At 40.0% G+C, this 123,546-nt stretch overlaps 3 protein-coding genes, 1 long non-coding RNA gene and 1 pseudogene across 5 annotated transcripts; 3 read left to right on the top strand and 2 right to left on the bottom strand.

The window, feature by feature from the left end:
• Nucleotides 1-13,011: 13,011 nt before the first annotated feature.
• LOC136322322 (zinc finger protein 479-like) lies at nt 13,012-38,150 on the top strand. Its single transcript, XM_066254390.1, has 3 exons — nt 13,012-13,036; nt 18,331-18,376; nt 37,456-38,150. Exons 1-3 carry the CDS (start codon nt 13,012-13,014, stop codon nt 38,114-38,116), a joined length of 732 nt encoding a protein of 243 aa, XP_066110487.1. The 3' UTR covers nt 38,117-38,150.
• A 134-nt stretch (nt 38,151-38,284) lies between these two features.
• Nucleotides 38,285-57,377, bottom strand: ZNF641 (zinc finger protein 641). Of its 2 annotated transcripts, none has more exons than XM_066257975.1 (6): nt 57,112-57,377; nt 53,647-53,855; nt 45,476-45,567; nt 43,966-44,095; nt 42,189-42,302; nt 38,285-41,105 (listed from the first exon to the last, which is right to left on the bottom strand). In XM_066257975.1, exons 1-6 carry the CDS (start codon nt 57,117-57,119, stop codon nt 40,351-40,353), a joined length of 1,308 nt encoding a protein of 435 aa, XP_066114072.1. In that variant the 5' UTR covers nt 57,120-57,377; the 3' UTR covers nt 38,285-40,350. The 2 variants fall into 2 exon arrangements, with proteins under 2 accessions (XP_066114072.1, XP_066114073.1); XM_066257976.1 differs by lacking the exon at nt 57,112-57,377 and adding an exon at nt 56,703-56,817.
• On the top strand, nt 56,950-79,486 carry LOC136324722 (uncharacterized). The gene is made up of 3 exons (XR_010729132.1): nt 56,950-57,098; nt 77,772-77,919; nt 79,127-79,486. It is a non-coding gene; the product is annotated as an uncharacterized lncRNA (long non-coding RNA).
• Nucleotides 76,402-77,319, bottom strand: OR8S1 (olfactory receptor family 8 subfamily S member 1). The gene has a single exon (XM_066257980.1). It carries the CDS (start codon nt 77,317-77,319, stop codon nt 76,402-76,404), a length of 918 nt encoding a protein of 305 aa, XP_066114077.1.
• Nucleotides 79,487-105,476: 25,990 nt separating the features above from the next.
• Nucleotides 105,477-105,595, top strand: LOC136327733 (U2 spliceosomal RNA; annotated as a pseudogene).
• Nucleotides 105,596-123,546: the final 17,951 nt, after the last annotated feature.

Here is a 123,546-nt window from a genome sequence, read left to right as displayed (position 1 = left end):
CTAGTCAGGGTACACACAGGAGCAGCTTGATGTCCCTCTTTCTCCTTCTCTCTCTCTCAAAAAAAGTATATGTTGATTCTTAGTGAAATGAAAGTGTATGAAGCATCTAGCCCAGGGCTTGGCACAGGGTAAGTGCTCATCACTGACTAAGCGTTAAATGAGTACAAATAATTCTTGATAGAGATAATGTGCTATAGCAGAAAACTACTGGATTAGTACTTAATGAGAACAGGATTGTGGTAAAAGTTCTGCCACTCTGACCTTAGCTCAAGTATCACTTAATCATTCATGGTCTTGGTTTCCTTCTCTGTAAAACAAGTAGGGATTGGACTAGGATGATTTTAGGTGGTTTAAAGTATCAGAAAAATGATGAGGGACTTAAATATTATCACATATGCTTTAATTGACAAAATTCAATATGGGAATTATCAACTGGTGTTGGGGACCGAAATATAAACAGGGTATTTTTACAATCTGGATATCTTGGGGACAAAGGTGCTGGGCCCAACCCCCCACCTCATCTGCCTAGTTAACAAAGAGCTATACCTGATTCTCCCTTGTTCCACCCATGTTCTCCGGAAGAGGCTGGAAGCTAGTTTCTTATTGGCATACAGTTAGATTTGAATGGTATGGTAGGGGTTGTCTTTGAGTTGTCTTGGACACAATTGAATTGCTATTGGACCACGTTTTTTCCCTGAATAAAGATGGATGCGCTTTTGGGAGCGGCCATGGCCATATTACGGCTTTAGGAACAGTAGAGACTGTTCTCGGTGCCATCCTCCCCAATCCTTCTGTATGTATATATCTTTAAGTCTCTGTCTATTGTTTATTCAATTCCATACCTTTTCCCATTCAAAGACCCCGTAATAGACTCGTCATGGCTGGACCGTGACAATTGGTGCCCATACGTGTAACCATCGAAAAAGGGAAAGAGGAGAGGTAATGGAACCCCTCAGTAGTGTGCACATGAAGTAAGTATAAAGATTTTAGAGAGTGAAGCTTTTAAGTAGAGTTTGGGAGGAGAGTATAATAATAAAGTAATTTGAGAGTAAATAACCATGGGACAAATAGGTTCAAAAGTGAGGGACCTTTTTCTTTTTGTACAAATGTTTTTATTTGAGAATAAGTTGTTTGATCAGAATGAGGTAGAAACAGGGGAATGTAAATATAAGAAGAACTTGGATTCTAGGAATAACTCGGGAGATGAGAATATCACAGCTGTGGCCCTTTTAAACTTTGTGCCTCTGCCGCCCCCTGCTCCCAAGGTCTTTGTCTCAGACCCTTGGAAATCCCTGCTCCAACAATCTATAGACCAGGCTCGAAACATAAAGGAAATAATAAATGGCTTTACCTGTTTTCCTGGAGTTGCAGAAAGGCAAAACAATGGGGGAAAGTAGTGCGACGAGATGAACCAATACCTTTTAAAACTCTGAAAGAACTTAAACTTGCTCGTGCTCAGTATGGGCCTACTGCCCCTTTTACACACAGTTTATTAGATATCATACTATTAGTGCAAAGGCTCTTCCCCCAAATGGCTGGAAGGCGATTGCTCATGCTTGTCTCTCTGGGAGTGATTATTTGCTGTGGAAGTCAGACTTTCATGAAAAGGCCATAGAGCAGGATGAGAAAAATCAGCAAGAGGAGGTTGCTGTTATTATAGATATGTTAACTGGAGAAGGACAATATGCCCATATGGCAACTCAGAGTGTCAACTAACTACTTACACTATAATTAATCAGATAGCCACAAAGGCATGGAAACAGAAGAATTTGGTAAAATTAGACAAGGCACAGATGACCTATTTCAAGAATTTGTTTCACGGCTAGTTCAGGCAGTCGAAAGAATAGTAAAGAATAAAAATGTAGGAAAGATTGCAATAAAGCAGTTAGTGTATGAAAATGCTAATTTGGCTTGTCAGGCTGCACTTTGGCCTCATCGCAAGAAGGGAGATATAGAGGACTATATCAAAATATGCACTGATGTTGGGACTTCATACATGCAAGGTCTTGCTTTTACCACAGATGTTAAGGCAAGAATTCCAGGGTATTTTGATAAAAGGCAAAACAAACGAGAAAAAAGAAGGTCAGGAAAGTACTGCTGCTCATGGACCTCATTTCCAATGCAGGGGTGTGGGACATTTTGCTAAAAGTTGCTCTACTCCCCCTGGATATCAGTCTCAGCCTCCCCTTCATGGGCAGCCAGCTCCTAAAACTGCAGACCTCTGCCCATGTTGTAGGAGAAGGAAACATTGTGCTAATGAATGTAAGTCTAAATATACTACTGAAGGGCAGGTAGTTCAGGGAAATGGACAATAGGGCCCTCCCCATTCCCATCAAACAATAGGGGCAATGTTGGTGTTTCCTCAGCAAATTATGATTCCAGCAGGTCAAACATTACCCAACTATCTCAGGCAACAACAGGCAGTGCAGGACTGGACCTCAGTCTCACTTCCCAATTCATATGAACTCCAAAAATGGGACCTCAAGCTATATCCACTGGAATTTTTGGGCCACTTCCCAGTAACACAGTAGGACTCTTATTAGGCAGAAGTAGTTTAACTATGAGAGAATTTTTTTGTTCTCCCTGGAGTAATAGATTCGAATTACACAGGGGAAATTAAAGTAATGGCTCACACAATGAGGAATATAGTCACTATCTCCCCTGTCATGAAAATTGCTCAATTAATCCTTTTACCTCTTTTAAGACAAGGCCAAACCCTGCAAAAGGGACCCTGAAAGAATCGAGAATTTGGCTCCACTAATGCTGCTTATTGCATTCAAAAAATAGGTCAAGAATGCCCTGAAATGAAACTAACAATACAAGGGTGTAAATTTAAAGGACTTCTAAATACTGGAGCTGATGTATCTGTTATTGCTAAGCTACATTGGCCTCCTTCCTGGCCCACTCATGCAGCAGCCACGAAATTACAAGGTATAGGGCAGAGTAAATCCCTTCAACAAAGCTCTAGTTCTTTACAATGGGAAGATAAGAAAGGTCATTTTGGACGTTTTCAGCCTTATGTGCTCCCTAAATTGCCAATTAATCTATGGAGTAGAGATGTTTTGAAAAATATGGGAGCGTTGCTTGTCCTAATAGTTTAGTCAGTACTCATATGCTTGATCAGAGAACAGCGAGGAATTCTCACCCTCATAGAGGTGTCATCCAATACCAGAAGGCGTGGATTAGGATATCAAAATTTAGCATAGGAACCTTGGTAGCTCCTGTTACCCCAATAATGCATTATACAAACCCAATTACTTGAAAATCAAATAATCCTATATGGGTTGACCAATGGCCCCTTTCTCAAGAGAAACTTAAGACAGCTGCTCAATTAGTACAAAAGCAGTTAAAGCTTGGGCACATTGAACCTTCTAATAACCTATAGAATATGCTTATATTTGTAATTGAAAAGAAATCAAGAAACTGAAGGCTGTTACAAAATTTGAGAGCAATAAATAAGACTGTGGAAATTATGGGTCCTTTCCAGCTAGGACTCCCTTTTCCTACTGCCATTCCATGGAATTTTCACCATGGAATGGCAGTAATTGTAATTATTGACTTAAAGGATTACTATTTTACTATTCCTTTAAGACCTCATAATTGCAAGCATTTTGCATTCAGTGTTCCTTCACTTAATTTCCAGGCTCCGGCCTGACCAGGTGGTGGCATGGTAGATAGGGTGTCAGAGTGGGATGTGGAGAACCCAGGTTTGACACCACTAGGTCACCAGCTTAAGCACAAGCTCATCTGGTTTGAGCAAGACTCACCAGCTTAAGCCCAAGGTTGCTGGCTCGAGCAAGGGGTCACTCAGTCTGCTGGGCCCCCGGGTCAAAGCACATGTGAGAAATCAGTCAATGAACAACTAGGGAACCGCAATGAGAAATTGATGTTTCTCATCTCTCTCCCTCCCTGTCTGTCTGTCCCTACCTGTCCCTCTCTCTGACTCTCTCTGTCTCTCCCACAAAGAAAAAAAAAAAATTCCAGGCTCCAATGGAGCAATAACAATGGAGAGTTTTGCCTCGAGGTATGGCTAACAGTCCTACGTTGTGCCAAAAATATGTTGCTCAAACTATCATATCTTTCCAATACAAAGGCAACACCCTAGAGCAGTGGTCCCCAACCCTTTTTGGGCCACAGACCGGTTTAATGTCAGAAAATATTTTCACAGACCGGCCTTTAGGGTAGGAGGGATAAATGTATCACATGACCAAGATAAGCGTCAAGAGTGAGTCTTAGATGAATGTAACAGAGGGAATCTGGTCATTTTTTTAAAAATAAAACATCGTTCAGACTTAAATATAAATAAAACAAAAATAATATGTTATTTATTCTTTCTCTGCGGACCGGTACCAAATGGCCCATGGACCAGTACCGGTCTGTGGCCTGGAGGTTGGGGACCACTGCCCTAAAGCATACATAATTCATTATATGGATGATATTCTTTTTTTTTTTTTTTTTTTTCTTTTTTTTTTTTTTTTTTTTTTTTATAATTTTATTTTTTTAATGGGGTGACATCAATAAATCAGGATACATATATTCAAATATAACAAGTCCAGGTTATCTTGTCGTTCAATTATGTTGCATACCCACCACCCAAAGTCAGATTGTCCTCTGTCACCTTCTATCTTGTTTTCTTTGTGCCCCTCCCACCCCCTATCCCTCTCCCATTCCCCCCTCCCCCCCGTAACCACCACACTCTTATCAATGTCTCTTAGTTTCACTATTATGTCCCACCTACATATGGAATAATACAGTTCCTGTTTTTTTCTGATTTACTTATTTCGCTTCGTATCATGTTATCAAGATCCCACCATTTTGCTGTAAATGTTCCGATGTCATCATTTCTTATGGCTGAGTAGTATTCCATAGTGTATATGTGCCACATCTTCTTTATCCAGTCATCTATTGATGGGCTTTTTGGTTGTTTCCATGTCCTGGCCACTGTGAACAATGCTGCAATAAACATGGGGCTGCATGTGTCTTTACGTATCAATGTTTCTGAGTTTTGGGGATATATACCCAGTAGAGGGATTGCTGGGTCATAAGGTAGTTCTATTTTCAGTTTTTTGAGGAACCACCATACTTTCTTCCATAATGGTTGTACTACTTTACATTCCCACCAACAGTGTATGAGGGTTCCTTTTTCTCCACAGCCTCTCCAACATTTGCTATTACCTGACTTGCTAATAACAGCTAATCGAACAGGTGTGAGGTGGTATCTCATTGCCGTTTTGATTTGCATTTCTCTAATAGCTAAAGAAGATGAGCATCTTTTCATATATCTGTTGGCCATTTGTATTTCTTCCTGGGAGAAGTGTCTATTCATATCCTCTTCCCATTTTTTTATTGGATTGTTTGTTTGTTGTTGAGTTTTATGAGTTCTTTGTATATTTTGGATATTAGGCCCTTATCTGAGCTGTTGTTTGAAAATATCATTTCCCATTTAGTTGGCTTTCTGTTTATTTTGTTATCAGTTTCCCTTGCTGAGCAAAAACTTCTTAGTCTGATGTAGTCCCATTCATTAATTTTTGCCTTCACTTCTCTTGCCATTGGAGTCAAATTCATAAAATGCTCTTTAAAACCCAGGTCCATGAGTTGAGTACCTATGTCTTCTTCTATGTACTTAATTGTTTCAGGTCTTATGTTTAGATCTTTGATCCATTTTGAGTTAATTTTTGTACAGGGGGAGAGACTGTAGTCCAGTTTCATTCTTTTGCATGTGGCTTTCCAGTTTTCCCAGCACCATTTATTGAAGAGGCTTTCTTTTCTCCATTGTGTGTTGTTGGCCCCTTTATCAAAAATTATTTGACTATATATATGTGGTTTTATTTCTGGACTTTCTATTCTGTTCCATTGGTCTGAGTGTCTATTTTTCTGCCAATACCATGCAGTTTTGATTGTCGTGGCCCTATAATAGAGTTTGAAGTCAGGTATTGTTATGCCCCCAGCTTCATTCTTTTTCTTTAGAATTGCTTTGGCTATTCGGGGTTTTTTATAGTTCCATATAAATCTGATGATTTTTTGCTCTATTTCTTTAAAAAATGTCATTGGAATTTTGATGGGAATTGCATTAAATTTGTATATTGCTTTGGGTAATATAGCCATCTTGATTATATTTATTCTTCCTAGCCAAGAACAAGGTATATTCTTCCATCTCATTATATCTTTTTCGATTTCCCTTAACAATGGTTTATAGTTTTCATTATATAAGTCCTTTACATTCTTTGTTATGTTTATTCCTAAGTATTTTATTTTTTTTGTTGCAATCGTGAAGGGGATTATTCTTTTGAGTTCCTTCTCAGTTGTTTCATTGTTGGCATATAGAAAGGCTATTGACTTCTGTATGTTAATTTTGTATCCTGCGACCTTACTGTATTGGCTTATTGTTTCTAGTAGTCTTTTTGTGGATTCTTTGGAGTTTTCGATGTATAGGATCATATCATCTGCAAAAAGTGATACCTTTACTTCTTCTTTTCCGATATGGATGCCTTTTATTTCTTTGTCTTGTCTGATTGCTCTGGCTAGAACCTCTAGTACCACATTAAATAAGAGTGGAGAGAGTGGACAACCCTGTCTTGTTCCTGATTTAAGGGGGAAAGCCTTCAGTTTAGTGCCATTTAATATGATGTTAGCTGATGGTTTATCATATATGGCCTTTATCATGTTGAGATATTTTCCTTCTATACCCATTTTGTTGAGAGTCTTAAACATAAAATTGTGTTGTATTTTATCGAAAGCCTTTTCTGCGTCTATTGATAAGATCATGTGGTTTTTGTTCTTTGTTTTGTTGATATGGTGTATTACATTAACTGTTTTACGTATGTTGAACCATCCTTGAGATTCTGGGATGAATCCCACTTGATCATGATGTATTATTTTTTTAATATGTTGTTGTATTCGATTTGCTAGTATTTTGTTTAGTATTTTAGCATCTGTATTCATTAGAGATATTGGTCTGTAGTTTTCTTTTTTTGTGCCATCCTTGCCTGGTTTTGGTATGAGGGTTATGTTGGCCTCATAAAATGTGTTTGGAAGTATTGCTTCTTCTTCAATTTTTTGGAAGACTTTGAGTAGAATAGGAACCAAGTCTTCTTTGAATGTTTGATAAAATTCGCTGGTATAGCCGTCAGGGCCTGGACTTTTATTTTTGGGGAGGTTTTAAATGGTTTTTTCTATTTCTTCTCTACTGATAGGTCTGTTTAGGCTTTCTGCTTCTTCTTGACTCAGTCTAGGAAGGTTGTATTGTTCTAGGAATTTATCCATTTCTTCTAGGTTGTTGAATTTAGTGGCATAAAGTTTTTCATAGTATTCTACAATAATTCTTTGTATATGTACGGTGTCCGTGGTGATTTCTCCTCTTTCATTTTGTATTTTGTTTATATGAGTTCTTTCTCTTTTTTCCTTGGTAAGTCTTGCCAAGGGTTTGTCAATTTTGTTGATCTTTTCAAAGAACCAGCTCCTTGTTCTATTAATTTTTTCTATAGTTTTTCTGTTCTCTAATTCATTTATTTCTGCTCTGATTTTTATTATCTCCTTTCTTCGGCTGGTTTTGGGTTGTCTTTGTTCTTCTTTTTCTAGTTCCTTAAGGTGGGAAGTTAAGTGGTTCACTTGGGCTCTCTCTTGTTTGTTCATATATGCCTGAAGCGATATGAACTTCCCTCTTATCACTGCTTTTGCTGCATCCCATAGATTCTGATATGTCGTATTGTCATTTTCATTAGTCTGTATATATCTTTTGATCTCTGCACTTATTTCTTCTTTGACCCATTCATTTTTTAAAAGTATGTTGTTTAGTTTCCACATTTTTGTGGGATTTTTTTCCTCTTTTTTGCAGTTGAATTCTAGTTTCAAGGCTTTATGATCAGAAAATATGCTTGGTACAACTTCAATTTCTCTGAATTTGCTGATATTGTTTTTGTGGCCCAACATATGGTCAATTCTTGAGAATGATCCATGTACACTGGAGAAAAATGTATACTCAGTCACTTTGGGATGAAATGTCCTGTAGATGTCTATCATATCCAGGTGCTCTAGTGTTTTGTTTAAGGCCACTATGTCTTTGTTCATTCTCTGTTTGGATGACCGATCTAGAGCCGTCAGCGGTGTATTGAGGTCTCCAAGTATGATTGTATTTTTGTCAGTTTTTGTTTTAAGATCAATAAGTAGCTGTCTTATATATTTTGGTGCTCCTTGGTTTGGTGCATATATATTAAGAATTGTTATGTCTTCTTGATTCAGTGTCCCCTTAGCCATTATGAAATGGCCATTTTTGTCTCTAAGAACTTTTCCTGTCTTGTAGTCAGCATTATCCGATATGAGTATTGCTACACCTGCTTTTTTTTGGATGTTATTTGCTTGGAGTATTGTTTTCCAGCCTTTCACTTTGAATTTGTTTTTATCCTTGTTACTTAGATGAGTTTCCTGTAGGCAGCATACAGTTGGATTTTCTTTTTTAATCCATTCTGCTACTCTGTGCCTTTTTATTGGTGAGTTTAATCCGTTTACATTTAGTGTAATTATTGATACTTGTGAGTTCCCTATTGCCATTTTATATCTTGCTTTCTGTTAGTTTTGTGTCTTGTTTGATCCTTCTCTTTCGTTTTTCTATCTTTTGTTTTTATTTGGTTGTATTCCATACATCTTTCCTCTGTTGCTATCTTTTTTATCTCATGTGCTTCTGTGGTGGTTTTTTCAATGGTGGTTACCTTTGAGTAATGAAAAGGGTCCCTACCCTGTTCATTGTAGCGAACTATTTTGTGAGTACTTTTGCACTCCATCGTCCTTTGCTACTGTTAATCTCCGTCTTCTCCCCCTCTTTCTTTTTGTTGTTGTCACAGTTTAAATTTGGTTTTATTGTGTTCTTCTTGGAGCTTTTACTTGTGGCTCTGTTTTTTTTTGTTCTTTGTATCTGATTGGAGAACCCCCTTTAGTAATTCCTGGAGTAGGGGTTTTCTGATGATAAATTCCCTCATCTTTTCTGTATCTGTGAATGTTTTTATTTCTCCTTCGTATTTGAAGGATAGCTTTGATGGGTATAGTATTCGTGGCTGAAAGTTCCTCTCTTTCAGGACTTTAAATATTGGGGTCCACTCTCTTCTAGCTTGTAGAGTTTCTGCTGAGAAATCTGATGATAATCTAATGGGCCTTCCTTTATATGTTGTATTCTTCTTTTCCCTGGCTGCCTTGAGAATTTTTTCTTTGCTGTTGGTTTGTGTCAATTTCATTATGATATGCCTTGGAGTAGGTTTGTTGGGGTTAAGAAAACTTGGAGTTCTGTTTGCTTCTTGAACTTGAGGCTTTAGTTCTTTCCACAGGCTTGGGAAGTTCTCATCAATTATTTGTTTAAGTATGTTCTCCATTCCATTTTCTCTCTCTTCTCCCTCTGATATACCTATTATTCTTATGTTATTCTTTTTGATGGAGTCAGATAATTCTTGTAGGGCTATCTCATTTTTTTTAATTTTTGAGTCTCTTTCTTCTTCTCTCTGTTGTGCCTCAAGTTGCTTGTCTTCTATTTCACTAATCCTCTCTTCTATCTGACCTGTTCTATTAGCTAAGCTTGTTACTTCGTTTTTCAGCTCGTGAATTGAGTTTTTCATCTCTGTTTGATTTGTTTTTATAGTTTCAATTTCCTTGGACATATATTCTTTGTGTTCATGGAGTTGTTTTCTGATTTCCCTATATTGCCTTTCTGTGTTTTCTTGTATATCTCGGAGGATTTTTAGTATTTCTATCTTGAATTCTCTGTCATTTAGCTCCAAGGTTTCCAATATATTAAATTTTTTCTCCATAGATTTTTCCTCATCTAGCTGTGTTACCTCTCTTTCTTTTGTATCCATGATATTCGATTTTCTCTTCCTTAATGGCATCTGAGGGTGGTTTTGTTGATAGTATTAATGAGATTTAATAAAGAATAAAAAGTTAAAAAAAATAAAAAAATAACAAATCCAAAAGAGTTGTTTTTTTAAAAAAAATTAATAATGAAATAAAGAAAAATAAAATAAAATAAAAATTTTTAAAAAAGGAAATTATTCCCCCCCTCTTTTTTTCCTCTCCTCTCCTCTCCCCTCTTTCTTGAGAAAATCTTGTGGTGGACTGTGAGTTATAACAAACAATGCCTGTGATGGAGGGCCTGAATTGGGGAAAAGTAATAAAGGGGCAAAAAAGAGAGAAAGAAAAAAAAAAAAAAAGGAAAAAAAATAAAAGAAAAAAGAAAAAAAAAAGAGCGTATGGACCCACAAAAAGCAAATAAGGAAAATTTGGGTCAAGAATAAAATGATTTGCTTTTAGGTGTTGGTTTTCTAAGAGTTATGATGAGAGGAATAAGAGGAAAATGGAAAAATGGGGGGACAAATTAAAAACTTACTATTGTATTTAGTGGAACAAGAACTAGATAATATGGAGAGCCAGGGATGGGAGCACTGCTAGTGAGTTAAAAAGGTAAAGTAAAAACCCCCCAAAATGCCACAAACATAGGTTTGAGTCCCAGATAAGATAATTTGTTTGTTATTGAGGTTTGAATGAGAGGAGATGTAAAGGAGAAAGGAAGAAACTAATATAGAGGGAGAAAAGAAAGAGAGAGAGAGAAAAAAAGAGGGAACCACTAAAAGAAGAAAAAAGAAAGGAGAGAGAGAGAGAGAGAGTTAAGGGTTTTGGAGTGCAACCCTCATAGAGAGAAAGGAAGAGAAGAGAAATGATAATGGGAGATGTAACACTTATGGGTAGTGTAGTTCAAGGAGAGGAGAGAGTAAGACCGGTAGAGAGTTAATCGGCCAAATTGGAGGAGGAAAAAAAAGTATCAAGAATGAAGATAAGAGAAACAAACGAACAAATATAATAAAATGGGATAGGTTATAAAGTCTGCAGATTATTCTTGATTTTGAGAGGTTATCTTCTTGCTTTTTCTTTTCTCTCCCTCTTCCTGGTCGGTGACTCTGTACCCCGGGTTCTGCCCCTTTGGCACGCTCAGGTAGAGGTTTGCAGTTGATAAGTCTCTATGGCAATGTCATGTATTGTGCTTTATTCTCGTTGGGAGTCGAGGCTCATTAGCATTTATAGGCTCCGACAGTGAGAGAGTCTGTGTTCCTGGAGCCTTTCTCCTAGTCTTTCCTTCCTCAATTAGTAGCCTGATAGTCCAGGTATGGGGTTGCTGCTGCCTCTGCCTGGATAGTAAGAGGCTCAAATTGCTGGCAACTCCCCACTCTATTTCCAGTCAGCACAGGGCTCTGGGTAAGGCTCAGTCAGTCAGAGCTGCTAGCATAATCAGGCGGGCTTTCCGCCCACTCAAAGACCTCTGGATCTGCCACTCTATCCGGTAACACAAGCGGGCGCCCACTTCCGGGGCGCTTGGAGGAAACTCTCACTCACTGTCTGCAACCAGGATATCCGGCCAGCAGTCTCACGCTCTGAGTGAAACCCCCAACCGCAGGGAAAAGTTGCAGCGTTGGAATTGAGTCTCGCTCCGTCCCCGTGTGCGGCTTTTGCAAGGCGCTGGGGCGGCCCGAGATTCCGCTTTGGCCCACACAAAGGCCCCTGACTCTGCCCCTCTCTGCGATAACACGGGCGCGCACTGCCGAGGCACTCGGAGGAATCGCTCACTCCTTATCTGCGCGCGCAAACCAGGATATGAGGCCGGCCGTGGTTCCCTCTGAGTGAAACAGCCTCCAGCACGGAAAATCTCCACCGTTGGGATTAGTTCTCACTCCCTCCCGTGTGTGGCTTTCCCAGGGCGCTGGGGCTGCCCAGAGACTCTGCCCTCAGCCCACAGAAAGGCCTCTGACCCTGCCTCACCGTGGGGCAACACGGGCACCCACTTCCGCGGCTTAGGAAGAAATCTCTCTTCCACTAACTGCGCACCGACCAGGAGACCGGGTAAAATGGCCGCTCCGCTTGTCTTTCTTTGTTTGGGTTTGGCACGAGTGTTAGCTTGTATTGCCCGGGTTGCCACAGGATCAGATTTTCCTCAGCTTGGATCTCTGAGCCGCAGCCTGGTTCGGCCGTTTTTGCTGCGGGGGCCTGGATCTATTCACCCCCTTTGCCCGCCTCAGTTTCTATATTCACAGTTACCAGAGAAAGCCGCCCTGTTTAGGTTAGTGAGGAAGGCGGAGCATTTCTTACTCCCTATTTCCTTCGGGGTTTGGTTATATATTTAGCCAATTTTTCACTCAATCATACCTTTGGGTGTATTGCGAAGAATCTGGAAGCTCCAAGTATAGGTTTTTCTGTTTCTGGTTGAAGATCTTGTTGAGTTTTGGGGGAGATTTATCGGTATCGCTTCCTACTCCGCCATTACTCTGACGTCATCATGACTTCTTTTTATGGATGATATTCTTATTGCTCATCCAGATAAAGACACTGTGCTAACCATTTTGCAACAACTAGAATATTCTTTGAAAGAATCAGGACTTTATATATTGATAGCTCCTGAAAAGGTACAGCAATCTTTGCCTTTCTCTTATTTAGGACAAATTATTGAGGGACAACAAATTCTTCCACAAAAGTTAGAAATCAGGATGGATCATTTGCAAACTTTAAACAATTTCCAGAAATTATTAGGAGATATTAATTGGCTTAGACCTTCCTTGAAATTAACTACTGGGGAACTGAAGCCACTTTTTGATATTCTTAAAGGCTCAGCCGAACCAACTTCTCGGCTACTTACAGCTGCAGGACAGCAAGCTTTAAAGCAAGGTCCCCAAACTTTTTACACAGGGGGCAGTTCACTATCCCTCAGACTGTTGGAGAACTGGACTATAAAAAAAACTATGAACAAATTCCTATGCACACTGCACATATCTTATTTTAAAGTAAAAAACAAACAAACAACAAAACAGGAACAAATACAATATTTAAAATAAATAACAAGTAAGTTTAAATCAACAAACTGACCAGTATTTCAATGGGAACTATGGACCTGCTTTTGGCTAATGAGATGGTCAATGTCCGGTTCCATATTTGTCACTGCTAGCCGTAACAAGTGATATGATGCACTTTCAGAGCCATGACGCGTGCATGCCGCGTCACCGGCAGCAGTACTGTACGTGAGCGGTGCTAGCTGCCACATACAGTACTCCAGGAGCACAGGATGCATCCACACACTGTGCTCCTCTCACTGACCACCAATGAAAGAGGTGCCCCTTCCGGAAGTGCGGCAGGGGCTGGATAAATGGCCTCAGGGGGCTGCATGTGGCCCGCGGGCAGTAGTTTGGGGACCCCTGCTTTAAAGCTTGTAGAAAAAGTCTTGCAACAAGCACAACTAAAATGCATAAATCCTGAAGATTCAATAGCCTTACTAATTTGTCCTTCAAGTTACACTCCAACGGGACTATTGTGGCAAGCTTCAGGTCCTATTGAATGGATTCATTTAGCTGTTACTCCTAAGAGTGTTTTATCTCCTTATTTTGGTCTTGTCGCCTCCTTGATTATCAAGGGGCGTAGGTGACTTTTGCAGCTTATAGGTTTTGGGTGTTTGTTTTTGTTGTTGTTGTTTTTACAAGAGAGTCAGAGGGAGGGATAGACAGGGACAGACAGACAGGAACAGAGAGAGATGAGAAGCATCAATCATCAGTTTTTTATTGCGACACCTTAGTTGTTCATTGATTGCTTTCTTATATGTGCCTTGACCATGGGCCTTCAGCAGACTGAGTAACCCCTTGCTTGAGCCAGCAACCTTGGGTCCAAGCTGGTGAGCTTTGCTCAAACCAGATGAGCCTGCGCTCAAGCTGGCAACCTCAGGTCTCAAATCTGAGTCCTCTGCATCCCAGTCTGACACTCTATCCACTGCGCCACCGCCTGGTCAGGCACAGCTTATAGGTCTTTAGCCTCAAATTATTGTTGTTCCTTTTTTAAAAAATCAACAACAATGGCTCTGGGAAACTTCCACAAAATGGCAAATTGCTTTTGCAAATTTTACAGGCCAAATTGATTCTCACTACCCAGCTGATAAAATAGTTCAATTTTCATTAATTACTACATTTGTCTTTCCTAAGATAATTGTTAATGAGCCCATTCCTGAAGTATCTACAGTCTTTACTGATGGGTCCAGCTCAGGAATAGCATGCTTAATCAATGGACAAGTTTATACTGAAACAGTCGCCTTAAAATCAGCTCAAAGGGTAGAATTACATACCATTATCATGGCTTTTCAGCATTTGCCATGTTACTCCTTTAATCTGTATACAGACAGCAAATATTTACTTATGATTATTTCCACTATAGAGACTGCTGTCTTAGGGACAACTGCTGATGAGGAACTATTGCAGCAATTTCTCCTTCTTCAAAGACTTGTACATCAACATAGAGCTCCATGTTTTATAGGACATATTCGAGCTCACTCCATGCTCTCTGGAGCTTTAGCACAAGGGAATGCCCTTGTTGATCAAACTACCCAAAACAGATCAAGCAATCCAGTCTCATACTGTTCATCACCAGAACGCTGCAGCCCTGTGTAAACAGTTTCAACTTTCTCAGGAAGCAGCATGGCAGATTGTTTTTTTTTTTTTTTTTTTTTTTTTTTTTTTTTTTTCATTTTTCTGAAGCTGGAAACAGGGAGAGACAGTCAGACAGACTCCCGCATGCGCCCGACCGGGATCCACCCGGCACGCCCACCATGGGGCGAAGCTCTGCCCACCAGGGGGCGATGCTCTGCCCATCCTGGGCATCGCCATGTTGCGACCAGAGCCACTCTAGCGCCTGGGGCAGAGGCCACAGAGCCATCCCCAGCGCCCGGGCCATCTTTGCTCCAATGGAGCCTTGGCTGCGGGAGGGGAAGAGAGAGACAGAGAGGAAAGCGCGGCGGAGGGGTGGAGAAGCAAATGGGCGCTTCTCCTGTGTGCCCTGGCCGGGAATCGAACCCGGGTCCTCCGCACGCTAGGCCGACGCTCTACCGCTGAGCCAACCGGCCAGGGCATGGCAGATTGTTAAATCCTGTCCAGGTGTCCTATACTATAATCTGTCCCTTCATTTGGAGTTAACCCTTGAGGACTCCTACCAGGACAACTTTGGCAAATGGATGTTACTCAAATACCTTCATTTGGCAAACAGTACTTTGTCCACATTACAATGGATACTTATTCTGGATTTATAGTAACCTCTGCCAGAACAGGAGAGGCTGCTAAGCATGTTATAGCTCATTGTTTGTATGCATTTTCTATTATTGGACTTCCTAAACTAATTAAATATTACAATGCTCCTGCATATGTAGGAAAAGCATTTACTACATTTTGTCAGACTTTTGGACTTGACCTAAAGATGAGAATTCCTTACAATCCCCAGGGTCAAGGCATTGTAGAGCGTGCACATCAAACCTTAAAAATTCACTAGAAAAAATAATAAAAGGGGAATTATACCCTCAAACTTCTGCAAATCTTCTTCGTCATGCTCTTTTTACTTTAAAATTTTTGAATACTGATGTACAGGGTCATTCAGCAGTTGAGAGATTCTGGAATCCTACAAAGAAAGCCTTCCCTGAAGTACGATGGAGGAACCCACTCATAAGAATCTGACAAGGGCCAGACCCTGTTCTCTTGTGAGGCCAAGGATATGTGTGTATTTTTCCTAGGTCTGCTGAAGCTCTTCAGTGGGTTCCTGAATGATTGGTGGGATGCCATGACCCTGTATGAGAGACTCACTTCACAAAAGCAATTGTATAAGGCTTAATTTACCATGCGCTCATCCCTTCTCTGTCAAACCTGTTATCCAGCTAATAATGCCATGCTTGGAAAGAGGGTGAAGGGGGAGCCTGTTTGGATATGGCTAAACAGAGATCTCACACGGCCAACTTGAGATTTTTTAAGAGAGATTTCTGTTTAGTATTTATCCTTATCACATTACTATTAAAATAGCCCTATGTAAGATCAAGCAGGCCACATTCTAATCTCTAAAATTCCGGGTTTTACTCTTGAGTTGTGTGATTGTATGTGAAGTCTTTGTTTAATGTCTAAATGTGTCTGTTTTTAAAGCCTGAATTAAGTTCTTGCATCCAAAAATTGGAAATGCCAGCTCTAATATTGAAAAAATAAAATGATTTTATCCCTTCAAATATGTAATTTTAATTGGAACAAGTAAAGCATACTCATTTAAATTTAAATAAAATGGAATGTGAATCCTAGAGATTTGATATTTTGGCCAACCTACTGCAAGCTGTAAAGCTTAAAGCAGCGTGAATTCACTTACTATAGGAAAATAATGAAAGCCACACTGGAATTTTCCAGCTTAAATATATACTCTTTAAATTGTCTGTTAATTAATGTTAAGGAAATGTTTTAATAAGTATAGGAATATTGCTTGAAAATGCACTTACTATATTTTGTTAAAAGTTAACATAAAGACAAGTATTTCTTACAACCTTTGAAATCAAAATATTATAAAGTGTGCTCAACAAATATTTAAAGGTCAATTGTAAATAATATTTAAAAAAGGAGAGAGTCATATCCTGGAACTCCTGCAAATCTATTTACTTAAAAAAATTTCTTTTGAATGCTGATGTACAGGAGATACCAAATCTCTTTCTCCTGCAAACTTCTACCCTCTCTTATTTGATTCAGCTAATAGCGCTATTTTGTCTTTTTCCAAATAGCTCCAGATATACGGAAAAAGTTTATATAGGCAGATGAGGACCCTCAAACCCTTCAGCGAGATCTTCTGAGCATGGCTTTTAAGGTCTATAATGACCAACAGGAACAAAAAAGGCAGACAGACCCCAAAAGAAATCAGGCAAAATACCAGCTTTTAGTATACACCTATAATGGCTCCAATGCCCTGAAGGGGCCTCATAGGACTCCATCAGGGCCTGGCTTCAAGAGTGGAAAGAAAGGTCATTGAGCTAAAGCCTGCCAGGCTTCTTGGCCCCCACCAGGGCCATACCTTTGCTGTGGGAAGAAGGGATACTGGAAGATAAGCTGCCCCTTTGGTCCTCTAAGGGAGGATTCAGTCTCTTTCAGCCCTGCTCCAGCCACCTGTGACCTAACCTTGCCTAGCCTGCTTGGACTTGCCACTGAAGGTTAAAGGTGTCCACGGCCATTAGCCCATCTCACGTCACTGTGGACGAGCCTAGGATGATTCTTCCAAGTAGCAAGTAAACTCATCTCATTTCTTGTGGACATGAGGGCCACTTACTATGCCTTGCCTAAATATTCAGGTTTTTATTCATCCCTCAAAAATCTCTGTTGTGGGTGTTGATAGTCTTATTTTCTGCTGCTTTGTTTAATATATAGTGTCTCCTATATTCCTCCTGCTTTAATGCCCCATGCCTATTTTAGGCTGAGACCTGCTCCTAATTTAGACAAATTTACCTCTGCCACCCAGCATAGTGTATCCCAAGATTCTCTTCACCACACCACAGTTGCAAAGCTCCAGGGAAAGGCACCCTGAGTTCATCTCTCCAGTTTAAAGAAAAAAGAAGCTCTGTCTCCATACATGCTGCAAATAGCTTTTCCAGTCTACCTGAATCATTGCCAGCTAGAAGCAGTGGTCATTGGGACTTGGACTCTAGCTGCAAAGTGTGGAAATGTGACCACAACTCTGGTGCCTTGTGGACTTTTCCTGAATGTGTTAACTCCTGCTCCTTGGGACAGTTCTCAGACTGAAGTAGGGTTATATTTACAAATAATGTGAAGCAATGATAGTGTCAACATGGACTTGGTAAAATTATATTAACATGTTAAGGACATTCAAGACTGTAAGAATTTTATTTTAGATCCTGTTGTATTAGTTAAGACTTTGCTTAATAATCTAATAGGCTTTAATCACTTCATTGTATTAGAACACTTGTTATAGTATCTGTTGGCATTGGCTATTTTAATTTTGTTGTTTCTTTTATATTTTTCCAGTCTGCCTCCAAATTGGAACATGGAAATTCAAATAAGTATGAATCACAGCACACGAATTGAAGTTTTAAAAAATACAAAAGGGGATCTGTTGGGTACTAAAATATAACAGGGTATTTTTACAATCTGGATATCTTGGGGACATAGGTAGAGGTGCTGGGCCCAACCCTCCACCTCACCTGCCTAATTAACAAAGAGCTATACCTGATTCTCGCTTGTCCCACCCATGTTCTACGGAAGAGGCTGGAATCTAGTTTCTTATTGGTATACAGTTAGATTTGAATGGTATGGTGGGGGTTTTCTTTGAGTTGTCTTGAAAACAATTGAATTGCTAATAGACTATGTTTTTTCCCTGAATAAAGACGGATGCACTTTTAGGAGCAGCCATGTTACGGCTCAGGAACAGTAGAGACTGTTCTCCGTGCCATCCTCCCGAACCCATCTGTATGTATATATCTTTAAGTCTCTATCATTTATTCAATTTCATACCTTTTCCCATTTGAAGGCCCCGTAATAGACTCGTCGTGGCTGGACTACGACAAACTGGGAAAGTACTAACTCCTAGAGTGCAAACTATTACGATTTACAGCGTGCATATCAGAAATACAGTGTGTCCGTAAAGTCATGGTGCACTTTTGACCGGTCACAGGAAAGCAACAAAAGACAATAGAAATGTGAAATCTGCACCAAATAAAAGGAAAACTCTCCCAGTTTCATACCTATTCAGTGCAGTTCTATGTGGGCTCATGCACTGATTTTTTTAGGGCTCCTTAGGTAGCTATCCCGTATTGCCTCTACAGACTCATCACTGACTGATGGCCTACCAGAACGGGGTTTCTCCACCAAACTGCCGGTTTCCTTCAACTGCTTATCCCACCGAATAATGTTATTCCTATGTGGTGGCACTTCGTTATAAATGCTCCAATATTCACATTGCACTTTGGTCACAGATTTGAATTTAGCGAGCCACAGAACACACTGAACTTTCCTCTGTACTGTCCACATCTCAACTGGCATGGCCATGGGCTGCTCCGCTGTATACACGGTATTACGTCATCATCTGTGCATGCGCACATGCTGCCACATCATCCTACAGAAACTGGGAGGGTTTTCCTTTTATTTGGTGCAGATTTCACATTTCTATCATCTTTTGTTGCTTTCCTGTGACCGGTCAAAAGTGCACCATGACTTTATGGACACACTGTATAAGGAAATGGGAAAGGTTAGACAATGAATAGATAGTTATTTCACTTTTCTTAAAAAAACAGCAACATGTATTGGGCACTACATGTCAAACATGGTGCAAATGTATGATTCCTTTTAGTTCTGAATGCAGGAGTTAAGAGTGCAAATGTGGGAGTAGTTCTCATGTCACAGGTCATGACAGGACACAGGAATGATTCCTAGGGAGGAGTCACCTAATAACTGATTTAGGGAAATGACTTGGTGTTTCCAGCCGAAGGAGGGGGTGGGGGGAGGAAAGCGTCTGGGAGGTACTTCTATTTTTGAAAAGAAGTGACAATGAAGGTGTCAAGTGGGAAAGTGTTAGGACAACCTGGAGAGCTTTTGCAGAATATGCCTAAGCTTTTCCCAGGAGAGCCTGATATCTTTTACAAGGAGGAACTGAGTATGTGTATTTAAAACAACAACAGAAACAGTTTAAGTGATGCTAATATTCACCCTCCCACACCCTTAAATGAGAACCACTGCTTTAAGCCTATGCAAAGCTGAGTAACAGCGAAATGCTTGTAGCCTATCTCATCTATAGATTATTTGAACTTAAAAAGTTTTCTCTACTGTAATTAGGTTTATTGTGCTCTTAAATTGTGAGTGGTAGAACAAAGCGAGTAGAATCAGAATAGGGAGCTATCTGAAGGGATTAAGTACAAAATGGTAGTTACAAAATAGTCATGAGATGTTGAGCACAGCATAGGGTATGTAGTCAATAATATTGACCCTATGTAGTAGTAACTATGGTGCCAGGTGGGTACTAGACATCAGGGGGATCACTTCATAAATTATATAAATGTCTAACCACTATGTAATACACCTGAAACTATTATAAAATAATATTGTCAACTGTAATTGAAATTAAAAAAAAAAAAAAGAATAGCCTGACCTGTGGTGATACAGAGGATAGAGCTTCTACGTGGACTGCTGAGGTCACCAGTTTGAGGCCCCAGGCTTGCCTAGTCAAGGCATAGATAAGAAGCAATCAATGACAACTAAAGTGAAACAACTAGATCTTGCTTCCTTCCTCTCTATCTCCCTCTCTCCCTAAAAATCAATAAATAAAATCTTTTAAAAATTAAAAAGAAAAATAGAATAGGGAGCCACCTGAAAAGAGGCAGTGAGAAACAATTAGAACAAATGTAATCCATGCCCTTATGATAGCCACATGCACTGCCCCTTTGTAGTCCCGGATTTTTTTTTTTTTTTTTATAATTTTATTTTTTTAATGGGGTGACATCAATAAATCAGGATACATATATTCAAAGATAACAAGTCCAGGTTATCTTGTCATTCAATTATGTTGCATACCCACCACCCAAAGTCAGATTGTCCTCCGTCACCCTCTATCTTGTTCTCTCTGTGCCCCTCCCCCTCCCCCTTTCCCTCTCCCATTCCCCCTCCCCCCCCCCGTAACCACCACACTCTTATCAATGTCTCTTAGTTTCACTATTATGTCCCACCTACGTATGGAATAATACAGTTCCTATTTTTTTCTGATTTACTTATTTCGCTTCGTATCATGTTATCAAGATCCCACCATTTTGCTGTAAATGTTCCGATGTCATCATTTCTTATGGCTGAGTAGTATTCCATAGTGTATATGTGCCACATCTTCTTTATCCAGTCATCTATTGATGGGCTTTTTGGTTGTTTCCATGTCCTGGCCACTGTGAACAATGCTGCAATAAACATGGGGCTGCATGTGTCTTTACGTATCAATGTTTCTGAGTTTTGGGGATATATACCCAGTAGAGGAATTGCTGGGTCATAAGGTAGTTCTATTTTCAGTTTTTTGAGGAACCACCATACTTTCTTCCAAAATGGTTGTACTACTTTACATTCCCACCAACAGTGTATGAGGGTTCCTTTTTCTCCACAGCCTCTCCAACATTTGCTATTACCTGACTTGCTAATAACAGCTAATCGAACAGGTGTGAGGTGGTATCTCATTGCCGTTTTGATTTGCATTTCTCTAATAGCTAAAGAAGATGAGCATCTTTTCATATATCTGTTGGCCATTTGTATTTCTTCCTGGGAGAAGTGTCTATTCATATCCTCTTCCCATTTTTTTATTGGATTGTTTGTTTGTTGTTGAGTTTTATGAGTTCTTTGTATATTTTGGATATTAAGCCCTTATCTGAGCTGTTGTTTGAAAATATCATTTCCCATTTAGTTGGCTTTCTGTTTATTTTGTTATCAGTTTCTCTTGCTGAGCAAAAACTTCTTAGTCTGATGTAGTCCCATTCATTAATTTTTGCCTTCACTTCTCTTGCCATTGGAGTCAAATTCATAAAATGCTCTTTAAAACCCAGGTCCATGAGTTGAGTACCTATGTCTTCTTCTATGTACTTAATTGTTTCAGGTCTTATGTTTAGATCTTTGATCCATTTTGAGTTAATTTTTGTACAGGGGGAGAGACTGTAGTCCAGTTTCATTCTTTTGCATGTGGCTTTCCAGTTTTTCCAGCACCATTTATTGAAGAGGCTTTCTTTTCTCCATTGTGTGTTGTTGGCCCCTTTATCAAAAATTATTTGACTATATATATGTGGTTTTATTTCTGGACTTTCTATTCTGTTCCATTGGTCTGAGTGTCTATTTTTCTGCCAATACCATGCTGTTTTGATTGTCGTGGCCCTATAATAGAGTTTGAAGTCAGGTATTGTTATGCCCCCAGCTTCATTCTTTTTCTTTAGGATTGCTTTGGCTATTCGGGGTTTTTTATAGTTCCATATAAATCTGATGATTTTTTGCTCTATTTTTTTAAAAAATGTCATTGGAAGTTTGATGGGAATTGCATTAAATTTGTATATTGCTTTGGGTAATATAGCCATCTTGATTATATTTATTCTTCCTAGCCAAGAACAAGGTATATTCTTCCATCTCATTATATCTTTTTCAATTTCCCTTAACAATGGTTTATAGTTTTCATTATATAAGTCCTTTACATTCTTTGTTATGTTTATTCCTAAGTATTTTATTTTTTTTGTTGCAATCGTGAAGGGGATTATTCTTTTGAGTTCCTTCTCAGTTGTTTCATTGTTGGCATATAGAAAGGCTATTGACTTCTGTATGTTAATTTTGTATCCTGCGACCTTACTGTATTGGCTTATTGTTTCTAGTAGTCTTTTTGTGGATTCTTTGGGGTTTTCGATGTATAGGATCATATCATCTGCAAAAAGTGATACCTTTACTTCTTCTTTTCCGATATGGATGCCTTTTATTTCTTTGTCTTGTCTGATTGCTCTGGCTAGAACCTCTAGTACCACATTAAATAAGAGTGGAGAGAGTGGACAACCCTGTCTTGTTCCTGATTTAAGGGGGAAAGCCTTCAGTTTAGTGCCATTTAATATGATGTTAGCTGATGGTTTATCATATATGGCCTTTATCATGTTGAGATATTTTCCTTCTATACCCATTTTGTTGAGAGTCTTAAACATAAAATTGTGTTGTATTTTATCGAAAGCCTTTTCTGCATCTATTGATAAGATCATGTGGTTTTTGTTCTTTGTTTTGTTGATATGGTGTATTACATTAACCGTTTTACGTATGTTGAACCATCCTTGAGATTCTGGGATGAATCCCACTTGATCATGATGTATTATTTTTTTAATATGTTGTTGTATTCGATTTGCTAGTATTTTGTTTAGTATTTTAGCATCTGTATTCATTAGAGATATTGGTCTGTAGTTTTCTTTTTTTGTGCCATCCTTGCCTGGTTTTGGTATGAGGGTTATGTTGGCCTCATAAAATGTGTTTGGAAGTATTGCTTCTTCTTCAATTTTTTGGAAGACTTTGAGTAGAATAGGAACCAAGTCTTCTTTGAATGTTTGATAAAATTCGCTGGTATAGCCGTCAGGGCCTGGACTTTTATTTTTGGGGAGGTTTTTAATGGTTTTTTCTATTTCTTCTCTACTGATAGGTCTGTTTAGGCTTTCTGCTTCTTCTTGACTCAGTCTAGGAAGGTTGTATTGTTCTAGGAATTTATCCATTTCTTCTAGGTTGTTGAATTTAGTGGCATAAAGTTTTTCATAGTATTCTACAATAATTCTTTGTATATGTACGGTGTCCGTGGTGATTTCTCCTCTTTCATTTTGTATTTTGTTTATATGAGTTCTTTCTCTTTTTTCCTTGGTAAGTCTTGCCAAGGGTTTGTCAATTTTGTTGATCTTTTCAAAGAACCAGCTCCTTGTTCTATTAATTTTTTCTATAGTTTTTCTGTTCTCTAATTCATTTATTTCTGCTCTGATTTTTATTATCTCCTTTCTTCGGCTGGTTTTGGGTTGTCTTTGTTCTTCTTTTTCTAGTTCCTTAAGGTGAGAAGTTAAGTGGTTCACTTGGACTCTCTCTTGTTTGTTCATATATGCCTGAAGCGATATGAACTTCCCTCTTATCACTGCTTTTGCTGCATCCCATAGATTCTGATATGTCGTATTGTCATTTTCATTAGTCTGTATATATCTTTTGATCTCTGCACTTATTTCTTCTTTGACCCATTCATTTTTTAAAAGTATGTTGTTTAGTTTCCACATTTTTGTGGGATTTTTTTCCTCTTTTTTGCAGTTGAATTCTAGTTTCAAGGCTTTATGATCAGAAAATATGCTTGGTACAACTTCAATTTTTCTGAATTTGCTGATGTTGTTTTTGTGGCCCAACATATGGTCAATTCTTGAGAATGATCCATGTACACTGGAGAAAAATGTATACTCAGTCACTTTGGGATGAAATGTCCTGTAGATGTCTATCATATCCAGGTGCTCTAGTGTTTTGTTTAAGGCCACTATGTCTTTGTTGATTCTCTGTTTGGATGACCAATCTAGAGCCGTCAGCGGTGTATTGAGGTCTCCAAGTATGATTGTATTTTTGTCAGTTTTTGTTTTAAGGTCAATAAGTAGCTGTCTTATATATTTTGGTGCTCCTTGGTTTGGTGCATATATATTAAGAATTGTTATGTCTTCTTGATTCAGTGTCCCCTTAGCCATTATGAAATGGCCATTTTTGTCTCTGAGTACTTTTCCTGTCTTGTAGTCAGCATTATCCGATATGAGTATTGCTACACCTGCTTTTTTTTGGATGTTATTTGCTTGGAGTATTGTTTTCCAGCCTTTCACTTTGAATTTGTTTTTATCCTTGTTACTTAGATGAGTTTCCTGTAGGCAGCATACAGTTGGATTTTCTTTTTTAATCCATTCTGCTACTCTGTGCCTTTTTATTGGTGAGTTTAATCCGTTTACATTTAGTGTAATTATTGATACTTGTGAGTTCCCTATTGCCATTTTATATCTTGCTTTCTGTTAGTTTTGTGTCTTGTTTGATCCTTCTCTTTCGTTTTTCTATCTTTTGTTTTTATTTGGTTGTATTCCATACATCTTTCCTCTGTTGCTATCTTTTTTATCTCATGTGCTTCTGTGGTGGTTTTTTCAATGGTGGTTACCTTTGAGTAATGAAAAGGGTCCCTACCCTGTTCATTGTAGCGAACTATTTTGTGAGTACTTTTGCACTCCATCGTCCTTTGCTACTGTTAATCTCCATCTTCTCCCCCTCTTTCTTTTTGTTGTTGTCACAATTTAAATTTGGTTTTATTGTGTTCTTCTTGGAGCTTTTACTTGTGGCTCTGTTTTTTTTTGTTCTTTGTATCTGATTGGAGAACCCCCTTTAGTAATTCCTGGAGTAGGGGTTTTCTGATGATAAATTCCCTCATCTTTTCTGTATCTGTGAATGTTTTTATTTCTCCTTCGTATTTGAAGGATAGCTTTGATGGGTATAGTATTCGTGGCTGAAAGTTCCTCTCTTTCAGGACTTTAAATATTGGGGTCCACTCTCTTCTAGCTTGTAGAGTTTCTGCTGAGAAATCTGATGATAATCTAATGGGCCTTCCTTTATATGTTGTATTCTTCTTTTCCCTGGCTGCCTTGAGAATTTTTTCTTTGCTGTTTGTTTGTGTCAATTTCATTATGATATGCCTTGGAGTAGGTTTGTTGGGGTTAATAAAACTCGGAGTTCTGTTTGCTTCTTGAACTTGAGGCTTTAGTTCTTTCGACAGGCTTGGGAAGTTCTCATCTATTATTTGTTTGAGTATGTTCTCCATTCCATTTTCTCTCTCTTCTCCCTCTGATATACCTATTATTCTTATGTTATTCTTTTTGATGGAGTCAGATAATTCTTGTAGGGCTATCTCATTTTTTTTAATTTTTGAGTCTCTTTCTTCTTCTCTCTGTTGTGCCTCAAGTTGCTTGTCTTCTATTTCACTAATCCTCTCTTCTATCTGACCTGTTCTATTAGCTAAGCTTGTTACTTCGTTTTTCAGCTCGTGAATTGAGTTTTTCATCTCTGTTTGATTTGTTTTTATAGTTTCAATTTCCTTGGACATATATTCTTTGTGTTCATGGAGTTGTTTTCTGATTTCCCTATATTGCCTTTCTGTGTTTTCTTGTATATCTCGGAGGATTTTTAGTATTTCTATCTTGAATTCTCTGTCATTTAGCTCCAAGGTTTCCAATATATTAAATTTTTTCTCCATAGATTTTTCCTCATCTAGCTGTGTTACCTCTCTTTCTTTTGTATCCATGATATTCGATTTTCTCTTCCTTAATGGCATCTGAGGGTGGTTTTGTTGATAGTATTAATGAGATTTAATAAAGAATAAAAAGTTAAAAAAAATAAAAAAATAACAAATCCAAAAGAGTTGTTTTTTTTAAAAAAAATTAATAATGAAATAAAGAAAAATAAAATAAAAATTTAAAAAAAGGAAATTATTCCCCCCCTCCTTTTTTCCTCTCCTCTCCTCTCCCCTCTTTTTTGAGAAAATCTTGTGGTGGACTGTGAATTATAACAAACAATGCCTGTGATGGAGGGCCTGAATTGGGGAAAAGTAATAAAGGGGAAAAAAAAAAAAAAAAAAGAAAAAAAAAAAAAAAGGAAAGAAAAAAGAAAAAAAAGAGCGTATGGACCCACAAAAAGCAAATAAGGAAAAAATTTGGGTCAAGAATGAAATGATTTGCTTTTAGGTGTTGGTTGTCTAAGAGTTATGATGAGAGGAATAAGAGGAAAACGGAAAAATGGGGGGACAAATTAAAAAATTACTATTGTATTTAGTGGAACAAGAACTAGATAATATGGAGAGCCAGGGATGAGAGCACTGCTAGTGAGTTAAAAAGGTGAAGTAAAAACCCCCCAAAATGCCACAAACATAGGTTTGAGTCCCAGATAAGATAATTTGTTTGTTATTGAGGTTTGAATGAGAGGAGATGTAAAGGAGAAAGGAAGAAACTAATATAGAGGGAGAAAAGAAAGAGAGAGAGAGAAAAAAAGAGGTAACCACTAAAAGAAGAAAAAAGAAAGGAGAGAGAGAGAGAGAGTTAAGGGTTTTGGGGTGCAACCCTCATAGAGAGAAAGGAAGAGAAGAGAAAAGATAATGGGAGATGTAACACTTATGGGTAGTGTAGTTCAAGGAGAGGAGAGAGTAAGACCGGTAGAGAGTTAATCGGCCAAGTTGGAGGAGGAAAAAAAAGTATCAAGAATGAAGATAAGAGAAACAAACGAACAAATATAATAAAATGGGATAGGTTATAAAGTCTGCAGATTATTTTTGATTTTGAGAGGTTATCTTCTTGCTTTTTCTTTTCTCTCCCTCTTCCTGGTCGGTGACTCTGTACCCCGGGTTCTGCCCCTTTGGCACGCTCAGGTAGAGGTTTGCAGTTGATAAGTCTCTATGGCAATGTCATGTATTGTGCTTTAGTCTCGTTGGCAGTCGAAGCTCAATAGCATTTATAGGCTCCGACAGTGAGAGAGTCCGTGTTCCTGGAGCCTTTCTCCTAGTCTTTCCTTCCTTAATTAGTAGCCTGATAATCCAGCTATGGTGTTGCTGCTGCCTCTGCCTGGATAGTAAGAGGCTCAAAGAGCTGGCAACTCCCCACTCTTATTTCCAGTCAGCACAGGGCTCTGGGTAAGGCTCAGTCAGTCAGAGCTGCTAGCATAATCAGGCGGGCTTTCTGCCCACTCAAAGACCTCTGGCTCTGCCACTCTGTCCGGTAACACAAGCGGGCGCCCACTTCCGGGGCGCTTGGAGGAAATTCTCACTCACTGTCTGCGACCAGGATATCCGGCCAGCAGTCTCACGCTCTGAGTGAAACCCCCAACCGCAGGGAAAAGTTGTAGCGTTGGAATTGAGTCTCACTCCGTCCCCGTGTGCGGCTTTTGCAAGGCGCTGGGGCGGCTCGAGATTCCGCTTTGGCCCACACAAAGGCCCCTGACTCTGCCCCTCTGTGCGATAACACGGGCGCGTACTGCCGAGGCACTCGGAGGAATTGCTCACTCCTTATCTGCGTGCGCAAACCAGGATATGAGGCCGGCCGCGGTTCCCTCTGACTGAAACACCCTCCAGCACGGAAAATCTCCACCGTTGGAATTAGTTCTCACTCCCTCCCGTGCGTGGCTTTCCCAGGAAGAAATTCTCGCCCACTAACTGCGCACCGACCAGGAGACCGGGTAAAATGGCCGCTCTGCTTTTCTTTCTTTGTTTGGGTTTGGCGCAAGTGTTAGCTTGTATTGCCCGGGTTGCCACAGGATCAGTTTTTCCTCGGCTTGGATCTCCGTGCCACAGCCTGGTTCAGCCGTTTGTGCCGTGGCCTGGATCTATTCACCCCCTTTGCCCGCCTCAGTTTCTATATTCACAGTTACCAGAGAAAGCCGCCCTGTTTAGGTTAGTGAGGAAGGAGGAGCATTTCTTACTCCCTATTTCCTTCGGGGTTTGGTTATATATCTAGCCAATTTTTCACTCAATCATACCTTTGGGTGTATTGCGAAGCATCTGGAAGCTCCAAGTATAGGTTTTTCTGTTTCTGGTTGAAGATCTTGTTGAGTTTTGGGGGAGATTTATCGGTATCGCTTCCTACCCCACCATTACTCTGACGTCATCCTCCAGTCCCGGATGTTTTTATCTAAAGAACCAGATGGTCTAGAATTAGAAAGCCTTTCCTGCTAGATTGTATGGAAAGAACACTGACAACAATTTGTTTTCTAGATTTCCTAAGTGTGATGACACTTCTGTCTGTATTATGATTTCTTCATTTAAGCAAACTTAATTTACTAGTAAACTTACCAAATTTATTAAGTGTTGGACCTTATATTGTTAACAGTGGTCATTTCAGACTATTTTTTATTAATAAACCTTAGGATGGCTGTACTCTGATGAAATAGAAGAAATAACCTTAACTCATGGCCAGACTATCCAGATTATGTAGATTTTAATCCTAGCTGGGTACTTTTGTGAAAGGAATTCCCAAAAATAGTTAATCTCATCGCTAAAGCGTTCAATATGACTAAGTGCCTGCAAAATGCTAGCTAGGCCCTTTGCCAGGAATAAAGATGGATAGAACATAGCTCCCACTTTCCATTGCTCACATTCTAGTGGCATATTTGGGTATTTAACTTTGGTCAGAGCAAATGGAACATCCATGACCTCAATTCTTTGCTTCCCTTTTATCTCAACTGCCTAGTGCAATGATGATCCGAAAATTATTGGACTTCCAAGTTGTTATGAATCTTAGATGCTCTCTTGCACCTAATGTTCAGTGGGTGTTTAAAAAAAAGTTAACAGAAATACAAACAGCCTTTAAAAATATGAAAAGGGTGTGATTTTACTCATAAGAGTAATGCACATTAATACAATAAGATAGCATTTTAATCAACCCAAAAAATGTTTGAGAACCTACTCCATTGTGAGGCCAAGGGGAAATAGGCTCTCACATACAATGTGAGTGAGGGTGTAAATCCCTGCCACCCCAATAGAGAGAATTTAGCTTTCCAAATTGCAAATGCAGATGTCCTTTGACCCAGCAGAACCACACTTAGAAACTGTCTTTTAGATATTAATGCATTGGTGAAAAGACATAAGTTCAAGGTAGTTAATGCAACATTGCAGTGACAAAACAAAAAGGAAATCTATCATAAGGAGATTGGTTAAAGTGTGAAGCTTCCATATAGTGAAGTAGCATGCAGCTGTAAAAAGAGGGAGATTCTTTTTTTTTTTTTATAATTTTATTTTTTTAATGGGGTGACATCAATAAATCAGGATACATATATTCAAAGATAACAAGTCCAGGTTATCTTGTCGTTCAATTATATTGCATACCCACCACCCAAAGTCAGATTGTCCTCTGTCACCTTCTATCTTGTTTTCTTTGTGCCCCTCCCCACCCCCTATCCCTCTCCCATTCCCCCCTCCCCCCCGTAACCACCACACTCTTATCAATGTAAGAGGGAGATTCTTAATGCATCATTATGACAAGCTCCCCAGACACATCAAGTGAAAAAAAATCAAGACGCATATGCCAATGGAGGAAAAATGTATCTCTTTGTAATTGTATGAAGAAACGCTGGAAGGATACACAAAAAAACTGGTTCTCTATTGTGAGGGGAAGGTGATGGGAACTGTAGAGGAGATATAGAAATCAGACTCTTTACTATATCTTTTCGTATGTTTTTAGAACCATATAAAGTATTACGGGCTCAAAAATAAGGTAGAAATTTCCACATAGTTGTCAACTATAGCTTTTTCATTTATAAGGTGGTTTATCCTTTCACATGCATTATTTCATTTCACCTCAATCTCTTAGATATTAAGCAAGAGAGCTAATTATTAGAAAATGTACAATTTAGAAATTGACTTTTAACTGCAAATCCAGTGCTTTCTTCACTACGCTTATAGCTGTTGAACGGAGCTTCACCATCTACTCATTAGTTCTATGAGACATATTTTTTAGGTAGGTAAAGGTCAGAAGTTTAGAATTCATTTCTACACTGAGTGTTTTAATTACTTAGTGGTGTCTTGCAGGGGAGGATGTTCTCAAACACATTGGGGTGGGGAGGTGTTTCCGCGACATGCGACCATTTCCATTTGTCACTTGTTCTCAAAGTAATAGAGTTCTTCTTTTTTTCTCCTCCTTTGTGGAACTGTAACATGGCAAGGCTGTCTGGTTGGTCTGGAGGTCACTCTAGCCAAAACCTAAGTGCCTAGTAACGACAGGGAAATAGGCTGTTTGGGAAATGAATGTAGGAGCATGATGTCAGGAAAGGACTTGGAAGAGAGGAACTGAAGACTACGGTGTGAGGGGGGTCCACATGAGGACTTGGATAGCCTAGGAAAGGCAATGATCTGGGAGTAAGATTGTCAGGCTTTCAACAACAGTCTGCTAGAGCCGGCTGAGCAAACAGGCAACTCCATGGACAATCACAACTGTGTCTCTTCTCCCTTTTATCAATTCCTTCCCTCCTCCCCCTTTTAGTTAGGGGAAAGACCAGACTTGTAAAGTGATTAGGGGGGAGTGAGACTGAACTACATGAAAATAGGAAAACGTCTGAAGCACAGAGGCAGGCAACAAAATGGTCTGGCTGGGGCTGGAAAAGTTGCAGGGGCCAAGCAGCCCCTAAGTGGTGGGCCTGAAGCTCTTCAAGTCAACCCCCATAGAGGAAGAGCAAAGCCTTTGGGTTGTGTTCAAGGCCTGCAAAATGGTTCCTCTCTCTGTCCCAGTGAAGCTCCAGGGATGGAAGGCCATGTCAGTGGACCAGAGGCTGGTGGTTTCTCCCATGCCAGCTTTCCATATTTTCTCCCACACTATTTCTTTCTTTTTTTTTTTTTAATTAATTTATTTATTTTTTACAGAGACAGAGAGTGAGTCAGAGAGAGGGATAGACAGGGACAGACAGACAGGAACGGAGAGATGAGAAGCATCAATCATTAGTTTTTCATTGCGTGTTACAACACCTTAGTTGTTCCTTGATTGCTTTCTCATATGTGCCTTGACCGTGAGCCTTCAGCAGACGGAGTAACCCCTTGCTTGGGCCAGTGACCTTGGGTCCAAGCTGGTGAACTTTGCTCAAACCAGATGAGCCCACACTCAAGCTGGCAACCTCGGGGTCTCGAACCTGGGTCCTTCCGCATCCCAGTCCAATGCTCTATCCACTGTGCCACCACCAGGTCAGGCTCCCACACTATTTCTTACCCTGTATTCTTGATAATCTGCCAGATGTCTGACCTCTTCACCCTCAACAGTGAATGTGTCCAGTGTACCTGGTTCCTGCTACCCCCTATCTGTTTGTATCTCCTCTGGCTTCCCCAAATCACCAATTATTGTGAATAGGGGGTCAATTTGCAGTCACCACCACCACCTCAGGCTCCAGACTCAGTAGTGTAAGTGTCTAAGGGCTCAGCACTCTGAGGGACTACCAGGAGTAGAGTTGGCACTAGAATGACCCTGAGGCCAAGGGCTTCCTAGGCTGGCCCTGCTCAGTGCTCTGCTGCCCCAATCTCCAGGGTAAGTTGAGTCCCCAGCTGACTGGGGAGTGATATCTGGGAGCCAGGATGTTGGGAGGGAGGCAGAGAAGCCTAACTAGTGGTGTCTTGAGGGTTTATGTTTCAGGAGGGGCAGTGAGGGGGCTCACACATGGCTGTGTGACTTCTCCCAGAGTGTTCCCACTCTGTTTCAGCCTTTTTATTAGGATTGAAGAGCTGAGAAAGGGGGAAGAGTGGAAGAGAGGACTAAGAGAGGAAATCTGTGACACAGTCAATAACATCTTTTATTCAATGGACAGGGACCATAAAGAGCATATTATAGATCCCTAGGGGTACACACAAATGTTCCTCATTGGGTAATCTATGGTAAGTTCACAGTCCATCAGAAGAAATTAAGTCAGACAATTGCTAGAAATCTGGCAGGCATAGAACAATTGGGCTGGATGGCAGGTGGGCATATACCCCCAAACTTCCTAGAAAAGAGCACCTTGGCGTGCAAGTGGTGGCAGGGGAGGGCTCGGCTGAGGAACATGCCGAGTATAGGAACCATGGTCATAGTCTCTCAGGCCTGGAACAGCCAGTGCCTGGCATACAGTCAGCACTCAAAAAAGTAGTAGAATTGGGTTGAAGAATTGGGAATAGTCCTCAGGTGCCAGAAGAGACAGTAGGGGGCTGAATAAATCAAAATAGCGAAGAGTGTAGAAAGCTACCTTAGCTAAATCAAGGGAAGAACCTTTGGGGAATGGAGTAAAGGGCCTGGATTTGACAGAACCAGCCACCTTGAACAAGTCCATAAATGAGATGTAGAGTGGTGAGCTGGCAGCTGAGCTGCTATAGTCACTAGCCAAGATTTAGAGAAAAAGAAAGTGGGAATTGTAAGGAATGGATCCTGCTTAAAGCTTAAAGGCTGACAAAAAGAAGCTGGACAAGAGAAACTATGATGGAAGGACAGGGACTGGGAAGAACAAACACCCTCAGGAGGGTGTGGCATTTCCCAGACAAAACAAAATACAAAGCACACCAATCAAACCGAGAAAGACAAGTGGGAGCTAAGAGTGGAGGTAGAGCTCCTCTTATTGGGAAAAGGGAGGCAGTGACAGGAAGGAAAGAGGGAGAGCCTAGGTCTGGGGCTGAAGAAAGCCAGGTTTTCTGCCTTAGGGAGAGGGGCTGATCACCAACCCAAAAGAAACCTAGGTTCACTCTAACCTTTTGGCCTTGGAGATCCCCACTGGCAGGTTTGCAACTTTCATTTCAGTCTGTCCTCATGGGTGTACCTAGGAGAAGAGCTGGAGGAGGTAACAATCCCTTCCCGAATCCTGTATTGGATAGAATCTTCAAAGTATGAAAATACACTTTTGACACAGTTACCAAGGCTTACTTGGTTGCAACCTCTACCTAGTAAAAAGTTTGGGTTCAAATCTTGCTTGAGTCACATCTTACTGAATAAGCTTGCTTCCCTGTTGTGCCCTGGGGGCTCCCTGATGCTCCTACTGTCCTTGCCAGAGGGTAGGACAAATCATGGTTAGAAATTCCATGCATAGCACCTTATTGTTCTCCAATACATTCTGAGGTTGGAAAACCTGAGTTAAGGGCCTGGAAAAGTCAGCCTTTGCTACCTCTGTGCTGAATGCCCATCCCACCTGTCTCCTGGGCAACTATTAGGCCTAGAAAAGAACCAGGTAACTAGCAAAGGAGGACCATTTCCTTCTATATTTCTTACATTTTTATATTGATTTTCCTTCTTTGCTGTGTCTGTTCCTTTTTGTCCACTCAGATTTCTGGACCCACAAATCCTCAGTGCCCATTTTAGAACCTCCAGCCCCACTTAATCATAGCAGCTTGGTAGTTACCACAGCAATTTCTGAAATTGGTGACTGGTCTAGTTCTTTCAATGATTGAAGAGTGGGGGAAGACCTTGGGACTCAAGAGGAATAGAACTGAAAAGCAACTAGCCTGGAGAGGTTGCAGAAAATCAATCTGAGAACAGGTGTAAAGATCCCCACCATTTGAAGAGGGTGAGGTACCACTGATTGAAATGAAATTTGAATCTCCAAGTCAATGGTTTTCAAACATTAGCATACCTCAGAGATCCAGGAAGGCAGGTTGTAAGACTGATTGTTGGGCTCCACCCTGACTTCCTGATTCAGTTTGTCTGGGGTGGAACCAGAGACTTTGTATTTCTAAAACAAGTTCCCAGGTGATGTTGATACTGCTGGTCCAAAGACCACACATTTTGATACATACACACACACACACACACACACACACACACACACACACACACACACACACCACCATCCGGTAGCCTAGTAGGGCACTCCAGGGAAAAGAAAGGATCTAAGGGGTCTAAGGGAATAGATTTCACTTTTCTGTTATTGCCCAGCCCCACTCATCCCCATTCAAACACAGATGGAAAGAACCTAACTTGCCTGACCTGTGGTGGCGCAGTGGATAAAGCATTGACCTGGAAATGCTGAGGTCGCCGGTTCGAAACCCTGGGCTTGCCTGGTCAAGGCACATATGGGAGTTGATGCTTCCAGCTCCTCCCCCCTTCTCTTTCTCTGTTTCTCTCTCTCTCTCCCTCTCTCTCTCTCCTCTCTAAAAATGAATAAATAAATTTAAAAAATTTAAAAAAAAAAAAAAAAGAACCTAACTTGTGCCATCTGTGGTTCTGAGTCCTTGATGGAAATAGGAAACCGTGGTTTGATTGCAGGAATGCTGGAAAGGGGAGGATTTTCTCCCAAATTATTATCTCATCAGCTCCCTAAAGGCTCCCATAATTTTAGCAGGGGAAGAGCTTTTCCTTCCACTTTGACTATCAGAACTGATGCTTAAAAATGTGTAAAAAATCCCTTGTACAGAATGTGATCCAAAGTTTTAGCTTTACCCAGATCTAGTAGATCCTATGTAAGGTACTCTTTTAGAGATATTTTGATGATGAAAAATGGAAATTACTTGGGCCCTGAATAGACTAGAGGCACCACAGAGGGGAAAAAGGTGACAGGTTCCTTATATGGGACTCCTCTATTTTACATTTTGCCCATAGAGACGTTTTTTTTTTTTATTATTTAAAGCGAGTAGGGTGGACATGTGGCAGGAGTTAGGAGGAAGATAGGACTTTGAGGCTGATTACCTGAGGGAAAAATCATTCAAATCTATTCATCTATCTGATGGCTGTTGCTTATTTTATTTTTCATCCAAGGAAAGTGGTGTTGGACCGAGGTAGAGAAGACAGTGGTACACCAGAAATGACCTTCTGCAGAAGGGATGCAGAAGAAACCTTCTGCAGAAAGCCCCTAGATTCCATGATGCCTTTCAGTTTGGTGCTATGACTGTACCTACACTAGGGGCTTCACTTTCTGTCCTGACAATTACTAAAGCAGATCAAAGGCTGGAGGTTAACATCTGACCATAACATGTGTGATCTGATAGTATGGAGAGTCATCTCCTAAAAGTCTTTAAAACAAGGTTTGTGAGGAGCTGGATTTGTCAGCATATATATATATTTAAAAATATAGACTAGATTGTAAGCAATACCCTTCTAGTCATTAAAGACCAGACTCTAGTTTTTTTTAAAATTATTTTTATTTATTCATTCATTTTAGAGGGGAGAGAGAGAGAGAGAAGGGGGGAGGAGCAGGAAGCTTCAACTCCCATATGTGCCTTGACCAGGCAAGGCCAGGGTTTTGAACCAGCAACCTCAGCATTTCCAGGTCAACGCTTTATCCACTGCGCCACCATAGGTCAGGCCCAGACTCTAGCTTTATACTCTACTGTATATTATTCCTTAAAATATTTAGTGATCCTTACCTTGTAATTCTTGACACAAATATAAAACGATTATACCCTTTCTTTGACCCCAGTTTAAGTGATTCCATACATAGGCTCTGAACCTGCTAAATGTATGTAAAAAATAGAGTGAACTGTAGTGTATATTTTTTTCAAAAATGAGTTCCTGGTTTTTGTTTTTGTTGTTGTTGTTGTTTACAGAGACAGAGAGAGGGATAGACAGACAGGAACAGAGAGATGAGAAGCATCATTAGTTTTTCATTGTGCATTGCGACACCTTAGTTGTTCATTGATTGCTTTCTTGTATGTGCCTTGACCACGGGTCTTCAGCAGACCGAGTAACCCCTTGCTCGAGCCAGGGACCTTGGGTTCAAGCTGGTGAGCTTTTGCTCAAAGCTGATGAGCCCGCGCTCAAGCTGGCGACCTCGGGGTCTTGAACCTGGGTCCTCTGCATCCCAGTCCGACACTCTATCCACTGCGCCACTGCCTGGTCAGGCGAGTTCTTGGTTTTTACCAGATTCTCAAAAGGGTCTGTGATCCAAAACAGGTTCTGAACCACTGCTTAATAAAGCTGATTTACATGCATGAATGAAGCATAGTGGGAGGGTGAAAGAAATGGCATAGTCCAGTCTTACCACTGGAATGCAATACTTTCCTATCCTTGGAGCATCTCCTAATATTGATCCTAAAACACCCCTGTCTTTGAGGGCCTAGGACAAAACTGCCTTACCAAGGGCTGGCATTTTACTCTATTCATAGGAACATAAGCAAAAGAAGTGCGTTCCAGGTAAAGAAGGCTGCCCTAAACAGAAGGCAGGGATTGGGTTAAGTCATATTCACTCCAAGAAGCCCATGCAGCAAAATGACACTATTTTCAACTCTGAGGAGCTATGATTCACCTCCTTTTTCCTAAGCAAAAGTAACAGTCATTAAACTAAACTGTTGCGGCTCACTTCCTCCTTGTCTTTCTGGTTAATTCCACCAATTGTGGTTGAAAAGTAAGTGTGTTAAGGAAAAACCATAATCTAAGCATTAAAGAGAAAATATCCACTTTTATCCTCTTTGCTCCTCTCCCTACCTAACTCTAAACTGCTCTTACACACAAGATAAAATTTAAATTATAAGATTGGTATTAACACATTAGCAATAAAGAGACAATAACCAACTGACAGATGCTAGAATACTCATGCAAGTCCTGGAATTAAGAGTCTTAGTGTGGGCACCTCCCCAAAATTGTGAGGAAAACAAGTGGAAAGCTCATTACTCTGCATTAGCTGAAAAGCTAAATCACAGCCATTTCTCCTAAAGTTATATTTCTGGGAGAATAAGATCTTCAGGAATAACTCTGGCCCCTTGATGAGGCAATCAAGATCAAAGAAGAGTCACACAAGAAGCCTGAGGGTCTCTGCACACACTAAGCTCCTGAGCCCCCAGTGGAAGTGTGGATGTCTATGGGAGGAGAGCATGTGAATACGGGAAATAAAATACAGTGTGGTCTCCCTGCTGGGGCTCATTTGTCCTGACTCTCCTGGGAGGAAGGACAGGAGAGTGTGGCCTTTTCAGCATTACCAGGTCCTTCTGTCTGTGACTATGGTAGAAGTGGATAAAGGGGTAGCATGGACACCTGTGGTGGCACATTTTCAAAATGCAGACTTGACTCCTCAACACACTGTTGCCTGAGAAAACAAGACGGAGCAGGACCAAGACCAGGACAAAATGGCTGCTTCTCAGAAACCATTGAACTTCAGGGATGTAGCCATAGATTTCTCTCAGGAGGGATGGGAATGCCTAACCCAGCTCAGCAGAAACTGTACATGAAGGTGATGTTGGAGAACTACAGGAAGCTGGTCTCCCTGGCTATGCCATTTGAACACAACTGGATCATGTTACAAAAAGCAGGAATAGAAGATTTCTTCTCTAAAATAATACTGAGCACACATAATGGAGACAGAAGTTATCAATGCAATGAACATTGGAATAACTTTAAATAAGAATCAATTCCAGCCTGACCTGTGGTGGCGCAGTGGATGGAGTGTCACCCTGGAAATGCTGAGATCGCCGGTTCAAAGCTCTGGGCTTGCCTGGTCAAGGCACACATAGGAGTTGATGCTTCCTGCTCCTCCCTCCCCCCTCTCACTCTCTCTCCTCTTAAAAAAAAATTAATAAAAAAATTTTTCAAAAAAAAAAATCAATTCCTAATCAAAATGAGAAAACTCTGATTCCAGAGAACCATTATAAACATGGAAACATGTTTGACCAAATGTCACATTCTAATATTCATCCAGTTATTCATATTGTGGAGAAGACAAACAAATGAAGAAAATGTGTCAAATCTTTTAAGCAATCTTCAAATCATACTGAACATGAGAATATTCATACCAAGGGGGAAGCTTACAATTACAATTCATGTAAGAGAGCTTTTAGTGAAATATTTAATGTAAATAGACTTAAGAAAGTCCATACTGGAGAACAAGTATATAAATATAAAGAATGTGGTAAAACATTTCATTGGCTTTCATGTCTTACTTTACGTGAGAGAAATGTTCAAATCAAAGTGAGACCTTACAAATGCAGAGAATGTGGTAAAGCCTTTAACTGTTCCTCAACTGTTACTAAACATCAGAGAATTCATACCGGAGAGAAGCCTTATAAATGTGTAGCATGTGGTAAAGACTTTACCTGGCATTCAGGACTTACTGCACATGAGGTAATTCATACTGGAGCAAGACCTTACAAATGCAGAGAATGTGGGAAAGCCTGTTGCCGTTCCTGGGACCTTACTGATCATCAGAGAATTCACACTGGAGAGAGGTCTCATAAATATTCAGAATGTGGCAAAATCTTTATGTGGAACTCACATCGAAGAATTCACATGGGAAAGAAACCATACAAATGCAGAGAACATGACAAAGCCTTTAGCTGTTCCTCAACCCTTACTCAACATCAGAGAATTCATACTGAAGAGAAGCCTTACAAGTGAAAAGAAAGTGGCAAAGCTTTGGGCCAGTCCTCAAACCTTACTCGTCCTCAGAGAGTTCATACTGGACAGAAACATTATATTTGTACAGAGTGTGGTAAAGTCTCATTTGGCAGGGGAATCTTACTAAACATTAGACAATTCATTCTCAAGAGAAGCCTTACAAATATGAAGGTTGTGGCAAAATCTTTAATGACCGCTCTCATCTTACCAAACAGGAGAATACATACCAGATAGGCACCTTGCAAATGCAAAGTATGTGGCAAAGCCTTTTACCTGTGCTCAAAACTTGCTCAACAGTGCAGAATTCATGAGGAAGAGAAATAGTAAAAATGTCAGCAATTTGGCAAAACATTTAACATTTGTTCAAGCCTCATGGAGCATTAGAGAATTAAGACTTATAAATGCAATTCATGTTCCAAAGTCTTTGTTCTCATTTATATCTTACTCAACATCTAATACTGGATAGAAGTCTAACAGACACAAAGAACACGGGAAAGCTTTACAGTGTGCAAACCTTATTCCTGTGACACTTCTGTGAGCAACAGAATTTCTCCCACCTCAGGGATTTCACCAGCTACGTCCCTTGGATAAGGTCTCTGCATAACTTACCAAAACCTCACTCTTTTGGTTTATTTTGAACAATCTGAACTTAGCTTTAGAACCTTGAGGAGTCTGCAGATGGGCCCTATTAAAGGTATGTGTTTTGGGTCCTGCTACTTTCTGCTGGCATTTTACCATGGCCTCCATGAGGAGACTACAGGTGTGCTGAGTAGTTCCTCCAGGGTTTGTGAGTTATAAACATGTCTGTTTCTCAAAAAAAAGAGTAACGACAACAATCTGTAAGCACTGATTCCTGCCCTAATTTCCCAGCACTTAAGACAAAAAACAAAAAAACACACTCAGCACAAAACATCTATATGCATCTTGCTTGAAATCAACAATAACCAGCTTACCTCACTGAGGATGTCATTCTCTCTCCACCCAAGCAAAATAAAAAATAAAAAATAAATCCATGGTCCAGAAATTCAGACTCAGATATATATATCCAGGTGTCTTGATATCAGTGACATGGAAGAAGGCTTTATACTTCAACTCCCACAACATAACCCATCACTTAACCCTTTCCACTAGGGCTCCTTTAATTGATCAGTTTACTTCCTATCTTGAAACAAAACAAAAAACCCATATAATCCCCACTACCCTCATCACCAGAACACAGCCCCTAGAAAATCTAGCTTTTACAGTTTTTACTTTGCATGCTCTCTTCAAAGACCCTGCACACAGATACACATAGACACATAAAGACACAGTCAAGAGAAAAGGGGACTGTCCAAGGGAATAGTTTTTTTCTTCTGTGTGAGACTGGCTTACTTAGGGGTTTAAAGTCCATCTCTAAGCATGGTAGTATGGTCTCTCAGCTGGATATATGTATGTGCAGGAAAAAGGGAGCAGGAATAAGGGGTGAAAAGGCTATTGTTTCTATTTTTCGGCAGGTGGGGTGAGAAGTGGGGCATGTATATTTGAATGACTGGGGTACAGGTGATGGACCCACAGGAATGAGATCTGCCCCTCAGCTTTCATTTGGGCAAAAATGGAGGCTCCTTCCTGTTTTCTCTGTACTCTAACCCAGTTTTCACCAGAATGTTTCATGGAGTTACCAGTTCTGTGGGATGTGAGATAGAATACTGAGGTCAAATACATTTAAGAAATGCTGCACTAAGAGGCTTAACAATTTGCTTCATTACATAAATTTTCAGAGCCTTTAATATGCCAACATTGTCCTTCTCTTTCTCCATATATATACACACATATACATATACACACATACACAGATATACACACACATACATACATATATATACACAGAGAGAGAGAATATAACAGTTACAGTATATAACATAAAAATATTTAACAAATGGTATGGCATAGGCTCCAGTCAATCAGAATGGACCTGAGCCATAAACTGCTGGTACCACAGTACCCTTGAGAATGGGCTCAGGCTGAATATCAGCTGTGTAGTAAGTGCTGTTTCCCAAAAATTTTGCCCAAAGAACTATATTATGTATCTCACAGAACTGGTAAGAAATGCTCTGGCCAATGCTGAAACCTCATCTTATTGAATACGGCCAGGACTCATGATCCTGGCCACTGAGGGCAGAAGAGAGGCAGCTTTGGCAGAGACTCCTGGTAGCACCAGCTGATAGATGTGACCACAGCTACATCAGAAACAGATTTCAAAAGACAGATGTCCCTCTGTCCCAGCTGCTCCGGGGACTTTGTCCCTGGTGGGTCAGCAGGTGCCTGTCCAAGTGATGTTTACGACCAAAGCTCTTCTCACAGCGGGGGCACTGGAACGGCTTCTCTCCGGTGTGAGTCAGCCAGTGTCTCACCAGGTGGTGCCGTCGGCCAAAGCTCTTTCCACACTCAGTGCACACGTGGCACTTTGGCACCGGTGGGGCACGCTGCCGTTTCCTACCCCCAGGGCTCTCTCCAACCTCTTGGCCCTTGCAGGATTTGCCTTCTGCATGCACTCTCTGGTGGCTGGCCAGATGGGAGTTGCATCGGAAATTCTTGCCACACTCAGAGCACCTGCTGGGCTTTTCATGTAGGTGGGTTTTCTGGTGCCGGATCAGATGATGTCTTCGCCCAAAGCTCTTCTCACACTTGAGGCAGCTGTAGGGCCTCTCCCCAGTGTGAGTTTGCTGGTGCCTGGCAAGGTGGGAGCCCCACACAAACTGTTTTCCACACTGGGGGCATGTGTGCGGTCTTAACAGGGAATCCATCTCTGTGCTACACAGAAGGCTTGAGAAGCTATCTTCCTGTAGAAAAGGTGGGCCCAGAAGCATTCCTCTGGAGCCTCTGGGCATGGGATCCCATCTTTCATCCTGCTCCGGATTCCAGAGAACAGTATCTTCAGACACACTAGATAACATTCTGGGAGGTTCTGCTTCTAGTTCAGGGGTATCCCCCTCATGTTCACTTCCATCTCCTGTACAAAAGAGAAAATACCAGCCCCAAGAGGGGAGTCACCAGAGTACCTCAGGACCCAAGTCACAGGGAAGGTTTATGATGTCTGTTAGGGCCTACACCTTACCCAAAAAGGACTGAGAGAACAGATTTTAATGTTCTACACAACAGTGTGAGAGGTGTAGAAGTTAAAAGCCTAGGTTTAGGAGACAGACAACCCAATTTTGAATCTCAGCTTTCCTATGTAATTTCTGTTAGCCTTCATTTCTTTTTCTGTAAAATGGAAATGATTATAACATAGATGTTATTATATACCATGGTAGTTGCACATAGTAACACTTAGTAAGTGGTCTATACTATTATGACTATTTATTTACCACTATTTTTTACTATTACTCATCATCTTCTTGCCTAAGCATAAATGGAGAGAGTTAGGAATGTGCTGCAATCATCACTGGCTGGCTGGCCACCTGTCCGCAGTACTAGAGACACTGGGGAAGGCATTTCTGGAATAGGTGGGAAGCTGAACACCAACAACATCAACATCACAACAACTAATGTTTATTGAGTACTTATTATGTACCTGGTAGTGTTCTACTCTGTTAACATATTTAAATTTCACAATAATTTACAGATGAGGAACCCAAAGAGAGGTTAATTACTTTTCCAAGGTCCCATAGGTATGGTCCTGAATTCAAAGTTTGGCTCCAGCAAGGTTGTCTCTAAACCAGTGCTTTTTCAACCGCCAGTCCATGGACTGGTCTGCCAGAAATGTTGTGCCAGTCTGTGAAAGAGTTAGTCACCCTGATGTCGTGTGAAGGTTATAGACCCAGTGATCTTAGTTGAATTTGCTTATGCTCAGGGTGATTTCTGCCTCAGCAGTCCCTGAAATAGTTCTCCTATTTTCACCAGTCTCCAGGTATAAAAAGGTTGAAAACCACTGCTCTAAATCATTTTGCTATACTGTCTTGCTTTTGAAGAGAAAGGCCTCTAAACCTTTCAATTCTACAAATTCTCTGAGGCAGAGGAGGGATTAGATGGACATGTAATGATGACATTCCAAGGGGGTGAAAACCGTGGTTGAAAGTCCATTGCAGGTTCTTACCTGTGTATGTGACTCTCAGGATGTCCCTCTCCTCTACATCCTGCGGGTCAGGGACCCACTGTTCTTCTCCTCCTTCTAGTTGAGAAAGCATGTCCAGTTTGGGAATTGGAAATCCTGCCCATGGGGAAGGGAAATAAAGGGTGTCAATTAGTATAACAGTTGTTCTATATTTCTGGGAAAAATAAAGAAAAGCTGTTTCTTATATTATTTATTGGAACTCTAGATAAAAGGCCAAATACAGGCCTGTTCCTCCCTAAGCCCTCCCATTTCTTAAATCCTTCTTATTTTTTCTAAAAAAATCACACTCTCTTCCCCAACGTGTGTGTTCCTTTCTGGTCATAAATTCATTTAACCCTTTGAGTAGAGAGTTTTTTTCATTCTCGCTGACCCCTGGGAGTTTTGTGTTTTTTTTTCAAAAAATAAAATTAGCCTGACAGGGCAGTGGCGCAGTGGATAGAGCATCAGACTGGGATGCAGAAGACCCAGGTTTGAGACCCTGAGGTCGCCAGCTTGAGCACGGGCTCATCTGGTTTGAGCAAAGCTCACTAGCTTGAGCCCAAGGTCGCTGGCTCGAGCAAGGGGTTACTCAGTCTGCTGAAGGCCTGCAGTCAAGGCATGTGTGAGAAGGCAATCAATAAACAATTAAGGTATGAAAAACTAATGATTGATGCTTCTCATCTCTCCATTCCTGTCTGTCTGTCCCTGTCTATCCCTCTCTCTGTCTCTGTAAAATAAAATAAAATAAAATAAAATAAAATAAAATAAAATAAAATAAAATAAAATAAAATAAAATAAAATAAAATAAAATAAGTTCCGGCCCTGGCCGGTTGGCTCAGCGGTAGAGTGTCGGCCTAGCGTGCGGAGGACCCGGGTTCGATTCCCGGCCAGGGCACACAGGAGAAGCACCCATTTGCTTCTCCACCCCTCCGCCGCACTTTCCTCTCTGTCTCTCTTTTCCCCTCCCGCAGCCAAGGCTCCATTGGAGCAAAGATGGCCCGGGCGCTGGGGATGGCTCTGTGGCCTCTGCCCCAGGCGCTAGAGAGGCTCTGGTCGCAACATGGCAATGCCCAGGATGGGCAGAGCATCGCCCCCTGGTGGGCAGAGCATCGCCCCTGGTGGGCGTGCCGGGAGGATCCCGGTCGGGCGCATGCGGGAGTCTGTCTGACTGTCTCTCCCTGTTTCCAGCTTCAGAAAAATGAAAAAAAAAAAAAAAAAATTAGTTCCAGTTACAGTTTTATTAACTTTAAATCATGCCTGTTTGATAATCAATTTATGGAAAAAGAAGAACATACATTTGCCTTTTTTTAATGTTGCCTTACACATTTTAAAATAAAAATTTTTGTACAATTGTACTCTGGATGGTCAGGAGGCACAAGGACATACATGAACATTTGTACTACTCAAAGGGTTAATTAGCTGTAATACAGCTGTCCCCATCCCCCGCACTCCCATCTTTCCCTGATGGTTTCTGAGTTTCCAAGCACTTGGCTCCATCTCTTAGATGTCCTTCTCTCTGCTTTGTAAGAACCTGCTGATTCACAACCAAAAAGAGCCTGAAGTTCTCTTCTCCATAATTCAGCATTATTCTGCTGTTGTCTTTTCAAAAAAAAAAAATGATACCTCACTTCCGTTCTCTTTGGATTAGTCCTAGTGCTCTTTCTCTGGTGGGAGGATAGATTCCCTGATACAGCAAGAACCCGAGATAGACACTATCCAACAGCCCCAGCCCCATCTTCCCAGACTACAATCTTTCAGTGGCTGGGAAGGCCATGCTTACTTAGAGAGACCACTATCCCACAGTTTTCCTGCATGACGTATTCTCCATAAAAGTCTGTCTGAGAAGGGTCCAGGCTCCGCCACTCCTCCTGAGAGAAGCACAGTGACACATCCTTGATGGTTACCAGGCCCTGAAACAAAATGCAGCATCATCTGTCACCAGCTGTTCCTTAAGGAAAATGTGATCCCAATATAAAAGGCTGGGGTAGTAGAAGACAGGGGGCAAGAAAATATCTAGACTTGCCCAGAGATTCCTGGGTAAGGCACACAACTTTGGTGAAAGGGAAATGAGGAGAAGGGTAAAGGTTTTGGTCAGTGAGTGAGTGAGGAGAGTATCTCTAGAGAAGATTCCCAAAGGGGACCAGAAGTCAGAGACACCAGAAGCTCATTACACCCTCTGTTTAGCTATAGCTATCTGCCCAGTCTCTTCTCACCGGCCTTATTATTTCAGTTGAAGAAATTGTATACTATTTCCTCCTTCCTCCACTTGACCATTCATTTTCTATCAGCACAAAATGATATAAATAAAACATTCTCCATGATGCCTGCCAGCATGCCATAGCCTATCTTCTGAGTCAGCATAGTACGGTATTTAGCAATTCAGATTCTGGAGCTAAATAACTCTTAGCTCTGCCATTTATTAGTATTATGGTCTTACATAGTGCCTTAACTCTTTCTGCCATTTTCCATAAATACTCCATCATCCACCCAATCCTGTCTACTTGATGCTCTCTCAAACCTCCTTCAGGTTCACTTTTCCTAATATTCACAGATTTGTTTCTTAAAAGACATTAATTAATTAGTTCTTAAAATCACCCTGTGGATAGCATAGCAGTCTATTAAAATAAAACACAGCCCTGGCCGGTTGGCTCAGCGGTAGAGCGTCGGCCCAGCGTGTGGGGGACCCGGGTTCGATTCCCGGCCAGGGCACATAGGAGAAGCGCCCATTTGCTTCTCCACCCCCCACCCCCTCCTTCCTCTCTGTCTCTCTCTTCCCCTCCCGCAGCCAAGGCTCCATTGGAGCAAAGATGGCCCGGGCGCTGGGGATGGCTCCTTGGCCTCTGCCCCAGGCAGTAGAGTGGCTCTGGTCGCGGCAGAGCGACGCCCCGGAGGGGCAGAGCATCGCCCCCTGGTGGGCAGAGCGTCGCCCCTGGTGGGTGTGCCGGGTGGATCCCGGTCGGGCGCATGCAGGAATCTGTCTGACTGTCTCTCCCCGTTTCCAGCTTCAGAAAAATACAAAAAAAATAATAATAATAAAAATAAAATAAAATAACACACACACACACACCCAAGAACCCTAACTTCTAGGAAATCTCTTCTCCTTTTCTTGCCTCCATTTATTTCTTAAAGAGTATTGTGAGCCTCTCAGGAAGGAATAGAATCTGTTCAGTTATAAGATGAACTTACTATTAGTGACCATGTGAAATAACAAATTGTGGAATGATGCTAAGGCTACAGAAAGGCAGTGGTGAGGAGACCCTGGGAGAGACCAAAGGAAGCACACAGCTTACCTGTGATCCAGCTGCAAGAAGTGCAGCTGCCATCTCCCAATCTCCAGTGCTCCCCTCCTGAGGAATGGCAGGAACCCAGGGAGCCGATTGAGCTGGTGAGGGGAGAAAGGGACTGTTAAGAGGTATACATCCATCCTTTTCCAGTAAGAGCCTGGGATCCATTTTAGAGGAGCATAAGGGTCACAGTTTATCATATCTAGGCCCACTGGTAAAATTCAAATACAGAAATATAGTAGAATAAACATTAAAGCAAAATGTTTTATAAGGGTACTGAGTGGTTATTAGTAGAGCTCTTCTGTCATCCATCTCTACTAGTCTAGCTGTGGTTTGAATTTATATTATTTGAATGTAATTTTAATCTTGTAAAGTGTACCTTGCTGGGTATGTTCTCCAACAGTAATCAGTGTTGCTGTCACTTCCTTAATCTCCCACATTCAATACCACTAAGATGAACTTGCAGCATGAGAAAGAGGTGGTTATGTAAGAAATGGGAGAAGCCCAGTTATGAGCCTTACAGAGTCCAGGAGCTCCTTATAGTCCTGTGACCAGAGCCAAGAAAGAATGGACTAGTTCTGTATTGATTATGCTGTTCAGTCCATGGCAGTTTGGGGATTTTTAACTCTACTTTTAGAACAGAGATTATAGGATGACCTCAGAGTAATGGCAGTGTGATCTGTCCCCTTGAAATTTCAACAAACTGAACAACTATAACACAGCAAAGGAACCCCAGCTGGGCTCACAAGTGTGTGCCTGAAAGATCCATGCACCAAATGGACTAAAGGTGGGATGGGTTGAAAAGGCAAGAAGAAGATAAAATGCATTCACAGTGGGCTTTGGAGAGGAGAGGAGACAAACCTGGAGTGATTGGGTATTTTTTTTCTCTGCTGAACTACAGGGAGGAGGGAAGCTTGGGTTCTCTGGATTTTGTCTGAGGGGTACAGAGAGGAATGCTGGAGTGACTGGGTCTCTTTCTGCCAAGAGGAGCGGTGAGATAGAGGGGCACAGGGGGAGATAAATCAAAGTAGCCAGAGCGCAGGGCCACAGCCAGTGTTTCTGCAGGCTGCCTGCAGCCTGCACTCGGCAGAGACAGAGAAAGCTAAAGTGTGGCCCCAGCCTCCCCTCACTTTGCAGTACTGAGAGTAGCAGAGACAAACCCCACAGCTAGGTCTCCGAGCCATTCTCTCCCCTGAAGAACAGAGGTGCTTGCATCTGGTCCCCTGGGTCTTTTGAGACATGGGGAGGAATACCCAGAGGCCTGAGATCACCACTGCTAGAGCTGTAAAGCTGAAAGTTGAGCTGTAAAGCCAAAGTCATAAAGCCCTCACAACACATCCCATCCACCAATGCGACTGCAGCCCCACCTAGATCATTGAGACAGCAACATCTCAGCAGAGCACAGCCCAGGAACTTCACAGAACTAAAACTTGCAATACAGCAACATCTACTGAAAGAAAACTCAAAACCAAAACTTAGTTTTCCTTATTCTTTTTTTCTCTATTGAATTTTATTTTCTTTAATTTTTATATTTTTTATTCTTAATTTTTTGTGGGGTTTTTTTGTTTGTTTGTTTGTTTTCCATCATTTTGGTGGTTTTTATTCTTGTAATAATTTTTAAAATTTTTATATTTTTATTGTATTTTTTAATTTTTCATTTTTTTAGTAGTTTTTTGGTTAGGATTCTTAACAATACCACTCTCAAATGTCATCAAGGAAGAAGAAATTGAATACCATGAATACATAAGACAGACAGGTAGTTCAGAAAGAAAATGAAAAATCTCCAGAAAAAGCCTGACCAGGCGGTGGCACAGTGGATAGAGCATCGGACTGGGATGCAGAAGGACCCAGGTTCGAGACCCCGAGGTTACCAGCTTGAGCACGGGCTCATCTGGTTTGAGCAAAAAGCTCACCAGCTTGGACCCAAGGTCACTGGCTCCAGCAAAGGGTTACTCGCTCTCCTGAGGCCCATGGTCAAGGCACATATGAGAAAGCAATCAATGAACAACTAAGGTGTTGCAACGCACAACGAAAAACTGATGATTGATGCTTCTCATCTCTCTCCTTTCCTGTCTGTCTGTCCCTGTCTATCCCTCTCTCTGACTTTCTCTCTGTTTCTGTAAAAAAAAAAAAAAAAAAAAAAAAAAAATCTCCAGAAAAAATCTCAATCACATGGAAACCTTGGAGTTAAATGATAAAGAATTCAAAACTGAAGTTCTGCCCTGGCCGGTTGGCTCAGTGGTAAATCGTTGGCCTGGCGTGCAGGAGTCCCGGGTTCGATTCCTGGCCAGGGCACACAGGAGAAGCGCCCATCTGCTTCTCCACCCCTCCCCCTCTCCTTCCTGTCTGTCTTTCTCTTCCCCTCCCGCAGCCAAGGCTCCATTGGAGCAAAGTTGGCCTGGACGCTGGGGGTGGCCCCATGGCCTCTGCCTCAGGCGCTAGAATGGCTCTGGTTGCAACAGAGCCACGCCTCAGATGGGCAGAGCATCACCCCCTGATGCGCATGCCGGGTGGATCCCGGTTGGGCACATGCGGGAGTCTGTCTGACTGTCTCCCCATTTCCAACTTCAGAAAAATACAAAAAACAAACAAAAAAAAACTGAAGTTCTGAAAATACTCAACGAGATGCAAAAAGACACCTATAGGCAACTTAATGAGCTCAGAAAACAAATTAATAAACAAAACAAATACCTCATCAAGAAGACTGAAACTTTAAAAACAGATGAAGAACTCAATACATGAATTGAAGACTGAGACAGCAAGTTTAGCTAATGGAACAAGTAAGATAGAGGGAAGAATCAGTGATATTGAAGACAGGCAATTAGAGATGCTACAGAGAGAAAAGGAGAGAGAGACTCATGAATTAAAAAAATGAGAGAGCTCTACAAGAATTGTCTGACTCTATCATTAAGAGCAATATAAGAATAATGGGTACATCAGAAGAAGAGGAGAGAGAAGGGAGTGAAGAGCCTATACAAATTATAACTGATGAGAATTTCCCAAGTCTATGGAAAAGAGTTAGAGCCTTGATTCCAAGAAGCAAACAGAACGCCAAGTTAATGCAACTCGAGCAGACTTACTCCAAGGCATATCATAAAAAATCAATGACAAAGAAAGAATCCCCAAGGCAGCTAGGGAAAAGAAGAACATAACCTATAAAGGAAAGTCCACTGGGTTATCATCAGACTTCTCAGCAGAAACTCTACAAGCCAGAAGAGAGTGGACCCAAACATTCAAAGTACTGAAAGAGAGAAATTACCAGCTAAGAATACTATATCCATCAAAGTTATTCATCAAATATGAAGGAGAAATAAAAATTTTTACAGGCATAAAAAAGCTGGGGGTTATTCGACCAGACACAAAGAAAAAAAAAAATCAAAACTACAAGTAAAAGCTTCAAAAACGTCACAATAAAAACAAGGATAATTTGTGACAACAATAACATAAAAGGGGAGAGAATAAAGATCGGCAGTAGCAAAGGAGGTTGGAGTGAGGAAACACTCATAAGGCAAAGGACTCTTGTACATATGAACATTTTTCTCTTAATAACCTAATGGTAACCACCCATGAAAAAGCTACTACTGAAACACACAGCTTAAAAAAAAAAAAAAAGAAGAAAGACACAGGGGAAAGAAGTGTGGAATACCACCAAACAAAAACAACTGACAGAAATAGAAAAGAGAAGAACCAAACAAGGTACAGAGCTACCAGAAAACAAAACAGGAAATGGCTATAAGAAATCCTCAAGTGTCAATAATTACCCTAAATGTAAAAGGACTGAACTCACCAATAAAGAGGCACAGAGTTGCAGATTGGATCAAAATGCAAAATCCACATACTGCCTTCAAGAGACACATCTAAGCTGCAAGGACAAAAGTAGATTCAAAATGAAAGGTTGGAAAACAATTCTCCAAGCAAATAATTTCCAAAGAAAAGCAGGTGTAGCCATATTCATATATGACAATGCTGACTTCAAGACAACAAAGGTAACCAGAAACAAAGATGAACATTTCATAATGATAAAGGGGACACTGTAACAAGAAGATGTAACACTTCTTAATATATATGCACTGATCTAAAAATAGAAGCAGACAAAAACACAATCATACTTGGAGGTTTCAACACACCACTAATGGCTTTAGATAGATTATCCAAACAGAAAATCAATAAAGAAATATCAACCTTAAATGACACACTGGACCAAATGGACATAATAGACATTTAAGGACATTTCATACCAAAACATTAGATTATACATTCTTCTCCAATGTGCATGGAACAATCTCAAAGATAGACCATATGCTGGGCCACAAAACTAACATCAACAAATTCAGGAAGACTGAAATTATACCAAGCATATTTTCTGACCGTAAGACTTTGAAATTAGAATTCAATTGTAAAAAGGAAGTAAAGAAGCCCACAAAAATGGAAATTAAACAACATACTTCTAATAAATGACTGGGCCAAAGAAGACTTAAAAGCAGAGATTAAAAGATATATACAAATGAAAATGACAACATGATATATCAAAATTTCTGGGATGTAGCAAAAGCAGTAATAAACGGGAAGTTATATCCATATAGGCTTCTATCAAGAAACAAGAGAGATCCCAAGTAAACAACCTACCATTACATCTTAAGGAACTAGAAAAAGAAGAACAAAGGCAACCCAAGGTCAGCAGAAGAAAGAAAATAGTAAAAATTAGAGCAGAACTAAATGAAATAGAGAACAAAAAAATTATAGAAAAAATTAATAAAACAAAGAACTGGTTCTTTGGGAAGATCAATAAAATCGACAAACCACTGGCTAGATTCATTAAGGAAAAAAGAGGAAGGACTCATATAAACAAAACCCAAAATGAAAGAGGAGAAATTACCACAGACATCATAGATATACAAAGGGTCATAGTAGAATATTATGAAAGATTATATGCCACCAAATTCAACAACCTAGAGGAAATGAATAAATTCCTAGAACTATATAATCTTCATAGACTGAGTCATAAAGAAGTGGAAAACATAAATAGACCTATAAGCAGGGAGGAAATAGAAACAACTATCAAAAACCTCCCAAAAAACAAAAGTCCAGGACCAGATGGCTACACTAGTGAATTCTACCAAACATTCAAAAAAGATTTGGTACCTCTCCTTTTCAAAGTCTTCCAAAAAAATAGAAGCAGCAGCAATACTCCCTAATACATTTTATGAAGCCAACATAACCCTTATACAAAAACCTGGCAAGGACAACACAAAAAAAGAAAACAACAGACCAATATCTCCAATGAATACAGGTGCAAAAATCCTAAACAAAATACTAGCAAATAAAATACAACACATTAAAAAAATAATGCATCATGATCAAGTGGAATTCATTTCAGGAGTACAAGAATGGTTCAACATATAAAAATTGATCAACATGGCCCTGGCCGGTTGGCTCAGCGGTGGAGCGTCGGCCTGGCGTGCGGGGGACCCGGGTTCGATTCCCGGCCAGGGCACATGGGAGAGGCGCCCATTTGCTTCTCCACCCCCCCCTTCCTCTCTGTCTCTCTCTTCCCCTCCCGCAGCCGGGGCTCCATTGGAGCGGGGATGGCCCGGGCGCTGGGGATGGCTCCTTGGCCTCTGCCCCGGGTGCTGGAGTGGCTCTGGTCGCAGCGGAGCGACGCCCCGGAGGGGCAGAGCATCGCCCCCTGGTGGGCAGAGCATCGCCCCTGGTGGGCGTGCCGGGTGGATCCCGGTCGGGCGCATGCGGGGGTCTGTCTGACTGTCTCTCCCCGTTTCCAGCTTCAGGAAAGTACAAAAAAAAAATAAAAATTGATCAACATAATACACATCAACAAAACAAAAAACAAAAATCATATGATCTTATCAAAAGATGCAAAAAAGGCATTTGATAAAATACAACATCCCTTCATGTTTAAAACAATAAAATAGGAATTAAAGGAAAGTACTTCACCATAAGAAAGACCATATATGACAAATCATCAACTAAAATCATACTAAATGGTGAAAAAATGAAGGCTTTTTCTCTAAAATTAGGAACAAGATGAAGCTGCCCACTCTCTCCACTCTTATTCAATATAGTTCTGAAAGTTTTAACCAGAGTGATCAGGCAAGAAAAAGAAATAAAAGGCATCTATATTGGGAAAGAAGAAGTAAAAATATCAGTTTTTGCAGATGACGTGATCCTGTATATAGAAGGCCCCAAAGACTCCACCAAAAAACTATTAGAAACAATAAACCAATACAGTGAAGTCACAGGATACAAAATCAATATACAAAAGTCTATTGCTTTTCTATATGTTAACAATGAAACTTTGGAAAATGAACTCAAAAAGACAATTCCTCTTACACCTACAACCACAACAAAAAAATAAACACCTAGAAATAAACAAAAGATGTGAAGGATATATATACTGAAAACTACAAAATATTATTGAAAGAAATTTAAAAAGACAATGAAATGGAAAAATATTCCATGTTCATGGATTAGAAGAATCAACATAATTAAAATGGTCATATTACCCAAAGCAATATAGAAATTTAATGCAATCCTCATCAGAATCCCAATGTCATTTTTTAAAAAGAAATAGAACAAAAAATTACCAGGTTTGTATGGAACCATAAGAAATCCTAAATAGCCAAAGCAATCCTGAGGAAAAAGGATGAAGCTGGAGGTATCACACTACCTGATTTCAAATTATACTATAGAACCACGATAATCAAAACTGCATAGTATTGGCAGAAAAACAGACATACAGATGGATGGAACAGAATCGAGAGCCCAGAAATAAAACCAAATATGGACAAATCAAAAAACACAATAGAGAAAAGAGAGCCTCTTCAATAAATGGTGCTAGGAAAACTGGAAAGCCATGTGCAAAAGAATGAAAGTTGACTACAGTTTGTCCCCATGCACAAAAATTAATTCAAAATGGATCAACGACCTAAATATAAGAACCAAAACAATAAATTACATAGAAGAAAACATAAGTACTAAGCTCATGGACCTTGACCATAGAGAATAATTTATGAACTTAACCCCAAAGGCAAGGGAGGTAAAAGCAAAAAGAAATGAATGGGACTATATCAAACTAAAAAGCTTCTGCACAGCAAAAGAAACTGACAACAAAACAAACAGGCAGCCAACTAAATGGGAGATATTTACAAACAACAGCTCCGATAAGGGGTTAATATACAAAATATATAAAGCACTCAAAAAGCTCAGCAAGAAACAAGCAAACAATCCAGTTAAAAAATGGGGAGAGGAAGAACTTGAACAGACACTTCTCCCAAAAGGACATACAAATATTTAACAGATAATAAGATGCTCATCTTCACTAGCTATGTGAGAACCGCAAATCAAAACTACAGTGAGATACCACCTCACACCTGTTAGATCGGCTATTATCAACAAGACAGGTAATAACAAGTGTTGGAGAGGATGTGGAGAAAAAGAAACCCTTATTCACTACTGGTGGGAATGCAAATTAGTACAACCATTATGGAAGAAAGTATGGTGGCTCCTCAAAAAATTAAGAATGGAATTACCATATGACCCAGCAATCCCTCAACTGGGTATCTACCCAAAAAACTCCAAAACAGTGGTATGTAAAGAAACATGTACTCCCATGTTCATCGCAGCATTATTCACAGGGGCCAAGACATGGAAACAACCAAAGTGTCCCTCAACAGAGGATTGGATAAAGAAGATGTGGTACATATATACAATGGAATACTACTCAGGCATAAGGAATGATGACATAATGACATTTACGACAACATGGATGGACCTTGAGAACATTATACTGAGTGAAATAAGTAAATTACAAAAAGCTAAGAACTGTATGATTTCATACATAGGTGGCATATAAAACTGAGATTCATGGACATAGATAAAAGTGAAGTGGTTACCAAGGGAGAGGGTTGTGGGTGAGGGGGAAGGGTGTAAGGAGGGAAAAATATAAGGTGAAAGAAAATGATTTGACTTTGGGTGATGGGTATACAACATAAGCAACAATTCAAATGCTATAGAGATGTTACCTGAAACCTATGTACTCTCATTTATCAATGTCACCCTGTTAAAGTTAATTTCCTAATAAAATAATAACAAAAAAAGAACAGAGATTAGGAAACTACTCTTTGCACTGTGCTACCCACACACACCCTCCAGGCTCTCACCCTTTTCCTGAAGGGACTGTGGCTCTTCCTCAAGGTCACAGCACAGGTGTTCCAGTGGCCCTGGTGCTGTTCTCCACGGCCCCTCTTCTGAGCTTCCCCTTTCCACCTGGGGCTCTGCTCCATCCAGCTGGACATTCATTGACTCCCATCCTGTCCCCAGGGATGCTGTCTGTTCTGAAAGCATGTTTGCTGCAAACCCAAATTGTGACCTGGAACAAATTCATATCAGCTGTTCCCATGAAAATGGAAAGGACTGATATTCCCAAGGGAGTTAGGGAGAACAGCCAAGGGATAAAAGATCCAACTGGATATGAGGAGCTTGATGGAAGATGAACTATAAAGGCTTGATATATTCCAATCAACTGAGAGCTTGAGCCAAGCTTCTTGCAGGAGCTAAGTAATGAACAGGTGCTACAAAGCAAAGTCACTATTGGTTATTTTGGGAACCTCATGGTAGAACTAGAATATTCCTGAAGGCTCAAAGAGCTTCATTAAAAAAAAAAAAAAAAGAAAGGAACAATCCTGGAAATTTAAAAGCTATCCATTAATTCCAACCACTGAAAATATAGTAAAGTAAGCAATCTGGAAACATGCTGGAAGGAATGCACAAAGACTTGCATTCAACAAAAATGGATGCAATCATGCAATATTTTCTGGTACAAATTCCATCCTTAGTGATTAGTTTAGAATGAAATGATTACTATAGGTAGAAATCCCAGCCAAAGGGTGTATTTGTGTCAAGAACACTTTTGTTTCTTCATGGAAAATATGACCATTGGGGAAAAGTTAAAAATGACAGACATCTTGCCTAAGTTTCATCTTGCCTAAGGAAGAAGGCTGATGAATGACACTACCAATGAATATAAAGATGTTTTCTATCTCCTCTTCTGATTGCAAAAGAAGAAGTTTTAAGTTAGATTTTAAAATTTCTTAATAATAATCTGGCAGTGCACAGGGCTGTCTTTGTGAGCTCTTCTTTTCTCTGGACATCTTTTCTTTTTAATTTATTGATTTTAGTGAGAGAGGAAGAGGGAGAGAAAAGGGAAGAGGGAGGGAGAAAGAAGGGGAGAGGGAGGGAAAGAGAGGGGGAGAGGGAGGGAGGGAGGGGAAGCGGCAGGGGGAGAAAGGAGGAGAGAAAGGGAAAGAGGGGGAGAGAGAGGGAAAGAGAGGGAGAGAGGGAAAGAGAGGGAAAGGGAGGGAAAGGGAGAGAGGGAGGGAGTAGGGGAGAGAGGGGGAAAGAGAGAGGGAGGATGAGAGGGAGGGAGGAAGATGGGGAGAGAGAGGGAGAGTGAGGGGGAGAGGGAGGGAGGGAGGGAGGGAGAGAGGGTGGAAGACAGGGAGAGAGAGGAAGAGAGGGAGAGAGGGAGGGGGAGAAGGAGGGAGTGAGTGGGGGAGGGGAATGGGAGAGTGAGGGGGAGAGGGAGGGAGGGAGAGGGAGGAAGACAGGGGGAGAAAGAGGGAGAGTGAGGAGGAAAGGGAGGGAGAGAGAGAAGGGATGAAGGGGGGGGGAGAGAGAGAGGAACATCAATCTATTTCTGTATGTGCCCTGATAGGGGATCAAATCAGCAACCTTTGCGCTACCGGATGACGCTCTTTACCAACTGAGCTATGCAGCCAGGACAGATCCCACTTGTGTTGATAGGACCTTGCTGCCTTATGGCAGACATAGTCTGAGACTGCACAGAATCCCTTTCTCCTTGGCAGAACCTGGGTAACTATTCTGGCTCACTCACATCTACCCAGTTACATTTGCAAAAGCCCAGGAGCTCAGGATGGGTAATGAAAGATATCAAGTTGTTTATGTTCTTGCCATTTCCCTTTGACAAACGAAGTAAGTGGAAACCCTAAGCCCAATGCACAGTAAGGAAACAAATTCCCCTTTCATCTCAGAAGTCCAAAGAAGTCCTAGGGCCCCACGGGAGCATCCTGGACTAATTCCCAGTTTGGAAGGTTTCCTTTTCAGAGACTTCTCATGAGAAAGGAAAATTCCCAATAAAGAGAAACTTCCATTTTAGTTCTCTCTGCATTCTGGTCCCTCTATTCACTTCACTTTTAACAAAGTACCAATTCTGCCTCTTCACCAGTGGTCTTTCTGGTGCTCTAGCTCCCTTCTCAATTCCTCCCTCAGGGCTTTATCTCTAACTAAATATCTGGACACCTGTCTCAAAGCCACTTGCTCCATCTCCCCGGCAGCAGCTGACAGAAAACCTGTGGAAATACTGGCAAAAATAAATAAATAAATAAATAAATAAATAAATAAATAAATAAATAAATAAATAAATAAATATCTCAGCACAGCAGGGAGGGGTTAGGCACTTGTCCTCAGACTGCACTTCCTAAGATGTTTGCTCCCTCAGAGCCAGCACCTGGAAGGTGTCAGCCCCAATCTGGTTTCTCCTGGTCCCAGAATATCACAGGCCTCCTGGAGTCGGGCTCTAGAGCTTTCATTTCCTCCTTTTCCTCACATATTTGGGGGTCGGGATGGGGGACAGGCACCTGCAGAAGTTAGTTTATGCAGCTAGTGCTGCTGGACAGAGAAAGGGCCATGGTATTGAAATGAGCAGCCCAAGGGCACAGGCACCGAGGGCGCTCGGTCCGAGAAGCCCGGCCCTGCCCGGTGGGGCGTGGGCCGGATGGGCGCCTGCTCCGGAGTAAGGTTGCTTCTTCCCTCCTTCTTGTCACAGTGCCCCTGGAGAGGGTCAGATTTCAGAGTACCCGAGAGAGGCAGAGCTGGAGCAGGGGAAGTGAGGGCAGAAAATAGGTTTCCCATAACCGGGGCAAGAGCAAGTGGAGAGAAAGGAGCCCTGGGGTAACCCGTGCGCGAGTGACAGCGGCAGGAACCCGCAGGGCTGACAGCGACGATGGGGACGAGGAAGACAGGGCGACTGGAGGGGGGTGCAAAATGCCAGTGGGGCCGACCCTGGGGAAAGGCAGCGACCCCGACGCCGCGTCGGTTTTCTTCTCCACCCGCACGGTGACCGGGCCCCCACCCGCCGCCCAGGAAGCCCGGCGTCCCTGCCTCCAGCCGCGGCTCCCTCCCGCCCGGCCCCACTCACCCCGGTCGGCTTGGCCTCCGGCCCGGTGCCTCCCTCCTGGGCGCCGCCTGCCCCTCCCCTCCGCCCTCCGCTTCGTCGGAGCCGGCGGCCGCGCAGCCGGGGACAGGCAGGGACGACGGGCGGGCGGGCGCGGCGGGGCGGGCACAGGAAATCCCCGCCCGCTTCCGGCGCTTGGCCGCGGCGCGGCGGGGGTCGGAGGGGCGGGCCGCGGCTCGGGCGCTGCTGGCCCCGGGGCCGCGAACGAGGACGTCCGCCGCCGGCTGGGGCCGCCACCCCCGGGGCGCCGCGGGTCCAGGCGTCGGTCCCGGCCGGCGGTGGCTGCTGGTCCGCGCACGCTCCCTGACCGGCCGCGTTCCGCCCCGGCCGCTCCTTCTCCCGCGGGTTCTTCGCACGCAGGTTCATTAATTACTTCGACATTTAATGACCGCCCGTTATAGACCAGACAGTCGCTGTGAGAGCGATTTCGGGAGACCCCAGCCTGGAATTCCTCCCGGAGCCTACGTTGTAGGTTTCAAGATACCGAGGGTGGGGGCTTGGGAGAGCAGTGAGGAGGAGTCGCTAATTCCGAACGAGGAGGGTCAGGTTGACTTCCCCGAGACCGGGGGCCTTGCGGCAGCCTTGTCACGTGTGGCTGCTGAGCTGTCGATGTGCGGACTTAATTAACAAAATGTAAAATAGCTAATAAGCAGTGTTTTGGAAAAATTGGGTTAAAATTTATGAAACTTAATTTTACGTGTTTTTTTTTTTTTAGTTTGAGCCCCAAGTATATATTTTATTTTACTTAAAAAAATTTTAAATTGATTTTAAACAAATAGGGAGAAGCATTCAGTTTTGGTGGTTCTGTTACCGGACTACACGGTTTCGGGTCACCTGCGGCGGCAAAAGCCAATAAGCAGAGGCTGAATCTGAGAGGGAAACCGTTGTCTTTAATCAAGATTGCCTGCAACTTGAGAAAACAGGGGGCATAGCCTGGCCCAAAGCCTGCCTTATGATCTCAGTTGCGAGGGATGATTATATACTTTTTCGGGTGAGGTTAGTACAATAGGGAGCATGTAGTTAGTGATAAAGCAGGCTAGCTGGCTCCGGACATTGTAGGAGTCATCAAGCAGGATGGCTAGTTCCTGGAATCATAATTTCTTCTCCATGGCATTCCAATCTAATCCCGGTCTTTATTGCTTCTTGGGCGCCAGTCATCTCAGGGGATATGGTAACATCCGGCTTCAGTAGTTCTGCATTCTTGGGTGGGGGTGCTAAAGAAAATCTAGAAAATAGGTTATATATGGTGCACTAGCAATCATATATTTATATATATATATGATTATATTATTGATTGTATACTATTGTATATCAATATCCTATCAGTTCCACTTACTTGTGCATTGGTGGTTGTTTTCCATGTGTGCCTGGACCTGTGTGGGATCCAGCCTGCAGCCTTGGCATTTCCGAGGGATGCCCTTACTGGCTGGGGCCTATTTTATCTTTCAGTTGTGGTTTACACTCAATATTATTTTGTATTAGTTTCAGGTAGTTTACGTATTTTAACTTTTTTTGTGGCTACTAAAATGTTTAAATTTTATGTATGTGGCTTGCATTATGTTTCTGTTGGACAGAGCTACCTTGAAGCATTAAGATGAATTTGATGGCCAACAGATATATGAAAAGATGCTCATCTTCTTTAGTTATTAGAGAAATGCAAATCAAAACTGCAATGAGATACCACCTCACACCTGTTAGATTAGCTATTATTAACAAGACAGGTAATAGCAAATGTTGGAGAGGCTGTGGAGAAAAAGGAACCCTCATCCACTGTTGGTGGGAATGTAAAGTAGTACAACCATTATGGAAGAAAGTATGGTGGTTCCTCAAAAAACTGAAAATAGAACTACCTTATGACCCAGCAATCCCTCTACTGGGTATATACCCCCAAAACTCAGAAACATTGATACATAAAGACACATACAGCCCCATGTTCATTGCAGCATTGTTCACAGTGGCCAGGACATGGAAACAACCAAAAAGCCCGTCAATAGATGACTGGATAAAGAAGATATGGCACATATACACTATGGAATACTACTCAGCCATAAGAAATGATGATATCACATCATTTACAGCAAAATGGTGGGATCTTGATAACATGATACGAAGTAAAATAAGTAAATCAGAAAAAACCAGGAACTGCATTATTCCATACGTAGGTGGGACATAAAAGTGAGACTAAGAGACATTGATAAGAGTGTGGTGGTTAAATGGGGGGGGAGGGAGAGGGAAAGGGGCAGGGGCAGGGGCACAAAGAAAACTAGATAGAAGGTGACAGAGGACAATCTGACTTTGGGTGATGGGTATGCAACATAATTGAATGACAAGATAACCTGGACTTGTTATCTTTGAATATATGTATCCTGATTTATTGATGTCGCCCCATTAAAAAATAAAATTATTTTAAAAAAAAGATGAATTTGACTAGAAAAGATGAGAAAGGCCTAGAAAACAGAATCAACACATTGCCGTTAGAATCGATGCATAATGTGAAAATCACATTCATTATTTCATCATCACAATTCTATAAAATGTTAATAGACCTAAAAAAAAATGTGACTCACTTAAAGTCTTCAGTGACAATCATACCTTTAATATATCTTTATTTTTTCCTATGTGCCAGGCACTATAACGAAATGCCGGGAGTCAAAGAGCCCAAAGGAACTGTCTGTGGAAACACAAGTCAATAAATATTTGTAATAAAATTTCCTAGATGTTAAAATGGAGGAATGTACTTTGCACCAGGAGCAAAGAAGTGAACATGTATGGGAGGGAGGTCAGAGAAGACCTCACAGAAGTCTTGAGGCAGAAGAGTGGGAAGGGCTCCATAGTAAGAAAGAGGAAAATGTGCTCGACTGCAGCTGGGAAAGGGTATAAAGTATATTCTAGAGCAGATCACAGGATATATGGGGGGAATGGTAAAACCAGGATTTGTGTCTCAGGTCCTGGAACTAAGTCTGGGGATCCTTTTCATTTATGTTACCACTAGTGATAAATATAAGGTATATTAATTGGGTTAGGCTAACAATACTGGTATCTCAGTGGCTTAACACAATAAAGGCTTACATTTCATACAGGTCACAGTATGTAGCCAGTTGGTTGGGGCCAGTGGGTGGAGTGTCTGTTCCTTGCAATCATGGAAGGACCAGGCTGCTTCTATCTTGTTGCTCTGCCATCCCCTGTTGCCTTGGAATCATCCAATGTATAGGCCTCAGATAATGGAGGATAGGTGTGATTGACTACCAGATATCAGAGGCCAGCCCTAGAAATGGTATACATCATTTTCACCCTACCCCTTTAGCCAGAATTCGGATGTGTGGTCACATGATCCGACCTAACTGCAGGGGTGGCTGGGAGTTAAAGTGTGTGTGCCTAGTAGAAAAGGAAATGGAGTTTGTTGAACATTTAGCATTGCCTCTGCCACACAATATTAAATTGAACATAACCAAGCACCTAAACATGACTTTACTTGAAAGGGATATTTGGGGAGAGCTGTAAGATAGATAGATAGACCCACCCTCCTCTCCTTTTCTTTGGGAAATAAACCAGTGTGAGATTGTATCCTAAACAAACAAAACTGAGGCAAAATAAGCTTTGGCCTAATGGCACAATAATTAGTTATTATTAATATATAATAAACATCTACTTTGTGCTAGAACCTTGTCTTAAATATTACTGGGGGAAAATGTAAAATATCTTTATATCATGCTTCTAATGTGTCATCTCTTTAGTTGTCAATCTACGAACTCTGTGGTGTAGATATTATCTCAGCATGGGTTCATTGGAATTAAGTGAGTCAAAAGGCAAAATTAGGAATTGAGCCCTGCCTTTAGATTTATAATCTGGCACAACAGTCACCAGAGTGGTGCCTTGCCTTTCACAGTAATATATGGACAAGTCCAAACTCTTATGGAATGTTACAAGGAGGACTAATTAAATATGCAATGCATAGTAGGCAGATGATTCTATCTTTTTAACACTTTATGGTAGAATTGTTTCAAGATCAGCTGTCAAGGCAAAATGTAGGAAGAGCATCTTGCATAGAATCAGAGAGTAGAAATGGACATGTGGCATGGCATGCTATGGGATGAAGAACAGAATTGGGGGGTGTCTAGAGTAGAGAAAAAAATGAAATGGGGAAATTGATAGAAAGTTTAGAATAGTGGGGTCAAGGGTTTTTATTTGCCATGTCAAATAATAGGGAGTCACTATATTTAGTGTTATAAGGAAGTGATATACTTGGTTGTTCTAATTATATCATTCTTGGTCCAGGGCTGCCTGTTAATAGTTAAGAACAACAGAATGGGACAAGCTGGGCCCATAGCCAGATTCTAGCATGTGGAAAACAAAGTTCCTTGGGACACAGTAGTATTCCACCTGGGACTCAGGGAGAGCTCCCAGACATTTAAGGTTCCATGTTCTCTACTGGACTTCAAAAAACCTTAAGAGATTCAGCCTCTTGCCTGTCAGCCTTGGCTCCTTTATTTCTGAACTCCTACTTTGATGTGGTTTGAATTAGAAAGTATAATGCAGATGTTCATCAGATTGGGATTATGTTATACAAATTCCTTTATCACTCTGCTGATTGCAATGAATTATCAGCTTGGTTTATAAAAGCCTGTTTCTCCATAATGAAACCACACCTTCCATTGCTAATTAGAATCTAACCACCATTTACAACACTACTTTTCTTTCGTTCATAGTTTTGAAGCTTGGCATCAGAGATGAATTTTCTACCAACAGAGCAATGGAAACTTCTGCATCCTTTTTGTGCATAACAATGAAGGAAAGAAGAAGGTTGAGGGAAACCTCACCTTAGAACTCCTATAGAGAGAAATGATAAGGGCCCCTAGTCAGTAGTTAATAAGCATAACTAACATTTGTAGAACACTTTTCAATGTACAGAGTGGTTCTTTTTGGACGTGTGATCTTTACAACTCAAGGGGATAAATTATCTTTATCCCTAATTTAAGGTTAAGAAAATAGTGGTTCAGACATTTAAAATTGTCAAACCTCTACTTTTTACTTCTATAATATTGGGCAGATTTATATATATAAATGTTTCTTATTTAATAAAATGAATGTGATTATACCTACTTTGTCGGGTTGATTTGAAGGTAAATGAGATAATGTAAATAAACAATTTGATACATAGTAAGAATTCAATAAATGATTAGACCTAGGAATTAAAGCTGGATAATGGGTAAAAAGAGGACTTTAGTGGGATGATGGACTATGGAAAGATGAGATAAAAGATAAATGTATTCCTGAATCTCAGTGAGGTAGACAGCATAGTTGAAACGGAGTGAGATGAAGACGTAGGCAGCAGAGTGGGGTGTTTGAACTAGAGATAAGGAGGGTGGTAATAACTAGGCATAGGCTAGGACCATGAGAGTGAGTTTCTGTGGTGGTGGAAAAAATAATTTAAAGAGGAAGTCAAGGAGCTGAGAGGTTAGGGCAGTGGTTCTTAAACTTTTTGAAGTTGGGGCGCATTTAAAATCCTACAAATAATTGTAGGCACACTAAATACAAATTTCTGTGAAATATAATAATTAAGTCAAATATTAAAGAAAAATATAAAGTTCAAGCGTGCTTTTATGGTAATTAAATAAAATAAATGACAATATTTATTCTGACATTAAAAAACACTTTTATGTTACATTTTTTGAGTTATGCTTTTTAGAATTCATAAAAAGGAGGGGTTAAAAAATTAAAAAATGACAAAAAGTTATCTTTTTATATATATAGATACATTCTTAGTAAGATTTAGTAAATTCAGCAGGTCCTGGCGTGAATGTGTTCAGTTTTTTCATTCTTGTGTTTATGAGAAACATGAGCCTGATGTGTCCTAGCGATTTCTTCAATGTTTGGGCATATATTTGAAAGGCAAACTCTAATTTCCTCATCAATACATTGAAGAATTCCTCTCTTTTTACTCTTAATTGTGTTGAGTGCAGAAAACCCCCACCATACAGATCATCTTAACTTTATACCAAACAAAGGATAGAAGAAACTTGCCTCCAGTCTTTCTGGGGAACATGGTGGGTAGTGTAAACAATCCAGCATCCCAGCTTAACAGCCTTTTGCAACCTAATCAGGCAAGTGAGGTGGGGGGTTGGGCAGACTGTCAGTTTACAGCCAATTCCCCACACCTCAGTCCCCCAAAAATCTAAACTCCAAAAACCCTATTGGTTTTTTGGTCCCCAACAGGCACATATTTCTCTGGAATATCATAGGGCGCACCTAGAAATCATCTAGGGTGCACCAGTGGGAACCACTGGGTTAGGGTGTTAGGTGAGATAGTATTCAAAGTATTGGATGACATGGATCCATCAAAATGAATGTAATTTAAAGTATTGGTGCAAGGTCCTGGAGGCACCAGCAGCTGTGAAAATATTTTAGTATTTTAATAGTCATACTTTTGCAATTTAATTCAAGGCATGAGATGAGTTGTTCACATGGGTACTAAAGTCACCAGAAATGATGATAGGATTATGGAGAATGAAATAGCAAGCTAGTTGAAGGAGTCTTTAATGAAAGAAGAAGAATGAACAGGAAGGAGTATGGTAGGTGATAATAACAAGGAAGGGTAGTTAGTATGTGGAATGGTTTGATAGCGTGTGCTTCAAAGTAACAGGACATTATTTAGGGTGGAAGGAGGGAAATGGTACCTGAGGCAGCAGTGAAGAGCAAAGAGAACACTTATTCTGCTTCTAAACCTAAGTGATGTCAAGCAATCATTTATATAATTGAAACAAAACTTGCAAGGAACAATGCGCACCTCAACTACATGCAGTATATGCTGATGTTTTCTAATCTATTTCTTCATTTTTAAAGCATTCTATTTACTATACACTAATCGGCGTTGCAACTTAATGTTTGCAAAGCATTGATATGTAAGTTGTAGGAGAAAAAATAGCCATCCCTAGAGAGGACTGAAATGGAAGTGTGCCTAGTCCTCAAGGAGTAGCCAGGTTTCAGTTAGATAAAGGAGGTGAATGAAACATCTATCAAAGGAAGTTGAAGGATATAGGAGTGTCTTAATTTGTTCAGGTTGCTCTAATGAAATATTATAGACTGGTTGTCTTCTAAACAATGACCATTTAATTCTCACAGTTCTGGAGGTTGAGAAGTCTAAGATCAAGGTGCTGACAGATTCAGTCTCTGGTGACAACCTGCTTTCTTCTCACAGTGGTGGAAGGGGTAAGGGACTCTCTGGAATCTCTTTTATGGGGCACTAATCCCGTTTGTGAGGGCTTTGCCTCCAAGATTTAATCACCTCTTGAAGGCCCCACCTTGAAATACCTTCACATTGAGGGTTAGGCTTTAATATATGAATTGGGGGAGGGGGTCACAAGCATTCAGTTATAACGAGAGGATTTTGTTAGTAACAAACCCTGAATTCCAGAGGTCTCAGTGAAAGGAGTTAGAGGCAGTTTTGGAGGTTAGAGTTTGACTCGAATTAGGCAACGCAGTGGACTATACTAGGGTAAGAATCTCTGATTTGGGATGATCTGGAGGCCGAGGATCTTGTGGTGAGTGTTGTAAGCAGAGATATAGGGCATGCTGGAATTAGTACCCCCCAGGAGGCAGGGTTGGATAATCAGTTCTAATTATAGCCCTCTTCTTGGGACTGCTCTCTTAGCCAGTTTGTCCGTGGTGAGGTGAGGTATAAAGGTTGACTGAGCTTGAGTAGATGAGGTGTGTGTGGAAGAATGATCTCACTAGAAGTGTACTGAGCTCTGTGGGTCTTCTTTCAATTCTATCAGACAGAGTTAAGGTTAGAGGCCTTAACTCTCTGAAAATGCCAGAGCTCTGAGGGTCCCTGGAAACATGCTTAGCAATGGGTGGTGGTGGCGTTAGGCATAAGAAGTTTTGTGACTTACCCTTAAATCCTGCTGTCCTTGATAGTGAGGGGAAGGGAAGAAGCAGCCTTACAAGATAGTAACAATTTCCTGTGTACTCTTTAACTGGGAAAATTTTAATTAAAAAGACTGCTAAATTAAATCGTGGACACAGAGGTGTGCTAGAAATAGCACTAAACTAAGAACATAAAGAGTTGGTATTTTAGTTCTGGCTGTGCCTCTGGCTGACAGATCAGAGCCTTAACCCCATCTATCAAATTGCTATTAATGTTATTCTTCTTTTCCTAAAAAGCTGTGGTGAGGACTAATTTAAGTAAAAATATAGACATATGGTGTAAAACTTGTGAAGCACTGTTCAAAGGCAAGATGTTGGCTAAGGGCATTACTTGGCAGAAATAATTTGTAGTCAGTGCAAATAGTGGACTGAGTGTAGGCAGCTGTCAGTTAGTGACAGCTGGTGTTGTGATCAGGGTAAGGCTAGATTTTAATAAGATTTAAAGATTTGTTTTTTGATGGTGGGACACAGCTCAAAGTCAAGTAGATGAAAGGCAGAAGTCTTTGTTACTTACAGCTCCAGACCAGAGAAAGCTGTCAAGCAGGAGGACCACATAGGGAGTTGCATTTAAGGACAGGGTAATAGTAAGCTGGAACTGCAAGATAAGGCTGTCTCTAGGTTCCATGGGTATGTGTATGTTGGAACCCGAAGTGTTAGAGCCTGATAAGGGAAGTAGTTGGGGTGGGAGTGACATATTGCCAGCAAAGGGGAATGGAGAGTTTTAGCCATGACATCAAGACTAGGTCTAGACAGCACTTGTGAAATATTATGTCATACTAGGACAGCTTTGAAGTGGTGTAATCTAAATAATGTCACTTTTTTAAATAGTATAGAAACTTACTCTAAGTAGCCTTTTCATTGACATAGTAGAGTTACTTAATTTAGCTATTTGTTTATTAACACCTTTTATTTATAGGTTATAGAAAATATAATCTTTAATTCTATTATCTCTAATTATTTTTTATTTTATTTTTTATTTTATTTTATTTTTTTTTGTATTTTTCTGAAGCTGGAAACGGGGAGAGACAGTCAGACAGACTCCCGCACGCGTCGGACCGGGATCCACCCGGCACGCCCACCAGGGCAACGCTCTGCCCACCAGGGGGCGATGCTCTGCCCCTCCGGGGCGTCGCTCTGCCACGACCAGAGACACTCTAGCGCCTGGGGCAGAGGCCAAGCAGCCATCCCCAGCGCCCGGGCCATCTTTGCTCCAATGGAGCCTTGGCTGCGGGAGGGGAAGAGACAGACAGAGAGGACGGAGGGGGGGGAGAAGCAAATGGGCGCTTCTCCTATGTGCCCTGGCCGGGAATCGAACCCGGGTCCCCTGCACACCAGGCTGACACTCTACTGCTGAACCAACCGGCCAGGGCCTAATTATTTTTTTATATTTTATTTATTGATTTTACAAAGAGAGGAGAGGAGAAGGGGGAGCAAAAAACATTAACTCATAGTTGCTTCACTTTAGTTGTTCATTGGTTGCTTGTTGTATGTGCCTTGACCCAGCAAGGCCAGGGTTTCGAACTGGTGACCTCAGCATTCCAGGTTGACACTCTATTCACTGCACCACCACAGGCCAGGATATTATCTCTAACTCTTAATTTATATTTTAAGTAGACTAGATTATTGAGTCATTATAGACAAATACCTGACACCATCTAATACCCAGAAAATGACAGAAAGAGATAGAAGTTGGGTTAAAAGTTCTCCTGAGATTATAAATTCTTATAGCCTTATAGTAATAGCTTGAATAATGTAGGCTCAAATTGTCTTCCACGTTGGGTTAAGATTATTTTCCTATTATATGGTTGTTGTAGGCAGATTTCTAAGATGTTCTCCAACATTCTGGCCCCTGGTATACATGTCCTGTATAATTTCCTCCTCTTGAATATGGGTGGGACTTGGGAATATGGTGGGATTTCAGTTCTATGCTTAAGTGCTGATCAGCTGACTTCACGTTAATCAAAAGGGAGATTATCTTTAGTTGAACTGACCTAAGCAGGGGAGCCCAAATAAGTGGGCTCTTCCTGAAGTCAGTGAGATTAGAAGCTGCCATGTTGTGAGGGGGCCATGTGGCTAGGAACTGAAGGCAGCCCCTCACAGCTGAAAGCAGTTCCTGGCTGACAGCTAGCAAGAAAGTGGGGACACCTCAGTCCTATAGCCATAAGAAATTGATCACCCTGAAGAAGGACCCTGAGTTTAAGATGAGCTTATAGTCATGGCTCATGCTTTGATTTCAGCCTGATGAGACCCTGAGCAGAGGACCAAACTGATTCATGCCTGGATTTCTGAGTCAAAGAAACTGTGAGACAATAAATTTCCATTGTTCTAAGGTACTAAATTTGTGGTGATTTGTTATTCAAATAAGAGAGAATGAATACATTGTGTGTCCCACTTTTCATTTTGATGACTGAGCATGCATAGGCACTAAATTTATCTCTTTTTTTGTGGATGGAAATTTGAGTTGTTTCTTTTCTTTCTTTCTTTCTTTCTTTCTTTTTTATTTATTTATTTATTTTTTTGCATCCCTGAGTAGTGAGTGCTACTGTGAAAATCCTTGTACATTACTTCTGGTGCACATTTTCAAGACTTTCTCTAAGATTAAAATTGTTGAGCCATAGAGTAGGTAAATTTTCATTTTTACAAGATAATGCTGAATTGCTGAAGTAGTTGCACTAGTATTAGTATATAGTTCTAGCAGCCAATAGTGTATAAGAACTTCTTCCCATTGATTTACACCCTTGACAACAGCTGGTTTTATTAGATAGCTAAATGAGTGATTTTTCTTTGTGGTCTTGATTTGCAACTCCCTCATCATTATTAAACATTTCTTTGTATTTTATTGGCTATATATGTTTTCTCTCCTGTGAAATGCCTGTTTCTATCCTTTGCCCACTTTTCTATTGAGTTGTTCAAGCTTTTCGTATTGATTTGTAGGAGTTCTTTATAAAATACATTCCTTTGTCAGTCCCATGTATTGCAAACAATCTTCCAGCAGTTTAATTGCATCTTCCAAGTACACATGGAACCATCCTAAGCTAGAAATATGCTGAGCCATTAAGCAAATTGATCACAGAGGAACTAAATTACATATCAATAATTGAAAATATATGGAAAATCCAAAATATTTAAAAATCAAGCAACACACTTTCAAATAACTCATGAGTCAAAGAAGAAACCATAAAAAAATAGGAAAATATTTTTTAACTGAATGAAAATGAAAGCATCAACATTTGTGGTGTAAAGCTAAATTAATACTTACGGTTAAATTAAATGCTTAGATTAGAAAAAAAGTGGTGATCTAAAATCAGTGGTCTAAGTTTTCACCCTAAGATGTGATAAAAAGAAAATCAACTTACACTTAAAATAAACATGAAGAGTCAATAATGAAAAAGCAGAAGTGACTGAAATGGTAAACAGAAAATAATAGAGAAAATAAATTAAATTAAAAACTTTTAAAAAAATCAACAGAGTCAATAAACCTTTACTAGATTTATTAATGGAAAGCATAAAAAGGCAAATGACCAATATCAGGAATAAAAGAGTGCATCAATACATATCCTTCATCAACTCAAAAGCTAATCAGAGAATGTTATCAACAATTTTATGCCAATGAATTTAACAGTTTAGATGAAATGTACAAATTCTTTGAAAGACATAAATTACAAAATTACAAGAAAATACAGAAAACCTAAATAACACTATATCAACTAAAGAAATTGAATGTGTAATCATGACCTAGAAGAAAATTAAAGGTCCAGATTCATTTACTGGTGAATTTGATCATATTTAAACAAAAGAATACTAATTCTACTTTCAGAAAATAAAGAAGGGAAGTAGTCATTCATTTAAAGAGGCCAGAATTACCCTAATACTAAAACCAGACAAAGACATAACACTTCTAAAATTGTCATGAGATAATGTAACCTTGATGCTTAAACTGACAAGAATATTACAAGAAAATAAAGTTACAGACCAATATCTGTCATGGACAAAGAAGCAAAAATCTTTAACTTATTTTAGCAAATTGATTACAGGAATCTATAAAGATAAAAACACATAATAACTAAGTGGGCTTTATCCCAGGAACACAAGGTTGTTTTAGTATTTGAAATTTAACAAAGGAAATCTACCATATAAACAGAATAAAACAGAAAACTCTTATGATGCCTTCAACACATGCCAAAAAGCAAACAAGCATTTGATAAGACACAATACCCCAGGGGTAGTCAACCTTTTTATACCTACTGCCCACTTTTGTATCTGTTAGTAGTAAAATTTTCTAACTGCCCACTGGTTCCACAGTAATGGTGATTTATAAAGTAGGGAAGTAACTTTACTTTATAAAATTTATAAAGCAGAGTTACAGCAAGTTAAAGCATATAATAATAATTACTTACCATGTACTTTATGTGGGATTTTCGCTAAGTTTGACAGAATAAATCTTTATAAAACAACTTACTATAGTTAAATCTATCTTTTTATTTATACTTTGGTTGCTCTGCTACTGCCCACCATGAAAGCTGGCATGCCCACTAGTGGGCGGTAGGGACCAGGTTGACTACCACTGCAATACCCCTTCATAAATTAGAAATAAAAGGGAGCTTCTTCAATCTTCTAAAGTTTATCTCAGAAAAGCCTACAGTAAACATAATAGTTAATATGAAAGACTGAATGCTTTTCCCCTAAGATTGCACTACTTCTTTTTAACATTGTATTAGAGGCCTTACTTAGTATATAAAAAAATGTATAAATTAAAATTAAATGAACATAATTTAAAAGGAAAGGTAACATTGTCATATACATAAAAAAATTTAAGGAATTTATAAAGAAGTTATAGAATAAATAAATTCAAGAAGGCCACATGAAATAAGGTCAAGATAGAAATCAACTGTATTTTTATATACAAACAACAAGCAATTGGAAATGAAAGTAAAAACAATTCCACTTATAATATCATTCAAAATACGATATATATACTTAGGGATGAGTTTAGCAAAGATATGTGAAACTTGTACACTGAAAACTCAAAAACATTGTGGAGAGAAACTGAAGAAGCTACATAGAGAGATATATTATGTTCATGGACTGGAAGACTCAATATTGATAAGATGTTAGTCATCTCCAAATTGTTCTTTAGAGTCTTAAGAATAAAACATAGAAGAATAGCTTTGCAACATTGAGAATTTCTCAGTGAAGCAGTAAAAAATGATTAATTTTATTAAATCTTGACATTTGAGTACACATCTTTTTACTATTCTATGACAAAATAGAAAGTATAATAAATCATTCATGCTGCAAACATAAGCATGATGGTTGTCCTAAGGAAAAGCACCTGTACAATTTGTGTGAATTGTGAACCAAAGTATTACTATCTAAAAAAAAAAAATAGAACACCACTTTTACTCGAAAGAATGACTGGCAAACTATAGTTACTCAAATTGAGTATTTGACAGAACTTTTTTTAAACCTGACTTAAATAACTGTGACAGAGGGGAAAAAAATTGACATTTATTGCCAGTGATAAAATTCTGATGAGATTGGTGGTGATAATATTTTTTATATCATGTAATGAACTGTGACAATATTTAGAACATCTGCATCATATAAAATGAATGTGTCATTATTTGAAACATCAGTGAATCAGTATTTTTCAAAGACTAATGCATGGTGTTAAAAAAAATATCATGCCTGGATGAAAGTTCCATTCAAAGTGCAATACAGGCCAATAGATTTTAATATAACAAAGTATGAAAAATTCATTGATATTATTTTAGATCTGAAAATGCTCCTTTCTTTCCAGTGTTTCTAATTGAAGCAGGATATTCTTTATATATTTCAATAAAAACAAATTCAGCTATCTTCATGTCAGACATGAGAAATATTTTTAAAAATGTGTAATGATGATAGTCAATTCTTATTTTTTTGTTTTGGAACATATATTTATTTTTATAAAAATGCTATTTATATTAGTATTATGTTAGTGAATTTATTGTTATTTTTAAATGAATTGACACTTAAATTTTTCTCAGTTTTAATTTATAAAGTAGTAAATATCAATAGATAATAACCACATTAAAAAGATACCTTTGGAGTCTTTAATAATTTTTCAGAGGATAAATGAGGACCTGACACCAAATAGATTAAAGACTGCTGCTGTAGGAACCTCAGTCTCCAAAGTGAGATGTCATTCAGCTGCCATGATAAATGAGGTGTCAAAAGGCTATACCACTATTTTATTATGGTTTTCATTCCAATTATGGTTATTTACTTTATTCAGCAAACATTTAATATCTAACATGTTAAGATGAGAACAAGGAATGAAGAACAAGATGATTGATCAATGTCTTGGGAAGGTTTCCACTTCCATTAAGTTTAACTTGGTTACCTCCGTCAAGACCCCATTTCCAAGTAAGACAATATTCTAAGCTGCTGGGTGTTATGACTTCAACATATCTTTTTTGAGGGACACAAATTCCCATTGTAACACCATCTATCTTTCTTTTATTTCCTTTAAAGTTCATCAACTTAATTTTAAACCAAATGAGTATATGTTCCAATTTATTCTGATGAATGCAATTTTTCATATTACAACAGCAATGTGATGAAAACTTATTTTTTTATTATACTCTTAAGAAATGCCTAGAAAAGTAAATTTAAGTAGAGGTTATTTAAGGATGAGGAAAAATAGAGTGTTCTCAGCAATAAAAGTATCAGTTTTATATAATATGAAAACAATGAAGCTGAGACACTACAAAAAATAAGTTGTATCTGCTCTATAGCCAGTCCCCCAGATGGGGAGCGATTCCAAAACCTCATCCATAGTTTCAGGATTGCCATATTGACTTGCCTTTATATTCTCTGCTGCTGGAGAGTGCAAAGTGGAGGGGACAATGGCAGTTGACAGGTTTTAAATAAGCAAAAACCAAAAGGTAATTTCAGAAATAAATAAATAATTTTTTACCATGATAATTTTAATCCACACATCTCTTCCAAATCTCCTTCTCACTAATTCTCCAGTGTGTTTCATGATCTAACACAGTGGTTCCCAACCCCCGAGCCACGGACCGGTATCAGTCCGTGGGCCATTTGGTACCGATCCGCAGAGAAAGAATAAATAGCCCTGGCCGGTTGGCTCAGCGGTAGAGCGTCGGCCTAGTGTGCGGAGGACCCGGGTTCGATTCCCGGCCAGGGCACACAGGAGAAGCGCCCATTTGCTTCTCCACCCCTCCGCTGCGCTTTCCCTCTCTGTCTCTCTCTTCCCCTCCCGCAGCCAAGGCTCCATTGGAGCAAAGATGGCCCGGGCGCTGGGGATGGCTCTGTGGCCTCTGCCCCAGGTGCTAGAGTGGCTCTGGTCGCAACATGGCGACGCCCCGGAGGGGCAGAGCATCACCCCCTGGTGGGCAGAGCGTTATCCCTGGTGGGTGTGCCGGGTGGATCCCGGTCGGGCGCATGCGGGAGTCTGTCTGACTGTCTCTCCCTGTTTCCAGCTTCAGAAAAATGAAAAGAAAAGAAAAAAAAGATAAATAACTTACATTATTTCCGTTTTATTTATATTTAAGTCTGAACAATGTTTTATTTTTTAAAAATGACCAGATTCCCTCTGTTACATCTGTCTAAGACTCACTCTTGACACTTGTCTCAGTCACGTGATATGTTGCCGCTAAAATTAAACCCATAAACTAGCAAAATGAGTAAAAAACAAAATCCCATCGAAAGTTTTTTTGTGAAATGGAAAAGGGCCAGTGAGGAGACAGAAGAAGAACCTACGACCTCGAAGAAAAAGAAGGCTTCATTTAACAGACAATACCAGGAGTCCTACTTGAAGTATGGATTTATCGCAACTGGTGATTCTGCGCACCAAGGCCGCTCTGCATAATATGTGGCGATCAGCTAAGTAATGAGGCAATGAAGCCTTCAAAACTGCTTCGTCACTTGGAGACCAAGCACCCTACTTTAAAAGACAAGCCTTCTGAGTATTTCGAAAGAAAAAAGCATGAACAAGGACAGAAACAATTACTGGTGGCCACTACATCAATAAATGCGAGTGCACTGAAAGCATCATACTTGGTGGCTAATAGTATTGCTAAGGCTAAGAAGCCATTCACCATTGGTGAAGAATTGATTCTTCCAGCCACTAAAGACATTTGTCGTGAACTTCTAGGAGAGGCTGTGGTTAAAAAGATAGCACAGATGCCTCTTTCGGCTACCACCGTCACACGGTGCATTGAGGAAATAGCAGAGGACATTGAATCACAATTGTTGGAAAGAATTAATAAATCACTATGGTACGCTCTCCAGGTTGACAAATCTACAGATATTGACAACAAGGCAATGCTACCTGTTTACGTGCGTTATCTTTATCAAGAGGATGTGCATGAGGATATGTTATGTGCACTATCATTGCCAACCAAAACCACAGCCACAGAACTATTTAAATCACTGGATGACTATATATCAGGAAAACTGAAATGGTCTTTTTGTGTCGGCATAGGCACAGATGGCGCTGCTGCCATGACCGGAAGGATGTCTGGTTTAACTACTCGGATTAAGGAGGTTGCACCTGAATGCGAGTCTACGCATTGTGTCATTCACAAGGAAATGCTGGCTAGACGAAATATACCACTGGAACTTAAAAGCGTATTGAATGATGTCCTTAACGTTATTAACCACATCAAAGCACACGCCCTTCACTTGCACCTGTTCAAGCAGCTTTGTGAGGAAATGAATGCGGAGCACAGGCACCTTCTCTTATACACAGAAATAAGATGGTTATCCCGAGGGAGGTCCCTGGCCAGAGTGTTTAAATTACGAGAGCCACTGCAGAGATTTCTCTCAGAAAAAAAGTCACCGCTAGCAGCACATTTCAGTGACAAGGAATGGGTCCCAAAACTCACTTGTGCGACATGTTTAACCTCAATGAACTCAGTTGGTCACTTCAAGGGAAAATGACAACTGTCTTCAAGTTGGCAGATAAAGTAGCTGCATTTAAAGCCAAACTGGATTTGTGGGGACGACGTGTAAACAGGGGTATATTTGACATGTTTCAAACATTCACGGGAATTTTGGAAGAGACTGAGCCCAAGCCTTCATTGTCCCAGCTGGTGCATGATCACCTGTATTTGCTTTTAAAAGAGTTTGAATGCTACTTCCCAACCACAAAAGACCCACGAATTGCCAAGGAATGGATCTGTGATCCATTTATCAACAAACCAGGTGAATCCAGTGTGTCTATGCAAGAAGAGGATCAACTACTGGAGATTGCAAATGACGGCGGCCTTAAAAATATGTTCGAGACTACAACTCTGCCGGTGTTCTGGATTAAAGTCATGGCAGAATACCCCGAGATCGCCACAAAAGCACTAAAAACCCTGTTGCCATTTCCGACATCCTATTTGTGTGAAGCGGGATTTTCTGCAGTGACAGCAACCAAAACAAAATTATGGAATAGACTGGACATAAGCAACACACTTCAGGTGTCATTGTCTCCCATTACCCCTAGATGGGACCTTCTCGTTGCAGAGAAACAAGCTCAGGGCTCCCACTGATTTAGCGTTATGGTTGTTGAGAGATAGGCTACTATCTCTCATTCTATATAAACATTATAATCAATAATCCTTAACTTACAATATTCATAACAATGGTGAGTTGTATTTTTCATGCACTTTATATTTGTTTTTGTATTGTATCTTATTTTTAAGGCATATTTAAATGTTACCATAGCAACTGGAAAGTGTTTGGAGGCAGAGAGGATGTTACTCATGTTATGTTTTTGGTGCGATGTTAAGAGGACCGCTTTTAATAAAGTTGCATACTAGTACACAGTGGATTCATGTTTATTTTTATTGTCGTAGGTTCATGATTGGTAGCGAGCCTGAACCTATCATATTACATATTGTTGTCAGAATAATAAATTTAAATACAGCCTGAATAATGAAGATATGCTTGTTCCTCCTTTAACTTATCCCAATAAATATCATAAGTTCAACAATTATATTTAAAAATACCACAGTTTTTATGCCGGTCGCATAATTTTATTTTGCTCATTTATCCATCCCACCCTAAAGGCCAGTCCGTGAAAATATTTTCTGACAATAAACCGGTCCGTGGCCCAAAAAAGGTTGGGGACCACTGATCTAACAGACCTGGGCTGGCATGCTGTTGGTTTCTTTTTGGAGTTGCCACAGGCTCTGTGCACTGTTTGCTCTGCCATTGACACTCTCACTTTCTGCTATTTCTGCAGCACCACTGGGCTGAGTGGCAGGGCTGCTTGTCCAGCAGTGTGCATAAACTGGATAATCTTCTCTTGTCATGGGGTCCCCTCACAGCTGCAGATTTTGGGCCATTAGGTAAATGGTTTGAAGCAAGATAAACAAATGTGTTATTTGTGGTCTCTACTGGACATGTGTAGGTCCAACAAACAATTTCAAATATCCCCATTGTCCTTGGATGTCTATACCTGCAATTCCATGGTGGCATGGAAATATGTATCTTTTTGGTCTTTTCCTTGTAGATGACAGAATCTAATTCTGACTTACTTAAGCAAAATAAATTAAGACAACAATAATAAAACATTAAAAAGGGAATTCATTAATTGGGTCTCCCCTCACAGCATTGAGATGAGAGTCAGTGTGTCAAGGTAGTAAAGAAAATAGACTCAGTGGTAAGTCATTTGGTTCCAAATTCCATCCTTACCACTTACTTCTTTGCATTATAAGGATAACTAAAGCATTTACCTAAAGTGTTTAGCAAAGTCCCTGTTTAGCAAATATCTAATCATGTGTTCTTACTACAATTCATGTTTACAAATCTGCCTTGAAAAGACAGAATCTAAGATAAGCATTAATGAGCTCATCAGCAGGGCCATTGGAATAGCCTGACCTCTGTCTCTCTGAATCTCTCCTCAAGATTAAAATTCCTTACAGAGTGAATAGTCTGACCCTGACCATGTGCTCATTCCTGTACCAGCCACTGTGTCAGGGGAATGAATGAATAATGAGTGGGGGAGGGGGAAGATTTTAGGACACCAGGGTTACCAGTCTCTATGGAACCATGTTACACAAGTGGAGTTTAGCTGCTAGAAGGATGGAAAAGATAGTCTGAGGGTAATAAAAATGTCTACCACACTGTGTATAATAAATTAAATATTTTTATAAGAAAAATTGTTAGACAAGAGGTTTATCTACCCATCTTCTTTTGACTAGGACTGAACTGGTATCATTCCAAGAAAATTAACTCCACCTCTGCTTAAGAATTATTTTTTTCTGCTTAAGAATTTTAAAGGAGCCTGACTAGGTGGTGGCACAGTGGATCGAGTGTCAGACTCAGATGTTGAAGACCCAGGTTCGAGACCCCCAGATCGCCAGCTTGAGTGCGGGCTCATCTGAGCAAGGCTCACCAGCCTGAGCCCAAGGTCGCTGGTTTGAGCAAGGGATCGCTTGGTCTGCTGTAGCCCCCCAGTCAAAGCACATATGAGAAAGCAATCAATGAACAACTAAGGAGCCGCAGTGAAGAATTGATGTTTCTCATCTCTCTCCCTTCTTGTTTGTCTGTTCCTATGTCCCTCTCTTTGACTCTGTTGCTACAAAAAAAAAAAAAAAAAAAAAAAAAAAATTAAAGGAAAGCTGTACAATATCTTGCAGATCCTGACATCAGAAAAGTCTCCTTAATATCCAGGCACTACATACTGCAATTCCACCCAGGATCCTCGTTATGCTGATGTTGCAGTCTATTATTTGAAACACTAGAAATATTTCCTCAACATTCTTTTCACAGCTGCCTTCACCTCCTTGTTCTTCAGGCTGTAGATGAGAGGATTCAGCATGGGGGTGACCACACTGTACTGCAAGGAGAAGATTAACTCTCGAGTGGATTCTGAATTTGGCATGAGGTAGCGGAGTAATCCTGAGCCATAAAAGAAGATCACTGCAGTGAGGTGGGAGGAGCAGGTAGAGAAAGCCTTGCTTCTTCCTGTGGTGGAGCTGATGCTCAAGATTGTAGACAAAATGCGAACATAGGAGAAAACTATCAAGAGAAAATTTCCAAAGAAATGCAGAAGGCTAGAGCAAAGCAGGGAAGTAAAACTTGCAGTCACATCTGAGCAGGACAAAGGGTAGAGAGAGGGCAGTTCACAGCAGAAGTGGTGGATATTTTGAGCCTCACAGAAGTCTAAATTGAGAGCTACAATGATATTGATGAGAGCATCTAGAAAAGCCAAACCCCATGAGCCCCACACCAGCCCCATACACAGCTGTCTGTTCATCACCTGGCCATACAGCAGAGGAGAGCTGATGGCCACGTAGCGGTCATAGGCCATCACAGCGAGCAGGCAGGATTCAGTGCCCCCAGTGGCAAACACAAAAAAGACCTGAGCCAGGCAGCCTTCTACTGAGATAGTTTTCTTCTCAGACAGGAGGTTTTCCAGCAGCTTAGGTACAGTGACAGTGGAGTGGCAGAGATCTAAGAAGGACAACTGTCCCAGGAAAAAGTACATGGGGATGTGAAGATGGGAATCTGCCTTGATCACCAGCAGCAGTATCAGGTTCCCCGTCAGGGTCAGGAGGTAAATAACAAGAAACAGCACAAAGAGCAGAGCCTGGATCTGGGGGTCAGCAGACAGCCCGAGGAGGATGAACTCAGAGATAACACTATGGTTCCTCATTGTCCTCAATATGTTCTTTGGAATATCAGTAATAATTGGGTGAAGTCCCTTCTTATGTCTAATATCCCAGTGTTTTAACCCTCTTCATTCACAAAGTTTCATGCCTACTCAAAAATGTATGTTCCAAAATTGTAAGTCTCTAGATTTCCTAAAACCTGTACTAATCTTTCCTATAGAATCCCAACCCTACATCAACTACCTGTCTACCTTTATTTTTTTCTTTCTTTAATTTTCATCAAAAAATGGTTTTATCTGCCTTTATTTAGGAAAGATAGCCTGGTGGGATTTAGAATACTTAGTTACATGTTTTTGTTGTTCTTCTTTTTGAGTAAATTTTTACAGATTTTATGGTATCTGATGAGAAGTCACACATTAATTTATTGTTCTTCTTTGTATTAAGCCATTTTCGTTTGCTTATTTTCAAGATTTTTCTCTTTCTCTTTGCTTTTTAGCAATTTGACTGTGATGTGTCTAGAAGCAGATCCTTTGTTTTTATCCTGCTTGGAGTTTGCTGAGCTTCTTGGCTCCTCACTGATATTTCCAATATTCTTCTTTTGAGTCTGTGAGAGGACTGCATTCCTCGCTCCCTTGAAGTACAAGGTAGTCTTAGCTCATGGCTCCTTGCTCCATCTTCAATGCTCAGTGACACTGGGTCGGGTTCTGCTTAGGCTTCATTCCCTGGTCTCATCCTAACATGTTAGATAGTAAATGTTTGCCGAGTGAAGATAAAAGGAGTTAATTAGAAAGAAAGCAGCACAGAGATATCCCAGATGCTATGTAATTTATCACAAGAAACTGCTTACTGATACGGAAGCATACTCTAGTCAGAATCTCCATGCCCAGTTTGTGTGATCTATTCAGATTCAGCTCTTGTTTATGCCCTCATGCCCTTTGTAAATATATACTACCTAAATATAACTTTCTAAAGCTCTACCTTTTTTTCTGACTCTGAACCAACAACCCTGCTCAGGACAATCCTTCAACATTATTAACTACAACATCTTGACCTTCATGCCCTGCTCTGTCTCTTGTGTTCATACTATAAGACCAACACATTCAATTTCTCAAATGACACAAGTTCTCCCCCCTTGTTTATCCAAACAGCACACCGAATTAAAGCTATTCTATTCTTAGGAATCAAGTCCACATTACCTGTATTTCTCACCTAGTTTAGCAATAACTAACACAGAATTAAAGAAAAACGTTTTGAGATCCAGTAGCCCAGAAGACAAATAAATGTGAATATCAGTGTGAGAATCTGGTTTTAAGGCGTAGTTTGAAAATTCCTGTTGATATAGATCTCTTCCTCGATTTCTAAAAGAGGAAAATAAATGGGTAAATTGTATACACTATTTATAAACACATAAATATTTCCAGACCTGGCCAGTTAGCCCAGTTCGTTAAGAGCTTTGCCCCAAAATGACAAGGTTGTGGGCTTGATCCCTGATCAGGGCACACACAGGAAGCAACCAATGAATGCACAACTGAGTGAAACAATAAATGAATGTTTCCCTTCCTCCTCCCCTCTCTCCCCCTTCCTCTCTCTGTCTCTCTAAAAATCAAAAATCAATCAATCAATAAAACCCCAGCCGGATAGCTCAGTGGGCTGAAGTGTTTGTTGTCTGGGCATGGAGATTGTGTGTTCGATTCCCTGGTCAAGGCACATAGAGGAGCAGCTTGATGTTCCTCTCTCTCTCTCTCTCTCTAAGAAAAATATGAAACAAAAAAACCCTAAATACTTCCAATTATATGAGGATTGCATTTTTTCTTATTATTACTTATTTGTTTCTTTTACTCATCACTTTAGCTCTAGCTACAGTGACCTGGATTCAACTGGAGAAAAAGCACATCAGTGGCAGGAAATGCTGAAAAGCAAGGATTCAAACCATGAAATACAGACAGAGAAGCACCTGCTATAATTTTGAAACGCAGCAAAAAGAAAGTTCTCCTCTGTTCTTATCTCCAAATGGAGCCCCACTACTGGCACTAAAAAGTCCTTAAACTTTGGGGAAACTTTCTCCTTAGAAATAAAGGCCAAAGCATGAAAATCTTGCATAAAACAAACCTGGACATTGTATTGTGTCACGTGCTGGACCCCCTCACAGGTAGAGGTGCACTGTATTAGCTATTTGAGGGGTCACAGAAATAAATGAAATTATTACTTTTACCTGGTGCTACAATTTTACTATTCTCAATGCTTTGTTTATTCAGACTAGTGAGTTCAAACTTGGAAACAGCTCTGAGAAGGCTGCCACTATGCTTTTGGTTAGGTGTAGTTAGCTGACGAGACCATTTTCAGAGAAAAGCTCGTTTTAGATGAGACATACAAAAAGTACCTAGGTGTTTGTTAGGTTTGGGTCCAAGGTCCATTTATTTATTTATTTAGAGATATTATTCATATTTAGAGAGAAAGGAGAGAGAAGGGGGGAGGGAGGGAGAATGGGAGAGGGGGAGCAGGAAGCATCAGTCTACATGTGCCTTGACCAGGCAAGCCCAGGCTTTGAAGCAGCAAACTCAGCGTTCCAGGTCCATGCTTTACCCACTGCGCCACCACAGATTAGGCACCACGGCCCCTTTAAACTCAAATTCTCCTCACCCAACCTTCTCCTCTCCTTAAACAACTCCTCTCACCCCAGGAGGATCTGGACATGTCCTTGGGCAAGGCATTTGGGAGGAACCTAGGATTGGGAAAAGGAGACAGTCTGTGACCAAGGCCACAAACTAAGATATGCTAATCTGAGCATGTCCAGGTGCACCAACCCCCACTCAGCAGATGCCTGCAGTGATCCCAAAATCAGATACCCCCTTCCTGCTGATGCCAGTAGGGTCTCAGCTCATTGCTCTGCAGATGCATAAATAGACTTCTTATAAAATGCATCAAGTCTTGTATGTCCCTCCTTTGGCGGTCCTAACAGTATTGTAACTGGCTCAAAGGAGTTGTTCAAAAAGTGTTACTTAAAAAACAACAATGAACATGTGAATGAGTAAGTGAAGGAATGAGACTAAGGAGTAGAAAAGTTTAGGGCTTTACTACTCACAGAGAACAGATCTGATTAGGAAAGGGGTTTGGACACCCCAGACTCACATGAAACCAGATGTAGAAAGGGCACTGAAAAAATTTCACCAACTGGAAAGGTTTGCCTCAGTGCAGCATCTTGTGCCCTGTTCTGAACTTTCACATTCCTCAGAATACATAATTATCAGGATAACTATAACTAAAGATACAATTCGTTTCTGGGTCCTAGATGTTTGGAGTGCTCAAAGAGGGCTATTTTTGAGTCACAAGGTACCCGAAGTCATCACTAAAGTCCTGGTCCCCTCCACCTCCTATAAACAGCTCTCAGGTATTAACCTCCCCAAACCTCCGGGATTCTGGTATAATGTGAGCTTTCAGCACCAGAAACAAGGAATATAGTGAGATATAGAAAAGAGACTTGTCTCAATTGGCCCACATGTAAAATGAAGACTACAAACAATTACTTTGGAAAGTTGTGAGTACTTAACTTACTAACTGAAGTATAGTGCTGAAGACGATTGAGGTGCTGAAGACGATTGAGGTGCTGAAGAATCATTAGATTCTCTTTCTTCAACCCCAAGCCAAGTGTACAATTTTCCCAAAAGAGGAAGAGAACTGGTTTTCAGGAGCAGACCAAAACATTTTAGGTAACAAACAGATACTATGGTAGAGAGAAATGTTCTCCTACCCCCAGTCCAGGAGAACAAAGTAAGATGAGAGGACTGAAGGGGAACAAACAGGAGTGCCTGATGAGGAATGACAAGAAGTGGTGGGAATTAAGGGTAAAGGGTCCTACAGGGGACACAGGACAAGAGAGAGCCATCAGAGAACAGAGGGAAAACATTACCGTGTTTCTGTCTTTTCCTGGTACAGAGTGCATCCTGTTCTTCTGAGTTAGTGGGCATGCCTCTGAGCTCAGGAGAAATTCACAAGACAGAGAATATTCCATAACAGTTCAATCACATGAGCTGATATTGCTTTTTCTATGTAAGATTTTTTTTGTGCATAAAGAGAAACATATAAGCTCAGTACTCAAAAGCCTCCACCAAAAAAAAAGGCTTCAGAAAGCTTTTCTAAACTTTGACAGCATTTTTGCTCTTATTCCCTAATTGCTCCAAAAAATGACAAAGAAAAAAAAAGCTTGAAAAATTCAAGTTCTTAATAAGTAATAAAGCAACTTTCACACTGTCTATATCACAATTATACAATCATTTCTTCACAAATCTCTCTCTATGACTGTTAATATATTGCTAAAAGCACCTTCCTAACAAAGGAACCTCAGGTTGAGCCATTCAGAATGGCTTGTGGATTAAGGTGGCCAATGGGCCAGCAAGGTGTGCCCTGAAAGCCCAGGGGATGTCTAGGCTTGCCTGACATCTTGCCTGAAGCATACTGTGGACTCATTAGCTAAAAACAGGTGCTTGAAAGAGCCCTCTGGGAATTCCCATGGAAACTAAGTGACTCACAGTTTACCTTTAGATCAGTGGTCCCCAAACGGTACTGGTCCGTGGCCCATTTGGTAAAGAATAACTAACTTACATTATTTCTGTTTTATTTATATTTAAGTCTGAACGATGTTTTATTTTTTTTTTTAAATAACCAGATTCCCTCTGTTACATCTGTCTAAGACTCACTCTTGACGCTTGTCTCGGTCATGTGATACATTTATCCGTCTCACCCTAAAGGCCAGTTCGTGAAAATATTTTCTGACATTAAACCGGTCCATGGCCCAAAAAAGGTTGGGGACCACTACTTTACATCATCTTGCTAATGTTGTCATGTATTTAATTATAATACATAGTAAAGACATTATAGATAACATCAGGTTAATGGTAATTTTTAAATTAATTTATTGGGGTGATACTGGTTAACATAATTATACAGGCTCAGGTGCCCAATTTAACAACACATCTCTGTACACTGTATTGTGTGTTTACCCCTCCAAGTCAAGTCTTCATCCATCAAGGTCAATGGTAATTTAAATTTACCTACATATTTGACTTTTTTTGCTCAAATTTTTTTCTACATCTAGAATTGCAAGTTCAATAGCTAAAACTTGATTTCAATAGATAAGTTTTAACAAAAATTAGACAAAGTTAAGAAATGTTAGTAAAACAGGATGTCAGAAGAAAATAGGAGCTTCCACCTGTGAGCATTTTCTTTCTCCTTAAAGAACTCCTTTGCATTTTTCCTTTAGTGCAAGTCTTCTAATGATGTATTTATCTTACCTTTATTCTTTTTTTTTCTTTTCTTTTTTTGTGTGTGTGTGACAGAGACAGAGATCGGGACAGATAGGGACAGACAGGAAAGGAGAGAGATGAGAAGCTTCAATTTTTCATTGCAGCTCCTTAGTCTCCTTAGTTGTTCATTGATTGCTTTTTCATATGTGCCTTGACTTGGGGGGCTACCACAGAGTGAGTGACCCCTTGCTCAAGCCAGCAACCTTGGGCTCAAACCAGCGACGTTGGGCTTCAAGCCAGCGATCTTTGGGCTGAAGCCAGCAACCATGGGGTCATATCTATGATCCCACGCTCAAGCCAGCAACCCCACACTCAAGCTGGTGAGCCTGCACTCAAGCCAGATAAGCCTGTGCTCAAGCTGGTACCTTGGGTCTTCAAACCTGGGTCCTTTGTGTCCTAGTCTGACGCTCTATCCACTGCCCCACAGCCTGGTCAAGGTCACCTTTATTCTTAAAGGATGTTTTACTGAACATAGAATCAGAATGGAAGAGTTATTTTTATTCAGTACTTTGAAGATAATATCTCATTGTTCTCTGTCCCCTAGTTTGTCTGTTTCTCTTGAAGTCAACTGTTAGTCTAATTCGGTTATTTTCAACCAGTGTGCCACAAGAATTTTTTAAACACACAACACCTGACTATGGGCACTGACTTCTTTTCCCTTAGACTATCGAATTAAAAATGACAACAGCCAACCCAACAGCCATCCAGTGTGAATAAATCAAATTATACCTATTTTTTGTCAGATCAGCAAAAAATACATTTTTTTGGTGTGCAAAAGAATTCTAGTAATTAGTTTATGCGACCATAAGATGAAAAAACATTTGAAAATCACTGATCTAATTTTACTTCTTCGGAGGTAATTTGTCTTTTTTTTTCTTTTTAGGTGAGAGAAAGGGAGATAGCAAGGCAGACTCCCATATGCACCCCAATCAGGACCCACCTGGCAACCCCATCTGAGGTTGATGCTTGAGTACTGAACTATTTTTAGTGCCTAAGGCTGATGCACTCCAATGGAGCTATCCTCAGCACCTGGGGCCATGCTCAAATCAGTTGAGCCATGGGAGTTGGACTATGGGAGTTGGAGCCATGGGAGTTGGACTATGGGAGGACTAAGAGGGAGAAGGAGAGGGAAAAAAGCAGATGGTCACTTCTCCTGTGTACCCTGAATGGGAATCAAACCTGGGACAGCCATACGCCAGGCCGATGCTCTATCCACTGAGCCACCAGCCAGGGCCAATTTGTCTTTTCTTTTCCCTTTTGCCACTTTTAGTGTTTTCTCTTTTGATTGGGTAATTTTATTATGATGTGAAAAATGTGTGCCTTTTTATTTATCATACTTGGGATTTATTTATAGGACTTCTAGCATTAGTAGTTGATATATTTTTTCAGTTTGAAATTTTTTCACCCATTATCTAATATGTTGCCCTAATTTCACATCTATTACTCAATTCTTTCTCTCTTCTTTGGAACTCCATCTGCATGTATATTGTCCACATTCAATACATTATGTATCTCATACTATCTTTTTTTTCTTTATTCTTTCTGTGTCTTGCTGTACATATTTTTTCTTACCTACCTTATATGTCACTTGTATACTCTCAACACTATCTAATCTCCTTTAAATTTACACATTAAGGTTTTAATTTCAGCCATTAAGGGTTTGTTTTGTTTGTTTATTTGTTTGTGTTTGTTTGTTTGTTTTTGAGAGAGGCAGGAAGAGAAAGACAGGAGCTGCTCCTGTATGTGCAGGGAATTGAACCAGCAGCCTCTGTGCTCCAGACAGTGCTCCAACCAACCGAGCTATCCAGCCAAGACTTAATTTATTTTTAATTGATTGATTTTTAGAGAGTCAAAAAAAGACTAGGGTGGGGGGTGAAGGGAAACATTTATTTGTTGTTCCACTTAGTTGTGCATTCACCAGTTGTTTCCTGTATGTGCCCTGACCAGGGATCAAACCCTATGAGCTAACCAGCCAAGGTCTGAGTTTTTATTCTAAAATTGTTACTTAGATTTTTTTTATTCTCTCCAAAAATATTACACCAAAATTTGCAATCTTGTCTTAAACCTCCATAAGTAGTTTAGGCTTTAAAGTAGTGTGTCTGAGGCCCTGGCCAGTTGGCTCAGCGGTAGAGCATTGGCCCAGCATGTGGAAGTCCCAGGTTCAATTCCCGGCCAGGACACACAGGAGAAGCATTCATCTGCTTCTCCACCCTTCCCTCTCTCCTTTCTTTCTATCTCTCTCTTCCCCTCCCACAGCCAAGGCTCCACTGGAGCAAAGTTGGCCCAAGCACTGAGGATTGTTGGGTGCATGTGGGAGTTTGTCTGCCTGTCCTCCCAACCCCCATCCCACCCTCGCTTCTCACTTTGGAAAAATACAGGGGGAAAAAAAAAAATATATATATATATATATATTTATATTTATATATTGTATCTGGATCCATTTCCACCATCTCTAGTTTGTTTCCCCATATTAATGTTTCATTTTTTTCTACTTAGAGCAGGATAGTCTTATGCAATTGTGGAAATTGCTCAAGACTCTGTGTTGTAGTCTCTGCCTCCAGAGGAAATTTTCACTTGCTTTTGCCAGACAGCCATGGGCATCAGCAGCTCTGGATCACTCTTTGTAATTGTAGGACTCTGATAAGCTGGGCTCCAGCCCATGCAAAACCAGCCTGCTTCCAATTCAACTTTATTTCAGGGTGTTGCCTCTTGAGGTTCCAACACACTCCCTTGGTGGACCCTGAAATCCATTTTTCACATTAACTTTAAGAAGCTGTCAAAATAACTTTTCATATTCTCAACCACCTCTTAAAGATTCCCAAATGGGGAAAAGAGCCCCCTAAATACTGAGCTTGCTTTTCCGGATTTTCTTTGGAATGATGGCTCTATAATTCTTTACTCCCTTCTTAGTTTTTGGATTATCTTCAGAACAGATCCTTAATATACCTGTATGCTACTCAACTTTTGTTTTTGAAATGTGTGTTGGTCCAAATTAGCTAGTAGTTAGTAGTTACTAGAGGTAAAAGTCCCTGATAATATTATTTTAGTACATTACTATTTTGTCATTATTAGGTATTGCTAATTTATATATTTGAAAATGCTGACTTTTTTCAGTCCTTACTTGTTTGCTTTAGTTTTTCATTTGCATTTTTCTCTAATCCAAATTTTTATCATTTTCTCTTTCTTCTCAACTATTTTTATTTTTAAAATTTATTTATTGATTTTAGAGAGAGAAAAAGAGAGAGAGAATGAGACATCAATTTGTTGTTCCACTTATTTTTGCATTCATTGGTTGATTCTTGTATGTATACGCCCTGACTGAGGATCAAACCCTCAATCTTGGCTTATCAGGACAAAGCTCTAACCAACTGAGGTACCCAGCCAGGACCCTCTCAAATCTTTTTAAAGAAATGTTCATATTACATATTTTCATTTTAAAAAGCACAAGCAAATAATTTGAAACTTTTTAGGTTTTTTTCCTCCTAGATTGTTTTCTCCCTCTATGTTTGCATTAAATATAAGTGAGGATGATTTTTAAATTTTTTTATTTTACCATTTAGAGAAAGAGTCAGCGGGAGAGAGAGAGAGGAACATCAATCAGTTCCTGTATGTGTCCTGACTGAGGATCGAACTGGAGACCTCTGTGCTTCAGGATGACACTTTAACCAACTGAGCTATCCTGCCAGGGTAGTGAGGGTGCATTTGGATGAAAATAAGAGAAAAAGCCATAGTTAAACCCATAAGACTGTTTATTTTTACTTAAGAATAAGTATGGGTGTTGTGAAACTTGGGGTTTGGTATTTGGTATAGCAATTCCATGGTAAGTCAAGTTATTGGTTCAGTGTGACTAGAATTTTTTACCCTCTCATAATGTCGTTACAACTTCTGTAGCTCCTAGCATCATATTCTCACACATCATGTCCAAATTAGAGAGGACAGCAAAGACTGTTCCCCTGGAGGGTCTCCTTTAGGCTCATTGGTTAATACCATATCTCACAGCTACCGTGAACTGCAAGGAAGACTGGGACCCTGAGTATCTGGCAAAGGAGGGTATAATTTCATAAATGGTTTAGACCAGTGGTTAGAAAACTCATTAGTCAACAGAGCCAAATATCAACAGTACAATGATTGAAATTTCTTTTGAATGTGGCTCTTCCACAAAATACCACATGTGAGCGCTACCTCGATAAGGAATATACCTGCCTATATAGTTTGTTTAAAAAATTTAGCTCTCAAAAGAAATTTCAATCATTGTACTGTTGATATTTGGCTCTGTTGACTAATGAGTTTGCCGACCACTGGTTTAGACAATACTGAATTATATACCCTGGTGATAGGTATATAAATAATATTAGAGTTGTTAGTAAGCAAAGGAGTACAATAACAATAAAATAGGTAAGCAATGGTGTCCATCCATATGGCATGTTTCTTTCTTTCCTAATTTGACTGTCTGGGCCATAGTATACCAGAGTTCTCATTGTTCCCCTTACCTTGGTATTTGTCTTTTCTTTTTGCTATAGACTAAGTGCTTGGATATTTCAGTTTATGCATTTTTGTAGGCAATATATAAGAACATTTTTACCTATCCTTCTGCCAGTGACCAGATACCTCTGTATACAAACAACAATTTCTACTCCCTCCTTCAGTTTGTTACATACTATGGACTAAATTATGTCCTTCTTCCCATACCCCACAAATTTACATGCTGCAATCCTTCCCCCTAATGTGATGGTATATGGAAGTGTGGCCTTTGGGAGATACTTAGGTTAACATGAGGTCATGAGAGTGAGGCTGTCAAGATGGGATTAGTGCCTTTATGGGACCAGAGAAGTTGCTTTCTGTCAATCTTCACCACTCAGTCTATGGTCCTTTGTTATGGCAGCCTGACCTAATACAATACAGGATGTGTCCCTGAGCTAATACAGTGTAGGCAATGTCTCTTCTCAAGACAAATGCCTCCATCTATGCTTTAGATATTATTCTATTCTGCTTCTTCTGGGACCTAGCTCCTTCAAACTTGTTATTTCGCCAGTTGGTATTCCATTTTTTTTCTCCATTTGTCTTTTGCACTTAGTACTTAGCACATTCAAACTCTTTTTTCTATTTGTGGGTGTGTCATAACATATATTCTAAAAATACTTTCCCAGTCCTGTATACCCTTATAGCTTCTGACTTAATTTTTACATTTTCTCACACCCAAGTATATTAAAGTAATAACTGCATTACCTGGAAATCATTTCTGCATCAACCACTCTTCTGAATCTTCTCTATGGTTTACTAATGATATCTGAAACCAATAAGAATTTACTCTACACCACTGAGATGCACAAAACAGTGTTTTCTGTATTTTCCAATATTTTTGTTGTTTATTTTAAAAAGTGTTATTATATAATTTTTAAACATACACAAAGTCTTGGAAATATAAGGAACTTCCACTGTACCATGCATACTTTTACCATATTTGCTTCAGATTACTTTTCAAAAACTGGGACATTATAAGTTGAAGACTTCTTGATACCATTCTCCCATCCCTTCTTCTACCCACAGATAACCACTAACTTAGCCAGAACATAGCCCCTTAAAGATGTCCACTCCTTAATCTTAGAACCTGTGAATATGTTACTTTCCATGGCAAAGGGACTCCGTAGATGTCACTGAGTTTACATATTTTAAAAGAGTATCCTGGATTGCCCAGGTGGGCCCAATTTAATCACAGGAGCCCTTAAAAGCAGAGAACTCCAATTGGTGTGAGAGAGATCTGGTAGAAATGCAAGTCAAAGCAATTCAAAACATAAATAGACTTGACCCATAGTTGCTTGAGGAAGGACATATAAAAGGCATGACAGCCTGACCAGGCGGTGGTGCAGTGGATAGAGCGTCAGACTGGGATGCGGAGGACCCAGGTTCGAGACCCTGAGGTCGCCAGCTTGAGCACAGGTTCATCTGGTTTGAGCAAAGCTCACCAGCTTGAACCCAAGGTTGCTGGCTTGAGCAAGGGATTACTCGGTCTGCTGTAGCCCCATGGTTAAGGCACATATGAGAAATCAATCAATGAACAACTAAGGTGCCACAACGAAAAACCGATGATTGATGCTTCTCTTCTCTCTCCGTTCCTGTCGGTATGTCCCTATCCATCCCTCTCTGACTCTCTCTGTCTCTGTAAAAAGAAAAGAAAAGAAAAGAAAAGAAAAGAAAAGAAAAGAAAAGAAAAGAAAAGAAAAGAAAAGAAAAGAAAAGAAAAGGCATGACAGCCTGACCAGGTGGTGGCATAGTGGATAGAGGGTCCGACTGGGATGCAGAGGACCCAGGTTCAAAACCAAGGTCACCAGCTTGAGCACAGGCTCATTGGTTTGAGTGTGGGGTATCTGGCTTGAGCATGAAATCATAGATATGACCCCATGGTCACTGGTTTGAAGCCCAAGGTTGCTGGCTTGAGCAAGGAGTCCCTCGCTCTGCTGTAGCCCCCCAATCAAGGCACATATGAGAAAGCAATTAATGGACAACTAAGGAGACTAAAGGAGCTGCAACAAAGAATTGATGCTTCTTATTTCTTTCCCTTCCTTTCTGTCTGTCCCTATTTCAGTCTCGCTCTCTCTGTCTCTGTCACTCACACACACACACACACACACACACACACACACACACACCTCATGAGAGTCATGCAGCCTGCTTTTAGAAGCAAGGCCTAGCTCCCAGCTGATAACCAACAAAGAAACAGAGACCTCGTTCCTACAATTTCAAGAAACTGAATTCTGCTACCAATCTGAGCTTGGAAGTAGATTCATCCCCAGAACCTCCAGAAAGAAATGCAGCTCTGCGGACAGCTGGATCTCTGCCTGCTGAGAGTCTAAGCAGAGGACAGCACTGGGACTTTGACATACAGAACCTTGAGATAATAAGTAGGCATTGTTTATTGTTTTAATTTGCTAAATTTATAGTAATTTGTTAAAGCTGCAATAAAAACAAATACACTGCTTGATATTTTTACTACATATATGTCTGGGGGCTTGGGGGGGGTTGTGGCAGAGACAGAGAGAGTCAGAGAGAGGGACAGATAGGGACAGACAGACAGGAAGGGAGAGATGAGAAACATCAATTCTTCATTGTGGCTTCTTAGTTGTTCATTGATTGATTTCTCACATGTGCCTTGACAAGGGGGCTAAAGCAGACCGAGTGACCCCTTACTCGAACCAGCGACCTTGGGCTCAAGCTGGTGAGCTTTGCTCAAACCAGATGAGCCCGCACTCAAGCTGGCGACCTCGGGGTCTGGAACCTGGGTCCTCCACATCCCAGTCTGACATTCTATCCACTGCGCTACCGCCTGGTCAGGCTATGTCTATGTTTTTAAACTTAACAAATATTTCTCACTATATGAAACATTCTGAAATTAGCTCTTTTTTCATTCAACATATTTCAGAAATTTATTCAGGTTGATGTGTAGAAATTATTTATTCATTTAATTACTATATAGCATTCTACTCTATGAACATACGACATTTGATGTATTTTTCAGATGGTTAAATACCTGTGATGAATTTGAATGTTTTGGTTGAATCTATAGATTCTATAGGATTTTCTATGTAGATAAGCACATCATCTTCCAATAATAACTAATGTTTTCTTCTCTTTCTTTCCAGTTCTTAAATTTTAACTTATTTTATTTCTTTGTCTTAGTGCACCAATTGGGACTTTCAATACAATATTAAGTAGTAAAAGGGAAAATGGCCACCTTTTCTTATTTTAATTGAAGACAAATTTCTAAAATGTATTCCTTAAACAAAAATTTACTGGAAGCTTTGTATTTACTCCATCATGTTAAGAAAGTTTCCTACTATTACCAGTTTGCTAAGACCTTTATAATAAATAAGCATTCAATGCCTTTTTGCATCTGTTGAGATAACATATTATTTCACTTAATATTTTAATTAGTGGATTTAAATAAAATATTATCTGAAGCTTGAATTAGAGAATTCTTGCATTAATGGTATATATTCAGCCACTTTAAAACTAAAAAAGTGAGAAGAAACAATAATAATATAGATATATTTTTATATCCTAAGGTTCAAATAAATAAGTAATTTGTCCAAACCATGAAGCTAGAAATTTAAAGGTAGTAAAGGACCAGGATTTAGCCTCAAGTTTATTTAAATCCAAAATACTTTGCATCTTGCCTGCTCCAAACACACAAACACACACACCTACCATTATATACAGAAAACATATGAGATGTCATATATCTATATTTATCTATCTACACACACATTCCCCCCATTATATACATTAAACATAAGTGAAAAATCATATATAGTATCTACTGTATATCCATCCATTTATCCACGCACACACACACACACCCACACACATCATTTACAGCTCATTTATTCTAGCCGTGGGAGAACAAGGAATATTTTATTCCTTAACTGAACTGAAAAGAGTAGTGCTTTCTTTTGATTTGGGTAAATTGGAATTAGAGGCTCCTGTAATCCTGGAACATCATGGCATTATAAGATCAGACAACTTCTTTTATTATTAAGAAATAAAGCAGGAGCTCTAAATCACAGGAAACAAAATTAAGATAGTTCCTTTAATAAGATTAATTATATCTGGCAGGTGGCATAGCCATTTTTGGCCTGAGGCAGAAACAAAACAGAAATGATCACAAACTGTAGGTAGATTAGGAAGGCCTGGGAGATGTGAAGCTTAATTAAACAAGTCCAAGGGCTGAGAATAAAGTTTATGGACTACTTTTTATATCCTTACTGCGAATTCTTTTCTTCTTTTCTTCTTCTTTTAATAAAACCTAAAATTAAAGGTAATTGGGATAGGCCCTTGCTGGTGTGCTCAGTGGATAGAGGGATAGCCCGCACATTGATGTCCCAGGTTTGATTCCCAGTCAAGGTACACATGAGAAGCAACCATCTGCTTCTCTCCTCTTCCCTATCACCCTTCTCTCTCTCTTCCCCTCCCACGGCCAGTGGCTCAAATATCAGTCCAGGTGCTGAAGATAGCTCAGTTGATTCGAGCATTGGCCCCAGATAGGGTTTGCTGGGTGGGTTCCAGTCGGGGCACATGCAGGAGTCTGTCTTACTACCTCCCTTCTTCTCACTTAAATAAATAAGTAAATTAGTAAATAAATAAATAAAATAATTTAAATGTAAATTATCATTTAATCTACCACTGAGCCAACTGGCCAGGGCCAAAATTATTATTTTTTTAACACTGGCTCCAAATATTATATTTTATCATGCAATGCAATATAGAGATGGTATATTATAAAATTATATACCTGAAACCTGCATAGTTTCATTAACCAATGTCACCCAGTAAATTCAAGAGAAATTTTTAAATGTATATATTTTTAAAATTGTGCTTGAGTAACCACTGTACTAGAGATTTACACTTTTTCTTTAAATGAAGTACATGAAGCTCAAATTTATAAATCGGTGGAGGTATGAGAGTAAAATGCCAGCTAGCTCAGATCTAATGGCTAGGACACCATTGCCTCCTTGTGGCATAATTTCAGAATGACAAGTTCTGATTATTGAATATTTATTTTTTCTTTTTCAAATAAATTTTGATAGCCAATGTCATAGAAGTTATGGCTTGATGTAGAGAAAGAGTTGTTACAGATCCCACGTGGTCAATGGAATCTTTATAGGAAAGAGGCTATTTTATTCTGCCTTGTATAGACAAGCAAGTTTTAGGAAGAAAAGAGAAAATATCTTGCAGGCAAAAGAAACAGTTTCATAAAGAGAAAGAGATGTGAATGTATGATATATGGGATTAAGACCATGGAATTTGATATTAAACACAGTTGAACTTAAATCCCCGCTCTGCTCCTCACCTGTCTTATGACTTTGGGCAGGCGACTTCCCTTTCTCCTGTTTCCTAGCCTAGAAAATGGATTTGATCATTGTACTCCATCATAGCTTGGTTGTGAGGATTAAATGAAATGTGCACATAACATTTCGCACATTGGCCCATTAGTGTTTGCTTATTGTTAATAGATTTCCCTTCAAGTTGTCATTTGCTGAAAAGAGTAAACCATTTAGTAATTACTAGCTATTTTTTTTTGTCAAGAAGAATAAAAGACATTAAACACACATGTCAACTGTAAGATGCATCTAAATTTCTGAAACAGTAAAATATGAAAATGTGCATCTTAGAATCAAAGGAACGTATATTATCATCATTATGAGGGCTGGTCTGCAAAGAATCTGTAATATAGATTCTTAAGTGGTAGGATTCAGCTGGTTTGCACCAGTTCGACAGAACCGATACCTAATTTTCTGTTGAGTTCAGCGAACCAGTTGTTAAAATGGCACTTGTAATCAAGGTTCTTTCTAAGGGGGTGCCTGGGCAGCCGCCCAATGTGGAAATCACAAATTTACGTTCCTTACTCTTTTAACATTCATCTGTATAACAGTGTATTCTAAGCGCCCATAGTAATGTTCATTCCATCCATAGGTGAAAAAGTTACAAGTGAGGACTCCAATCAAGAAGCAATATGGAAATATCTTAAATAACAGTTTTATTGTTTTTAGTCAGGTATTAATATTTTTTCATTAATATTTTAATACTCTTTCTTATAACAATCTAGTTTTGTGTACCTCTTTTATTGTTCTTAAGTATTAAATGCATGAAATAATAAACTACCTTTCAGTATATCGTTTTTTTATACTTAAAAACGGTCTTAGGGCAGAGAACCAGTTGTTAAATTATTTGAATCCCACCACTACATGCTTAAAATTTAGGTTTGATCCTACTTTTAAAATCCTTCTGTTCTTGGTGGTTTCGAGATACTTGTTTGTTGTTCTTAAATCACACATTAGGGTTAATGTTTAGTTTCCTGTCTCATGTGGTCTCTAAAAAATCCTTAGAACATATCAGACAGTCCATAGATTATGGAATTAGATAGAATCTGGGTCACCTGAGGGTGGGTTAGGATGAAAGGTAATCATCAGGGTCTCAATCCTAGAGCTCAAAGAATGAGCCACAGGTTCAGTGCCAAATGAATGCAAAAAATAAAAAAGCAGTTTTTTCCCCGAGCGTGATAGCTGATAGCTTACCACCTCCCATTGTGTTTGGTAATTTTATAAAAGAAACAACTACAGATGTGGTTACCAAACTAGTGTGCAGCTGAATCAAGTGTTAAAACACTGCAGTGTTGCTAGGCTCCAGAGTTTCTGATTCAGTAGGGATGGAGCCTGAAAACTTGACTTTGTAACAATTACCTAGGAAGCCTGATATAGCTGATCTAGACTACACTTTGAGAATTGCACCTCCAGAATCGCAACCAGCGATACTATTCTGACAGCCATTGGCTCATCGGACCCTCTCTCTAGTGAGACGGCTAAGTTGTCCTCGATGCCCAGAAAGCTGCGAGCCTCTCTAGTCCGCTGCCTTCTCTGGCTTTGGCTCTTCTTTCTGTTTGGCACTCTCTACATCCACAATGACACCGGAATCTTGTCCTGGAGGAAGTATCTGGGATCCCTCTGAGCATTACCAGCCCTCTGAGGGAGAGATGACTGGGGAGTGGGATTCTGCCAAGTGCCCTGGGATCTTGTTACTGCATGTTGCACTGCTGTCCCCTCTGGCTCCAGCAGTTTCTGCCTCTTTCAACAGATCACAGGAAGCTCAACTGAGGAAAGTCTTGGAAGCAGCTCCCCCGTGTCTGAGCCCAGGAACAATCACTTGAGAGCAAGGATGTTAGCCTCGCTCATCTAGAGACTTCTGAAGAAATTGGCTGGATGCCTACGTTGTCTTCAGCTTTCTCTCCAACAAAGTATCACAAGTGCAAAAAGAGAGACTAGATGCCCTTGAGGTTTCCTAGTGAGTTCCAGCGTGACCTGCTGTAGCCAATTATAGGTACAAATTGCCCTCCGCCTTACTCACTGCAGTTGTTCAGTAGCCAGCTGGGTAAATATTCTGGATTTAGAAAATTTTGTTGAGGGATCAGACCTTCAAGACATATTAAAACACCTAACTCAATTAAGCACACTGGCATTTTATTGTTGGGGTGTTTGGACAGAACAAACTCCTTCTTTCCATCGATGTTCACATATCCTTTCTACTGCCGTCTGGTTTTAACAACCAGCACCCTGCTGGCCTCCATCCCCGAGTAACGCTGCCATCTACTGCATGGCTCACCCAACTATTACTGCTTAGCCACAAAACAGCTGCTCAAGGACTTGGACCATTCTCCTCCAGTTACTTTTGTCCCAGTTTCCATCCTAGTGCTCAAGACACAGCAGGGGCTTAATAAATATTTAACAAAGGAAATAACCAATGTTAACAGCAACTCCCTGATCTCTAGTGAGTATTTTTTTTTTTTTTTACAGAAACAGAGAGAGGGATAGATAGGGACAGACAGACAGGAACAGAGAGATGAGAAGCATCAATCGTCAGTTTTTCGTTGCGACACCTTAGTTGTTCATTGATTGCTTTCTCATATGTGCCTTGACCGCGGGCCTTCAGCAGACCGAGTAACCCCTTGCTCTAGCCAGTGACCTTGGGTCCAAGCTGGTGAGCTTTGCTCAAACCAGATGAGCCCACGCTCAAGCTGGTGACCTCGAGGTCTTGAACCTGGGTCTTCCTCATCCCAGGCCGACGCTCTATCCACTGCGCCACCACCTGGTCAGGTTCTGGTGAGTATTGTTTTAACCTTGCTACCCTCTTCATGAGGATACCTTGGTTGTTCTTTATCCTTACAAAACCCCCGTCCTGGTGATACCTCTCTTTTTATTTTAGCAAGAAGATGGAGAATGAATCTACTCATATACCTCTAGTCTTCACCAAAACATGTAAATCTTTTACTTGAGTTTTAGAACAGAGATTTTAAAGTTTGGTAGAACTTATCAAATCTTTTATTTCTACTAACTGTGCTTTTTAAAAGCATGTCCAGGTATACTGACATTATTTTTTGCCCATCAGTTCTTTCTCTTAAACCCCACTTCTCTTGTAAGCTGGTTCTCATATATCCTCCTCGTCGGGAGAGCCAGTTTTGCAGATCTATGAGGTCACGACTGAGATCACAGGGTCCTACGGCCTCTTCTGATTATCACAGATACCATAGATCCCGTTTGTGCACCCAAATCCTGTTCTTGGCAAATCTTAACTACCTCTTCCTCCTGTGATTTGTTTACTTGCTTGAAATTGTACTTTCCTAGTTTGCTCAGACTTCTGGTAATTCTTCTTTTCTGCTAATAGGTCCTGCTTTCTAAATGGTGGAGGCCTCACGCCAGGACTCCAGAGCCTGCACTGTGGTGGGAACTAGCACTGCTGTTCGCCAGTGTCCCGGTCTCTGTCTGAGCACATGCTGGACAGACTCAGCCTCCTCAACAGTAAGACTGCCTATGTCTTGTTTGGGCCAGTGATGTAGGAATGGAAATTATATGTCAGTTTAAGGAAGACGTCTTTAAAACAAGCATGATTCATCATGTTTGTGTTTTCCTACTTCAGAAATTGCTGAAGCACAAAGAAGGAACTTCCTCAGCCTGTTTACCTGAGTGAGGAGGACACAGAGCAGAGCCCTGCCCCTAAGCCAACCCAGACAGGACCTGTCATATGAACAAAATATAAACCTTTTCAGTTTTAAGTCACTGAGGCTTTGGGGGTTGTGCTGGGAAGTCTCCCAGACTACCATCAGGCTCAATGATTCACCAGAAAGATTCACAGAGCTCAGGAGCTGCCATCCTTATGGTTACAGTTTACCACAGCGACTTCCACCACTTAGGACACAGATCAAGATCACCTGAGGGTAAAGGCATGTGTGGCAAAGTCCAGGAGAAACCAGGCACAAGTTTCCACACGTCCCCTCGCAGTTGAGCTGCATGGGGGCATGGTTTTATGTTGTTGTGAGTCGGGGGTGCAGAGAGAGAGATCAGCAGACGAAATCATCAAGGACTAGCAAAGGACCACTGCTCGCTCAGGCAAATGGCCCCGAGTTCACGCTGTGTCCTATTTTTATTCACAAGACTTCAAAAAGCTTGTTTACTGAGAAATTGGCATAACATCAAGCATAACTTTTACTTAAAGATACGTGGAGTACACCTGCATGATAGCTTAATAACAACATAATATCAAAAGGCATTCCTTGCTATTGCTTCTATGGTTTCCACAATATTCCTCTCTTTATCTCAAGGATAACCTTGGAAGGTACAGAAATCTTATGAGAATGTTTTACTGAGAAAAAGCCCAGCAACTGCCTTCAGTCACATAAACTTGTTTCAGTGACCCGCCTTCAACTCACAAAACAATTTTCTTGGCAAAACATTCTTTTCTTGTTGGCTGTGTTCCCATCCAAGGCCATGCAATGGGTTATTCCACTACATTTCCCCCTTTTTGTTTATGCTGAACGTTATGAAGCACCACAGAAAACACAGCCTTCTGTCGTTCATTCCTTATTTTGTTTTTTGCTTTGATTTGTCGACAGACTACATATAAAAGAAAATATAGAATTAATACTATTATAAAAAGTCCTACAGTGGATCCCCAAAATTCCTTAATATATTCAATAGGATTTATTTTATTTTATTTTATTTTATTTTTGTATTTTTCTGAAGCTGGAAACTGGGAGAGACAGACAGACTCCCACATGTGCCCGACCGGGATTCACCCAGCACGCTCTGCCCACCAGGGGGTGATGCTCTGCCCCTCCGGGGCGTTGCTCTGTCGCAACCAGAGCCACTTCAGCGCCTGGGGCAGAGGCCAAGGAGCCATCCCCAGTGCCCGGGCCATCTTTGCTCCAATGGAACCTCGCTGTGGGAGGGGAAGAGAGAGACAGAGAGGAAGGAGAGGGGGAGGGGTGGAGAAGCAGATGGGCGCTTCTCCTGTGTACCCTGGCCGGGAATCGAACCCGGGACTTCTGCATGCCAGGCCGATGCTCTACCACTGAGCCAACCGGCCAGGGCCAATAGGATTTAATTGTGATAAATTATCCATTAATTCCTTCAATATAGGTTGACATGTTAGAATTTCTAATTTTCTTTGAAAAGCTTCATGAATATGTCTTTGTAATTTAATGATTTCTTTAGTTATATTAGCATGATTTAACAAATGCTTTTTAATATTTTCCTAAGGGTTATAAGAAATAGGGATAACACAAAAAGTAGTTACATTCTAATTACATTTTAGCTTAATTTGTCTTTGCAGGCTAACAATTTGATCTCTTAACATAATCATAGTCTGTTCTAAATTATTAACTTTAGTATTATTGAGAAGTTCACAGTTGTTCAGAATCTTCATGTAATTTTTGCACAAAATCCACAGTCTATATTTTGATGTAATGTAACTCTAGATACAGCAGCTGCAGTGGTTACAGCTATTAGTTCCATAATGATGGCGATGATCAGTCCAACCAGTCTCTTGGTTCGCTTCAAGAACTTAATAAGATGTTGTAACAGCATCATGGAAGGGGAACCCTGCCACATCCAATGCATTTGTACTGGGATTTAGACTCCTGTTCAGGTTCTTAAAATGTAAAGACTTTGACTATTTTTATTAAAAAGAATAGAATTATTAATACATGTATAAAAAGCACACTTATTGCAAGTTATTGAATAATTTTCAGCTGTCTATTTGGTTTCATCTATAACAAATATATAAGGCAATCTAACACAAGCAGATATGAAATGTGTTTCATTCTTCTTAAAGATTAACATAATATGATTAGAAGGATAATTTCTCCAGATTTTTCCTTTCTACGCTGACATATGTTTAAGTTTCATGGCTACTTTCCACAAATGATATTATATAGGACCAAATTTTATATGAGGAGCTTGAGGTGACATCCCTCCTCTATGCTATATGATAGTATGATTACTTTGATTACCAGCTGTAATTAAACCATTGTTCTTATGCCACCTTAAATCAGCACCCTGCCCTTTAACTTGGACAGAGCTATGAGGGCTTTAATCTATAACGTTTTATGTACAGATGTATTACTTTTAAATCTATATCCTTGTAACAAACGTTTTTTTTTTCATCTCCTTTACTGTTATCTTTGACAATAGAGAGCCAAGCTTGAGCTTCTATGTTTAAACAATGTGGCTCATGTCCTATACATACAGGTAATCCCTCAACTCCTGTTGTATCATTTTCTAATTTCATGCCTTCTTTCAAAGGTACTAAGGGACCTCTATCATTAAAAGGTCCTGGAAGCCAATTAGAGTCATTAACAAAAATAGGAAAGGCACTATTGTCCTAATGAATAGCTCTACTTAATGGAGGATTAGGAACATATGCCTAATAACTAAAATTTTCAGCTCTACTTACTGGAATTGTTACCAAAGCAATCATTGCTAAAATCAGGTTAGTAGCATTTTTTTTTCTAGCAGTTTGTAGTATATTTTTACCATTAAAGATTAGCTTTTTAAGTTGAACCCAACTTGGTATTTTAGCCTTTTCAATACAGCAGCACCTTTAAGATTCTTCTTTTGAAATTCATTTCTTCTATCTCAGCAATGGGCAGATATGGAAAGAATCTATTGTTCTTATTCATGTTGTTAGTTTAATAATGCGAGCAGGACTCCAAAGGACTTCACCGGATTCTGCAATGACACAAGCAAACCCTCTTCCCCAATGTTGTACTACACTAGGTACCTATTGATCCAACTCACTTTTATAATGTATAGGTTGATTAATTTTAAAACTGTTACTTTTCATCTAATGTCTGCAGCAGTCAAATTATCTCCTCCTGTATTTAAGAAATTTAAAGTAAATAAAGCTTTGTGTAACATAATTCTAGGGAATAATCTCCTTTCTTCTCCCCCCTTTTGTTTAAGTAACATATTTTTCAGAGTGCAATTACTGCGTTCAATAATTGCTTGTTCTTGTGGATTATATGGAATTCTAGTAGTATGTTTAATATTCTAAAATGCTAAGAATTGTTGAAATTTAGTAGATGTATAGGCAGGACTATTGTCAGTTTTAATTGCCTTAGGAATGCCTATAACATTAAAAGCTTCAATAAGATGTTGAATGACACAATTAGCCTTTTTTCTAGGCAAAGGTGTGGCCTATCGAAAGAAAGAATAAATATTAATAAAACCGTACATAAGATAGTTTTTTAAAAGAAGAAATATGAGCAATATTTATTTGTTACAGGTTATTACTGTGTTGTCCTCTAGGATTCATTCCTCTGGGTAATGGAGGAGCATTTATAATACTATATTGAGGACAGTTTTTAACACTATTCTGAGCTTCTTGCCAAGTTATTTTAAATTTTTGCATAAAATATTTTCTATTTGTATGAGTCTCTGTATGAAATTTAGTAGCTATTTCTATTGATTTAATGAGTAATTGATTAATTTTATTATTTGTAGTAGACATAGGTCCTGGTAAAGCTGTATGAGAATGAATGTGAGTTATATAGACAGGTGAATTTCATTCCTACAATAAAAGTTGTAACTCTTGAAACAATTTGTGCAATCTAGAACTATTATTTGAAATATAAACAGTTTTATAAGTTTAATTGTATGTTTTACAATATGTGAATCAGTAACAGTGTTAATAGGACAGGATGTTTGAATTTTGTTTTCAACTACAATTAAATTACACTGATTTAAGGTTTCAGAAGCATTTTTAAGGATGACTGAAAGAAAGTTCAGTATTATTTTTATAGGCTATTAATATGTTGTTTATATAATGCATTATTAAAGATTGAGGACATTTCTGACAAATTTTTTCTAAAGGTTGATTTACATAATGTTGATACAGTGTCTGACTATTCAACATTGCTTATTTAAGTAATATAAACTTAGTAAGAATAGTTAGTTATGCTTATTGTTATAGACACAACAGCTAGCATTGCTAGAAACAGAGTCAATGATGTTTTTTGAAGTTTTAGTCTTAATTAAAACATTTTTTCCTCCTGGGTAAGTTTATTTAATTGTCAACTTTTCCTTTTTTCTATTTCTAACTTATGCCGAGGCTTTACTTTTCTGGAAGGTATCTACTAGTCCCGTATCTGTGGAGATAAGAGCAAATCCTCACCCCTACATTTTGCCTACATTGCTGTTGTAAATTAGCAAACTGTCCATTTAAAAAGTTCATCTTGTGTAATATTAATAAGAGGGTTAGCATTAGCATTTTGATTAGCTTGAATACAAGCTTGATTTTCCTAAGTTATAAAATGTAACTCTTTCACTTTTGAAAGAACAGTCCAAGCCAACATTTCTAAATTTTTTTAAATAAAACATTCAGAGTCTATGAAGGAGGATAGCAGTTCCTGCGTATAAAGACAGTTAGTTTTATACTGGGAGCAAGTTCTTTTTAACTCTTTAAGAGCTTTGACAGAAATTTGGTCATAGCAAGTATAAAAAACTCCTTGTCAGAAAGTTTAGACTGTAATTTAAAAAGTTGCTCTTTTAATTATTTATAAGATAAATGTTTTCCTTTATCAGAGGCCAAATGACCCTTGTTATTTTCCTATTATAAAAAAAATTTTAGAGCTTTGTTAGGGATTTTTCCTAAGCTATGCAGCTTAGTGACTACTACCTAAGTGGGCTGAAAAGAAAACTAATGTTGCTTAGTAATAAGAGATGCATCAGCGTCTATATCTGAAAGTCTTTTGTATTGTTAAGTCTATTATAGGGCATCAGAGGAACTAAATTCCCGCTTTCCTCAGTGCCTCCTTTTTCAGGATGTTGCCTTACAAGCAGCCAACTGTTTGAAGCAGTTTGAGATAAATTCTTAAAATGACTTAATTTTACTTAATTCCTTAGTTTTATAAATTTGAGTATATTTTACACATAAACAAGACAATTTTCAAAACAGAAACACAAGTATAACATATAACTTTAATTAATACTAATACTTGATTCTTATTTGATTTTAAACTTTGAATATACCTTATAATGTATTAACCAAATTAGCAAGTCTTAAGGATCCATATTCTATTCAATTTAAATTTAAATGAGCGCTCCTTATAATTTCTAATTTTAAAGCAAAAAATATATGGATAAAACTTTTTTCAATATAAAAGCTGGCATTTTTTATCTTTGTATGTAAACACAATTCAGGCCTTAAAAATCACATTTTAGACAACATCAAACAAAAACTAAGCAGAAATTAGAATCAGACAAACCAGACCAGACAAACCAAAGAGAAACCCGGGATTTAAGAGCACAGTCAGACTAGAAAGATGCCTGCCTGATTTTAATCAGGGCATTTTCTGACAGAGGGACTGACGATGGATGAGACTAAACAAAATTTTCCTAAGAAAATTCTCTTGGCAGCTGCTGGGATATTTTCTATAGTCAGATTTAACACATGTTCCCTGCCTCAGTTTCCAGGCAAAGAATAAGAACGAAACAAAATGATAGCTCAGAGGATTGTAGCTAAAACACCAAAGAAAATCAGTATTTATTTATTTTATTATTACAAAGACTAGAGAATTTTAAGGACTTCATGATTCTTCAATAAGTTCTAGTTCTAATTGAATTTGTACCAGCTGATGTAAAGCTGCAAGCTTTTCTTCCTTGTCTCTATTTCCAGTGATTTGCATCCAGGCTTTAAGAAAGCGATCTAATCTGAGCTATAACAGCATCGGTATAACCAGTTTGTTGTCCCACAGCTGCATAAGCACCAACGCCGATGAGCATTTCAAAAGTAGCTCCTGGGGGATTATTTCTGGTGTTCATGCGAGATATTTGAAAAGCCTCCTCTCTCCACCAAGATTTGAATTGTAAATATTGTCCTGGTTTCAAAACCGTACTAGCAAGTAAATCCCAATCCAAAGGAATGATTAAATAATTATTACAATAGGAAGAGATCAGACCTTGAACATATGAGGACTGAGGTCCATATGTAGCAACAGATTGTTTGACGAGCTTTAAGAAAGTAAATTCAAATTGGTCAAATTGGATTATTATGCCCTCCCCCAGGATCTGGAGCATTAAGAGGAAAAGGCTGTCGAATAATTGAAAAAATAGATGCAGGCCCTGGCCGGTTGGCTCAGCGGTAGAGCGTCGGCCTGGCATGCAGAAGTCCCGGGTTCAATTCCCGGCCAGGGCACATAGGAGAAGCGCCCATTTGCTTCTCCACCCCCCACCCCCTCTTCTTCCTCTCTGTCTCTCTCTTCCCCTCCCGCAGCCAAGGCTCCATTGGAGCAAAGATGACCCGGGCGCTGGGGATGGCTCCTTGGCCTCTGTCCCAGGCGCTAGAGTGGCTCTGGTTGCAGCAGAGCGACGCCCCGGAGGGGCAGAGCATCGCCCCCTGGTGGGCAGAGCATCACCCCTGGTGGGCGTGCCGGGTGGATCCCGGTCGGGCGCATGCGGGAGTCTGTCTGACTGTCTCTCCCCGTTTCCAGCTTCAGAAAAAAGAAAAAAAAATAGATGCAGAAAAATTACTAGAATTAGATTCTAAATCATCATGACGCATAAGCACCTGTTACATTTCAGAGATTTCAGGAAATTGAAAAATCCTTCCCCTGCCAGTACCAGTTAATTTTTGACCTTGAATTGGAGGAGCTGTAGGCTCACATATATCTTGCTTTTGAACAGGATAAGCAGTATACTGATTTCCATTCTCCTGTTGTTTCAGTGTAAATTGTAGTTTACTTAATAAATGTTTTAGACAGGCAACATCATCCATAGGGGCTCCCTCATTTTTTAAGAAAGAGGAATGAAAGCCTGTTGATGGCTGAATTTCATTAATATTATCAGTAACTTCAGAAGCAGAGACAGTATTGTCCAAGTCATTATTCTGTTCATTCTGTGCTGAATCAAATTCTTCAGGCTCATTAAAAATAACCTCACTCAAGTCTTTAACAGAATCTCCATCTGATTGCAAAGGGCCAAGGGCTTTAGCAATAAGATTATAAGCAGCCCACATTTCAGCATCAAGTGGATCTTCGTGCTGATGAACACAGCCTAAAGATTTTCCTGCTTGTTGCCAAACATTCAAATTCAATTGATTACAATGTTCAGGAGTATACCAATAACAATGTTTCTGAATAGCATTTAAAAGACGTAACAAAACCTTGTCTTTTTTTTTTTAATAATTTTATTTTTTTAATGGGGTGACATCAATAAATCAGGATACATATATTCAAAGAAAACAAGTCCAGAGTATCTTGTCGTTCAATCATGTTGCATACCCATCACCCAAAGTCAGATTGTCCTCCGTCACCCTCTATCTTGTTCTCTCTGTGCCCCTCCCCCTCCCCCTTTCCCTCTCCCATTCCCCCCTCCCCCCCGTAACCACCACACCCTTATCAATGTCTCTCAGTTTCACTTTTATGTCCCACCTACATATGGAATAATGCAGTTCCTGTTTTTTTCTGATTTACTTATTTCGCTTCGTATCATGTTATCAAGATCCCACCATTTTGCTGTAAATGTTCCGATGTCATCATTTCTTATGGCTGAGTAGTATTCCATAGTGTATATGTGCCACATCTTCTTTATCCAGTCATCTATTGACGGGCTTTTTGGTTGTTTCCATGTCCTGGCCACTGTGAACAATGCTGCAATAAACATGGGGCTGCATGTGTCTTTACGTATCAATGTTTCTGAGTTTTGGGGGTATATACCCAGTAGAGGGATTGCTGGGTCATAAGGTAGTTCTATTTGCAGTTTTTTGAGGAACCACCATACTTTCTTCCATAATGGTTGTACTACTTTACATTCCCACCAACAGTGGATGAGGGTTCCTTTTTCTCCACAGCCTCTCCAACATTTGCTATTACCTGTCTTGCTAATAATAGCTAATCGAACAAAAACCTTGTCTTTTATCTGAATCCCAGACCCTTTTAAAAAGGATTTTAAAACTTGTACATAATTGTCCCATAATGAATGGGAATTTCCCATGACTTTGCTAGTTACCCGAAAGTTTCGCGTACACAGCGCATCCAACTTACCCTTTCGGGGTTTCATCTGTTCACAATCTCTTCTTAAGGCCCCACGTTGGGCGTCAAATGTTGTGAGTCGGGGGCACAGAGAGAGAGATCAGCAGACGAAATCATTAAGGACTAGCAAAGGACCACTGCTCGCTCAGGCAAATGGCCCTGAGTTCACGCTGTGTCCTATTTTTATTCACAAGACTTCAAAAAGCTTGTTTACTAAGAAATTGGCATAACATCAAGCATAACTTTTACTTAAAGATACATGGAGTACACCTGCATGATAGCTTAATAACAACATAATATCAAAAGGCATTAATTGCTATTGCTTCTATGGTTTCCACAAGTTTTATGTTGTCTTTTTAAAAATATTTTATTAATTTTTATTTAATATTTCTCTCTCAAATGAGGAAAGGAGAAAGAGAGAGAGAGAAACATCAATTTGTTGTTCCACTTATTCATGCATTCAATGGTCGACTCTTGTATGTGCCCTGACCAGGGATCAAACCCCAAACCTTGGTGTATTGGGATGATGCTTCAACTGAGTTTCCCAGCCAGGGCCACATGAGGGCACACTTGATTCTTCTAGTAATGATGTATGAAAACACATGTAAAGTGTTGTCTACCAGGGGAGCTCATCTGAGGCATGAGGTCCATGATTTTTAGTGGGGGTCAGTCACATCCAGTGCCCATGTGACTGACCTTAGCTACTCAGACTCAAGTCCCCTCCAGATCAAAAAGCAGGCAGTCACCATAAATATAAACTTATCTGGTTAAACTGGTACAGCAAGGCTCAAAGCCTCAGGCTATGAAAACACACTTTCAGGCAGAATATTCCAAGGGCTCAAAGACTATCTCCCAGGAGGCAGCCCTGAACCAGTCCTGAAGACAGGCTCTTCTTTGGAATGTGTAGGGTTTGAGGAACCCAAGCCTGTAAGTTAATGCTTCCTGCCCAGGGAGGTGATTTCAAGGGTCCTACAGCCTCCTCTGATTATCATAGATACCCAAGTCATTTCCAGTTTTGAAGCTCTTGCTATGCTAAAAAATGAAGAAAAAAATCGCTTCTCAGTCTTTTGGCTAAGATCAAGTGTAGCATCTTTTCTCACGGGTTTAAAAAATGAAGAAATGTCTAAACAAAGCTATAAAGGTAAAATAATTTAAATATTGACAGTCAATAAAATAAAAGTTCAGAAATAATACTTTTTGAGACATAAAGCCAAGTTTTTGGTACCTTGTTTTGAAATTCAGAGTAAAAAATGGCTTCTTTTCTGGGCTCATTCCTGCTGTGTCTCAGCAGCACTGTATGTCTAGCACAATGGGTGGAGGTCAGTGAAGCAGCAAACATTTCCGGAAATTAAAATTTCATAACATTATCGCATTGTTTCATCATGATCATTTGGATCGAATGGAGCCTTGGCTGAAGGGGGGAGGGGAGAGCCAGTTTTTCAGATCTATGAGGTCACGGCTGAGATCACAGAAGAGTTGAAAAGGGCAAGATTGTTACGGCAGCAGCTGTTGTGAGATGGGACTCCAAGAGGAGAAATTCTAGAGGGGAAGGGGTGAGGTGCAGTGAGATTTGAGGCACCCAGCTGGGTAAGTTTCTGGGTAAAATTGGCCTAGCTCATGACTGGGGTGTGAAGGTGAGAAAAAATGGGATGGGTGACTGGGAGACAACTTCTCAAAGGTCACTGCCTTTGTCTCTTAGCCCCTGTGTCTTTGACAGCCAACTGTGAGGTTTCCCTCCACCCCACTAAGCCATTGAGAGCTGGAATGAACAGCCTACCGGCTGTCGTGCTCACTTAGCTGCCCACGAGGATTCTGTGGGGTGAGACAGGACAGGGCACTTGCCAGTCTTGAACTGATTAGCCACCACTTCCTAGCCCTGCCTTATGGGCCACCTTTACCTCAAGGAGCCTCTGGCCAGTCTCAGCCAGTTATCATTTTTTACTTAAGATTGCTTCTCACCTGATCAGTTGGTGGCACAGTGAATAGAGCATCGAACTGGGATGCAGAGGACCCAGGTTCGAAACCCCGAGGTCCCCGACTTGAGCGCGGGCTCATCCTGCTTTAGCACAGGCTTACCAGCTTGAATGCAGGGTTGCAGACTTGAGTGTGGGATCATAGATATGACCCCATGGTCACTGGCTTGAAGCCCAAGGTTGCTGGCTTGAGCACGGTGTCCTGCTGTAGCCCCCTGGTCAAGGCACATATGAGAAAGCAATCAATGAATAACTAAGGAGTTGCAACAAAGAATTGATGCTCACCCTTATCTTTCTTTACATATATGTACACACACACAGCCATTCTAATCACAGATGTTTCCTGAACTACTGAGACATCTGTCCTGGCAGTTCTCCAGTGGGCAAGTGCTTCTCTTTCCACTGTTTACCTGCCCTCTCTCCCTGTTCATTTATGCCTCTCCAGGGCCTGGAGTGACCTCTATCTTCAACTCCAGAATCTCTGGGTTCTGTTCAAGGACAAATGGCACAGCCTACCTTCCAGGATCAAGAACAAAAGGCAGGAAAGACATCCAGGCAGCAGATTAGGTAAATGGGGCTAATATGACCTTCAAGAGTCCTTAGATATGAATATGCTCTATGGGAGAAAAACTAGAGTCACTTGTCTCCCATCCCTCTTCCAGCTGCACTATTTCCTGCTTGGGGAAGATGGGGATTTTCATGGGCCCTCTCTCTTCTCCACCTCCTCAATGGAAGGGACAATAGAAAGTATTTACCATTTTAATTTAGAGGGTGGACATCAATCTGAAATTCCTCTAAGAGTTAGTTGGGTGTAAAGCTAGGGACACTTGTTTATCCCAGTGTCGACTTTGTCTAAGAAGTCCTTATGTCCTCTACATGCTTCCCTTGGTGGAGCCAGGGCCAGAATCTGTTGCTTGAGACTACATACTAGACCCAGGCGATGTTATCCATAATGTCAGAAATAAAAGGCTTACTATGAACTTATAGGACAGGGAACTTTAGGAAAGGAACTAGGACCTGGCCTGAGCTTTTGAAGTATACAGAATATTTTCAGGTAAGAGTTTATAGGAATTCAAGAAGAAGAAAAGTTAAAAGTATCTTCTAGGTTTCTAGGCTATCTAATTAAATTGCTCACAGTGGTTAACTGGGCCTCAAATCTGAGAGCCAGTGAGGAACTGAGAAGCCTGAAACTTGGAGGGAAATGGGAATCTGTTCTAAGAGTATGAATTCTCTTCCAGGCAGCTGCAGGACCATGAGAAGTAGTGAGTAGACACTGGAGTCTGAGAATTCTACATGAGAAAGCACATAAGCACATAAACTGTACCAGAGACCTACTTGTCTGCTCATGGACAGATGTTTTGGCAGCAGAGTGGGCAAGAAGACACTTTAAAAACAGTAAAAACAATAATATTAGAAATGGACTTTACAGTTACAAAGATTTTTATATAATCCTCTCCAAACCCTGTGAGATAAAGATCATTCCTCCCATATTTTAGATGAGGAAACAAATTCATAATGGCAGAGATTTGCCAAAAGTCCTGGACCTGGAACTTGGTGATGCTGGAATCCAAAATTTTCTCTCTCCAAATTTCAAATTCTTCCCACCACAATAGAGTTAGGCTTCTGATAACTCAGCTATAAAACAAAGAGGATGCACTAACTTAGGCTCCTTTAGAGAAGTCATAACAAAGAGTGGAATCAAACAGACCTGACCTGAGCTGGAATGTCAGCTTTTTCACTATTATTACTTAGCATATCAGAGCTACTCAGTAAAACAGTCCACTCACACCTCCCTCCCCAGACCGTGTGAGGATAAGATATGGGGATCAAAGTACCCACCCACCTCAGTGCCTGGGTCATGAAAACTTAATCTTCCTTGGCCCAATTTCCAGTAATAAATCACCAGAATTCTATATCTTGAGTGCATCTTTTCTTTCTTTTTTCTCCTCTCCCCTCTACCTCTCTCTTCCTTGTCCCACCTTCTCTCCTCCCTCTCCTTCTCTCTTCTGGTCTCTCTCTATTCTGTTACATTACTCTACATGTTTGTTTTTATACTAGTACCATAGTGTTTTGAACACTATAGCTTTGTAATATCCTTGTAATTAGGATGTGTGATGCTTCCAACTTTGTTGTTCTTTTTCAAGATTGCTTTGGCTATTTAGGGTCTTTTATGGCTCCATACAAATTTAAGGATTATTTTGTTGTTGTTGTTGTTGTTCTAATGGAATTTTGATAGGAATTGCATTGAATCTGCAGACTGCTCTGGGTAGTGTGGACATTTTAACAATCTTAATTTCTCCAGTCCATGAGCATGGAATATCTTTCCATTTATTTGTATTTTCTTTAGTTTATTTTATCAATGTCTTAGTTTTCAATGTGCAGATCCTTCACCTCCTTGGTTAAATTTATTCTTAAGTATTTTATTCTTTTTTATTCTATAGTAAATAAAATTATTTTTTAAATATTTTTTATTTTTTCAATTACAGTTGGCACCCAATATTATATTAGTTCCGGGTATACAGCATAGTGGCTAGACATCAATATAACCCATGAAGTGATCCTTCAATAAATCTTGCACCCACCTAACACTGTATGTAGTTATTGCAATATTATTGACTTTATTCCTTAAATTGTACTTTATATTCCTGTGATTATATTGTAATGACCAATTTAAGCCCTTTTCCTTCTTAATCCCTTCACCTTTTTTATTCAGCTCCCCAGCTTCTCTCATTTTTTAAAATATTTTTGAGTCCTTTGACATATTAGTTGTTCAAGAGTGCACCATTTATATTCCTGTATTTTCTAATTTTTTAAATTTCTCTTTTATTGATTTCTAGTTTAATACCTTTGTAGTAAGAAAAGATATTCTATTGATCTCCTTAAATTTGTTAAGACTTGCTTTGTGGCTCAACATATGATCTCTCTTGAATAATATTCTATGTGTGCTTGAGAAGAATGTGTATTTTGCTGCTGTAATTTGAAATGTTTTGTATGTCTGTTAGATCCATCTTGGCTGTGGTATTAGTCAGATCTACTATTTCCTTATTGATAGTCTGCCTTCACGATCTACCCATTGTTGAAAGTGGGGTGGTGTAGTCCACTACTACTATTGCTGTCCATTTCTCCCTTCAATTCAGCTTATATTATATGCTATGTATATTTAAGTGCTCCAATTTTGAGTGCATATATATTTAGAATTTAAACCATCAGTTTGTTCCTTGGTTCTGTTTTGTTTGTTCATTTATTTTGTTTTTAAATTTCATATATGTGAAATCATATGATATTTGTCTTTGTCTGACTTATTTCACTTAGCATAATACCCTTTAGTTTCATTCATGTTGTCAAAAACGGTAAGATTTAATTCTTTTTAATGGTTGAATAATATCCATTGTACCTATGTATCACATCTCTTTCTCCATTTATATTTTTAATTTTTTTTTGTATTTTTTCTAAAGTTAGAAGTGGGGAGGCAAACTCCTGCATGCGCTTGACCAGGATCCACCCGGCATGCCCACCAGGGGGCGATGCTCTACCCATCTGGGGCGTTGCTCCGCTGCGCCAGAACCGTTCTAGTGCTCCTCCATGGTGGAGGCCATGGAGCCATCTTCAGCACCCGAGCCAACTTTGCTCTAATGGAGCCTTGGCTGCAGAAGGGAAAGAGATAGACAAGAGAGGAAGGAGAGGAGAAAGTGTGGAGAAGCAGATGGGTGCTTCTCCTGTGTACCCTGGCTGGGAATCGAACCCAGGACTTCCACACGCCAGGCCAACACTCTACTGCTGAGCCAACTGGCCAGGGCTTTGAATTTTTTATTTATTGATTTTTAGAGAGAGAGGAAGGGAGAGAGACAGAGACAGAGAGAAACATCCATTTGTTGTTCCACTTACTCATGCCGTCATTGGTTGATTTTTGTATGTGCCCTGACTGGGCATCAAACTCGCAACCTTGGCTTGTCAGTGTTGTATCAGAACAGCAAGAAACAGATGTCTTGCCACACACTCAATTAGTCAAATTAGGGAGTCTTTAATTAACCAGCTGTGCAACCACACGAAGACCTAAGTCATTCAAATCAATGCGGTCCCGACTACAGTCTGAGACTACCTTTTAAAGGCAAAATTACATACTGATTGAGGAATGAGGAGAAGAGGAAGCATAGCAGTAGGACAAAGCAGTGAAACAAGCTTTCTTACAATGTTTACCTATAGGGTTAATTCAGGGAGAAACATTCTGAGAACACCTGCAGCCTTACAAAGCTAGCCCAAGGCCACAGTCTGGGAGACCAGCCTCAAGGCCAAGAATAGGGAGTCTTTTTAGAAAAGTAAGTCCTGCCAAGAGTCTCTTTGTTTCAAAGAAAGTAAGTTCTGCTAAGAGTTATTCATGCTAAGGGCCTTTCTTTTCTATATTTCAGTCAGTATGATGCTCTAACTAACTGAGCTGCCCAGCCAGGGCCTATTTATTTGTCTTTTGACTGGAGCATTTAATTCATTTACATTTAAATTAATTATTAAGTATGTAGTTATAGCCTGACTTGTGGTGGCACAGTAGATAAAGCATCAGCGTGGAACACTGAGGTTGACAGTTCAAAACCCTGGGCTTGCCCAGTCAAGGCACATACAAGAAGCAGCCACTATGACTTGATGATTCCCACTTCCTCCCTCTTTCTCTCTCTGTCATTCTTTTAAAAAAGGTATGGGCCCTGGCTGCTTGGCTCAGCGGTAGAGCGTCGGCCTAGCGTGCGGGGGACCCAGGTTCGATTCCCGGCCAGGGCACATAGGAGAAGCGCCCATTTGCTTCTCCACCCCCTCCCCTCCTTCCTCTCTGTCTCTCTCTTCCCCTCCCGCAGCCAAGGCTCCATTGGAGCAAAGATGGCCTGGGCGCTGGGGATAGCTCCTTGGCCTCTGCCCCAGGTGCTAGAGTGGCTCTGGTCGCGGCAAAGCGATGCCCCAGAGGGGCAGAGCATCGCCCCCTGGTGGACAGAGCGTCGCCCGTGGTGGGTGTGCCGGGTGGATCCCGGTCGGGCGCATGCAGGAGTCTGTCTGACTGTCTCTCCCTGTTTCCAGCTTCAGAAAAAAAAAAAAAGGTATGTAGTTATTGCCTTTTTATTGTTTTCTGATTATTCTTTGTAATTTTTCTATGTCCCTTTCTTATTGTTTTGCTCTTTTCTTGTAGTGTTGACTTTCTGTAGTGTTGTGTTTAGACCCCTTTCTCTTTGTTTCTTGTATGTTAAGTGGAGTTCACAGGTGGGCTCTTGGTGGAGTCTGCAAACTAGCTAATAGGATCTGCAGCTGGAGTTTGAGATCCATGTGGAGGTTGATTTGAGTGCCTACCCCTTTTCTTTGCTCCCAGCTCCCTCCCACCACTATTCAGCTGTGCTGATCACCTCAGTGATCTGGGTAAGCTGAGGCAAAAGTGGGCTTCTTGGGCAATGTCTCAATCGGTTGGAGAAACAGGGTGCCTCATTCCACTTAGACTTTCCCTTATGGGAAAATCACAGACTGAGAGGCTCTCTCTTGGCACTGAGCTACACTGCCTCTGAGGAGGGGTGACATGGGTAAAGTAAGACTAGTTTGTTTGTTTTTTTTACCCTCTTCAGTGCATCTATTCATGGACTTTTTTTCTGCTTAAATGAGGTGCTTTGATCTCTTCACCAGATTCCAGATTTTCTACAGAGGTATTCCCATCCATGAATAGTTGTGAGAATTGATGTTTCCATGTGGAATATGAGGGCTAAAATCTCCTGTTCTGCTATCTTGCTGATGTCACCCACCCAGTGCCTCATCAGAATTATATCATTTTTCTTTCCAGAAAATGCCCTGAAGAAACAATGAAATCAGAGGTCGGTAAGACATCCAACTTGTTGCTTTGGGCACCTGGTTCCTAGGGAAAGTGAAGGGGAAGAGGCTGTGGTTTGAAGGCAGGAAAGCTGCCTAATAACAACTATATCTTGAAAGACTTGAGCATTGTTTTGAGGTGCTTTGAGCCAGCTGGTGAGTCATTAGCTACCAGGACTAGTAATAATGCCTTCAGTGTTCCTACTACACTAGATGACTCTAGGGGAAGGCAGACTATGTGGTTATTGATAAGGTGGGTAAATATATGAGTATTTATATTTTATTTATTCATTTTTTAAAAAGAAAAGGGAAAGAGAGAGAAGGAGAGTTAGAGAAGGGTGGAGGAGCAGGACGCATCAACTCCCATATGTGCCTTGACCCAGCAAGCCCAAAGATTCAAACCAGTGACCTCAGAGTTCCAGGTTGATGCGTTAGCTACTGCACCACCACAGGTCAGGCAATATATGAGCCTTTTTATACCTGTTATCCACCAGATAGATCAAGAGATTATAGGAGATATGGCTGAAAATGACCCAATAGGTCTTGAAGATTTGGGTCTAACTGACAAATGTGATGACTTCAAGGGTCCACTTCAATTCCAAAAATACCTTGTTTTCTTCTTTTTTTTTTCCTTTTTTTTTTTTTTGTCTGAGTCAGAGAGAGAGAGATAGGGACAGACAGACAGGAAGGGAGAGAGATGAGAAGCATTAGTTCTTCATTGCTGCACCTTAGATGCACATTGATTGCTTTCTCATTTATGCCTTGACCGTGGGGCTACAGCAGAGCAAGTGACCGCTTGCTCAAGCCAGTGACCTTGGGCTTCAGGCCAGAGACTTTGGACCCAAACCAGTAACCATTGGGTCATGTCTATGATCCCACACTCAAGCCAGTGACACTGCGCTCAAGCTGGTGAGCCCACACTCAAGCCAGATAAGCCTGCACTCAAACCAGCGACCTCAGGGTTTCAAACCTGGCTCCTACGCATCTCAGTCTGATGCTCTATCCACTGCACCACCACCTGGTCAGGCAAAATACCTTGTCTTCTATCTGTTTTACATGTCAATTCTGATTCTGGAGAGTTAGGGTAATGTTCCCAAGATTTGTCTCTTATTTTAATAGGAAATACAGGTAATGCTCACTGAAACCCTCCGAGACCAGGTAAGTACAGTTGTCACCAGCTTGACAGCATGGAGAGAGGTGGGAGGAGGGAGAGAGGGCTTAAGAAAAATTTCCTGCTCTGAAATTCACTGATTGATGGTGAAGAATCACCATACTTTCTCCCATCTTGTTCTATTACTCATCCAGCTCCAAATTCTCAGAGACTCTTGGTGTGTGTGAATCTCAGCACCCTTTCTTAATATCACCAGTCCATTAGATAAACCTTCTCAAATATGTTTTCTCTGCCAACCTTTTATTAAGAACTGTATAATGAACATTTTAAATTCAATCCACAAGTAAATACCTTAGGGCAAGGACTGAGAAAGCCATCTACTTGAACTCTCAGATGAGAGGGAAGCAAAGTTACCATTTTGTTATGAAAAGTAAAGATCCTAATTCCATTTCTCATCAGAAAGAAAGTTACTTGGACGTCACGGAAATGGCGCCATGAGCAGCGCGTCTCCCCTAAATCACAACAAATTTATCAACTAGAAACAGAAAAATTTATCCTCGGAGCATTCCAGAGTTCCACACAAACTGATAGCGAAAGGACTGTTATCACTTGAATCTGAGAGACGAGGGTGTGGAGGAATCTACCACAGGGACGTTCTTTCAAACCGCAAGGGAGTGCGCCTGTGGTGAGTCAGCCCATATACTTGGGAACCACGAGCCGCCGCGAGCGGCTGACGCGAGCCGCCACCGCGAGCCCCCGCGAGCCGTCACCGCGAGCCGTCACCGCGAGCCACCGTGAGCAGCCGCGCGCGCCCGGTCCGGTTGAGCACCGCTGACGTTCCCAGCGGCCCGCACACTGTGAGTGGGGGTCGCCGGCCACCGGTGCCCGGAGCGCCCCATTCGCGCGCGTGCCTTGGGCATTCCACGCGCCCAGGGCGCCCTGCTGGCCCGCACACCCAGGGGGCTCCATTATCCTGCGCCTGGTGCGGTCCAGCCGCCAGCGGCGGGGCGAGCGGGAGAGGCTTGGGAGATTCTCTCCGTGGGCGGGGCACCTCACCCAGCCATTCAAGCTAACAATCAAGCGTTGGGGGAGGGGCGCGCGCAGGCAGCCTAAAATACCTTCGGAAGCACAGCTGCGACCCAATCACTGAAATTAGCTTAACCCATGAAATCTGCGCACCCTCGGTTCTAATTGATAAGATCTCTCTCAATTCAGCGTTCCAAGACAAGAGGCGTGATATTTTTTAGTGCCTCTCGCTAAAGGGGCGGGGGCAACTTCTGATTAATAGAGCCTCCATATTTAGGGATAAACGCTAACAAGAAGGACTTGGCAGACAATAAGGTCTATACTACACTAGTCGTAAGCAGAGACTAGTGCCTCTTCTTCCCTGCAAAAACAGGCTACAAAGTGTGGAAAGCCTGGGTTGAGAGGTCCAACTAAATGATAGGCGCTGAACAGTCACCTTGACAACAATTGACTCCCACCCCCGCCTGATTACACTGGAGGCCCTGACTCTCAGAGCCTTTCCCAAAGCCTTGCACTGAGTGGGGATAGAGTGGGGATTTCCCAGCTCTTTGAGCCTCTTACTCCCCAGGCAGAAGCAGTTGCAGCCTTATAGCTGGATCACCAGGCTGCTAATTCAGAAAGGGGGGACTAGGAGAGAGAATCCAGGAAAGCAAACTCTCTCATCGTTGGACCCTGCAAACGCCAACAAGCCTTTACTTCCAGCAAGACTAAAGCCAATTATATGACATTGCCATAGAATCCCATCAACTGCAAATCCCTACCTAAGAGTGACACAGGGGCAGAGCCTGGGGTACAGAGTCACCGACCAGGAAGAGGGAGAGAAAAGAAAAAGGAAGAAGTTAACCTCTCAAAATCAAGAAAAACCCACAGACTTTACAACTTGATCCACTATTTTTTTTATTGTTGTTGTTGTTTGTTTCTTCTATCTTTTTGCCTTTATTTCCTCCACCTCGGTCCTTCTATTCTCTGCCCATCTTATGCTTCCCCTTTCTTGAACTACACTACCCATGAGTGTTGCATTTTATTTTTCTTCTTCATCCTCACCCTCCTTTAAGGTTATACTCCAAAACACTTAACTCTCACTCTCTCCTCTTTTTTTTTTTTGTCTTACTTTATTTTGTTTTTTTCTCTTCCTATTTTATTTCTTCCTTCGTTTTTCTCTTTTTCTTATTTTTTCCTTTCTATTCGTTTTTTCTTTTCTCATTTTACTTTCCTCCCATATAATCCTCAATCACGAACAAATTAGTTAATTTGGGACTCAAGGCTTTTTTTTGGCTTTATTTCTCTTTTTTGCTTTTGTTTTTATTTTTTTTTCTTGTTTGTTTATTTTTGTGGCATTTTGGGTCCTCCCAACCCAAGGTCTCCATTGTATTTAGTCTTCACTCCACTTAATACAACAGATTTTTACTTATTATTTTTATTTTTTCTTCTTTATTATTCTTTTTTGGTCTTTTTTTCTGGTTCCCTCTTATCCCTCTCATTATATCTCTTAGTTGACCATCACATACAAGCAAATCATCTTATGCTTGTCTAAGATTTTCTTCCTTTTTTTTTTTTTTTTTTTTTTTTTGCATTTAGTAGGTCCCTACTCCCTTTTTTTTGCCCCTTGAACTCTTCACCCCAAATCAGGCCCTCCATTATAGGCACGATATTTCCCTGAGGAGGGGAGAGGAGGGAAAGAGAAGAGAGAAAAAAAGGGGGAAATAATAAATTATTACTGGTTTTTTTTGTGGGGTGTTTTACCTTTTTTTTTTTTTTTTTTTTACTTTTTACTCTTTATTAATTCTAATTAGTGCTATCAATAAGACCACCCTCAGATGCCGATAAGAAAGAGGAAATCGAATATTATGGATACAAAAGAAAGAGAGGTAACACAAATAGATGTGGAAAAATCTATGGAGAAAAGACTTAACATATTGGAAGCCTTGGAGCTAAATGATAGAGAATTTAAAATAGAAATCTTAAAAATACTCAGAGATATACAAGAAAACACAGAAAGGCAATATAGGGAGATCAGAAAACAACTCAATGAACACAAAGAATATATTACCAAGGAAATTGAAACTATAAAAACAAATCAAACAGAAACGAAAAACTCAATTCACGAGCTGAAAAACGAGGTAACAAGCTTAGCTAACAGAACAGCCCAGATTGAGGATAGGATTAGTGAAATAGAAGACAAACAACTTGAGGCACAACAGAGAGAAGAAGAAAGAGACTCAAAAATAATAAAAAACGAGAAAGCCCTACAGGAATTGTCTGACTCCATCAGAAAGAATAACATAAGAATAATAGGTATATCAGAGGGAGAAGAGAAAGAAAATGGAATGGAGAATATACTCAAACAAATAATAGACGAGAACTTCCCAAGCCTGTGGAAGGAACTAAAGCCTCAAATTCAAGAAGCAAACAGAACACCAAGTTTTCTTAACCCCAACAAACCCACTCCAAGGCACATCATAATAAAGATGACACAAACCAATGACAAAGAAAAAATTCTCAAGGCAGCCAGGGAAAAGAAGAGTACAACATATAAAGGAAGGCCTATTAGATTATCATCAGATTTCTCAGCAGAAACTCTACAAGCTAGAAGAGAGTGGACCCCAATATTTAAAGCCCTGAAAGAGAGGAACTTTCAGCCAAGAATACTATACCCATCAAAGCTATCCTTCAAGTATGAAGGAGATATAAAAACATTCACAAATACAGAAAAGATGAGAGAATTTATCAACAGAAAGCCCCCACTCCAGGAAATACTAAGGGGGGTTTTCCAACCAGATTCAAAGAACAAAAGAAAACAACACCACAAGTAACAGCTCCACCAAGAACACAATAAAACCAAACTTAAACTGTGACAACAAAGGAAAAAAAGGGGGGAGAGGATGGAGATTAACAGTAGCAAAGGATGATGAAGTGCAGAAATACTTATAAGATAGGGTACTACAATGAATATGGTAGGTACCCTTTTCATTACTTAATGGTAACCACCCTTAAAAAAACCACCACAAAAACACTTGACTTAAAAAAGGTAGCAACAGAGGAAAGAAGTATGGAACACAAACAAACAAAAACAAATGATAGAAAAACAAAAAAGAAGAATCAAACTAGATACAAAACTAACAGAAAGCAATTTATAAAATGGCAGTAGGGAACCCACAAGTGTCAATAATTACACTAAATGTAAATGGATTAAACTTACCAATAAAAAGACACAGAGTAGCAGAATGGATTAAAAAAGAAAATCCAACTATATGCTGCCTACAAGAAACACATCTAAGCAACAAGGATAAAAACAAATTCAAAGTGAAAGGCTGGAAAACAATACTCCAAGCAAACAACACCCAAAAAAAAGCAGGCGTAGCAATACTCATATCTAATAATGCTGACTACAAGACAGAAAAAGTACTCAGAGACAAAAATGGTCATTTCATAATGATTAAGGGGAAGTTGAATCAAGAAGACATAACAATCCTTAATATATATGCACCAAACCAAGGACCACCAAAATATATAAGACAGCTACTTATTGACCTTAAAACAAAAACTAACAAAAATACAATCATACTTGGAGACCTCAATACACCGCTGACGGCTCTAGATCGGTCATCCAAACAGAGAATCAATAAAGATATAGTGGCCTTAAACGAAATACTAGAACACCTGGATATGATAGACATCTACAGGACACTTCATCCCAAAGCGACAGAGTATACATTTTTCTCTAGTGTACATGGAACATTCTCAAGAATTGACCATATGTTGGGCCACAAAGACAATATCAGCAAATTTAGAAAAATTGAAATTGTACCAAGCATATTTTCTGATCATAAAGCCTTGAAACTAGAATTCAACTGCAAAAAAGAGGGGGGAAAACCCACAAAAATGTGGAAACTAAACAACATACTTCTAAAAAATGAATGGGTCAAAGAAGAAATAAGCGCAGAGATCAAAAGATATATACAGACAAATGAAAATGAAAATACGACATATCAGAATCTCTGGGATGCAGCAAAAGCAGTAATAAGAGGAAAGTTCATATTACTTCAGGCCTATATGAACAAACAAGAGAGAGCCGAAGTAAACCACTTAACTTCACACCTTAAGGAACTAGAAAAAGAAGAACAAAGACAACCCAAAACCAGCCGAAGAAAGGAGATAATAAAAATCAGAGCAGAAATAAATGAAATAGAGAACAGAAAAACTATAGAAAAAATCAATAAAACAAGGAGCTGGTTCTTTGAAAAGATCAACAAAATTGACAAACCCTTGGCAAGACTCACCAAGGAAAAAAGACACAGGACTCAAATAAATAAAATCCAAAATGAAAGAGGAGAGATCACCACAGACATCATAGATATACAAAGAATTATTGTAGAATACTATGAAAAATTATATGCCACCAAATACAACAATCTAGAAGAAATGGATAAATTCCTAGAACAATACAACCTTCCTACACTGAGTCATGAAGAAGCAGAAAGCCTAAACAGACCAATCAGCAGGGAGGAAATAGAAAAAACTATTAAAAATCTCCCCAAAAATAAAAGTCCAGGCCCAGACGGTTATACTAGTGAATTCTATCAAACATTCAAAGAAGACTTGGTTCCTATTCTACTCAAAGTCTTCCAAAAAATTGAAGAAGAAGCAATACTTCCAAACACATTTTATGAGGCAAACATAACCCTCATACCAAAACCTGGCAAGGATGGCACAAAGAAAGAAAACTACAGACCAATATCTCTAATGAATACAGATGCTAAAATACTAAACAAAATACTGGCAAACCGAATACAACAACATATTAAAAAAATAATACATCATGATCAAGTGGGATTCATCCCAGAATCTCAAGGATGGTTCAACATATGCAAAACGGTTAACGTAATACACCATATCAACAAAACAAAGAACAAAAACCACATGATCTTATCAATAGATGCAGAAAAGGCTTTTGATAAAATACAACACAATTTTATGTTTAAGACTCTCAACAAAATGGGTATAGAAGGAAAATATCTCAACATGATAAAGGCCATATATGATAAACCATCAGCCAACATCCTATTAAACGGCATAAAACTGAGGACTTTCTACCTTAAATCAGGAACAAGACAGGGTTGTCCACTCTCTCCACTCTTATTCAACGTGGTGCTAGAAGTTCTGGCCAGAGCAATCAGACAAGACAAAGAAATAAAAGGCATCCATATCGGAAAAGAAGAAGTAAAGGTATCACTTTTTGCTGATGATATGATCCTATACATCGAAAACCCGAAGGACTCCACAAAAAGATTATTAGAAACAATAAACCAATACAGTAAGGTCGCAGGATACAAAATTAACATACAAAAGTCCATAGCCTTTCTATATGCCAACAATGAAATATTAGAAAACGAACTCAAAAAAATAATCCCCTTCACGATTGCAACAAAAAAAATAAAATACCTAGGAATAAACATAACAAAGAACGTAAAGGACCTATATAATGAAAATTACAAAGCATTGTTAAGGGAAATCGAAAAAGATACAATGAGATGGAAAAATATTCCTTGTTCTTGGATAGGAAGAATAAATATAATCAAAATGGCCATATTACCCAAAGCAATATACAAATTTAATGCAATTCCCATCAAAATCCCTATGAGATTTTTTAAAGAAATGGAACAAAAAATCATCAGATTTATATGGAACTATAAAAAACCCCAAATAGCCAAAACAATCCTAAGGAAAAAGAATGAAGCTGCGGGCATTACAATACCTGACTTTAAACTATATTATAGGGCCACGATAATCAAAACAGCATGGTATTGGCAAAAAAATAGACACTCAGACCAATGGAACAGAATAGAAAGCCCAGAAATAAAACCACATATATATGGTCAAATAATCTTTGATAAAGGGGCCAACAACACACAATGGAAAAAAGAAAGCCTCTTCAACAAATGGTGTTGGGAAAACTGGAAAGCCACATGCAAAAGAATGAAACTCGACTACAGCCTGTCCCCGTGTACTAAAATTAATTCAAAATGGATCAAAGACCTAAATATAAGACCTGAAACAATAAAGTACATAGAAGAAGACATAAGTACTAAACTCATGGACCTGGGTTTTAAAGAACATTTTATGAACTTGACTCCAATGGCAAGAGAAGTGAAGGCAAAGATAAATGAATGGGACTACATCAGAATTAAAAGTTTTTGCTCAGCAAGAGAAACTGATATCAAAATAAACAGACACCCAACTATATGGGAACTGATATTTTCAAACGACAGCTCAGATAAGGGCCTAATATCCAAAATTTACAAAGAACTCATAAAACTCAACAACAAACAAGCAATCCAATAAAAAAATGGGAAGAGGACATGAACAGACACTTCTCCCAGGAAGAGATACAAATGGCCAACAGATATATGAAAAGATGCTCAGCTTCATTAGTTATTAGAGAAATGCAAATCAAAACTACAATGAGATACCACCTCACTCCTGTTAGATTAGCTATTATCAACAAGACGGGTAATAGCAAATGTTGGAGAGGCTGTGGAGAAAAAGGAACCCTCATTCACTGTTGGTGGGACTGTAGAGTAGTACAACCATTATGGAGGAAAGTATGGTGGTTCCTCAAAAAACTGAAAATAGAACTACCTTATGACCCAGCAATCCCTCTACTGGGTATATACCCCAAAACCTCAGAAACATTGATACGTGAAGACACATGTAGCCCCATGTTCATTGCAGCACTGTTCACAGTGGCCAAGACATGGAAACAACCAAAAAGCCCTTCAATAGAAGACTGGATAAAGAAGATGTGGCACATATACACTATGGAATACTACTCAGCCATAAGAAATGATGACATCAGATCATTTACAGCAAAATGGTGGGATCTTGATAACATTATAAGGAGTGAAATAAGTAAATCAGAAAAAAACAAGAACTACATGATTCCATACATTGGTGGAATATAAAAATGAGACTAAGAGACATGGACAAGAGTGTGGTGGTTACCAGGGGTGGGGGGAGGGAGGACATGGGAGGGAAGGAGGGAGAGAGTTAGGGGGAGGGGGAGGGGCACAGAGAACTAGATGGAGGGTGACGGAGGACAATCTGACTTTGGGCGAGGGGTTTGCAACATAATTTGATGACAAAATAACCTAGACATGTTTTCTTTGAATATATGTACCCTGATTTATTAATGTCATCCCATTACCATTAATAAAAATTTATTAAAAAAAAAAAAAAAAAGAAAGAAGGTTACTTTACTTCTAGAGCCATTCAAATTGTCTGACAAATACTTGACTGTGGCTTTTGATTTCTGCATCATATAATATAATTTTCTGAAAGATTTAGCCCCTCCACACTGAGTTAGCTTCAAAATAAACCTCTTGAAAAATAAATGAATCAACCTGAAGGGTAGAGGTATTTAGTTTTATCCATTGGATGTCAAATTAAGTTCATAAAAGTGATTTAAGTTTTGTATAATTGCTAGTGAGCTGTTTTTTTCTGAGAGTAACATGCCAAGTGGTCCCATTGCTTTTTGAAGTTCTTGCCTGGAACATGATTAGGATCTTGTCATTAACACAGAGAATTGTTTTCTTTCATTGGCTATGGCTGGAAGGTTTATATCAAGACATTAAAAGACTAAAAGTTGAGTTATCGTTCAGATATAAGTAATTTCAGTACAGTTTCAATAATAGGGCACCATTCTGCTTTGCATTCTTTATCATGGGAAATTATTTTGTTATCAAGACATTGCTACCTGTTCTGAATTTCTTCACAGCATTTTAATGAATATTCTGGATGAGCAGAAATGCCAACAAAAAATTTTAAATGCTTCAAAATATCCTACATATTCCCAAATTTACTGACTATGGTTTAAATGAGAATGATGATTACCATAGAAAATATGTCTGGAGCTTTCTTGTTCTTTAATTTATTAAATTGAGAGACTCAGACCTGCTATTTGTTAGAGTCTTAAGTGTTAAGTAAAAAATAAAAGAATAATAACAGTCTGTACTTTGGATGTGAAGAATTGTCCTTCCTGTGGTTAAGAAAAAAAAGGCCCTGGCCAGTTGGCTCAGTGGTGGAGCATTGGCCTGGCATGCAGGAGTCCTGGGTTTGATTCCCAGCCAGGGCACACAGGAGAAGCGCCCATCTTCTTCACCCCCTCTCCTTCCTCTCTGTCTCTCTCTTCCCCTCCCACAGCCAGGCTCCATTGGAGCAAAGTTGGCCCGGGCACTGAGGATGGCTCTGTGGCCTCTGCCTCAGACACTAGAATGGCTCTGGTTGCAGCAGAGCTGTGCCTCAGATGGGCGGGGCGTTGCCCCCTGGTGGGCATGCTGGGTGGATCCCGGTTGGGCGCATGCGGGATCTGTCTGACTGCCTCCCCGTTTCCGGCTTGGGAGGGATGCAGAAAAGAGGAAAAATATATATATATACATACATATATAAATAATAATAATATTTTATGTTTAGTTAAAAGAAATTAGATTGAATCATTTAAATAGGTCTAAAAATCCAATCAAAAATTGTCTTCCAAGAGGGGCAAATATAAGGTGACAGAAAATGATTTGACTTTGGGTGATGGGTATACACATAATCAACAGTTCAAATGCTATAGAGATGTTTACCTGAAACCTATGTACTCTTAATGATCAATGTCACTGTGTTAAAGTTAATTTTCTAAATACAATTTTTTAAAAAATCTTTAAATGTCTTCCTTTGTAGAAAATAGTCAAATCAGATGTTTGACAATTAATAAAATTATTGAAAAAAATAAAATTATTGAATCCTATCAAGAGTATTCTAGAATATAAAAAACTGTGAATTGAAAATAAAAAATACTCATTATATCAATAATGGGATTTTGTTGCCTTCAATCTTCTGATCAAAGCAATGCCCTGGGCAGTAAATCTCAAAATCTGCATGCTTTTTCAAACTGTTTTAAAGTATACTTAAATTTAATGAATTTGAGAGTAGCTACTTTTAATTTTATACAAAACTGATATCTTTTTCATTTTGACAAAATGTCCTTGGTTTTCTAGCTATATGAAAATGAGAAAGTAGCCAATTTTTAAACATGAAAATGCCATATTTCACTTTATATTTGGATGGTATATTGGTGCAGAAGCTAATTATGCCCATAAGATAGCCAGAGGAGACTGTTGTGAACTTTCATAACACAGACA

This window comes from Saccopteryx bilineata, chromosome 2 (assembly GCF_036850765.1).
Source record: "Saccopteryx bilineata isolate mSacBil1 chromosome 2, mSacBil1_pri_phased_curated, whole genome shotgun sequence".
NCBI classification, from domain to species: domain Eukaryota; kingdom Metazoa; phylum Chordata; class Mammalia; order Chiroptera; family Emballonuridae; genus Saccopteryx; species Saccopteryx bilineata.
Note: the sequence above shows the minus strand (reverse complement) of the source record. Positions and strands in the feature narration are given on the sequence as shown.

Coding starts and splice junctions, on each gene's coding strand:
- OR8S1 (XM_066257980.1), bottom strand. CDS start 77,319: ATGAGGAACCATAGTGTTATCTCTGAGTTCATCCTCCTCGGGCTGTCT.
- ZNF641 (XM_066257975.1), bottom strand. Junction 44,096..45,475: donor TTCTTGCAGCTGGATCACAG/GTAAGCTGTGTG, acceptor ATTTTGTTTCAG/GGCCTGGTAACCATCAAGGA. Junction 41,106..42,188: donor CCTGAGAGTCACATACACAG/GTAAGAACCTGC, acceptor TCTTTTGTACAG/GAGATGGAAGTGAACATGAG.
- LOC136322322 (XM_066254390.1), top strand. CDS start 13,012: ATGCCGCGTCACCGGCAGCAGTACT. Junction 13,037..18,330: donor GCGTCACCGGCAGCAGTACT/GTACGTGAGCGG, acceptor TCCCATTTGAAG/GCCCCGTAATAGACTCGTCG. Junction 18,377..37,455: donor GACTACGACAAACTGGGAAA/GTACTAACTCCT, acceptor AAACAAATGAAG/AAAATGTGTCAAATCTTTTA.